At 42.8% G+C, this 132,843-nt stretch overlaps 1 protein-coding gene across 6 annotated transcripts; it reads left to right on the top strand.

Annotated features, from left to right (window-relative positions):
* Nucleotides 1-24,171: 24,171 nt before the first annotated feature.
* Nucleotides 24,172-108,473, top strand: MAP7D1 (MAP7 domain containing 1). 6 transcript variants are annotated; one of them, XM_066574972.1, is made up of 18 exons: nt 24,172-24,546; nt 72,775-73,185; nt 78,419-78,487; nt 81,888-82,051; nt 83,359-83,473; nt 84,182-84,292; nt 86,696-86,800; nt 87,065-87,204; nt 87,376-87,509; nt 87,586-87,896; nt 94,164-94,386; nt 97,799-97,991; nt 100,263-100,367; nt 101,026-101,070; nt 101,619-101,682; nt 101,779-101,878; nt 106,165-106,382; nt 107,938-108,473. In XM_066574972.1, the coding sequence occupies exons 1-18, from the start codon at nt 24,516-24,518 to the stop codon at nt 107,946-107,948; spliced, it is 2,550 nt and encodes an 849-aa protein (XP_066431069.1). In that variant the 5' UTR covers nt 24,172-24,515; the 3' UTR covers nt 107,949-108,473. The 6 variants fall into 6 exon arrangements, with proteins under 6 accessions (XP_066431069.1, XP_066431068.1, XP_066431067.1 ...); XM_066574971.1 differs by having other exon boundaries at nt 24,173-24,546; nt 86,696-86,818; nt 87,589-87,896; XM_066574970.1 differs by having other exon boundaries at nt 24,173-24,546; nt 86,696-86,818.
* Nucleotides 108,474-132,843: the final 24,370 nt, after the last annotated feature.

Here is a 132,843-nt window from a genome sequence, read left to right as displayed (position 1 = left end):
TACTAGTATTGACTAATGGTTCAAACCAGGGAAGAAAGTGTTAATATGGTTAACTTTTTGTAGCCCGTAGTGTAATGTACAAAAAATATCAAAACAATGGTTTTATTAATGATGCATGAGAAATGTACTTTTATGTAATGTTGCAGCAAGACCACTGAACGATATGTCTCCTGTTGGCCATCGTTCTGATGGCTTGCTATAACACGTGGAGGCTTGAATATAGCAGGGTTTGCCAGCTACGGTGGCCTATGAAGCTTATTCTCAGGCTTCCTATACAGGGGCGAGCGCGATATTAGGCTGTGAAACTTGGCCCGATATCGCTCTTGTATATGTGCGATGTTCCAGCGGATGCGAGGTATTTGTATGTAAAAAAGGCCTCCTATTACTTTGGTAAGGTTGCAGTGATGTTTTCAATGGGAAACTTTGCACTTCAGAAGCTTTTAGATCGGGGTTTCAGCTCATATTTGCTCTCGCAAATATGTCGAGGAAGGTCCTAAAAAGCAGAAAACATGGTCTAAAACCTTCTGAAGCACCCAAATTCTCTATGTGGCAACTTTGCTTCAGATTGGTTCCGTTGTTTGGTCTTATTCCGATTGTTTACAAATATATCACGGACTGTAGGTCCTAGAGAGCTTAAAGGGGTTGTCCCGCGCCGAAACGGGGTTTTTTTTTTTCAACCCCCCCCCCCCCCATTCGGCGCGAGACAACCCCGATGCAGGGGTTAAAAAAGAACACCGGAGAGTGCTTACCTGAATCCCCACGCTCCGGTGACTTCTTACTTACCTGCTGAAGATGGCCGCCGGGATCCTCTCCCTCGGTGGACCGCCGGGCTTCTGTGCGGTCCATTGCCGATTCCAGCCTCCTGATTGGCTGGAATCAGCACGTGATGGGGCGGAGCTACACGGAGCCCCATTGAGAAAAGAAGAAGACCCGGACTGCGCAAGCGCGGCTAATTTGGCCATTAGACGGCGAAAATTAGTCGGCTCCATGGAAACGAGGACGCTAGCAACGGAGCAGGTAAGTGAAAAACTTCTTATAACTTCTGTATGGCTCATAATTAATGCACAATGTACATTACAAAGTGCATTAATATGGCCATACAGAAGTGTATAGACCCACTTGCTGCCGCGGGACAACCCCTTTAAACACAATGTAAAACCTTCTGAAGCGCCCGGTTTACCTATGTGGCGAATTTAGTGCAGATTGATCCAGTCGTTTGGCAGTTTTTTTTATTTTTTGCAAATGGTAAGTCCTAGAGAGTTAAAGCACCTGGTTTATTGGTGTAGATTGGTCCAGTCATTTGGTCGTATTGTGATTTTCTTTTTTTTCGTAAATAGTAGGTCCTAGAGAACTGAAACTGACTCTAAAATCTTTCAAACCGCCTGATTTACCTATGTGGCAAATATGTTATTGATTGGTCCAGTTGTTGGGCCGTGCATAAAGAAAACAGACAAAAGAGAGGAGATAGAGAGAAGATTGGACAGAAATAGGACCCATTCGTTTAAATGGGGCCCAAACACAAGCTTTTTTTTTTTTTTTTAATTCAGACTGAAAGTCCGAGTATTAAAAAAAGGAGAAGAAAAATTGCAGCATGTTCTCTTCTTGTCTGATTTTCGAACAAAAATAGCACGTCAATGTGCGGTGTCCAGGACACGGATGTCTGAGTGCTGTCCAATGTGAGTGTGCAATTAGCCTTACTGATTCTAAAAACTTGCCATTTCCAGACAACTCAAAGAAAAGGGAACATATTCCTGATGTTAAAGGAAGACAGCAGCACAGTAACATGATGTTTGCTTTTTTATTTCTGGCAATGCTCTGTGTTGTCTACTAGGACAAATCAGATTTTTTTTCACTTCAGAAAAAGCAATTCACTGTTTGGACTCCAAAGTTTTATAATGGCTTTACTAATACATTGATATTGTAATTTCTTGCCGTTTTAAGAAGATTTGGCAAGGAGAGCGCAGGGGTTATGCATGCATGCTAAGGGGTCAGATTAGGTATGAGCTGGTATCTGACCCCTATAGCGTTGGGTTGAGGGGAGTGGGTGAGAACCCCATAGATCAGAATGGTTTTTTTTGTTTTTTGTTTTTCAATTGGAAAGGCTTATTTATATCAGCAATTTGCATTTAATTTTTGATGGCTCTGTTTTATCTTTAGTTGAACAAATACCAAATGGAATTAAAATGGAACCAAATAGAAACCATAGATTCCATTTTTCTAACAGGCCCAGTAGACAAATCTGTCAAAAAAACAGACCATTTCTGCCATGGGAAGGTGTCCCCTACCCCGGAAATAGCGTTACTCTCTATGCTACCAGGATCAATAAGCAAACTTAAAAAGGGCCTCCTCCGATTTTTTTATCATTGCAGTAAGGAGGATTATCCCAAGACTGTGGAAATCAAATGTCGCTCCAACGCAGATAATGTGGGTGGAAGAGATCCACACATTAATGCATTTCGAGGAAATAGGAGCAGACGAACCAAAATCCTGGGAGGAGTATCACCACACATGGCAGGCATGGATAACTTCAGGTCTTCAGACTCATTTATAAAATGGCTGGAAACCGGGACCCCCTAAAAGCAAACTAGTAAGAAACTGTGTGGAGGGCACTAAACAAAAATCTTTAAGAAAATTGACCTATACACGAGTCATTGATCCCTCCCCCCACATCCCTATGTGTTCTCCTCTTGTGTCTAACCTCAGGTAAAACGCTCCATAGGAATAAGACGAGTTGAATGGGTCCGTCACGAGTTTACACATCTACGTGCTTTGAGCCCGGCCCGAAAGCCAGACCAGATAGAAAAATTAGGAACATGTGAAGAAAACAAGGTGAAAAATACCCTAAGATACCAGAGAGAAATGAGGCAATAGAAAGCAGACAACAAAGGGGTAACTAGAGCCAGAGGCTGGGATCAACCCCATCTCAAGGAAGGGAGCCTTTCCAATAGCATCCAGTGAGAAAAGGCAAAGACAAAGTCCCCACGCAAATAGTGACTCCGGGGGGCCTAAGGTTTGGGTCTAGCTCGAGATAGTGAGTTGGTCGAACTACGGAACAAAGGAAACAGATTCAAAGGACAATCCCATAACCCCATCCATCCACTTTTAATGGACAATATAAGCCACGACTACCCTTTCCCTCCTTATCCCCCTGACCCCCCCTCATCCCCCCCCCCTCCCTGAAAAGCCTTGTTACGTTTACGAAAATGTATACTTATCTGGAAAATGTTTAATAAAATCTATTTGAACATAAAAAAACAGACCATTTCTATCACTTCCCATTTATATCCATTTTTGTCAGATCAATTTTGCTTCTGTGCATTTTTATTTAAAAATAATCTGTTAAACGGATGACAAAAATGACATCAAATGGAAACCTTTCTGTTCAGTTTTGTAGCCCATTATCTAGAATACAGAAAAGATGAGGAAAAGTTCTTTCCATTCAATTTCCATTTTTTATTTTTTTTTTATTCAAAAAACAAACAGAATTAAACTGGGCATAACTGAAGCTCAGAAACTTTCACTCAAATCACTGGGAATTTTAACTTTCTAATGTAGATATTCTCAATTAATGTGAGGGGATTGGCAGATAAATTGAAGAGACTTGATTTTTTCAATTTTATTAGAACAGACATTGTATGTACCCCAAAGTGATATGATTAGAAAATACAACTCGTCAAGCAAAAGACAGGCAATGATGAAATAAACCTTAAAAAATAAATGCTCGGCACAAAAGCATTACGGTACAAAATAGGCCAGACATCAAGAGGAAAATGTTATTTATTCCACATATTAAACACCATAAAATAGGCAGAATTGCTATATATTTGATGGCAAAGAAACGAAATAAAAAAAATTATCAAGCAGTTGTACCGCAAACTGTTGCTAGTAAAAATGTCAACTCCTCCCACAAAAAACAAGCCTTTCCTAGACAGAAGAATTTTTAAAAATTAAGTTTCCTGAATATGGCGATGCAATTTTTTTTTCAATGAAAATGGCTTCTTTTGTGCAATAGTAGTAAAATATTAAAAAAGGTTCTGAACTTTGTGTATCACCATAAATGTACTTACCTGTCAGTTAACATGTCAGTTATAGAAATGAATGGGAAAGAGCGCGCACACATACACAGCTGGCTGAAAAGAGTCATCCTGTGTGCGCATGGCAGCTTGGCAGGGACACAGCACAGGAATTGGGCACCTGGCACACTGCTCCCCAGACTCGTCACTTCCTCACCTTTAAAGGGGTTCTGACATTAAAAAAAAAATTTTTTTACTTACCTTGCCTGGCCAGGACCAATCGCCAGGCATGTCCCCTCCGTCGGGCATCTTCTTCTGTGGCTTCTAGAAGCAGAGCTGAAGCGGTCAAAATGACCGCTTCCTGCTCTGCTCCGTCCGTCAGCCACTTCCGAGGTGAACGGACGGGCCGCCCACAGCAAGCACGTCACAAGCAGTGCTTGCTGTGTGTGGCCCGTCCGTTCTTGCTGAACTCCCGAGTGCTGCGCATGCGCAGTGGAGAGGCGGCCCGTCCTGACTCCTGTCAGAGGGCACCTGTCTTCTGCGGATGCTCAGATTCCTGGAGGGGGGCGGATCGTCGAAGGAAGAAGAGCCTTCTGGGAGATAACCCCGCTGCACAACAACAACAGGGAAAAAGATAAGTTTAAGATTTTTATGCTTTAGCATGCCATTAATCGTGGGTTCCCTGAGTCCATTAGGCAGACCAGGGAACAATGGCTGCTAAAGCATAAAAATCTGACTCGTGTCAGAACCCATTTAACCCTCATAATGTAGGTTAAAGGGCTTAAACATGACAGGTTTTCTTTAAAATAAAAAAAGGATGATTTAAGAAAATGATGTTAATGTAGATATAATTAATGTTATTTTTTAACTATTTTGTGGGGTACGATTTTCAGACATGTTCAACTTTTGAAAAATGCTAATTTTTCCAAATTTTCTCTAAATTTAGGATTTAAAAAAAATAAACAAAGCATATTGTCCAAAACTTAGCACTAACAAAGTATAATGTATCATGAAAAAACTGTCAGAATCAGTAGGATAGCTAAGAGCATTGTGAAGTTATTGCCACATAAAGTGACATAAATCAGGCGCTCAAGGTCAAACAGCCTGCGACTGGCTGTGACTTCAAACTGGCTGTAATTATCACTTGTGGATCCCAATGTACTTTGAAACCCCCTTTAAAATTTTTGAATGACTGTTTTCTGTGAATGGAGGCTGGCAGGCCTGAACGATCACTGGCCCACTCCACCTCCAGTCACTGAGTGATGATCACTCCTGTGTAAAAGGGGACATATGTTGGGCTCTGAAGTGCCCAACAGTCGTCCTGTGTAAAAGAGGCTTTAAAGCAACCCACTGGAGCTGGAGGAACAAAGATGGCTACACCAGTTTCTCTAACTACCCGGTGTACGCTGTGGTGCATCTCTAGTCTGAAGGCTGATTTACACGCAATGATTATTGCTCAAAATTCGTCCAACCGCTATTCCCAATTTTGGCAAACCCCTCCTTTCCACCGGGATTAGAGAACGTTGGTTTCCGTAGATGGCTAGACAACAAAAAATTCAGGGCTATTGATTTTATACAAGAGAAAAATTGGCTCTGTCGAATCCCTAGCCAATGTCATGGATCTAGCCCCCATTCCAACATGGCAAATTCTTCAACTCCAACACTTCCTTACATCCCTCCCCCAACCCCGAGGTTTCAACCACCCAAGACCCAGTTTGAACAGTTATGTCTGGTGAAAGACCCATCTAGACATACGCTTTTGCATATTTATAATCTATTGAATGCCGAGCCTGACTCACTAGCCCCCTCATTCATACGGAACTGGGAAAGAGAACTGTCGATTACACTCACAGAAGAGCAGAGACATAGGATTTATACATTCACACATAAATCTTCTATCTCTAACAAAATCCAAGAACCTGGATTCAAGATCCTTATGCACTAGAACAGGGTACCCTCTCACTTGCACGTGATGTTCCCTTCCCTTTCCCCTGAGTGTTGGAGATGTGGAGAACAAGGTACAATGCTACACATATTTTGGAAATGCCCAATGTTGGCCAGTTTCTGGTCCGAGGTATGGCAGATCACCTCCAAATTCACTAGCTTCATTCTACCCAAATCACCCGTGCTGTTCCTACTGCATCTCAACGACATACCTGGGTCCACATACAAAAAGTCGGTGGTATGTCATCTGGTAAACGCAGCAAAAGCATGTATTCCTAGGCTATGTCGGCAGAATGTGTCTCCCTCAATTAGGATGTGGTTTAGAATGGTTAGAGAGATAATGGAGATGGAAGATTTGACAGTAAAAGGTACACAAGACAAGTTTCAAAAAACCTGGTTTTATTGGATCGAATTCCAGGATTCTTTGGAATTCCGTAACATATACAACTCATAAGAGCACTAGAGAGCGGAATTAGGCCCTTAGTACAGTTCAGAAACTGATGTTGCAGTACACCAAGGTCCTGCCAAATAATACAGGGACAAATACAAGAATATGCATTATGATGTACTCTTCCTCCCTTCTATTCTGTTCCTTTTTAGATTTTGTTTTCCCTTTCGGCTTTCTTTTTTGTTTTTTTCTATGGTTTGTTTTTCCATCTTACACTGTTCTAATGTTATGCCACAGTCAGCGATATAAAATTAGGAGGTTATCCTTCACTATCATGAGAATAGAGAAATAGAGAGGGTACATGGGGTGGGTGGGGATTGAATAGAGGTGTGGGGAGGAATGGGTCTGAGATTGACCTTTAACCCCTTGAGTGGCGGGTTTCCTACCACCCTGTCGTACCCACCAAGGCAGGTTTTTAAAATGGTCTAATCATTTAATTTCAACTAATTTTGCAGTTGCGTTCCAAGAGCCATAACCTTTTTCATTTTTCTATTGACACGGCCACATGAAGGCTTGTTTTTTGCGGGGCAAGTTGTACTTTTTGATGGCATCATTTTTGGGTATACATAATGTATTGCATAACTTCTGTAAAAAAATTTGTAGGGAGATTGGGGGGGGGGGGGAAATTCTGCCATTTGTTTTTTGGATTTCATTTTTACGGCGTTAAGCGTGCAGAATAAATAGTGTGATAACATTATAAAGGGTTCACATAACAGAGATCGGAGGTTTTTTCCATTCTCTGCTGTTTAAGAGCTGGTGCCTGGCTATCCTCTGACAGCCAAGCACCAGCTCTCCCTGCCATAGAGACCATCGTCTGGCTTCTGACAAGCCGATGGTCTCCATGGCAACCTGTAAACAAAGCACTGCAGGACTTTGAAAATAGAAGCTGGAGATTGCCGGCAGATCGGTAATATCTCCCTGCTTCTTTTTTCAAAGTCCTGCACTGCTCTGTGTGGGTCTCAGCAGGCAGAGCACAATGCCACAGCCTATGGCATTGTGCTCTGCAGGTCCCATAGTGAAACATAGCCCGGACGTTTTTCGGGCTATATCGCTATGGGCAGTAGAGCTCGAGCGTGCCACTCAAGGGGTTAATGATGGTTTTCTTCCCTCTTCACAGGGGTTGCAAAATTTGGGACCAAGCATAATTGAAGTTCACACTTGCAATACCATAGGTAGTACCTGAATGGGCGCACATCCAGGGGTTTAATATACGTGCTTTAAGGTTTAGCACTTTGTCTTAATCCAGTTGGGGAATTTTGTACCACTGCTTAGGTTGCAGGTTGTCAATTTCTTTGCATTACTTTACAGTAAATTAACTTGTTTTGAAAAAATGGAAAATTTATAAGTAAAGAATTCATTAAAAAAAATTAAAATTTGTCCAAACGATGGCTTTTGAGCGATAGCTGTTGCGAGTAAATATGTACCCATCGTTTACTTATCGCACACTCTTCGTCTATCGCTGAGTTCAGCTCAGCATAAGAGGGACGGCAGAACAAAAAGGGATGTATTTAGAGAACAGACAACCTGCTGTTCGCTAAATACATGCAAATGAAGCTAGTTGGCTACGAATGGGCTGATTAGCCCAGTAGTAGCTAATGCAAAATGATCGCTCAAAACTGTCAGTTTCTGACGACTTTTGAGTGATCATCTTTGCATGTAAATGGACCTTAAGACCTCACTCATGTTGTGATTAACCAATGCTGCCCACATGAGGAGGCCTGACAAGTCAGAGCAGCATATATATACTTTGTAAATCTGACCTTTGCACAAAGGATTTCATCATCACACAGAGCTGTATGATCACTAGTGCAGCCATACAAAGTAAATATTGCATGATGCCACTTGCCCAATGCACAATGGCAATACAAATGTTTTCTATTAAATATGTTATATGCATGGTTTCTAGAAAATAACCTGATTTGGTCAAATAGAATTTTGGCATAATTTGGATCCATTTCTTCAGAGGTGGTGGTGACTTGATTCTTCGTAATGTAATAATCCTATTATCATTGTATAGCAATGTTACTACTAGGTATTCTTCATTCTTCCTTGAAGAAATATATATGTTATGATTTAGTAGTCATTAATAGTGTTGCACATCTAATGGGTTAACACTGGTGTGGTTGGTGTTTAGATTCTTTCTGTAATAAGTATTGAATATGAATCAAACATGGAGATTGAGACTTCCCTTCGCCTATTAATCTCTAATAGAGTTTCCCACTTTTAAGGTTATTTCATAGGACCTGTATATTGCTAAGCCAACACACGTTAACAAAATTTCATGAGGCTGTGTGATTCACTTTACATATCAAATATTAGTAATGAGATAATGAGTCCCTCCAAACAATATTCATTGAATTCAATGAATTGCCCAGGGCTGCCTGTGACTGGCTGAGCACTGTGACCAATCACAGGCAGTGCTCAGCTGTCATTCAATGAATGTCTGAGCGCTGCCTGTGATTGGCTGAGCACTCAGCCAATCAGATACAGCACTTTCAGCAGGGTGGATTTGAAATCCCTGCCTGCTGAAAGAGATTCAGAGCAGTGATGGGACCCAAGCTGCTAGACGCGCCTGATCCCCGGCAGCGGTGGAGAGGTATTTTTTTATTTTTATTTTTTACACCACATATGAATGATTTTTAGGGAAGGGCTTGTATTTAAAGCCCTTCCCTGAAAATCACTGCAGGGGTTGCGGCATTTCGATCCTCTGCCACAGCTGTGGCAGGGAATGTTTACTTCCCGCGGGGAGTCCCCGCTGGGGAATATTGACACCCAACATGGGCCTATGGTGCACGCATGTCCTATGTTTTGCAAGTACGTGTGTTTGGACGACTGTAAAACATGGACATGTGAACACATTATAGGGAACCAATGGTTTTGTGTGCACCTATGTACGCATACGCTCGTCTGAAAGCACCCTCAGCCTGTAAAACACCTAATTCAAATATATATCAATTACTGTTTATTAGTCACAGTATTAAAGTAGTTTAACATTTGTTACCAATTACTAAGTAGTTTGTTATTAACTAACAAGTAGTTTAACCTTAGTTAGAATGTAGTTTATAGAACTCCTGCATCGTATGTCATTTTCTTCATTTGACGGGATAATGTCATCTCCACACAAAGCAGCGCATGCACTGGTCCTAAGCAGATTTCCTCTGCGCATGTGCTTCTCAATCACTGGCAATGACAAGTGGATTCTGGATGAGATAGAGGACGTCATGCAGGTCAAAGGAAGGGGGCCATCTGAGGGTGAATTTCACTTGCAGCTCTCACAGTCGGGATATGCCTAGCGTACTGTTATAATATAATTACCATATGGCGCAGAAGTCATATAAACTGCTTTAATCCTTTAATGGCCAACTAGTTTTTGAATTTTCATCCTTCCTTTCGAAAGCCATTTACAAGTTTTTTTATTTTTTGATGATTCGAACCATATAAAAGCTTATTTTTGGCAGGTCAAATATTTTTAAATAGTTCTATTTAGTGTGCCATGTAATTTATTGCAACATTTTTAAACACAACTTTAAGCGAGGTGAAATAAAAGAAAAAAAAACTGTTACACCATTGTTTTTTGTATTATGTTTTTGCAACACTGATGGTGTAGCAAAAATGACAACTTTATTCTGAGGGTCAGTACAAATGTGGCATTACCAATAGAGATGAGCGACCGTACTCGGCCACACCCCTTTTTCACCCGAGCGCCGCGATTTTCGAGTACTTCCGTACTCGGGCGAAAAGATTCGGGGGGGCGCCATGGGTGAGTGGGGGGTTGCAGCGGGGAGTGGGTGGGAAAGGGAGAGAGAGAGGGCTCCCCCCTGTTCCCCGCTGTTACTCCCCGCTCCGCCACGCCTCCCCCCGCCCCCCCGCATCTTTTCACCTGAGTACGGAAGTACTCGAAAATCACGGTGCTCGATCGAGTAATTACTCGAAACGAGTAGGTTCGCTCATCTCTAATTACCAAATTTAATGCTTTATTACTTTCATAAAATGAAAGTACCATATTTTAAAAAAAAATTTAAAAAATTGTTGTGATATTCTGACACGCATACCTTTTTTATTTTTACAACAATGGGGATATGTGAGGGCTCAATTTTTTTAGGTGACCTGTAGATTTCATTGGTACTATTTAGGGTACTATTGGTACTAATTATGCAAAGGGCCATTCTGGCACCAGAGGGACCATCTGTCTGGCTAGCTGTTAGGTGCCGTGGTCAACATTGACCATGGCATCCAAGCAGATAATGGACAGAACATGGATGAGGTATCTGTGTGTTGTCCAATGCAAGTTGTGCCCCAGAATCTTCAGTGCAACTCACACACTCCCATGTGAAAGGGCCTTTAGGTCCAATGATGGCCACTGCAGGCAGGTGTCAACTGTTTCAAACAACGTGAGCCCACCCCATCGACCACTCACAACCATGCCTGTACATTTTTTGCAGATGGTGATTAGTAGTAATATATATATATATATATATATATATATATATATATATATATATATATATACATACACACACACATTTGGAAAGGTGTTTTATACACTAATAACACTGTGGGAATGGTGTGCTAGGGGAAAACCTGCTGACAGACTCCTTTTAAATGATTAAGTACTATAGAGATACTTGCAGTGTTTTCATTGTACTATAGTCATTAGTATGGACACATACCATATTTTTTGCTTTATAGGACACACATCACTCCCCCCAACCCCACAGTGGGGAGAAAAAGTCAGTACATTCTATAAAGTGAATGTGTCGAAATTCAAGCTGGCTGCACATTTGCATGGGCACGTGTTCGCTTGGCCACACGTGTAGTTGACCCCGTTCCATGGCAGGGGAAGAGAGCAGTTCTCTTTCTCCTCTCCCATTGGTACTCACCACCACTACTGATTGATGGTGAAAGCCGGTGGGAACTGCTTGTGCTCCCCCACCTCCACCAATCAGCTTCCTTCCGCCGTACACGAGCATCGCTATTAGAGAGCTCCGCTGCACCTGCTGTGGAAGAGAAAGGTTAGGAGTTATACTGACCGTCCGTTGCGTTCTACTGTTCCATGCACTGTCACCTAAAATCCCTGGATGAGTACAAAACATTTTTTTCCTATTTTCCTCTTCTAAAACCTAGGTACATCTTATAAAGCAAAAAATGCAGTATTTGAAAACAATATATATATATGGTTGTAAATCTGTGGTGTCCAGTTAAAGTGAAGTCACACGCGGCAGATTTGTGGCAAACATTTCTGTGACTATCCTATTTATCCGAATGAAGATAGCAGAAATCCATGTGCTTGGCATGAAAACAACCCAAAGTAGCTGAAATTTCACAGCCAGAGGCCAAAGCATAAGACAGGCCTAGTTGAGGGGTGGATACAATTGTATCTGGTCTAATCAGCCCTCTGTCAATCTAACTGTCTGAACTCCAGACTGATACATGTCACCTACTGTACATTGATAAATTGTAGCGAACTATCAGAGCATGGCAGAAATTCATACTGCAGTTGATGTAGCTATCTCTCATTGCCTAGACAGCATACACTTGTATCCATCCAGCAATTGTGAGAAGTACGTCTGCACAGGTTTTCAATCAGTGACTATAAACAAGAATGCATATATATTACAGTGGCTATAGAAAGTCTACACACCCGTTAAAATGCCTGTAACACCCCACATAACACACATGTTCAATAACATGCTAAATGTTCATTTATTCTCTACAGTAGGCTTTTATATCCATTTATTACTGTTTTTGGTATTAAAGACCATATTTACTCTCTATTAAATGGGGTTTGGTGTGTTTTTTGGAATGTCTAGAACAAATTAATTGGATTTACATTGATTCCTATGGAAATAATTGCCTCGAGTTTCATTGGTTTCAAGGTTGGCCGGTTGCTTTCAGATGGATTACCAACCAAACTAGAAGTTTGACTGTAGTTATATATACAGTACATATATATAACACATTAAATATTATATTTATTCTACTTTGCCTGAGAAACAACCCTGAGGCCCAGTGCACACGGGCGTATTTGCATTGCAGAATCCACAGCAAATACTGCAAAAAAAAAAAAAAAATCGCTTTTCAATGTCCACGAGCGGAAATCAACTGCGATTTTCCGCTCCCAGAGGGAAAATCGCAGCATGTTCTATTGTAGCGCAGATTCAGAGTGTACGACTTCCATTGAAGTCAATGGAAGCCGTCCAATCTGCAGCCCGTCCGCAGCTCTCACGGCCGGTGCATCCGCACTACAGATGAAGAACACTGCGGACAGGTATGCAGGGGTCCTCGGACAGGCACCGGGTCGTATTCTGCTGCGGGAGAGACCTAAGTAGGTCTGAAATTCTGCAGTAGGATCATCTCTTTTGGTCAGCCATTAAAAAGAATAATATCTACAAGATTTCTTTGTCTCTCTAAGGGCTCCCACACACTTGCGTTTTTGTTGCATTGCGTTTTTAACATTAGAAAGTCCCATTGACAATTGTGTTAAAAAAAACGCAGCGTTAAAAAAACGCAAGTGTGTGGGAGCCCTAAGGGTTCTTGCACACGGGTGAGGGCGATATTGGGCCGTAATTCACAGCCCGATATTGCCCTTGCAGTCCTTCTGAAAACCCCTGTATGCTAGGCTGTTTCATTACATAAAGTATCACGAAAGCCTGCAGCAGTGCCGCAGCCCAGCGCAAGGACCCGAACACCAGCTGCTATGTGAGTATTGTTTGTTTCATCTGGGAAACATGGTAGCAATAATTCCGCTTTTTGCCAAATAAAAGTAATAATATTCCCTCTATGACAAATCTACAAAGCAATTATGCCCCATCTGTAGCCCCCTAGACAGTAATTGTGTCCCCTCTGATCCCTGTGTAGTGGTTAGCACTGGTAATTGCAGGTGCAGCCATCACGGATTTTAATTAAATTACCAGTGCTGCCCACTACACAGGGGTTGGAGTGATCTGCTTCCACTCCGTACCCCGTGTGTTTTGCCAGTGTCAGTAGGCACCCAAACAGCTGATCAGTTGGGGCCTCGAGCAGCAGATCCCACTTGATCAACTACTAGTCAGGATAGGCCATCAAGAATGAAATGCCTGGAAAACCCCTTAAAAAGGAAAGGATGCAGCTACAGCACTACATGCAAACCCAATCCGGGTCGGGCAGAAAAAATGCACAGGCAAGTAGGAAGTCAAAACCAAACCTTCAGATTCCAATGTAGATAAAGCAGTAGAATCTTGGCAGCATAGATAGGTGCAAATCAGCCATGAGCTTTTTTTTTTTATTATCCCATAACATATAGAATAGAAGCTACCGTAACTCTTCGACCGTGGAGGTTAAAACATAGCTTCTATTGTGATAGACATGATGATTGGTTGGTGTAAAATGTCTATCGATTTGCACTAGACGTATTATGTGTGTTTTGTGACTTCAGCCTAATGTGAAACTCTGCTGCGTAAGGAAAGAGTTAAATCACAGTGTTATATGTTATTGCTTGAGTGTTTTCCCAGTCCTCCCCATCCCCCACACAGGATCTTCTTCAACAAAGAGATATCTACTTTCACTTTCAGGTTCGAGCACATGTTTGTGAGACAAAGACTTGCTTATACATTGGACTTGAGAGAAGGTGGGCAGGAAGGAGGGGGGATTCTATATGATCCGACAAATGAGAATCCTATATGTTACTGATGTAACCTGTTGCACGCCCATTGTGTGTCTGTACAATAAAAGGCCCTGTCTGGCTGTTTCTGGGCAGAGAGCCATTTTGGATATGAGGCTGATAGCTTGTGTCTAATTTGCTCCACGATGATGTGTGCACACGATACAATTAGGAAAGCGACAAAATACCCCAAAAGCCTGCTGGAGAAAACTATAATCCAGATCCGTGGAGTCCCTGGGTGAGCGAGTGGATCTGTGAGGTCACAGCCTGGAACGTACAGAGATCGGCAGATGGCACGCAGAACTCAGGGGCCCGAAAATCTACAGAACACGGTAAGATTGCTTTATGTAAATCTACCGAAGTGAGCTGGGTTCTGACTGCTTTTCTGCCTGTTCCTGATCCAGACTGGACCTTCACTGAAAGACAGGTAATAACTCTAGTTCTGTCCACTCGGAAAATCACCACGTTACCTGTCTAGGGGTATTTTGTACGCTGTGTCTGTTATGTCTGAGACGGTTAAAAATTGTGTATGCAAGACCAAGAGATAAATTCTGTGAGGGTTAATGTGTCGGGAGGGCGGACTCGGCTGTTTAAGGCTGAGGGAGCATGCCGGAGAGACACGTGCTCCTAGGTAAAACTAGTGTGAGGTTAGGAAGATTTATGATACGTATACTTACCTTTTATGATTGAGCGTGTTATGTTCTCATATGTGGAAAGGTATAGCCGTGCTTTGTGACGGCTGATTTCTCCAGAATATTGTTGAGGTTTTGGTCATTGAAAATAATCGTCAGTCTCTGTGTATAGCTAAAATGTCCTGTCTAGGACGTGTACAGGAAGTGCTCTTCGGGATTGCTAGTAGACCTTGGGTTGATATAAAGGTAGATGAGATATATACCCTGAGCCGTTGTGGGTATTCTCCAGTAATCCCGTCTGTCTGGTATTATAGAAAGAATGTGCAGTGTTTATTATTGGGGGAGGAGGGTGCTGATAAGAGAGTGGACTGAAGTTAAGCCACTAAGAGCACTTCTCAATTAACCCTTTCTGTTTACTTTGTCTTTCCCTGTGTTTTATAGAATTAATGCGTATTGTAATCTGAGTGGGAAAGAGGTTATATTGGAAGGATTTGAAGAAGGTTCAGGCATAGACGCAGGTTGTTTAGAGAATGGGGAGCAAAGTGAGCAAGGACAAAGGTCATAGAGCTTGTGATCTGGTTGCTGAAGGGAAGGCAGCAGAGTTTACTGAACATGTAGAAATGTTATACAAAGAGAAGGACCAGGAAAAGTTGCAGAAAGAAATGTCAGGTCATGGACAGATAAGATAGGTTGTAGAAAGTTTTCAGAAGATGAGCAGGAAGCCTAGCAGAAAGAAAGGTGTTTTTAGATTGCTAGGAGGAGGTATAACGTAGTTAAGAGATTCAAGAGGGGAAAGCATGTAGTGGGGTATGTGTATTGCTAATGAACAATGTAATGCCTTTGTGTTGACTACAGCCCCTCCCTGTAATGGCGGCCGTGCTTGCAATGTTTACAACTCCACATAGTGTGACTCTGCAGCACTTCCCCCCATGTGCTCACTTTCAGGGTGTGTGATGTTACTTCCGGTCCCTCCCCATCCGGGACAGGACCTGGCCCCGCCCCTTCCTCCAGCGGCCATCTTGCCTCACCTGGAAGTGCTGCTACTCCTGGGCCCGCCCATTCCTCCAGCGGCCATTTTGCCTCACCTGGGAGATCTGTAGCCCCGCCCCTTTCTGCCTCTGGCGGCCATTTTGCTGCATTTGGGAGGCCTATATTCCCCAATGCCACTGTATCCAGTGCTAACATCATGATTGTCTGAAGTAAGGTTTTGTTTGACCAGACTTTGTTACGCTCCAAGATGTGGCCACTTTGGATGTGTGATAAGTTCAGGGAAACAAACCTTTGTGGAGATGCAGCTTGGGACATAGTAGATGACTAAGCTGGTTTATAGTGCATGGAAGATTGGAGTTGATGCATGGGGGGGCAGAGACCAGGAATACATGACAGGGGACGCTCTCTCATGTTCCCATGGGGCTCTGTTTTCCACTGCCCGCTTCTCCAATGGATGCTCAGACAGATGATGTTATGGAAGGCTCCTACAGATGAAATAATTTCACTATAGTCACCCAGCAAACTTTTTCATGCAATTTGGTGAAGTAATTTTACTTTTTATGTGAAGAAAGAGGGACTGAATTGCCCAGAGTAGGATGTTAATTCATCCGTATTCTTTAGTTTTTCTTTAAGTCTTTGGTATATTCTAGTGTCAGTTTACACTGAAGCTATAATTATATTCCGACAGGAGAGTAAAAGCTAAACGCTGGACTTCCCCTGAAGTACTATTACACTGGGTGACGTAAAATTTGAATCGTGTGGCGCCCCCTTGTGTTAAAAAATGCTAACTGCGACCTGAAAGGAAAAAAAAAAAAAAAAAAATTTTTTGTAAGGAGATTTTCGCTGAGACTTCGCTGCATACAATGTCATCTTGACCTACAAAGTGCTTGTTTTTGTGCCTCTTGGTTTACTAGTTTGAACGCAATGACTCTTTTTCCATTGAGTATTCCGGTTCAAAAGGGGGGAGGCAGAGGTGATCTGGGTCATAGATGATCTAGGTGTTGTAGATCAGCTATTGGGTTTGAAAAAAAAATAAATAAATGAAATAAGATAACAAGATTCTGAGCCATGTGAAATAGAACATCAGCACGATTATTTAGTACTAATACAGTAAGAAACTGCAGGTATGCAAACAGTTATCAGAACCCCTGTTGATAATGCATATGTTGAGCTTTTTGCAGATGGTACCAGGGTGAGGACTGATGACTCCACATCGGATATGCAGTGGTCACACAACAAGATGTCCTAGAAGCAGAAGCTCTGCCTCCGCATGTCACAGTACAAGAAGCGGAATTGAAGGCCCTCACTGAGGCGAGTAGAGTGGCGAGAGGTAAGACCGGCAACCCTTTACACTGACTCCTGGTATGCATTTGGCACAGCTCATGATTACGGCCCAATATGGAAGGCCAGACAGTTTTTACCTTAGCAGGACAACCAATTGAGAATGGTGCAGCGGTACAGAGTCGCATGGAGGCCCTACTTCTACCTGACAAAGTTGAGAGTTCGCACCGATTCCTACACTGGAGAGGCGAGAGACGACACCCTCGCTGACAGCATAGCAAAGGCAGCGGCTTTCAAGCCGTGGAAGAAAGAAGAAAGATACTGACAGCATGAGTCAGTGGTAAAAACTTTGGACATTGACAAAAATTTGGACTTTGATATGCTAAAAGACTTTTACAGTTACAAGCCAGCAAGGAAGAAAAGAATAAATGGACTAATATGGGAGCAGCAGAAACAGGACAGCGTGTGGTGAACGGTCAACAGCACTTGCCCACCACAGTTCCTGTATCCCATGATGGCCCAGCTGATGGACGCAAAGACCCACCTAGTAAAGCAGCACTGACGACGACGCTTGAAAGAGGTTGGGCGACTTCTAGGTTCTCTGTAGCTGCTGCATCATTTGTCCGGTTTAGCATGATCTATGCCATGGGTAAGTCAGGGCAGAAGTAAATTTGCCACACCACACTTGCCTGGACCACTCTACCCATTTCAGGGATTGCAAATTGACTACGTTCAGCTCCCACTTGTTGGGAAGTATGACTACGTGCTTGTTGTTGTTGATGTCTTTGCAGGTTGGAGGCCGACCCTGTTACCACGGTAAACAAGTAGGTAACCGCAAAGAAGCTCATGAACGAGGTAAACTGTGAATATGGGGTACCAGAAGTGATTCAGAGTCAGACAGAGGTATAAACTTTGCAGGTAAATGTAACATGTCATGTCTGCTCTGGGTGTATCCCAGGCCTTCTACATACTCTACCATCTTTAGAGTAGTGGAAAGGTGGAGAGACGTAGTGGCACGCTAAAAAGTAAGATACTTAAAAATGACGCCACTTTGGAAAGACTGTCATCCAATAGCCTTATACAGTGTTAGATATGAACCTAGGGGGGATTATACATTATCTCCCTACGAGATTGTTTGGGCTAGCCCCAAGGCTAGGTTGTTACTATCCTCAGTAGTTACAATTACAATCTGATGTGTTGACTGAGTATGTGATTTCCGTTGTTAAAGAACTAACCAAAGCCTATGCACAGGTGTTCTCTTCCAGACTCAGAGGTAGACACTGGGACACATATCTTGCAGCCTGGGGATTGGGTGTGCGTCAAGAAGTTCCTCAGGAAGCACCCTCTTGAGCCCCGATTTGATGGCCCCTACCAGGTGCTTCTGACTACTGCCACAGCTGTGAAACTAGCCAAAAGACTTTCATGGATCCATGCTTCATACTGTAAGAAAGCTTCAGATCCGGGAGACCAGTCTTAGTTGTGCCGAGGACATTACTCTGGTTAGGGCTAGTGAGAGAGGAGGGTGGCAACTGGAATCCTTAGTCGGAAGAATATGAGGGTATGGTTACCTTCTAGTATAACTCGTCCAATGCTCAAGTAGCCGCATATTCCTTCGACTATTGTACTGTGGTCCCGTGTCTAGGCGCAAGATCCCACCGCAGGCCAGATTTAGCTCAGTCCAGCTGGTTATATGACTTACATACCCGGGGAATACAATATGTTTGCGCCACTGATAACGTCTGGGGAGAAGACTGCCGTTATTGGGGATTAGTGGGATGGAACGCAGGAACAGACTAGTCCTATAAACCGCGAAGTGCCTTAAATAAGAAAAATAAGAGCGGGAAATCCCTAATTAGTCGTATAACCCTCCTTGAGAGTAATAAGGACAGCAGGTATTGGAAGGCTGAACTTAGTATGCTGCTTGGTTTTAATGCGGTTGTTACACTAACCATGGGAGATCCAAGCCCGGGGGACGGGGGGACTTATAGTCTGGGGACATACCGGTACGGGAGGACAGATCCCTTAGGGAAGTTTAAAATAAGGGGTATGGTAGATGCAGCTGAATGGAAGCCTTCACTTAGTCCCGTGCCCATAATTAACCCCCTCCGCCGTAAGATAAAGACCTTGACGAACATGATGATCATAGCCGACCCTACCTTTTGTGGACACCTTGACAGTAGCGACTGGCTACTCTGACCAGAATCTCTGGTTGGAGTTGATGAGGTACAATGCTAACAGGAGCAACAGGTCTAACTGTTGCGTGTGCGGTAGTGCCCGACTACACTCGGGGATGGTCCCCCTAAATCTCCCTGTAGATGCTGAAGAGTGGTTTATTAGTCTCTTCACGAACATTTCCGCTAATTACACTGTCCGTGAGAAATGGAAGAAGGAATACTCTATAACTACTTAAGTGTTTTGCACCGGAGAGAGTATTACTGACTACCCTGGAAACTACACCTGCCAGGCAATTAGGCAGGGTAGAGGGAGATTTTTGGGGAACTCACCAATATTTCCCTTGTTTAAAAAAGATGAAGAGCCAGTTCCGATAATGCCAACCACATACGCTACCAAAGAAAAGGAGAAATGTACTAGTACTGCGGCCGCCCCGATCTCCTAAGATGGATTGTCAGTGGAATTCCCATTTGCCAAGGGATAGTGCAGAAGACCTTAGGTTCCGGCGAGGGCACACCCTGTGGGGTGTTAACTTGTACAGATAGAGGGTATGGATGCCCGGAAATGAGCCCAGGGAATCCATGGCCTCCCTCTGAGGTGAGGTAGGGATCCCCCCCTCCTAGGAGTAGGGACTTACGGGCAGTGGGAAAACCCTGACGCAAGGGTGAGGCGACTTGGACGTGTTCACCATTAGGACTATCTCCAGGAGGGACATTGGTGTGGGTGAAGATTAGGGAGTCCCACGCCGTGCGTACCTGTGCACGCTACTAGTATTGTAACATTATACTAGAGCGAGAAGAGAGACCCCTGGTGGTAGTTTTGATCTACACGTGTACATTGACGTCATAGGATAGCCAAGGGGGGTACCTGACAAGTTTTAAAAATTAGAGACCAAGTTAAAACTAGATTCGAGTCCATTTTCCTGATCATTATGGTAAATAAACGTTGATTGGATTAATTATGTTTTATTATAATTAACAGTGGTTTATAAATTATACTAGAGACGCCTTATAGGGACTAGTCGACCAATAGGACCTACCTCAACTATGACTTTTCAGAATAGAATGGCCTTAGAGACGACTTTAGCTAAAAAGGGGAGTGTCTGTAAGATGATAGGGGAGACTTGTTGTACCTACATCCTAGACGACACGTGACCCGCGGGTAAAGACGCAGTTGCCATTAAGAGGCTGACCGCACTAACTAAAAAGAGCTAACTTTTGGGACCAGCACTCGCCATGGATGAGCGGGTGGTAAAGGATCCTGGCACAGACGGGCGTCGCTGTTGTATGTGAACTGATGGTTATCTTTTCTGTTCTAGTCTGCTGTGTTATCCCCTGTGTCAGAGAGACCTGTGAAACTGATGCTGGAAAAGCCGCTCCCACCATGAGTTTGCTGGATGCATCCCCAGAAGGAGTGGACAAGTCCTACACCCCCTTGAAGACCCTAAAACGAACCTTCAACGCGCTCCAGTTATAGGCTCATGCGCAGAGAACTGTGAAAATTAGATAGAGAGTTAGAGGATAGACATTTTAAGGGGGGATTGTGATAGACATGATGATTGGTTGGTGTAAAATGTCTATCGATTTGCACTAGACGTATTATGTGTGTTTTGTGACTTCAGCCTAATGTGAAACTCTGCTGCGTAAGGAAAGAGTTAAATCACAGTGTTATATGTTATTGCTTGAGTGTTTTCCCAGTCCTCCCCATCCCCCACACAGGATCTTCTTCAACAAAGAGATATCTACTTTCACTTTCAGGTTCGAGCACATGTTTGTGAGACAAAGACTTGCTTATACATTGGACTTGAGAGAAGGTGGGCAGGAAGGAGGGGGGATTCTATATGATCCGACAAATGAGAATCCTATATGTTACTGATGTAACCTGTTGCACGCCCATTGTGTGTCTGTACAATAAAAGGCCCTGTCTGGCTGTTTCTGGGCAGAGAGCCATTTTGGATATGAGGCTGATAGCTTGTGTCTAATTTGCTCCACGATGATGTGTGCACACGATACAATTAGGAAAGCGACAAAATACCCCAAAAGCCTGCTGGAGAAAACGATAATCCAGATCACTATCTTATATGTTATGGGAGAATAAAAGAAAGCTCATGGCTGATTTGCACCTATCTACGCTGCCAAAAGTCTACTGCTTTATCTACATTGGACAACCCCTTAAGTCATAATGTTGGTCATTGATGGTGGCCACGGAGGGGACCTACTATCTCTTAATGGTGGCCACGGAGAGGACGCACTAAGTGAGAGTGCATCCCCTTTCGTGGCCGCCGACAATTGAGTGCGTTCCCTCAGCTGCAGTCCAAGTGTGGCGCTGCCCTACTGTGTCACCGCTATTGATAGAATGTTTTAACTGAGGGTGAAGGTGAGACCATGTAGCCCTAAATCTCTCTGAAGTTCTGGCTTGGGACCCCCCTGCTCTAGCACCTTCCAGATCCACCCCTCCCCAGCCAATCAGGGCTCAGGTAACACAGAGAGCCTTACCCATAGCAGGCCAGGCAGAGATACTGAAGCTGCAGACATAAGGATCACATACAATATAGTAATCTACAAATGGTGCCACTGGGACGTTACTATTAACCAGTAATGCCGCTACTGGAACACTACAACTCCGCTGTGGATTTGCTACTCTTGAAACGCAAAAGTTGAAATCTGTGACAAACAACAGAGATCCTGCAGATATAAAATCCAATGTGTAGGTAAAGGTAAAGTCCCCTGGTGCAAGCACTGACTCATGACTGACTCCTAGGGTGATGTCACTTCATGACGTTTTCTGGCAGACTGTTTTTGCGGGTTGGTTTGCCATTGCCTTCCCCAGTCATCTTTTACCCCCCCCCCCAGCAAGCTGGGTACTCATTTAACTGAAGGATGGAAGACTAAGTTAACCTTGAGCCAGCTACCTGAACCTTGTGGGAATTGAACTTACAACCTTCAGGTCATGAGCGAGAGCTTAGGACTGCATTTCTGCTGCCCTAACACTCTGCGCATATAAAATCCAACTAGTAATTTTTAGGAAATTATAGTACCTGTGTTTCCGGTGGCGCAATTCTATGCTATATGATACATCCATTATGATCCTCACGTCACACACAGCTCTACTACATCCATCCTGATCCCACACATTACACACACAGCTCTGCTACATCCTGATTCACACACACAGCTCCGCTACATGGTACATCCATTATGATCCCCACACATCACACACACAGCTCTACCACATCCATCCTGACCCCAGACATTACACACACAGCACATCACACACACAGCTCTACTACATCCTGATTCACACACACAGCTCTACTGCATGGTACATCCATTATGATCCCCACACAGCTCTGCTACATCCATCCTGACCCCACACATCACACAGCTCTACTACATCCATCCTGACCCCAGACATTACACACACAGCACATCACACACACAGCTCTACTACATCCTGATTCACACACACAGCTCTACTGCATGGTACATCCATTATGATCCCCACACACAGCTTTGCTACATCCATCCTGACCCCACACATCACACAGCTCTACTACATCGATCCTGACCCCAGACATTACACACACAGCACATCACACACAGCTCTACTACATTCTGATTCACACACACAGCTCTACTGCATGGTACATCCATTATGATCCCCACGCATCACACACACAGCTCTGCTACATCCATCCTGACCCCACACATTACACACAGCTCTGCTACATCCATCCTGATTCCCACATATTACACACAGCTCTGCTACATCCATCCTGACTAGAGATGAGCAAGTATACTCGCTAAGGCACTACTCGCTCGAGTAATGTGCCTTAGCTGAGTATCTCCCCGCTCATCCCTAAAGATTCGGGGGCCGGCGCGGGGCGGCGGGGGAGAGCGAGGAGGAACAGAGGGGAGATCTCTCTCTCTCCCCCCCCCCCCCCCCCGAAACTCACCTGTCAGCCGCGGAGGCCCCCGAATTTTTAGGGACGAGCGGGGAGATACTCAGCTAAGGCACATTACTCGAGCGAGTAGTGCCTTAGCGAGTATACTCGCTCATCTCTAATTCTGACCCCACACATTACACACAAAGCACACACACAGCTCTGCTACATCCATTATAATCCCCACACATCACACACACAGCTCTTCTACATCCATCCTGATTCCCACATAAGACAAACACAGCTTGCCTCCTTTCACAACAGTGACATCACTGCAGGTCCTTCAGCCCACCGGATGTCTTTTGTCAGGACCCGTGAGTTGTGTCTGGCATAATAACGGCTTAGTTGTATTCTCATTTTGTTATTTTTGTCTTCCCCTTCTAAGAGCCCTACCTTTGTTGTTCATTTGTCGGTCAGGTTTTATATATGTTGTAGGCCCTTTGATGACATCACCAGGGGGCGGATGAATGGCATCACCAGGGGCGGAGCATGAGAAGTACTCACATACTCACTGACAAGTGGTCGTTAGTAGTTTGATGTGTAGGTCAATTAATTCCATGTGGCAGTACAGGTTGCTATTGGCTTCCATTACTTTGCCTCATCCTACATACACTAGTTTAATATAGTGTGACAGCAGCAGACTCATCTCTTCAGCCAGTACTTCAGCGAGGCCACTAGGCCCCACATCCAGCAGGCCGGCGGGAGGGCAGCCACCAGCGGCCGCTCCCGCGTAATCTGCTGTAGCGCTGACGTCACGTGAGCTCCATCCTCAGCTCCGGGCTGCTGTGAGGAGCCGCACTGACTCACCATCTGCGCTTCTCAGTCCTGAAAGAATGCAACTTTCCTTAGATAGTCTCAACACGCTTCAGGGCTCAACCACCCCACCCAAAGGCAGGGGGGAGTGCGAGCTTACTGCTCCTGTCATACCATAACCCAGACATAAACCTGCCCCAGTTCCAGCACTGCCAAGCCTGTTACAGGCCAGACGTTCAGCAGAAGCCCTTCCATCCTGCGCGTAGTAGAAGCTACTTGTAAAAGGGAAAGTGAGAGCGCGCGAGTCCCCCCCTCTGCCGCACGTGGTACGGTCCAGCGTTAGAGGCTGCACAGTGTGTGTTACAATAGCATTTCCATCAGCTGCTCCATCAGGGTTCTGATTTGTGATTTTCTCGTCTTCAGTTTCTGGCAGGAGAAGATCCACCCGGGGGGAAATTCCTGCAGAGATCCTGTAGATCCCATTCAGCACAGATCCATCTCCGGGAGGGGGCGTTATCTTCTACTCCCCTCCCTGGCACTGATGAAGGGGCTTTTCTTCCAACTGTTACACTGATCCCGTCGCCCTCAGGAATGAGCCTGCAGCAGGGAAGCAGAAGTGCACGCTGATCTCCCTGCGGACACTGCCGGACTGCCAGCACAAGGACCGTTACTGAATCCGCTCGCTGTACCCACCCAAGACATGGACAAGACAAGCGGGGATGCCCAACAAGGTATGCCACACACGGGGCACTGCTGGTCCTGGAGTTCTTAGCATAGGCTGGCATCACTTGGCATATGCCAGGCAGGGTGGGTGAGGTCACTGGGGGAGAATAGACTACTGTACCTAATGACGCCGCAGATTCCAGGACTGGACACTACATACATGTGCCACACAATGCTTCAGATAGTCATCATGGAGGAGCAGAGCACAATAGACAGGAGGAGGGGGCCCAGAGCTCCCCCTGCAGCCACAGGCTGCTCCTCAGTACAGCAGGCCCCACTGCTCTCCGTCACTAGCTATATCCTGCTACTGTATAGATATTAAAAACCCTTTTGAGGAGGTGGACTTTTTTACTTTGTCTTGCTCACTTTCAAAATAATTATCCTTTTTTTTTTTTTTTCTTTCTTTCATGGACCACTTGTTTGTTTGTTTTTTTGGGGGGGGGGGCAAACTGTATTCTTCAATGTACCATATAATGTGTTGGGGGGACTTTAATTTTTAAATTAGGTCAAATGCAAAAAAAACCCACAATCCGGCCATTTGGGGGAGTGAGCTTTGTTTTTATGGTGTACATGGTGCAGTGAAAATGACATATTTAGTGGTTCAGTATGATAATGGTGATACAAAGTGTGCAGTTTGTTGTTTTTGTTGTCCTAATTAATAAAAAATAAATAAATACTTTAAGCAAAAACAAACAAATTCCTTTCAGTAGTCATCTTCTAGCCTTTTTATCTTAACTTTGGTGGGGCTTGCTCTTTGTGTGGAGAGCTGTACTTTCTATTGATGCTGATTTGGGGTACATATAACTTTTTATTCAATTCTTCTTGGAGATGGGGTGACAAAAAAAGTGCAGTTCTGGCATTGTGTACTTCTATTCCGATACAGTACTTGATAGGCTGAAATCCATGGCAGGCCTGGGAGTTTCCATGAGGCCCCACACTGGTGTGACATTCAAACAGCATAGCATAATCTTCTCACAAGTGGTTGTTTGGGGGTCAGAGGCAGCCCCCTCCAGTCCAGACATTTAAATGCCGCTGTCGCTCCATACCCAGCACACATGCACAGCACATATATACAGAGTCTGTCAGGGATTAATAATATTTGATATAACATTAGGATTGGTAAAATATTACCTTCAGTTCCCAAATAGACGTCTGTCTAGGAGGTTAAAGGAAGATTCTGAGAAGTTTTCTCCCACTTTCGAGTCCCAACATTTTTGCTATTTTTCATAGAGCTAAAAATGCCCCCATCGTAACAATCCCTTACCCAGGAGCTGATTGCTGAGGTCTGGCTTCTGGACCCCTGCGGATAACAGCTGCTTCATATTAAAGGTTATAAATCTATGGCAGAGGGACTCTGAAAATGCGTCAGACTTGTGTGCCAGCTTCAGAGGAGGACCCCACTGGATCATCACCCAGCTCCCTGTCGCCTCCCTTAAAGCCATAACTTTGTGGGGACGTGACAGGTTCCCTTTGAGGGGCGACCATGTAATATACGGCTGCACAGAGTCCACAAGAGCAAAAACCACTCTACTTGCTGAATAAAAATCGGGCAGTCCCCCATCTGTGAAGTTGTGTTAATGGAAATTCCTTTTTCTGTCCATCTCTTTCCTAAAACCTTTAATAACCTCTGTACAGCAGTAGGGCGATCTCAGGCCTCCCATTGTTGTCTTCTTCTTCCAGGTCCTGGCAACCTTTGATCTTTCACACATGGATGTACCGACCTGCCCTAACGTTCATATAAAGATATATGCACCTCCTGTCTATATATGTATTTGGATAAAAGCTGGTGCTTGGCATGGCTTTAAGCAGATATTGAAAGTATCATGATCAGGACGACCATTTTTGTCAAATGTGGCTAGTCCCTATAAATCGATGAGATGTGAGTTTGGTTCGATGATGACTGCATACTATGAGATATGATTCTTCATTCGGGGCCAGGCAGCCAATTCAAGAGCTAATTTATAGCAGATTTTTAGATCTGAAGTATAATTTGGCTCCTAAAATCTGCAGTATTTGTCCCTCTCGCTGGTTTCCAGCCAGAGCTGTAACTAGTATTGCATAACTGTCTGCTATATATGTATCATGTGAGGGCAGGCAGATAAGACAGGGTTACACAGAACTGGTCAGAGGTCTCTCACTGGTGTCTGCATTTGTTTCCACCCCTGTTGTTTTGTCGACTTCTTGGCCATGGATGACAGAAACCTTCGAGCTATGAGCTAAGCTGCCCTGTTGACTTCTTGACAGTCTCTACCTGTAAATGACCTGTTCTTGCACAAGGGCTTGCAGTCAGGGCAGAGGTCTGATATAGTCCACAACACAAGTGATCATGAGCAGTTAAGAGAGATTGTGGCACTTATAGTATGCCCAACAGGTATAAATGCAGTCCACATCTTTGTGCTATAGACTACTACCTTGGCCTGTTCAAAAGTGAATCTTAAGTCAAGTTCTTACACTGATGTCATGGCTAATGGATTCTTGTTTTTTAGTGATTACAAAATTTAGCTTCTGGCCTTCCTGTGGTTTTTCTCTCTGCTGCCTTGTATGTCTTCCTGGAAACTTGTTTATGTCTGTTGCCCTTGGATACCCCATGCGGTATGCAACTTGACACAACACAGAGAGCACTGCAAGCCTATGTCTTATCTACAGCTAGGAAAAAAGCAGTGTCTCTGACTAATATAAGGCCAGTCTGACTAAGTGGCAAAACGAGAACTTCATTGAAATGTATCTATTTGGATAGGAATCATTTGTAATAAACAAGACGCTGCTCTTATGTTTCTTTTTTGGGTAATGGTTGTATAAGCAAGAGTTGTGCCTAGTACATAGACCGCTGGCACATTCACTTGACATGGCACTACAAATCCCCTTACTTCATCGAGTAAAAGTAGAAACTTTTCTTCACATTACATAATCTTTGAAATTCTGCCATATTCTCAAAACTGGATGGTTTCTGTGCTAAGCATTTACTGCTCGTGGCATTTAATGCTGACTTTTTAAAGTGCTCGTTCTGCATATTGACGGTCATGACATCAATGCATGTCACATTTGTGCCTATCATAGCAACAATCGGGTATTCTGAAGCTGCAGGTTTGTTCTTCTCCAGTGCATTAGCGAGAAAGTGGAATGGCACCTTAGTGACTTGTTATGGTACACACTATCACACCTTGTCTTTGCTGAAACCGGAGATCTGTAGGATCAGATGACTACTGAGGTTATGCAAGATAACTCCTACAATAGGACTATGCTTTCTTAGTGGTTTTTCAAGGATCTTGGCTTTTAATTCACTTAAATACTGATCTATAAAACAAAATGTAAAGTTTTTTTCCTCGGACCATATTCTAGTAGGTCTTTCCTGACAGCTTAGATATGAACTCTTCCACGGTATTAGTGTATCTTGACGCCACCGGAAGCTAGGGGTTTGACAGAGGAACGCCCCTCTCGCACCCCTAGCTCCCGATAGGGTGAAGAGACGAAGGTCCTAGGAGCTAACATGAGTAGCTGTAAATGCTGCCATGTTTGGCCAGTAACATGGCAGCATTTACATTTAATAAGGTAAGGCTAATAAACTAACCCTCACCCGAAGCATGACGGGCCACCAAAAGCCATCCACATGCTACATCCCTCAGTGTGACTGCTGCAGCCGTCTGCCCTTGGATCTGAAGCCTCGGTTCTGTCCACTGCCTCTTTGCTCTGAGCTAGGTGCCGGACGCCGGCTCAGTGATTTGTGACCACCGGTCCCCCGCTGCCGTTGCATGTCCAGACTCTGTTCTGCCCGCTGCCTCTGTCGTTTCTGGTCGCTCCCGGCCGCCGCCTCAGTGGTGCCTGTCCGCCGCTGCATCTGGAGGCTCCGTCACGGGCGCTGGGTCAGGTCGGTTGCAGCCAGCTCCGCAGTGCTGTGTGACCAGCGCTCCAAAAGCAGCGGCACTGCGAAGCACGGCACTTCGGACATGAAGAGAAAAGGGTAGCGCTTGTTGCTGGCCGCGGCTAAGCTACTTCACGGCGCTTAGCAGTCCCTGCTGCCGAGGCCTTCACAGACTGGGGTTCGTCCTTGTTGTGCACAAGCAGGGAAGCCCCTTTCAGATGCGGCCACCGCTGTATGCCTTTGGACAAAATGCTTTGTGCCCTTCCAGGACCTGCTGCCCAACCAGCTCTGCAACCAATCAGGTACAGGGGGCGTCACCCCCCCCCCCCCCCCTGTCAATCTGGACTCCAGCAGGGCTTACTGGTGGCGTCAAGATACACTAATACCCTCTTCCACTGCTTACTACCAGGCATCAAGAGGTTGTCTTGTTAGTATTGATGGCCTATCAGCAGGATAGGTAATCAATAGTAATTGATAGGGGACTATTACCAGGGACATCTGCCATTTATTAGTTCGCTGGGCCTGTGTACTTGTGCACTGAGCTGATTTCTGAAGGAAGTAGACAACTTAATTCTCACTGAGTAGCCACCCAGGCTTGGTATTGTAGGCCCATCTTGCATTGAAGTGAATGGGAGCTTGGCCTGCAATACCAAGCCTGGCCGCTGCAGTGGGAACTTTGCTCTCTGCTTCCTGCAGAAATCGACTCATTATCTGAGCACATCGACCCAATAACAGCTGATCGGCAGAGGTCCTGGGTCGCAGACCCTGCTGACCTTATATTGATGACCTATCCTGCTGATAGGCCATCAATAGTTTACAACTGGGTAACCCCTTTAAATATCTACCCTCCCCAGCTCATAAAGAGCAAGATTTGCATGGTATCGGGATTGAGGAAAAGTAATTCTAGTTTTGGAATATATTGTACTGTGTGATTTCAAGACGTTTAATGATTTTTAGTAGCAGCTTCTTCCATGCAAATGGCCCTAAACTATAAGAGGACTATTTTTGCCTACATGACATTCTCACTAGATCAAAAGTAACCAAAAAGCTTCTAACGTCCCCTCTCTATCACTTCATATTTTTATATCTTTTAAATGAAAGTACAAATAAAATTGTATAGTTTACTTCTGAAGAGGGTTTCCTAAATGTATACATAGTATAACTGAATGTTGATCCAGTCTGATTTCCCCACCCCCTTGAGAGCATATTGATTCATGCCTCATAGGGTTTTCTGCCTTTCTATGGATCAACAGAGATAAACTTTTTTTTTTACCTCCTTTGTTTTGTTCGTGTCACACTCCCCTGTGCGAACTGGGTGGATAAATGTCTGTTTCACAGAAATATTAGGCTGGGTTCACGCTGGGCTGAATTGCCGCAGACTTTCCGCACAGAAATTTCACATGTGTTTTTAAACCTGAGTCTTAGCAGCAAAGTGGATGAGATCTGCAAAAATCTCGTTTACACGCTGCCGACAGTCTGCTGCGGAAACTGACATGCGGCGCAGAATTCAATGTCGTGACATGTCAATTGTATTACAGTTTCCGCTGCGGGCTCTCTCCTCTCTTTATGGGGAGAGAGTTCTGCAGTGAAATACGAGCGAAAAAGCCAGCAAGCAGCCTCTTTGCTGCAGAAATCTCTCAGAATTTTTGTGTGGTCCTACTGCGGACCTTCTGCAAGATTTCTGTCCTGTGAGAACCCAGACATATAAGCAGGAGGGCGCCAGCAGGAATTTATATTTATTTGTTCATATATAGTATGTCAAAGATAGATGTGGAATAGATCTGTAGGGATTTATGCTGTTATCCCATACATGGAAAGGTATAAGTAAACTATAGACTTCAACAATCAACCAAGCTACTGCAGGTAGCAAATTCACTGTAGTGACAGAAATAAGATCTTTCATGAAGGCCTTATTCACATGGGCTACAAAACGCATGTATGTGGATCCCATGGTTTCCTTCACATGAGATGGTTTGTAGCCTGAAAGAACCCATTGGAAACCATGGGCCTCACATACATGGGTTTTTGTAGCACTACAAAGTCGTGTGAATAAGGCCTAATGGAAGACAACCCAAAAGTGAGGAGCAAGTAGCAAATTTCTAGGCACAGTAGATAGTTAAGCTGGCCATACACTTGAAAGAATGGTTGACCCAGACGGATGATTTTGGCCATTTCTGGCGATCATCAATGGCGACAGCTGATGGCAAACTGTAGTCTGTGAAAGATGTGATCTGGCCTGTTAAAAAGCTTTGGCTGACCGTGGACAAATTTGCAAATGTGTATTAATAACATGGCTGATCATGCTATGCTGTTGGAAGCCTGTGGAGTAAAATAAAAGAAATAAGCCTAAGGCTAGGTTCACATGGGGTGTAAACCGTGATGAGATTGACATGCCGCAGCTTGGCCGCAACTGACTGCAGCGTGTAGATGAGATTTTTTTGCAAATCTTGTCCCCTTTGCTACTTAATCTCAGGTTGAGGATTGGCGGTGGAATTATCGTGCAGAAAGACTGCAGCGGAAATTTCGCAGCAATTCCACCCCGTGTGAACCCAGCCTAATACATCTTTAAGCCCCTTACTCATCCATTGTTGGAGCGGTGGTCACTGCTGCTCCGAACCCTGGAGAAGCTGTTGGTGGTCACCTGCTGTTTGTGCATGCGACCACTACTACGGTAGCATCTTCTGGGTCCCGTGCTCTAATGCTGGACGTGGGCACACTTAGCGGTAGTGGATTTATTTATTTAGTTTGATTTTGGCACAGGTTTTAAACTTTATTGTATCTATGGACAACCGACATAAACAAAAGGCACAGAAGTTGGGGCTTTTTCTGTCAAGTAAAAAAATAAAATAAACCTGACTATAATAGAAACCAAATGAAATGGAGACCCAAGAGGTCTCCATCCCACCTATTGCAGCCTAGGTTTCCATCCTCATGAAACTTTCTACAAGGAGGATGGAAGCCAAGATGGAACTTGTGCGGCATCATAAAAACACTACTTTAAAACAAGCCTAATAAGCCGGTCATATGCTTGATAAATATTGGTGAATACAGCAGACCATCTTAAAGGGGTTGTCTCGCGGCAGCAAGTGGGGTCATACACTTCTGTATGGCCATATTAATGCACTTTGTAATATACATCGTGCATTAATTATGAGCCATACAGAAGTTATTCACTTACCTGCTCCGTTGCTAGCGTCCCCGTCGCCATGGATCCGTCTAAATTCGCTGTCTTCTGGCGATTTTAGACGCGCTTGCGCAGTCTGGTCTTCTGCCTTGTGAATGGGGCCGCTCGTGCCGGAGAGCTGGTCCCGCGTTGTCATCGTAGCTCTGCCCCGTCACGTGTGCCGATTCCAGCCAATCAGGAGGCTGGAATCGGCAATGGACCGCACAGAGCCCACGGTGCACCATGGGAGAAGACCCGCGGTGCATCGTGGGTGAAGATCCCGGCAGCCATCTTGGAGAAGGAAGAAAGAAGATGTCGCAGAGCGGGGATTCGGGTAAGTAATATATATATTTTTTCTTTTAACCCATCCTTTGGGTTTGTCTCGCGCCGAACGGGGGGCCTATTGAAAATTAAAAAAAAAATGTTTCGGCGCGAGACAACCCCTTTAAGTGGCCATTCACATCACATTTGTAATGTACATTTAGCATGTATGTTAAACACATTTAAACAAAGTATACAAACACGCAACTTCTAGAATTGTAGGATTTTCTTTAGTGTATACATTAAACATATATCCATACATTTCCATATGTTTGTGTCTGTTTTTATATAAAACACGGTTTTCACTGTTAGGCCGGCTTCACACCGGTGAGATAATCACATGAGACTTGTGCGTTGTGTATGACCCCAGTGATGTTTGCCCACCCTGCATTGCGGGAAAACAAATCGCGGCATGCCCTATCTTTGTGAGTGTTCTCGCATTGCATCTCCCATTGTTTTCAACGGGGGTTAGCGGCAGCATCGAACCTCGTGCTAGGTGAACGCGATGCTAGGTTTCCTATTGAAAACAATGCGGGAAACTCCGCGATCCTCCGCAAGGGGAGTTTTGACACAAAAACTCTTCGCATCCGCAGGGAAATTGCATGTTGGTGGAAAACTAAATCAGGCTGTGGATCACGGCCCGATATCGCGCTCTCCCATGTGAAGTTAGCCTTAAAGGGGTTGTCCCGCGGCAGCAAGTGGGGTTATACACTTCTGTATGGCCATATTAATGCACTTTGTAATGTACATTGTGCATTAATTATGAGCCATACAGAAGTTATAAAAAGTTTTTCACTTACCTGTTCCGTTGCTGGCGTCCTCATCTCCATGGTTGCCGTCTAATTTTCGCCGTCTAATGGCCAAATAAGACGCGCTTGCGCAGTCCGGGTCTTCTTATCTTCTCAATGGGGCTCCGTGTAGCTCCGCCCCGTCACGTGCCGATTCCAGCCAATCAGGAGGCTGGAATCGGCAATGGACCGCAGAGAAGAGCTGCGGTCCACGGAGGAAGAAGATCCCGGCGGCCATCTTCAACCGGTAAGTATAGAAGTCACCGGAGCGCGGGGATTCAGGTAAGCGCTGTGCTGTTTTTTTTTTAAGTCCCTGCATCGGGGTTGTCTCGCGCCGAATGGGGGGGGGGGGGGTTGAAAAAAAAAACAAACCCGTTTCGGCGCGGGACAACCCCTTTAAGTCTTTTTTCTTTTTTTTTAATAAAAATTTGCAGTTGAGCACTTTTTTGTAGGGTTTTGAGAGGAAGAAGAGAAAAAAAAAGATTAACGTCACGAAAACTTAGAATTTTATGTTTTCACATGCTTTGTGATGACTATAATGTGCAAAAACATATTTTAAGAATTTAATTTTTGGGGGACAGAAAAGTGTGGTATGCTATGCTTTTCTATGCCACAAAAAATACCTAACGAACATTTCGGAACTAAGGCTAATTTCATACGGGCGCGCGCAATGTCAGGCCGTGAAACTTTGCCCAATATCCTGCTCGCCAACACGCAGAGGATCGCAGAGTCTTTCCCTTTGTTTTCAATGGGAAACCTTACATTGCACTTATGTGCACCTAGCACGTGGTGCGATGCTGCTGCCGGCCACATTTAAAACAATAGGCGATGCGAGGGCACGCATAACGATAGCACCTGCCGTGATTTTTCTCACGACACGCAAATCTCGCGCAAGAATCTCAGCTGTAGGAAACTGACTTAAAACATAGTCAAAAGGATGCACGTTTAGACTACGTTTGACCAGTTCTAATCTAGTCTATACATAAGGGTTGGCTGAGTATGTATATATGTACATATTGGGATGGCAGCTGTCAACTGCACGATCATTGGACCAACGGCTATTGTTGTATTGTCAGCATTAGATTAGCACTGTGCAGCCAAATCTTAAGCATTTGTTAGTGTTCTATTATTTCAGATAATGGACACCTAAATATAGCCCAGAATCTGCAATCTACCAAGGAAGAGGTTTTACAAACAAGTTTAACTTCCATCTTTCGGTTTCATGTAGTCGTTCCTCTGACTCCCACAGCACTATGTGCAGTATACGTGGACTATAATAGTGGGGCAGGCAGAAGTTGGTGCTGAGACCTGGGAAAGTATTACCGCAGGGAGTCTGGTGGCCTGCTCTGGTTGAGTGCCAGAGTTAGCAAAGGTTCATGAAGAAAATGTAACTGGTTACAAGTTGGCCTCTCAATTCTCAACCTAGAAGAAAAATGTGCATCAAAATCCTCCTTCCAGTGTACAAATTCATTAGACTACTTTGGTATTAGAGCGAAAATCAAATGTAGCATTAGTTGTATAGGGAATTTATTAATTGGGGATACTCCATGAATTCTCCTTGACAGTTGTCCTAAGTATTCATAACAAATATTTGAGTAAGGCGTCTAATCTGATGGCAGAAATAAGAAGGCTCGAATAATTGTTTTGTCATGATGAAGGAAATGGAAGATCAAAGGGAGTGCTGTGTAATAATATACGCAAAAGCGTTTCGTGTAGACTGCGGTGTTATATGGAAGGCCCCTGGCCCGTATGCCTTGCGCTCTGTTGACATTGGTGTCATGGTTTTCATCTATAACGGAAGCCATGACATTCTGCTGGATCCTTAGAGCAGCAACAAGAATAGTGCTGCCTGCTTCTCTACTTTTGCCATCATAAGGGTCCAATCACACAAGCATATTTTCTGTCTTTAATCAGCCCGTATTTTTTACTGACTAAATACATACCCATTAAATTACACTGGTATTCAGATGTGCGATTTAAAAAAATAAATAAATGCAGCATGTCCTATTTTGGTAAGACTGCTCCATACATTGTGCAGTGATCCAGATTTGTACTGCAGTTTGAGCACCATACGCTTCTTATAGGACTTTGGCCTGCAGTACCAAGCCAGGCCACTGTATAATGTGCAGAGCTGTCTGCTTCCTGCAGCAAACAGCTAGAATTGGGACAGCCTTCAAGAATAGGTATAAGTTCATCAAAACATTATAATAATTTTTTTTTGACACTTGTCCGTGGAAAGGTGAAGATGGTTTGGTATAATGAGGCTTCTATCTTACTTGTTTCATTGACAGCACAACAGTACGCCTTAGTTTACTGTATAACCGTACAGTCAACAGTTCTTCATCTCAATCCCTCTGGAAAGCTGTCCTAAGGATGAATGCTCTGCTGCTCCCATCTACTACTGCTGCATGTATTATTAGACAGCTAGGCCCACTGTGCCAGGACACGCAATGAGCTGTAGAAACAATCTGCGGGCAGAAGCTGCTTAAAAGGGTTTTCAGGGAAATTATTATTGTGACGTAACCTGAGGATTGATCATCCATAGTTGATTGGCTGGGGTCCGCTGCTCTGTACCCTGATCGATCAGCTGATACTGTGCCCACTGACAGTGCCACAAATACACCGGGGTAGGAACGGACGGAGTTGGAAATCAATGGGAGCCATGCCTGCAGTCACAGGCGCTGGCCACTACACTAGTTGGAGTAGTGACTTCCGCTCTGACCCCTGTGTATGTACGGTGCTGTCAGAAGTCGCCCAATCAGCTGATGGGTCAGGGTCCCAGATGCCGGACCCCGGCCGATTTAACTGTGGATGACCTGTCCTCTGGATATCCATAGTACTTTCCCCAGAAAACCCTTCTAAGTAGACTGCTTACACCTGGCATGGAGCCCGGCCCTTGTACGGAGAGATCCTCTTTTCAGAGCGGATACCGCGTTTCCCCGAAAGTAAGACAGTGTCTTATATTAATTTTTGTTCAAAAAGGTTTAACTTTTTTACATGTATAGCTGCCTGAACACTATTTCAATTGACTTTTTTAATTACCTGTTAGCAGGGCTTAATTTTGGAGTAGGGCTTATATTTCAAGCATCCTCAAAAAGCCTAAAAAAATCATTTTGCATCCTCAAAAATTCTGGAAAATCATGCTATGTCTTATTTTCAGGGAAACGGGGTAGTAAAATCCTGCCCAAACACCCCTACCTAGCACGGTCAGCAGTTTTGCATCGTTAGAACTGCTGACGCTCCTTTTTAAGGCCTCTTTCAGACAAGCGTATTTGTATATGTATTAGAGATGAAATTGTGAGAGTATGGAATCTAGAACTGCAGCCATATTTGCTTTCATTGGTTTAATTTGCTGTTGGGCAGAAGATGGATCTGGAATTTCAAATATGGATGCATCTGTACTTTCTATAGACTTGAATGGGCATATAGCATTCAGAAAACAGATGAAACTAGTGCATGCTGTGTTTTTCAAATATGTACATATTTTTCTACACCAAATTTAGGGGGAAAAATATTTTAAAACATCCAGCCATGCTATAAAATAACAAAAGAAACAAGACTCGCCTCTCTTCTTCCCTCGCGCAAAACCGTGCAATGATTTAGGCAGTGATTCCCGTCTGTGTTGGCTGCAGTAGTCACCTGACTTCAAATTGGCATTGTTTGGTGGATAGGCTATGTCTACAGTGATGTAAATTGCCAGTGCATGTGGTCATGACTTGAGATACTTAGGCCGCCTGCACACAAACGGGTCAGATCTCACAAGCAGCTCTCTGCCGTGGAAGACCTGCGATTCATTGCGGAAGCGAATTGCGATTTGTTTGCGGGCGATTGTGGATGCGATTGTTTTTCCACGCTTATGTACATGGATGCACACACAGCGTAGTGTGGAAAAAAAAAAAGATCACAAGCAGGTGATTACGTCTGAAAGTTGCCCAACCCCCTGGAAAAACCCTTCTACAAAAGGTTAATGCCCAGACGGCATTCTCTTGTGCTTTTGTGGTGGTGAGAGTTTAGAACCCGCCTGCAGAACTGCATACTGCTTGGCTTGGCATAGCAATGAACCTGCTGATATCGAATACCCCGTCTACTGCAATGGACAATGGTGTGGTCTTCTCTTTAAAAAAAAAAAAAAAAAAAATCTGTCCTGCTTCCTTTTACTCATTTTGTTATGTGGTCTCCTAGAGACCTGCGAACTGTCCACTTACAAATCCGCTTACAGATGCACTGCAATTTGATCACTTCCATAAAGATCAATGGAGCCCATCCGCACGGGATGCGTGCAAAAATAAAGCATGCTGCGCTTAAAAAAAAATTTAAAAAAAACATTTTTTCTTCCCTCTTCCCCCAAAAAATTCCGCTTGAAGCTGCGGAACGTAATGCCTTCCAACGGGCGAATATTTTCGCAGATCTTCCATGTGGGTGCTGATTGTCGACTCTGCAATTCACATCCCTTTGTGTGCAGGTGGCCGGAAGCCACGTGGTTCCCAAGCCATTGGCAGAAGACCCCGATGTAAGGGTTTAAATGACTTCTATACTGTAAGGTTTACTAAACCATTGCTGTCCCCTCTTGTTTCCAGAAATGTAACGGTGGGAAATAGATGCAGCAATGCTAAGCTTTGAGCATTCTGCCATATGCTGGTGATCTGTAAAGGATCAGGCACGCCCGACTTCCACTGCAGGGCATTACCCAGCATTAGGCGGTGTGGGCTTTGTGATGCTGCACTGACTCACAGCTTGCACAGGTAGCCTCACCAGCATATTCCAGCATCATGCACAATGACGTAATGATTGCTGTGGGAAGGTAGTGGATTAACCATTATGTTCCTGGAATAGCTTTCTATCCACACAGCAGTGTTGCGATACAGCAGTGAAGAATCATGAATTCCAACATGCCCAATCCTCCTTGACCCTGACATTTCGGCCAACAATCAAGAATAATAAACCACTTTAAATGACATCACATTGGCCCACTCACTGTCATGTGCTCACTATGGGGGGAAATGGTAGCATAAAGTAATGGCAGTTGTGATGGAACTATTATCCAAAGTATCTGTTAAGTAGTCAGACCGTGACATCGTATTTATTTTGAACTCCGTCTGGAGATGTTTGGGCAGCATACATACTTTTATATGTGGCAAATGCTTTAGTGTTGGTGTAACATGGATCATATTAACCAATAGCTAATACATTGTAGGCAGGGCTCTTTATAGAGAATTTCCTCAGAAAGAAGACCCCTTGGGGATATAGTAAAAATGTAGCAGTGGGCCAGCCCCACTTTCCTAAACTGGCTAAGTTGTGTTTGAATGTCTCAGAGGCGGTGTAATACTTCATTGTACTTGTACCTCAGAGAGGTACCGATGCCTAGTGGTTGCAGCAGCAGCGAGGCACAGATGCATATCTGCTATTATTGAAAGCATAACTTGAACAAGCCTTTAACATGTACTGTGGTGATGGTGACCGTTTCCCATTTTGGGGAGTCATGATTAATAGTTCTCAGATAATGCCCCTTTTACACAGGCCAATTCTCGTTTAAATTAGCGCACAAGCGAGTGACGTCACGACTAGTTGTTCACGCTCAGAATGTTTAGACTGGCAAATCTTTGTGAGAATTGTTCACTTCTTGCTCTGTGAAACTCTGAACGGGGAATGTTTAGACGTAACGAGAAGCGTGTGAGCCGCCGATGATTTTTATTCAGGCTGAAACTGAGCGACAAACAAAAAGGGCGCAATGGCTCTGCATTTAGACATGACTTATTTACACGCATTTTCGTTCGTTTGAGCACATTTTGAGCAACCATCGTTATATGTAAATGGGCCTTAAGTTAGGGCGCAAATAACATACTTCACTTTGTGGGCAGGCTCCATCATCCAAGCACTGCCCGCAGTTTGTCAGAATCCCTCCATATGGAGTCTCCCCTCCACCTGCTGATGCAGGGAGCCCTGCTAACACCTATGTCTCCTGTTCCCAAAAGGTGCACTCACCCCCATTAAGCCCAGGCATTTTACCAAGTCAGTGGCGCAATCTCTGCCTTCCTCAGCAATGGGAGGGCGGGGGTCTCTTCACCACTGCCCACTGACTGATTATAATTGGCTTGCCCAATGCTACCATTTTTATAAGCTACACCTCACCTCTTGGCACTATCCTGTCGTATTTTGACTCCCCCCTAGCAGAAGGCCGTGTAGGTTGCTGCTAACAACATGACAATAGGGCAAAATTATCATGTGGTCATGGCATTGGACACAATGGCCGCCAACTCCATATATCACATTACAGCACAGTGAGGTAAATGGCAGACAGTATAATTTACACAGCACCTTCCACCAGATGAGGGGACGTTGGTGTTCGCTGACGCTAAAGAAGGAACATAAAGCGGGAAAGTGTTCTTCAGTTTTTGGGGTCAGATTTTATTTTTAATATAACTTTTGGTATTCTATGACTAAAATGGTTTCTCACATTTCTACTGTCAGAAGATTCGGAAATGAAGAAAAGATGTGTCTGTTGTTCTTCTCGTGCTGTTTTTAGCAGGCTGCCGGAAGAGACTTCCCATCGCCCTGCTCAGGAATCTGACAATGTAGCCGTCCCAGAAATAACTGTATAGTAATAGATAAAACTGTGTAATTAGCTTCCCCGATCAATGTAATCATGTTAACGGCAAATAAATGACTCGCTCATTCTGATGCAAATTACATTTCTTCAGGCCCTGTGACTGATGAGCTTTTGTTCTGACCACAGACGCAATAACTGAGGGGTAATGATAGGAGAAGAAGGAGACTTTGGCTCAGTGAACTATCCCTGAATACACAGTGACATCAGATGATAGGAAACAGGAACTCGGCCCCCTCCCAGGTCTTACAGTGTAACCACGAACTACTGATCTTCAGTAAAATGTTGTTAAAACATCTGTCTGGAGAGGGGCGACAGCCTGGAGCTCCTCCGACACCATGTAGAGTTGTAACATTGGGGGTGCTGTACTGGCTACTGACAGTCACTATGCAACATGCTCTATACCAAAAATGATGAAAATCTTGTAAATAAAGGGGCATCACTGCTAAGAACATGTATCACCTATTCAAAGGTGAAAAAATGTATGATCACTGGGGTCCTCACATTTACTTCCAGCAGCCCCATAGACTTTTGTTGGAGAGCCACGGGTGTAGTAGAGGGGTGGGTGACTTGGGACTCCAGGTATTGTGATGTGGGGTCATCGAAAGAGGGCCCCTAGTAATCCTATGCTTTTCACGTATCCTGTGGCTATCTCAAGATTGTCCTATGGCTACTAACTTATGACAGCTCTGCTTGGTTGTTTAGTTAAATGTCTAACTGCCAACTACTGCAGAACTATTTCCTATGCTGACTAAGTAGCTCATGACTCTGCTCATGTGTCAACATCACAAACCATGCAACAAAGGCCTCTTGCACACTTTCTGTATGTGCAAGTTGCACACAGGTTGCACATTACCATGCATACGGAAATACGTGATAGGGACAGAAATGGGAAATGTGGCGAGGTTTTATGTGCTGGATTAGGACTGACAGTGCACTGCCCCAAATGCGCTAGGGTGCTGGAGGCTGAGGTTATAGAGGCGCTGTCAGACTGAAGCATCATGGGCCCACTACGGGAAATGATTGCTCTGGTATGCCAATCCAATTCTGAATAGGAGACATCTGGAGACGGGCAAATACTTTCACAGCATTTGCACTTGTTAAAATGGGGCCCCAAGAGCTGCTGCTATTGCAAATGGGAATTATTTATTGAAAGGCCACTTGTATGGAGGCATGTGGACTGATACATCTTCCTCTGCAGCTGCAATCCCTAAAGGCACTTTTATATGGGCCGTCTTTTGGACAACTGCACAAGTACTGACGTCACCGCTAAGGTCGTCGGCGCACGTTCAGAGCATTTCAACAGTAAAATTTGCCACCTGCTCACTTAGTGCCTTCCCCTCCAGAGACCACATACATCCTGTGATTGGCACTGCGCATGCCTGGGAATTTGACATTACGGGCATGTGCATTGTTTTTTTGTTTCCTGCATATTGAAACGCTTGCCATAGACATTGCATGCGTATGGACAGCATTTCATACATGGCCCATTCAAGAAATAGAGCATGCTGCAATTTATTTGTACTGCGGATATGCATTGCCTACATGCTAGTAGGAATGAGAGTCCATTGACTCTCATAGCCTCCATTCACTGCGTGTTACGCACATGTATTTCGTGTGCATAACATGTGGTGACAATACGTCCGTGTGAATTGGCACATAATGTTCCCAGCTATGATATGAAGATATGTGAGGCCCATGTGTGCTTGGGTATTTCAGTAGTTAGATAGGACAGGCTTAGTATGTGCATTTTAATGCAGAAAACATTATCCTTTTATTTTTACTGAAGGAGAAAAAGTTGAAGCATACAGACATTATCTTACTGTTTAATCTCAGAGCGCCTAAGATCAACTATTACTTTCACCTAATGTCAATCTGTAGCAGTGCCCTTATACATATTGGAACAGTTGCGGGCACCTTGATGCCACGCTGATGCAAAAGAACGTGACGATTCAGGCAGTCTGGGGCAGTAAAGTTGTGTCTCGGCATTTGTGCTGTTTTATTAATTCAGAAACAACGGGAGACACCATATTCACTATGGAAAATCCACTGATAATCCACATGGGTTTTGAAGCAGAATTTGTTATGGATTTGCCATAGATTTCACTCTTCCACTGTAAAGCATGAAATCTATACTCAAATCCACAGCAAACAATTGACATGCTTTGGATTTAAAATCCGTGGCGTATGGGTTCCACTGTGGATTCTGGGCAGAAGGTCTCTGTACCATATGGATGACATTTTTTTAAAATCTCATCCACTAGCCTGTCCACGGGCATGAATCACGCCCTCTGAAGCTTTCCATAGCATTGCTATGGAAAGAGCCGGCACACTGTCCACGAGCGGAGAATCATTACGATTCACTGCTCACAATGGGCAATTCGCTGCGAATTGCCCCGATTCTCCACGGTCAGCCTATGTATCAAATAGGGCTGACCGGTGGAGATTTGGCGGTGGCGGCTCCTGCTCCCAGACGGTGGCTTCCATGGCGGAGATCCACCGCGGGATACCGCAATGCCCGTGGACAGGGGGCCTAAATGCTGCATGCTGATGGGGCTTGCTCACACGGACGTAATACATTCCTTGCAGATTTTAGCTCTTCTGTGGGTTGTCCAGTGCATAAATACACAGGTATCAAAAAATGTAGAAGAGTTGATTGTTTAGATGCACAAATAAGCAGTGAACATGCAGGTTTCATCGTATTAACTGCATATTTAGACAGGTCCATTGCGTTCAATTGCCTCTTTTGCAGTATAATGTACCAAAATAAGACACAGGACCAATAATCGCATGAAAAATACACTTTTCTGAATACACTAAGGGCACTCGCAGTCCTTCTGAAAACCCCAGGATGCAAGGCGTTTTCACAAGGAAAGAGCCTGGCATCACTGCAGGGGGGGTTCCCTTCATCCCCGCTGCAGCTAACACAGCTGTGGCAGGAGGTCACTTTGTTCTCCCATTGTTTTTAATGGGGCCAACGCTACTGCTGCCAGCTGCATTGAAAACCTGTGTAAGCCCCTGGATGAGATGGCCTCGCATCCCTGCGGGGCTGAAGGAATACCCTGCCGCGGTTGCGACACCTGCAATCTTCTCCCATTGCTTTCAATGGGGCTGGTACTGCTGCCGCCTGTCCCGTTGGAAAACAATGGGGGACATCACAAAAAGAAAGGAGATGCTGCAATTTTTTTTTTTTTTCACGCAGCATCACAGGATTGAAAACCTCGCAAATGAGAATGAAACCATTGAAAATCATTGGTTTCATAGTCATGCGTTTTCACTGACTCCGGCATCGTGAGAAAATTGTGCAGGTTTTTTTTTTTTCCCTCGCCAGTGTGAAGGAGCCTTTAAGGTAACATACTATGTTAGGCTGAAAGAAGACAAGGTCCATCCAGTTCAGCCTGTTTCCACTCCCCCCTTGTTGATCCAGAGGAAGGCAAAAAAAAGCCTCAATGAGGCAGAAGCCAATTAAGCCCATTGTGAGGGAAATAAAAATTCCTTCCTGACTCCGTAATGCCAGTCGGAAGAATCCCTGGATCAGCGTTTGAAAGTTGCTACCTGACTACAAGATCTAGATCAATAACCCCACTGGTCACCTAATGTCTATATCCTGTAATATCATAGTGCTCTAGAAAGGCATCTAGTCCCCTTTTGAACTCCTCTATCAATTTTGCCATCACCACTCAGGTGAGACCACTCTGTGTCGTCGTGCCACGCACATGTGTGGTTGCTAATGCCTGCACAATTTTCCTGATCAACCATGTGGCTATTCGCCAGTGCATGTAGATGTGGGTTTTCCATGTGCGTCCAGCTGCACCGTGTGAGCTTTTCCCACAATGCACTCATACCTAGAAGTATTGAGTGGGGCCTGCCTGTGGGAGCCAATACGAAGTCTGCTTTGAACAGCGGTATATTTGAGGCGCTAGTTGACAGGTCTAGAGCCTGGGAGTTAGGGACTAGTGAGAGGCTGGGCGGCCAGGGCATGGTTTTTTTTTTTGTTGTTTTTTTTTTTTTTAACTGATGTGAATGGTTTTTGAAGAACAATGCCATAGCAGGCATTCAGTTACAAATTAGTAGCGCAAAGCCTGCCTCTAACATCACACCATTTGGTGCGGGTTTTATTGTAAATTCCTCGTTGCGATAAAATTGAGTTCCACACCACAAGTCCAATTCCGCATGGGTTTCGTGCGGATTATTTCCACAGCTTGTGGGTGATATTTTTAAGAACTTGTCCACTTTGCTGCCACTGTAAATGTCACGGAAGTTCCATGGCCATTCCGCCCCGTGTGAACCCCATCTAAAGCTGTCAGGTTTCAGTTTTGAATGAACATCCCCCTGCATGTGGCTGAAGCCTCTTCTGTGCCAACCAGACTAAGATCTCCTCATCACCTGTTTTATGATGACTGAGAAAATGACCTGGCATGGGAGGACATCTGGCACGCTTCAGGCTGGAGCTACATGGAGGCTTCTTGTAGTGTGACTTTCCGAATATAACTACTGAGTGACAGCTGCAGTTCACAGGAGTGCACTCGCTTCCATGTAACTATTCCCTGGACTGCAGCTTCATAGGCAGTACCATTCTCCTATTTTAACTACCAGTTATCTTGTTGTAATCTAGTGTTTCATTTTCCCCCATGTATCCCCATATGTTGTCCTCACTGTTTCGGATTTCTGCCCAGTGGAGGCTGGGAGTGGATATTTTGGGAAAGCTGTGATGAGCTCCTGTTTGCTCTTTCCGGAAAGCCTGCTTTGTCCTGTAATGTCCCAGCCCTCATTCAGTTTACTCTGTTGCCTGGTTCATTTCCCACAATGTATCACTTTTCCGCCTCAATGCCTGAGATCCTGCCTCTCCTGTAATCCCCCTGACACTAGTGCTGATACAGACAATGATGTTGTTGTTGGAAGGTCAATAAGCAATTTTCAGACACTATTAAATGATTTTGATTGTCAGGAGCATCTACACAACCCTGTTAAAAATTGCTGCTCGCCTGTGTTGATGGCCGGACGGTTCCTGGCTGTCGGCCCATCACATATTCACTATTTAGAGTACATGTGTATGTAAGCTATTACATGGTGAAATCTTGAGTAGCGGGTAATCCATCGTTATTACAGCACAGGGCTACTGTTACTACTTGATGCTGGTCTGTACATCGTGCCTATTGATGCTGATTGCAAACTCTATAGACCCATGTGTGTAAAGATCTATATAGCGCAAGACTAGGATCTCCGCTCATTGGAGCTTTTCCTTATTATGTTTCGGCAAATGAACCCAAATATCACAAGCAAACCAAATAATTCTGAAAATATATGGATTACTGTAGTGAATGAGACCAGAGCTGAACAGATGGCTCAGTTGACCATTAATGGAGCTTTGACAAAGCAGTATTGTCTGCCATGACTGCACACATTACTGTACCACAATTGTCCGACTTCAGATTAGTCCTAAAGAGGAGCTGTCATACTGCCCTAGTCGAATGGCCCTTCTGCACGGGCCGACAGACGTTTAAAGGACCGCAAGAACGCTGACGTCACCGCTAAGGTAGTCGGCGCTTGTGCAGAACGTTTAGACTGAAAGACTTCTGGCTGGATCGCGGGCTTCTCGGAGAGCGTTTACACGAAGCAAGAAGGCAGTGATCCAGCGATTGTTTGCAGTTGGGAAAAAAAATTGGTTTTTTTTCCTTCACATTTTAGCTAAACGATTATCTCTCAAATTCGTTTGTTTGAATGAATTTTGAGCGATAATCATTCAATGTAAATGGGCCATTAGAGGACATGGATAAGTGCTTCTCAGTCCTACCTACCCGATTTCCCTCAAAATAAGACACACCCTGAAAATAAGACATAGCATGATTTTCCAGAATTTTTGAGGATGCAAAATGATTTTTCAGGCTGTTTGAGGATGCTTGAAATATAAGCCCTACTTCAAAATTAAGCCCTGCTAACAGGTAATTTAAAACAGTAATTTAAATAGTGTCCAGGCAGCTATACATGTAAAAAGTTAAACCTTTTTGAACAAAAATTAATATAAGACACTGTCTTATTTTCGGGGAAACACGGTATCTTCAGCCCCACAAGAGTATGCGCACCATTTCTCCTGCCAGTGCTCTGTTAATAATTAGATTGTTCATTCTGAAAAGTCAATATGAACTATTATTTCATCAATGATTTCTGAGCTGATCAGGAGAGCCACTGAAATGCCGGCATTCTGTTTCTTTCATTAATCCCCAAACATACATTTTAGCTCATCCTAAGCTTTTGCAGTTGTGTGCATGACTTAGTTCTACAATGGTTACATAAAGATGTTTTCAGATCAGGTGCTGTTGGCTTTTGAAGTCCCCCATGGGTGGAAAAAATAACAGAAAAATATTGTGACTAAGGGTTTGTTCTAATGACCTTTTTCTCTCTCTTTGGAAAACATGACGGCTTAGCATTTATATGCAGATCCGTCTTTTAACCTCTTCCTAAACGCTGAGAACATTTACACATTAGTATTACACCCAGTTTAAATGTTGGAGTAGGAGAATATTTAAAGAGCTGTGGGAATAATCGGTTCTTTAAACTGGTTGTCATGACACAAGAGGAAAGACAGGGTATGATCTCAGCCATGAGAAATTCTGGGTTGGAGGAGACGGTTTGCATCAAGAGAGGGCTGATGCTTCTCGGAAGGCAGTTCTTTTCATGTATTGATAGAAATGCAGCAAATACTTTCTAAAATGGTAAATTTAGTGATGAGGCATTTAATTACTTGTGAAATGTATAACCTGCAGGGGTTCATTATAAGGAGGGTGAAAGGGGCAAGTAAACTTTGGGTCTTTACCACTTGTCAGGATGGTTCATTGCATATTTTAGTAGCTAGTATTTGATGCCTGTCTAGAAAATCAGGACCAGAGTATTGTTATGTGTGCATTAGGAGTTGCTGTATTGTACACTCATTGTGTGATTGTTACATTGATGTACACTACCGTTCAAAAGTTTGGGGTCACCCAAACAATTTTGTGTTTTCCATGAAAAGTCACACTTATTCACCCCCATGCGTTGTGAAATGAATAGAAAATAGAGTCAAGACATTGACAAGGTTAGAAATAATGATTTGTATTTGAAATAACATTGTTTTTACATCAAACTTTGCTTTCGTCAAAGAATCCTCCTTTTGCAGCAATTACAGCATTGCACACCTTTGACATTCTAGCTGTTAATTTGTTGAGGTAAGCTTGAGAAATTGCACCCCACGCTTCTAGAAGCATCTCCCACAAGTTGGATTGGTTGGATGGGCACTTCTGGCGTACCATACGGTCAAGCTGCTCCCACAACAGCTCAATGGGGTTCAGATCTGGTGACTGCGCTGGCCACTCCATTACCAATAGAATACCAGCTGCCTGCTTCTGCTGTAAATAGTTCTTGCACAATTTGGAGGTGTGTTTAGGGTCATTGTCCTGTTGTAGGATGAAATTGGTTCCAATCAAGCGCTGTCCACTGGGTATGGCATGGCGTTGCAAAATGGAGTGATAGCCTTCCTTATTCAGAATCCCTTTTACCCTGTACAAATCTCCCACCTTACCAGCACCAAAGCAACCCCAGACCATCACATTACCTCCACCATGCTTAACAGATGGCGTCAGGCATTCTTCCAGCATCTTTTCATTTGTTCTGCGTCTCACAAGCGTTCTTCTTTGTGATCCAAACACCTCAAACTTGGATTCATCCGTCCACAACACTTTTTTCCAGTCTTCCTCTGTCCAATGTCTGTGTTCTTTTGCCCATCTTAATCTTTTTCTTTTATTGGCCAGTCTCAGATATGGCTTTTTCTTTGCCACTCTGCCCTGAAGCCCAAAATCCCGCAGCCGCCTCTTCACTGTAGATGTTGACACTGGTGTTTTGCGGGTACTATTTAATGAAGATGCCAGTTGGGTACCTGTGAGGCGTCTGTTTCTCAAACTAGAGACTCTAATGTGCTTATCTTCTTGCTTAGTTGTGCAACGCGGCCTCCCACTTCTTTTTCTACTCTGGTTAGAGCCTGTTTGTGCTGTCCTCTGAAGGGAGTAGTACACACCGTTGTAGGAAATCTTCAATTTCTTAGCAATTTCTCGCATGGAATAGCCTTCATTTCTAAGAACAAGAATAGACTGTCGAGTTTCAGATGAAAGTTCTCTTTTTCTGGCCATTTTGAGCGTTTAATTGACCCCACAAATGTGATGCTCCAGAAACTCAATCTGCTCACAGGAAGGTCAGTTTTGTAGCTTCTGTAACAAGCTAGACTGTTTTCAGATGTGTGAACATGATTGCACAAGGGTTTTCTAATCATCAATTAGCCTTCTGAGCCAATGAGCAAACACATTGTACCATTAGAACACTGGAGTGATAGTTGCTGGAAATGGGCCTCTATTCACCTTTGTAGATATTGCACAAAAAAACAGGCATTTGCAGCTAGAATAGTCATTTACCACATTAGCAATGTATAGAGTGCATTTGTTTAAAGTTAAAACTAGTTTAAAGTTATCTTCATTGAAAAGTACAGTGCTTTGCCTTCAAAAATAAGGACAATTCAATGTGACCCCAAACTTTTGAACGGTAGTGTAAGTAATTACAATATCAGAGGGAGAAGATATTTTGCACAAACTAAACCTAGATTCATTACTAAAGACAACCCGGTTCCACTCCTTAGCATTCCAGTTTCTTCGTTCATGACACCACTGCAAATGGAGGCGATGCTGAGTGGATGTCAATGGCAGTACACGTAATGGGTCCCTTCAGATCCAAGGTCCTTCAACCCAACTCCTAGTAATGGTTCTGATAGACACAGGAGCCTATAGCGATGATGCCACCTGTCTCTAGACAGCGCAGAATGAAACCTTTAAAGCTGCTTGTCGGATGATCAGTTGAGCCTCTCTAACGGTGGTCTGTCAAAGGTGTCATGAGCCTGGTTGCCTTTTGTGTGTGCCCTCACTTATCTACTGGTCCCAACACCTCCAATAGTCAGGTCAGAATGGCCCAGGTGGCGGCAATTTGTCAATATGACCATCCAGCTTCTCACATTTCAATAATCTGCCCCTCTCAAACTCTACTAAAGGGATGACATTTTTTTGATTGTGTTGTAAAGGCGTCTAGTGGTCAACAAGCTCAACATGCAAGGAGCCTCTGAGAGCCTTTTTACAGGTCAAGGGCAGAACCACTTTTAGGTCCTCAAGTGCATGACAAGTTTTGCTACAATGAGTGTATCTGGGTATTAATTTTCCCACAAATGACTTTGTTTGGGTATGATACAACTATTATTTGAGTATTGGGGTGGTAGAATTTGCAAACTTGTGATTTTTGAGTACTGTATAGTATTTGTGCTCTTTCTGGGAATAATTGTAGCTGTAGATTTTTATTCTTTTACATGTACCGGTAGCTTGTATTTTAAGAACTAGTCTTGGTTCCCTTTCTTCCAAAATTATGGGGACCTTTCACACAAGATTTTGCTCCACAGACTGGAATCTGGCCAGGTACCCTGCTGTTCATCTCAGGTTCCGGTATAGGAAAAAGTATGACCCATTTACACGGGACGAGCTGTTGGGCAAACCATGCTTGGCAACTCGTCCCAGTGATACCCACAGGAGAAAGTATCGTTGACTTGCTCACAGCGCTGCCGGAATGGAGGTGGGCCGGCCGGAGAGCGTTCCCCCCCCCCCCCCCCCACCTCCATTCACTGTAAGCAGATTGTTGTCCAAAAGTGACCGATTGCTGTTTACACTGAACGCCTCGTCATTACGTTTTCTGCATGCAGAAACTGAACGACTGAACAATTCTCATTCATTTGCTGCATGCATTTACATGCAACGTCTTTCCTGCGGGAGCACGAGAATTTGAACGATTCTGAACTATACTCGTCCCGTGTAAATGGGCCTTAGGAGTGCCTGACCATATCACCATCCTGGTGCAGTGGATGAAGACACATCTCTCTTGCAGGTGTGGAAGGGAATAAACATGAACAACATAACCTGTAGTTTCACAGCCAGCGACTGCTGCACATTTTGCTCCATATTTTAATAGTCATGTTCATACAGAGAAATGCTGCAAGATAAAGTCGTCAGACTTAGCATTTTACATCTGCTTTTACTATTTGTAACACATGAATAATAAATGGGCTGATTTGCTTCATGTAGGAGTCTGCATAGTCATTTGTATTTATACCTGGGTCTCAAGAGCCTCATGCAGACTGCAGCCCTCTTTCATACTTGTCCTGACTATCACCCAAATAACAAATGGCAGTGACATCTTCTGCATTCATGACCCTGATCTGGACAGTTCTGCCTAAATTGAACTCTGTGGCTGTTAAGACTAGCACAGGATGAGAAAGCTATAATTGAATGCTGATTTTTTTTTTTTTTTTTTTTTGCTTGCCGTTAGCTCATCATATAGTATTAGAGATCTAGTATTGGTGGTAAGTTCGATTATGACACATGAAGGGCCAAAGAGCCACTATAGTAAGAGCCAGAGGTTTTTTTTTTTTCTTAAGCGGCTTTCTGCTGCGGCTCACAAAGGGACGTCCATATGCCCCAATGGAGCATATGGGCATGGGTTGTTCTGATGGGGCATCCCATTTAATAAAATGGAGTAGTGCTGGGAAATCTGAGTGAGATGGTTCCACAATAAAGGTACTTTGTGGCCCTAATGTTGGTCAGTCTGCTGTTAGCGCTACTATTTGGGTCACTTCAGGTATATACACTAATTGTAAAAACAAAAACAACACCAAGCACCTAGAAAAAGTTGCCGTTGTGCTGCAAAACTCGGCATGCAGTTACATCTCAGGCAGATATGCAAATGACTACAGTTGTGGTGTGATCAGATGAACGGTCTTGCCACCAGAGGCCCTAAAAGTGGTTTCATCCTTGGCCTATAAAAAGGCTCTCAGAGGCTCCATGTGTAGTGACCTCTTTTCCGCTTGTGTAGAGCTTGTTGGCCACTAGATGCCTGCATGATGCAATCAGAGATTTCACCACATACTAGTTCTTGAGAGGGATGCTTTATTGGAACCTGACCTGACTGTTAGGAAGCGTTGGGACCAGTGGTTGCATAAAGGCACGCAAACAAGGCGACCATGCTCAGGACCCTATTCAACAGACCACATGTAGAGAGGATCGTCTGATCATCCAACAAGCTCCAACTGTTGCGTTGTGTGTCATCCACATGTGTTCCTCTCATGGCAGCCCCCAAGAGGCGTTTTCCAGCAGAATAATGCTCGGCCGCACACGCAAGGGGGGGGGGGGGGGGGTCACAGGAATGCCTCCACAACATTGTCACACTTACATGGCCTGTCCGGTCACCAAATTTATTGCAAATAAAACCTATGCCACAGGATACCATAAGGAATTTGTATTCCTGCATGACCACCAGTATCACATCTTGTAGTCAAGCTAGAGGCGGTACAACAGGGTAATAGAGCCTCTATGCCTGTCTGTATCACATCTTCCATCCAAACTAGAGACTGTACAACAGGGTCCTAGAGCCTCCATGCCACCCATATCACATCTTCCATACAAGCTAGAGGCTGTACAACAGGGTCCTAGAGCCTCCATGCCACCCATATCACATCTTGTATCCAAGCTAGAGGCGGTACAACAAGGTCCTAGAGCCTCCATGCCACCCATATCACATCTTCCATCCAAGCTAGAGGCTGTACAACAGGGTGCTAGAGCCTCCCTGCTCACCAATATCACATCTTGTATCCAAGCTAGAGATGGTACAACAGGGTACTAGAGCCTCCATGCCCACCCGTACCACATCTTGTATCCAAGCTAGAGGCGGTACAACAGGGTACTGGAGCCTCCATGCCCACCAATATCACATCTTGTATCCAAGCTAGAGATGGTACAACAGGGTACTAGAGCCTCCATGCCCACCCGTATCACATCTTGTATCCAAGCTAGAGGTGGTACAACAGGTACTAGAGAGTCCATGGCCGCAACACATCTTGTAGCCAAGCTAGAGTTGGTACAACAGGGTCCCAGAGCCGTCCTTCAAGTGGTCAGTTTTCCTCAATAAATGCTCCTTTTGCTCTGATATTGTAATTGCTTACTTATATCAACATTACAATCACACAGAGAAAGTTTCGCTAGATTCAGACAACTCTTAGGGATTGGATTTTCTTTATTTGACAATGATGTCGTTTGCATCACTAGCTGGACGCTCAGGTTGAGAACAAAGATCTTGAGGTTTTAAATTAAGATTGGTTTAGCGGTGTAAGGAGGAGCATAAATCTAAAAAATAAGCTGAAGCATGTGCTTTTTTGAGGCTTCTAAATGGCTTCTTAACACCTCTGTTGTATGTGTACACACTACTCATGTGTTTTTACATGTAAGATGCTTAAACCCTTTAGGTCTTCCAGAATGGACAGTAATATCTTAAGGTATCGAGAGAGCACATCTCTGCATGAATCCTTGGGTCAACATGACAGATCTTTTGCAGCCTACATTCATATATCACCCCCCCCCCCCCCAAAGTAAATGAATGAATATAAATATACTATCAGATTTTTTTTTTTCAATATAGTTGCATATTGACTGGAAGGAAACAAATAATATATTATAAAGTGAAAAACAAGGTGGCCAAGTGTGTCTCCCCACAACTACTGGATGAAAGTAGGAGACTTTCTCAATTTTCTTTATTTGGAAGTGGATAGAGAGAACTAAATCAGCATATGTGAGCAGAAATTCCAGGATGTAGGTAAATCCCACCTGTCCTGAGGAGTGAGAACACTTCCTAAATATAGCTGATGTCAGCTGTGTAAACCCCTGGTTCCAGTGTTGAGGGTTTGTAGCTCCCTCTGTTTTCCTTGTCTAAATGCCCAGCGGTGCAGTACATTAACTTCCTATTCCTGCATTGGTGCATAGTGTATGTTTGTCAATATCTTGTCAATGTCATCAATAGTAATGCATCAGCTCCTATCCAGGATTATATGCTATGTAAAAGAACCCCAATGTCCGTTCTGTGGAAATATTGGGAAAAAGTGCTAAGTACTTTCTATGCTACTTAAATTACAACACGCTAGATTACATGTATCATATCCTTCCCAGAGAAGTTACTGACACAGATGTGTAACTTTGTTCTACAATTACAAAAAAAAAATCTGGATGAATCTCTGCATTCCTCTGATGTTTTGGGGAGGGGCAGGAAATGAATGAATACTGTTTGAGTCACAGGTAAGGAAGATGAGTGAAGACAGGGATGCAAGGTGAACTAAAATCCCCTGAAGGCAGTGTGTCATTTCCAGGTAATGTTCTGCACCTTCAGGTCATTCCTTCTAGTACTAAATTCGTCACTGTGAAGTTCATAAATGCATCATATGCCATGTTAAATCGCCTGCAATCTAATGCAAGCTCCCGTAGATAATTTAGTCGGCTACTAAGGCTATGGTGCAAGTTTTATGATGTTACATCATATGTTGCTTATTTGGCTGGTTACTGATTTATGATCTATGGTTAAATGAATATATGATAGTAAGTCGAACAAATTAGCTTCTGTTCACATCACGTTAACTGACACATACCTCAGATACTGTGACAGATCCCACTGTATAGACATGTAGCATTATCTGTCACTCATGGGCTCCCATTCTTTTCTTTTTTTTATGTGTACTGCTTGATATTGTGGTTTATTTTGTTCTATATAGCTTTTTTTTAATGGAAATGTGTAAGCTACTCATTGTAAAGGTACACAGTAAAAAACATTTTTTGAGGGAAAAAAGATAGATATAAATATATAATATATTATTTTAGCTGATATACCCGGCTTCTCCTAAGTTAAATTGGCGCAGGTGTTGACTTGTTCACACAGAAAAGTTTATGCTGTTGTGGTTATTTCAGAGGGACCGAGGAATAAAATATGTATACACATAAAAGAGCGTTTAGATTCTCCTCAGACTGCATGTACAAATGTCTCTCTGCAGAATGTGCCACCCCTCCCACTCTCCTCACTTTTTACCCTTAAAGGTAATACCCCTTTTTATTCAAATTTACCCACAGACTGGAGGTTGTAGCCCCTTCTTAGCCTTAAAGGCATGCTCCCTCCCTGCAGTCCATGGTTACTTTCTTATGTACTTTACAGCCTTTCAGTATGTGCACATAAAGGTGAGGTAGATTCTCTTCAGTATACAAATCATTCCCCTAGGCTTAATGGTTTCTGAAAAAAGAACTATAACTAGAGATGAGTGAGCACCAAAATGCTCGGGTGCTCGTTGCTCGAGTCGAGCTTTCCGCGATGCTTGAGAGTTCATTTCGAGTAACGAACCTCATTGAAGTCAATGGGCGACTCGAGCATTTTTGTATATCGCTGATGCTCACTAAGGTTTTCATTTGTGCAAATCTGCAAAACTTACGAAAGTGATGGAAACGACACAGAAACGGATAGGGCAGGCGAGGGGCAACATGCAGGGCTGCATCTCAGGTTCCCAGGTCTCACTATTAAGCCACAATAGCAGCAAGAGTGCCCCCCCCCCCCCCCCCAACAATTTTTACTTTGGGCAAACCCTCATTAGCAAGGCGCACCACACTACCTCCAACCAAAAACAATCACCGCCTGCGGGACACACCGCTGCCTCTTCTCCTGGGTTGCATGCTGCCCAACCCCCCGCACGACCCCGCGTCCAATGGGGACTCCATGTGTCCACACACTACTCATTCTGTTTGGGTGTCGGATACCTCATCGACAACGCAAGGGGTAAACCATCTGCACTCTGCACCCTATCCAAGTCTGTCAGTGTTTTGGGGACAGACAGGTAAAAGACCTCAATGGGAAGTCTGTGGAAGTCAGCATAGGTGGCTAGCAGGATCTCACAGACAGTACATAAAGAAATCCCATTGCAGTGCCCCGGATAGCTGAGGTTACGTGAGAGGAAATACATGTTGGCTGCGGCCCACACGCCATGCCCTAGACATTCTTGTTTTTTTTTTTTAAAGTGCCAGGCAGGTACAACTTTGCTATGGCAAATCTGTGTGCACCCGCACCATGGGTGGCTAGCAGGAACACACAGACGGTACATAAAGAAATCCCATTGCAGTGCCCCGGATAGCTATGGTAATGTGAGAGAAAATACATGTTGGCCTCGGCCCACAATCCATGCCCTAGTCAGTCGGGGTTTTTTGGGGGGGCCAGATAGGTAGAACACCGTGATGGGAAGACTTAGTGCACCCATAGTATACACAGACCCCTGTAATATTCCTGTAGCAAAGGTATAAGCTGACTCCAGTAACAGTTATGTTGCAGAAGTCTAGGGAGACCCCAGTAACATTTTATGTAGCAGCAATATAGGCAGACCCCTGTAACATTTTTGTTGCAGAAGCATAGGCAGACCCCTGTAACATGTCTGTAAGTAGAAGTATAGGCAGACCCCAGTAACATTTCTGTAGCAGCAGTATAAGCAGACCCCCTGTAACATTTACGTGGCAGAAGTATAGGCAGACCGCAGTACCATCCGTAGTCACGTGATCCGCCTACACAACAACGCGGCACGTTAATGGAGCGTTACCACGGCATTAAAACCAACGATCTTGATCCACAATAGTGTAATAAACTATGGATACGCCAGAATGTTATATTTGTCTCCTGAGAAAAGAGTTTGAGGCATGAATAGTTTGCCCATAAGATCAACCACACCCCCTTAGGTAATGTGACCAAATGAAATCATTAAAGGGGTTGTCCCGCGCCGAAACAGGTTTTTTTTTGTTTTTTTTTCAATAGCCCCCCCCCCCGTTCGGCGCAAGACAAACCCGATGCAGGGGTTTAAAAAAAACAAAACGGATAGTACTTACCCGAATCCCCGCGCTCCGGTGACTTCTTACTTACCTTGCGAAGATGGCTGCCGGGATCTTCACCCACGGTGGACTGCAGGTCTTCTCCCATGGTGCACCGTGGGCTCTGTGCGTTCCATTGCCGATTCCAGCCTCCTGATTGGCTGGAATCGGCACACGTGACGGGGCGGAGCTACGAGGATCAGCTCTCCAGCACGAGCGGCCCCATTCAGAAGGGAGAGGACCGGACTGCGCAAGCGCGTCTAATCGGGAGATTAGACGCTGAAATTAGACGGCACCATGGAGACGGGGACGCCAGCAACGGAGCAGGTAAGTGAATAACTTCTGTATGGCTCATAATTAATGCACGATGTATATTACAAAGTGCATTAATATGGCCATACAGAAGTGTATAACCCCACTTGCTGCCGCGAGACAACCCCTTTAAGCCCAGCCGTATGTAAAATTACAGCCGGGATTAAAGCCTCCAGCTTCTGCAATCGATCAGAAGCAGGACGGGTTGTCGGCTGAGAGTCACAGTAACATTGTTTTAAAAATGTAATAAACATTGAAGAAGGAAAAAAAATTGAAAGCTGAATTGTGTTGAGAATCGCTATGATTCTCCACTCGTGGACATCCGGGCTGGATTATCACTGCAGATAACGCAATGAACTATCACCCGTGGACAGGAGGCCTTAATCTGCTCCCGTAAGTATTGGTATTACAGAAAACTGATAGGAAGACCTCATTCCGGTGTAGTTGAAGGTTACCATTGGCTATGGTGGATTAATCCGTGGCAGGGAGAGCGGAGCTATGGGGGTTTAATCCATAGCAGGGAGAGGGGGAGCAGGGCTATGGGAGATTGAACTGTGGACGTGCCGCGGATTCCGTGCGAAAGCAGGGGTTTGGGGAAAAAAACTCCATTGAGCAGCTTTACTGCAGTAATTTTAATTAGAAAAAATGTCATTACATTCAGAAATGATTTAAGAAATTCAAAATGTACCTGTTTTTATATACTTTGTGAAACCCAGAAATGTGCACTATAATGACTTTCACGGCAAAATGGCTGCTGCTTGGACAAGTGCTTTTACTGAAGCACTAATTAGGGATTGCATTCTTCCAGCATTAGCTAAGGTCCGTATATAAAGCAGGGCATGTGGGCACAGATGCAACATGGTTGTCCTCATGGTCACACGATAGTCTGTGTGAATGAGAATTCCAGGGGTATGAATCTTCCTGCTGCCATTCAGCATTCTCTACACACAATCCCCCATCTCTGCAAGAAGACTAGGCTTCTAGAGACTGCACCAACACTACCTTTGGAGCTGTATCATAAATCTATTCTTGTTTTCTTCTGTTTTTATCTCCCCTTTTCAATAATTTCCTCATAGTATGTTAAAGAAAATCCTCAGTGTTTCCTGTAGTTGGTAACAAAGGCTTAAATAGAAGTAAATCCATCCAGTTCGGCCTGTTATCCCTCAAGGTTGATCACAAGGAAGGCGCAAATGGCTATTAGAAAGAAGCCAATTTTCCTCCTTTTAGGGAAAAAAAGTTCCTTCCCAATTAAAAATCAGGTAACCGGAATCACTCCCTGGATCCAGTGTCGGAGCGTTTTTACCACGCTTTGGGATTACATCAAGGGGTTCCATCGCTGCTACCAAAAACGGCACCCCTGAACAGACAGGAACAAACCATTCACTTGCATTGGTGAAACGGACACCACTTTGGTGTTGGTTTGACAAGGGCTCTGTTCTTGATTCTCATGTTCTTATGACTGGGTATGACTATCAGATTATTTTTGTGGTACAGCTCCTTTTTTAAGCAGCAGTACAGTGTAAAAAATCATAGGCATTTGGGTCCAGATGCCTAAAACCTCACTAAACGCTATGATGAAGAGGACTCGGGCACCGTCATGAGTGACATACCCCTTTCTCTTTTACAGACCCATAACTGGGCTATTTGTAACATTATTTCTGAGCAGAAACTTGAAAGGTCATAACACTTGAAAGCGCATCATGGGATCTTCATTCTAATGATTGGTGGAGGTCTTAGCCTGTAGACCACTATAACTGTAAATATCTGACATGTCTCCTCTGGCATGGATAGAACTCAGAGTTCCCCATAGCATAGTTGAGAATGGGCTCCACCACTAAATTTACAGTAAACTGGAAAGCTAATACAAACAGCAGCATAAATGGTTTCACTTGTCCGATTTATGGCACTACTATCCATCTCTCAATTTTCGGATATTTTGCACAAAGGTCGTCCCACATTAAAAGTGCCAAATAGCAGAAAGCACCACCTTGCTACTCGCAAAAATTACAATTGTGTACCTGAGTTGGGTCTCTTCAGCTACTATAGGTGATACTTCTGTAGTTGCATGCATGTAGGTAACACAGTATGCTAGGCTGAAAAAAGACAAATGTCCATCCAGTTCAGCCTGTTTTTACCCCATCCACGTTGATCCAGAGGAAGGCAAAAAAGCCCTAATAAAGCAGAAGCCAATTCAGCCCACCCTGGGGAAAAGAAGTCTTTCCTGAACCCATAATGGCAGTCAGAATAATCCCTGGACCAACACTCTTCAGAGAAGGTTCCTTACTGACTCCAAGTCTGGCAGTCGAACGATCCCCCTATCAACAACTAATTTTGACTATTTAATGTCGGGCATAGCGTTCCAAAGACCTCTAGTCCCCACGTAAACTCCTCTATCGATTTTTGCCATCATCCCGTCCTGAGGTAGTGTTCCACAGTCTCACTACTCTTACAGTAAAGAACCCTCTTCTGTGTTGATGAAACCTTCTTTCCTCTAGACGTAGCGGATGCCCTCTTATTACCGTCCGAGTCCTGCGTATAAACAGACTATGGGAGAGATCCTTGTATTGTCTGATGTGAGGCTTTCTAAAACCAGAGATAGGATTTCAGTCATTGTTCTCTCACGTGGGCGTATGTCGCCTGCAATACTTGATGCTTAAAGCCCAGTGATCTCTATTGGGCCACTCACAGCGGTGTTTTTTTCTTTTTTCACACACGTGAAAAAAAACGGAGCATGTCCATGGTGTGTGTTATGTGCCCATATAGGCAATGGTGACTTATCATACATAGCCAAGATTCATATTTGCAGTGTACTGCGTATTTTGCACACGTGAAAAATCTGTGTGGAACACGCAGGGGACACACATACCTGTGTGCGCCCTAACTGTCTGCTCTAAATGCCACCCAACACGTTTACGATATAACACACCTCATTAAATTGCTTTTGTCTCTTGAGTTGGTCTTTTATGCATACGCCTCTTCTTTTGGCCTGAAGAAATTGGCACCTGTGAGATTATATGGATGTGTCTAATTACAGCCTTATAACGTTCCTAACGATGTAGTGCATTCAGAAATATGCCACACATTGCAATGCCGTACACTGAAAGTTCTATAGGTGATTGCATCTCCTGTGCTGTGAAGAAAGTTGCTACTTCTATGTACAGTTAGGGCCAGAAATATTTGGACAGAAACACAATTTTCGCGAGTTGGGCTCTGCATGCCACCGCATTGGATTTGAAATGAAGCCTCTACAACAGAATTCAAGTGCAGATTGTAACGTTTAATTTAAAGGGTTGAACAAAAATATCTGATAAAAAATGTAGGAATTGTACACCTTTCTTTACAAACACTCCACATTTTAGGAGCTCAAAAGTAATTGGACAAATAAACATAACCCAAACAAAATATTTTTTTTTCAATATTTTGTTGCGAATCCTTTGGAGGCAATCACTGCCTTAAGTCTGGAACCCATGGACATCACCAAACGCTGGGTTTCCTCCCTCTTAATGCTTTGCCAGGCCTTTACAGCCGCAGCCTTCAGGTCTTGCTTGTTTGTGGGTCTTTCCGTCTGAAGTCTGGATTTGAGCAAGTGAAATGCATGCTCAATTGGGTTAAGATCTGGTGATTGACTTGGCCATTGCAGAATGTTCCACTTTTTTGCACTCATGAACTCCTGGGTAGCTTTGGCTGTATGCTTAGGGTCATTGTCCATCTGTACTGTGAAGCGCCATCCGATCAACTTTGCAGCATTTGGCTGAATCTGGGCTGAAAGTATATCCCGGTACACTTCAGAATTCATCCGGCTACTCTTGTCTGCTGTTATGTCATCAATAAACACAAGTGACCCAGTGCCATTGAAAGCCATGCATGCCCATGCCATCACGTTGCCTCCACCATGTTTTACAGAGGATGTGGTGTGCCTTGGATCATGTGCCGTTCCCTTTCTTCTCCAAACTTTTTTCTTCCCATCATTCTGGTACAGGTTGATCTTTGTCTCATCTGTCCATAGAATACTTTTCCAGAACTGGGCTGGCTTCTTGAGGTGTTTTTCGGCAAATTTAACTCTGGCCTGTCTATTTTTGGAATTGATGAATGGTTTGCATCTAGATGTGAACCCTTTGTATTTACTTTCATGGAGTCTTCGCTTTACTGTTGACTTAGAGACAGATACACCTACTTCCCTGAGAGTGTTCTGGACTTCAGTTGATGTTGTGAACGGGTTCTTCTTCACCAAAGAAAGTATGCGGCGATCATCCACCACCGTTGTCTTCCGTGGACGCCCAGGCCTTTTTGAGTCCCCAAGCTCACCAGTGAATTCCTTTTTTCTCAGAATGTACCCGACTGTTGATTTTGCTACTCCAAGCATGTCTGCTATCTCTCTGATGGATTTTTTCTTTTTTTTCAGCCTCAGGATGTTCTGCTTCACCTCAATTGAGAGTTCCTTTGACCGCATGTTGTCTGGTCACAGCAACAGCTTCCAAATCCAAAACCACACACCTGGAATCGACCCCAGACCTTTTAACTAGTTAATTGATTACAGGTTAACGAGGGAGACGCCTTCTGAGTTAATTGCAGCCCTTAGAGTCCATTGTCCAATTACTTTTGGTCCCTTGAAAAAGAGGAGGCTATGCATTACAGAGCTATGATTCCTAAACCCTTTCTCCGATTTGGATGTGGAAACATATTGCAGCTGGGAGTGTGCACTTTCAGCCCATATTATATATATAATTGTATTTCTGAACATGTTTTTGTAAACAGCTAAAATAACAAAACTTGTGTCACTGTCCAAATATTTTTGGCCCTAACTGTATGTGTATTCTATAATTGTATTCTATAATTTATTATCCTTTAACTACGAATGGTAATGGCTATGCACAGAGATGTTGCTGGACATGCGCTGCTGTACTTTCCAGCATTCCATCTCTGAAAATAATTAAGTGTTATTGGTTTAAAGCGGTCTGCAGTTTACGTTTTCCCCTCTCCTGAATATGATAAATGTGTTTGGCATTAACTTTTTCCTTTTTCCTATCTTGGTGATGGCAGTTCACTAATCTCATATCTGGTGTATAGTGACTCCAGTTAATTTATTTTTCTGTGGACGTTTCTTACTGAGCATTTGTGCAGCAGCAACTGTTAGCCCTCCTATATTTTGAGGCGGCAGCCACGTGGTAATCATAGTTATGTGGTGAATGGAAAGAGCTAGCTCTATGTAGCCTCTGCTGTACTTTGATGTCTGCTGGCAGCTGGAAGCTTTGCAAGGTCACACTGCCTGGCTGCTTATGTCATCTGACTCCAAGCGCCATGGAGGCTGCATGGTGGGCACAGCGATAGATGGCTATAGTGAGACTCGTAAGCTTCTCCCTGCTTATCTGGGTGTGATATAGATATAGAGTATCCCTGTGTGTGTGTGTGTGTGTGTGTGTGTGTGTGTGTAAAATATATATTAAAATTACATAGGGTTAGTGACCTTAAACTTCCCCTAACTCGGAGGCCTCAGAACAGCCACTTCAAACTATGCACTCGCCATTTATGAAACAAACTTAGTAAAAAAAAATTGCCGCTTTAGATGGTGCTGTAGCTATGCAAATCATGCTACAGATGTCTAATAAGTCCCCCTTGGTTTTCAGCAGCACTCTCCATTCGCAAAATAATGTCTGTCACTGCTGAAGGCCGGCTGTACATGGCCGGATTTGTGTCCGCCTCCAGATTTTGCAGCAAGTACTGCCTGTCTTTTTTTTTTTTTTTTCCTGTACACATGTGGAAATCAAATGTTTTTGTTTTTTTTTTGTTTTTTTTTGTTTTTTTCCCGCTCACCAAGTAAAAATCATAGTATGCTCTATTACAGTGCGGATTCCGCACGGACCGCTTCCATTGAAGTCAGTGGAAGCCCTCCGACCCACGGCCATTCCTCAGTGATATTGCGGAGAGTTCGCGAGTTCCAGTGTCATTGCCTAGCGCCAATGCGGGAAAAGCAGGGACTTAAAAAAAAAAACTGTACTGTGCGTTTCCGACGGCTCACTGTGTTGACCATCCACAGTACAGAAAAAGAATGTCAGGACCGTGCAGATGCTGGCTGGGTACAGGGTTGGATTCCGCTGCAGGTTCCTACGTTGTATGTTAGGCTGAAAGAAGACAATGTCCATCCAGTTCAGTTGGTTTCCACCCTCCTTGTTGATCCAGAGAAAGGCAAAAAAAACCTCAATGAGTCTGAAGCCAAGTTAGCCCATTTGGGGGAGAAAATTGCTTCCCGACCCCATAATGGCAGTCAGAATAATCCCTGGATCAGCGTTTGATAGTTCCTACCTGACTCCAAGACCCGGATCAACAACCCCGCTGGTTATTTAGTGTCTATATCCTGTAATACCATAGCACTCTAGAAAGGCATCTTAAACATGCCAAATCCGACCCGGTTGTGTGCAGCCGGCTGAACACAATAAGACCGCTTTAATTGCTACAACATGCTGATAAATGCTGTTTAGCTCTGACACTGATGCAGGTCTGTCCCAGTAGACATGGCCTGCTACAGCACCATCTATTGATTACTTTTTTTTTTCTTGTTAAATGGTGAATGCAGAATCTGAAGTCGTCCGAGTTTCATCTCATTTGGAGCAACATGAGATAAAAAACATGTATATGTGTGTATTTGCAATTTACAGAGTCAAGTCACATTATGACCACCAGCTAGTATCCAGAGCAATGGCTATGAGCCGCATGGACAGCATCTAGTTTTGCTGAGAGTAGCTTAATAAGGCACTGGTCGGTTGGAGCCATGCTGACTGCAGTACATCCCACGGTTTCTGTAGGGTGCACGGGGAAGAATCCATAGAGTAAACACAACAATTGAGGTGGTCCCACAGATGCTTAGTTGGGTTCAAGTCTGGGGAATTGGGGGGCCAGGGAAGTATTTGGAAGTATTGGTGGTGCTTTTCCAACCACTCTTGGACATTTCTAACTGTGTGACTTGTTGTATTGTCTTGCTGGAAGAACCCATTTGCTCCTGGGAAGACTAACTGCATGTATTGGTGTAAGTGATTTGCAAGGGTAGACTTGTAATCGGGTCGGTTCAGAGTGCCATCCACATGGATGAGCCTGACCAGCGAAAGCTAAGGAAAAATTCCCCAGACCATAACGCAACCAGTTTGTTCTTCTACCGTAGTAATGGTTGCAGAGTTTGTGTTCTCTGATTTTTCTCGCTTGACACTCCAACATCCATCCATTTGAGGAAACAGAAAACGTGACTTATCAGAGAAGGCAACCCAATGATGCTGGTACAATTCTGATACTGACGGGCAACGTGAATGCCCCTTTTGTTAGCATAGGTGCAGTGACGACCTCTGCTTCAGAGCCCCATGTGCAGTAGGGTTCGCTGAACTGTTTTACACACATCTGATGGCTCCTTGTTTCATTTCGATGGTAAGCCACACTGTAGCATATTGGACTGCCTTCGTAGCCAACATTCACATCACTTATTAATGGCATGTGGTGCTCCGCAGGTTCCAGTTATTCCCAGTGGTGCCATTTGCCCACTTGCCATACAGTTTCAGCGAACATTTCACAAACTGTGCTGTTTGAGAAATCCTGCCATCCTTGGCCCGATTATCACCCCTTTTTGCAACTCTGATAAATCTCCCCTTTTACCCATGACCATGAGCAGACAGCCGATCTCGCACCTTTATATACCCACCAAACCTTGACACATGCCTTCCTTCATTAGCTACTCTCTACCGATGTCGAAAGGAAGATGTCATAATAATGTAACTTGACTTTGTATAAAGCCAACATCAAAGTCAACAAACCATTATTATTCATTTAGTTCACTTGCTAAGCTGCTAGTTCTGGGCTTACAGCTATTTTCTCACACTTGCACGTTCATACTGCACTGCATATGCCCATGTATACATGCTTACAATCATAGTACCCAATGTCTTATGGGAGTATAAATGAATTTTAATGATTTCGTACATAGAAACCCTAACAAACAAAATGTTTCTATACTGCATTGTTTCGTACATTTTTAATGGTTAGTCCACTTTGGACCAGTATCGGAGACGTAGTAAAGGCTGTATCCACCCAGTGGACACCCACAAGATGCTGATTTATTGCCTGCAGCAAGGACCTAGCAGCGTGTGGACTCGTTGCCTGGGATGGAGGGTTAGGGTAAATTTCAGTTGTAGGCTTAAATTAATAGCTGTAAATGCTTTGACGTGAGAGCGGCGGGGGGGCCACAGTAACATAGGAGCACTTTCAGCAACTAATTTAAGCCTAGGGCCTCCCTCACACAGGCGTTTTCAGCGCTGCACTTAACGCTGTACAACACTCCCATTTATTTTAATGAGCTGCTCACACAAGGCTTAAAACACAGTTGTTTTATTCTTGGCCGTTTTCAGCTGTGTGTCTCCCATTGAAATGAATGGGTTGTGTTTTCAGCACTGCTGAAAACGCGGCACAGCTTTTAACTGCGTATTTATAGCGTTAAACGCAGCAATTCTTAAAAAGAAAAAAGTTTCCTGTTTCCCTGGCTATGTTTTAAGCTGTGCTCAAAACGCATGCCATCGTTGCTGCAAACGCAGTAAACGCAATATTTAAAAACGCAGCGTTTTTGCAAACGCCTGTGTGAGGGAGGCCTAACACTGAAACTAATCCTAACCCAGGCAAAAATGAATCCCCACGCTGCCAGGAGATTGCCGCCCAAGTAACATCCTTTCCCCCCACCCCGGCGGCCGCTGCCAAGCTGTTACTGAGGCGCCGCAGACAGCGTGCCCCATTTCATGGGCACACAACAAGGAAAGAAGGAGCAGCTATGAGCAGCGCAGGACAACCGCACAGCTCTTACCGATGCCGCGGCCCTCCTGCCAGAGATGCAGAGAGCATCCCTTGGAGGACAAGGACGGGAGGAGCAAGAAGGGAGACCTGAGAACCCGCGGACTGGCGGGAGCGGAGTGCTTGGAGTCGCAGGACCTGAGGCCAGGGAGCGAAACATCCAGCCAATTAGGAAGAGGGGGCGTCACCTGGCTGTCAAACAGCCTTAGCCTTGTCGACACCCACCACTTCTGGTGTCAACAAGGTACACCAGTACCTTTTGGACAATCCTTCCATGTGAGAATGACTTGACACATTTGCCTGTGTTATACCTTTAAAAAGCGGGCACATGATTTAAAAAGCGGGCTGGTTATAGGGCCCCACATGTGTGCTATTATCCATTTTCAATGTGATTTTTGTGGGGGGGATATTTGTTTTTTGACATAGACTATCCATGTGAAAAATCTCCCGCGTGAGTAGCCTCTCTGTTAAGGGTCCATGCACTGTGTACGGACTCCATGAACACCACAAGAATGTTATATGCGCCCATGTGAATAAGAACTCGCAGGATGGTAAAGGTGTAAAGAGTGGCTAACGGGAAAAAAAAAAAAAAAAGCCTAGACCAGCTTCATATTCTCACTGCTGTAATGCCAACTGAGCGTGGAAAAAGCAGCTTTGATCTACAAAATCTTTTTGAGCGACTCTTTAACTGAAAACTCCATTCAAAGGTGACCTTCTGGAGATCCTGAAGCCAATATTCTGAAAAAAAGACCTTTTAAACACTGATACTTCACTATCCGTAATCGCTTATATGTGTATTCTCATGGGGAGGCTTGGTTATGCTAAAGAGCTTATCAGCAAGCTATGCATTTTTGATGCTTTTGCGGTTTTTACTGCACCCTAACAGGATATTCTAAGCAGATGTGGGTGACATTAAAATTGTTTAGAGTAGTTGAAGAAAAGTGGTGGAGCAACCCTAGTAAAAAAATGGAGATATAAAAGTGAAACTATATCCTCTTTTTGAAGGGTGGTTAGCTAGGGATTTGTTAGAGACACAGCAAAGGAGTCTCGAACTATAGAAGGTGCAGCTCACCCCAAGTAATGTTATACCCCACTGGTTGAACGTTTTGACCATATAGACGAGGGAAAAAAATCTTCTCTGTGAGATACATCATCCAGATGTATATCCCAAGCAAGTACTGAGGAAGAGGTTCAGGAACCTCGAAACACGTATACATGGTGGTTTTAATCAATAAATAGAGACGTTTGTCGGAGACCCTCACAGAAGGTGCGGAAGACCGATTTGAGAGACAAAGTGATATCTGAAGGTTAATTGTTTTGTATACAAGATATATTCAATGTGTATGTGGCCGGGCTTAGTGCGTATATTTGCTGCATGCAGCGAATTACGGCCGTATGAGCCCAGCCTATGTGTGTGTATGTTTATATTATTGAATCAGCAACTTGGGATATTTGTATGGGCGAGTCCTCATAGGTTGACAGCTGGGAAGAACTCGGTGGCCTGGGCTGAGCCCTAAACAGTCTCTCGGCTGACAGGTGCAGCATAACTGGCAGTCCTAGAGGGAGCAGCTGTAGTGGAGAATGCACAGAGGGCAGCTGCGGTGATCAGGGCACTTTCTACAATAGAAGAGGCTGTCTTACAAAGCTATGGGGGAAGGGAGAGAAACATGTATTGGCGAATAAACAGATATAAGGCGCATCGCCTTTTATACTTCCTATCCTTTTTGTACACTGGCATTAATCCAGCTCACCTGCTATGGCATGGATGAACGGGTGTTTGTAGCCACACCTAGGAAACGTTGATGAAGAGAATCCAGTAAATTCATCAGTTAACATTTGTCGTACTGTAAATGGTGAGCTATACCAAGCTGATCTATACCGTATCTATATATAACCATGTTATTTCTTAATATAGTATAGCTAATTGACGCTTACTTGTGTTAAGAATTCTTCTATATGGGCCAGAATTGTTTCAAGCTTCTGCCAGGCATCGTAACATAGGTATAGTTCCATCTCCCTTATTTGCATATTACCCAGAAGAGCACAAATGGCCTTATAAGTCTCCTCACACCTTCTAGGTGCTCTCCCTAAGGAGAAAAGATCGTGTTTCTGAACGGAGTTAAAAGAATGACTTGGAAGCAGAGCAGGAATACACAGGACTTTGGCTACTCCATCACATTTCCAGCATAATGTTAATATTGAGGAGACAGAATATCGTAAGCCCACCACACCTAGAGGTTGCTTGTAAATGTGAAATGGTAATTACTGTACGTACCGTGAAACCAAAGTCGGCTTTAGGCAGGGATTATTTTCTAAAATACATGTTAGGCCTCCTTCATACGCATTCTGTTCGCTATTCGAAAACGTAGAAATACCTGAATTTCATGACACTTTTTTTCATGCAACTTTGGCATTTCTTTGTTCATATAGATTTCCTGGTGTTTTTGAAATTCTATAGAGTTGTATGGAAGAAAAAAAATACCCACAGCATGATATTTTTTGAATTAAAAAAATAAATAAATAAATGCAAAAGTGTCGATCAGATTGCCCTTTTTTATATAACCCTTATATTTCACTATAAACTTACTTTATATATCATATAAATGTAGTGGGGTTTATGCACAAAACCTGACACTAAAACACGTACATCTGTTCCAGAGGCATAACTTGAAGCTCCCGGGCCCCAATGCAAAACTAGTAACAGGGCCCCCAACTATAATGCTTTACTTATAGTACTGGGTTCCCTATACAGAGAAGAGGGGCTTTAGGCCTCATGTCCACTAGCTAAATGGAATTGCGGATTCCGCAGCAGATTTTGCCCATAGGGAATCATTGGCCATCCGCGGTCCATTAAATTGATTTTTGCACTCGCGGATGGCATTTTAAAAGAATTGCATTTTTCACGCGCGGGAGAAAAAATGCGGCATGCTCCATTCTGCCGCGGATCGGCAACATTGCTATCACATTGATAGCAATGTGTGCAGATATCCGCATGCAAAAAAAAAAAAACATTTAAAGCAAATCCGCCGCGGAACTCCGCGGCAGATTCTGCGTGGATTGTATTTTTCTAGTGGACATGAGGCTTTATGGGCCCCTCAAGGCTCCTGGGCCCGGGTGCAACCGCATCCCCTGCATCCTCTATAGTTACGCCCCTGATCTCTTCATTTCAAGCGATTTATGTGAAATATACGGTTGAGCACCCATTTAATTGGGGAACTAAATGCCGTGGTGCTGAGTTACACATCTAATATAAAATAGCTTACAGGCTTTTTCTTTCACCACACTTTGACCCCTTTGGTGGATGATTTTGGTGTCCTTAGATTTGTGACATCCTCACTACGCCCGTAAAAAATCATAAAATGTGAGTTTGATACATTGAGTGACTGTCAGGCAAGATTAAAGTTCCTATGTTAAGTCTAGCGGCGCGGCTATGCTACAGCCAATAAATAGCGCCACTAGGGAGAGTCAAGCATTGCTAAGAGACGTTTATATTAAGTGCTCACCAGCTTAACTGTTGCCATGTCCCCAAAACATGGAAGACCAAGCCGTGAATAGCGAACAGTTTAAGGCGAGGCCTTATTTACAACCGTTTTTCCAAACCTATTTTCGAGTAGCAAACATCGGGTCAGTCTAGTTAAATATGTAGGCACAGTACAGAAGGGAGAGATTAGTCACTTCCACTGTATCCAGTTATACTTTAATTAACTTTTTTTTTTTGTGATACCTGCTCCTCCATTTTCCAGTAGGCCACACGTGACCTAGTTCAGTATGATTTCTTGCACGGAGTTTAAGACTAGTTATAACACACTTTCTTTTCCTGCTCCACAAGAAAAACACATTGTACAGTTTGACCATTCCTGAAGGAATAGGTCACATGAGGAGCTTACTATTGAAAAGGATGTAAGAACACTATACGCTGCTATCTACTTAACTGTTTCCATAGGAAGTTAATCTCTGCCGTTGCACAAGATGTCTTTCCTGCCACACGCACACTTAATACTGTGTTTTTTGGGGTTTTTTTAAAGGGAAAAAAAACACCTGAGACATGTTTATAACAGACTGTAACTTGAACATAATTGCTTGTGATATCTGCAGTAATAGTGCTGCCATAAATTATTGAAACAGAAAAGACCACCAATAAAACTTAAAGGGGTTGTCGGGGTTACCTATCTTGTGTAAAATGCAATCCCCATGTACTAACATAACAGGTTTATAATCTCCTCTCCCCGCTATGTCCTGAAGCGCCTCTAAGTCCTCTACTCTGGTGTTGACTGGCTAACGTTCTGCCTAGTTTACGAGACATCACAGACCTTGCAGCCAATAACAGAACTCAGTGATGGATTGCTGAGCTCTGTGATTGGCTGCAGCACCTGCTATGTCATGTAAACTGGCTGGGGCAGCCTATAAACGTTATGTCACAGGGGAGTTCCGGAGCAGTTTTGCGGGACACAGGGGAAGCAGAGAGAGGCTAGCATACGCCTTTTTGTTATGTTACTGCATGGTGATTGCATTTTACACAGGACCTACAACTCGAACAACCCATTTAACCTTTACTTGCACATATTAAAAACACTAAAAAGCCTACAAAGAGGAAACAATGGTAGGCAATGCGAACATGAAACCCCAAACTCTGCCTCCCATGTACTTGTACTGTCCCCCCTAAAGCAAGATAGCCACCCTGATGAGGGCGATCCCACACTTCAACATCCACTAAGTCTTACTTTAAGGCCTCTTTCACACGGGCTACAAAATCTCACTACAAAATCATCGCTACAAAACACATTTATGTGAAGCCCATGGGTTCCAGTTGGTTCCTTCACATGAGAAATCTTTTGGAGTCTGAAAGAACCCATTGGAAACCATGGGCTTCATACACATATGATTTGTAACTTTGTCGCCCGTGTGAAGGAGGCCTAATACTTCACAACATATTCATAAAATAGAAACAAAACACGGAAGTCATCAGAAAGGATCTTAGAAAAAGGACACACAGAATGGTAGAGTTGGAAGGGACCTCCAAGGTCATTAGGTCTAACCTCCTCTTCAGTGCAGGATTCTCTAAATCATCCCAGGCAGATGTCTGTCCAGCCTCTGTTTGAAGACTTCCATTGAAGGAGAACCTCCTACTTCCCGTGGCAAATTTCTTTTTTCCTAATATCTAATCTGACTCTCCTCCCATTGCTCCTAGTCTTTCCTTGTACAAATGAGAATAGAGCTGATCCCTATGCACTAGCCCAGTTCCAACACACAGGGATTTATTCACATGTGTATATAGGATAATTGACTCTGGCTATTATAGAGCATTATTAGGCAATCGACTGGGCATAAAGGGCCAAAAGTGCAGCCATAATTGCATATATAACTGACTGCCCAATTATACAGATATGAATGTTTGCTCTGTTTCTGAGATCCTTCCTGATCACTTGTCGGTGTCGTTATTTTGTCAATATGTTGTTAATGGAAGTATATTTTATGCTAGTGCTGCGCTGCATTTGTCTTGTTTGATTTCTATATGGCTTTTGTAGTAACTATTAATTGATGTACATCATGTGAGGACAGTAGACTGTTAAGTCAATGTGCCTGGCACACACAATTTGTTGTCCTGAAAGTTGTTTATTGCTTTAGTACATAGTTGTATTCCCCATGGAATAACTATTCTGGATCCTCATTTCCAGTTCTGTATTGTGCTGTTCTTCTGTTGTTCCTACTCGAAAGAAATTAACACGTGTTAGCAGTTGTATTCTGATACTATCCAATGAAAACATGTGATGGCAGCACTGAAACACATTTTATATCTTAATTAAAATTGCATAAAGGCCCTTTTAGACAACGATTTTTGCTCAAAAATCGCTCAAAGCTGTCTTTTGAGCAATAATCATTGTGTGTAACTGCACTGACATTGTGCAGTTTTCGTTAAGCCGTCGCTGATCACTGATCTATCAGGAATTCACAGCGGAATACGGCTGATACTATTGTTTCAGCTGTATCCCGCTCCCTGAAGACAGGCGGGGTATGAAGAACAGAGTGGTCCAGCTGTGTTCTCCATACCCCGCTCCGAGCGCTCAGCTGTAGAACAGCCGGGCCCCCTGAGCAGAGAACAGCTGGATGCAGAAAACAAGTGCCCCAACCTGTTTTCTGTATCCCCTGCTCGGTGCGCTCGGCTGTATAACCTCATATACATCCTGGTTACATACACCCTGTACAGTTGGGACATCTAGAGCAATCCGCAGAAGATGCTGTATCTGGAGCGGAATTGAGAGCCAAACTCACTCCACACACTAAAGGCTTTGACAGCCGACATCCACCCACAACAGCCACTATTAAAGATAACTTTGATCGTATGGCCGCCTGCAGACGAGCGGGTCGGATGCGGCAGCGAGAAATCTCGCCGCGCGATCCGACCCGAGAGCCTGCAGGGACGAGCGCGTACTTACCCGCGCCTGGCGGCCCCGGCTCTTTGATGTGCCGGCTGCCGCGCAGCCGGCGCATGCGCAGACCGGAGCCGGCGGCCAGGTGAGTGCGTGCCCCGCAGAAAATTAGAACATGCCGCGGTTTGTTTGCCGCGCGAGATTTCGCGCAGCCAAACCGCGGCCGTCTGCATAGGAGTGCGTATTGTAATGCACTCCTATGCAGACTTTCAGCGGCGGAAATCCCGCGGCGGGATTTCCACTCGTCTGCAGGCGGCTAACTCTTAACACTCTGTTTTAATTGCTGCTGTCAGTTGTGACAGTGGCATTTAAAGGGGATGTGTCATCAGAAACTCACCTATTTTATATAAATCAGATTTTAGTGTTAAACCTTTTTTTTTTTTTTTTTCAATTTTCAAGTCACAATCTATATTTGAAAAAAATAACCTTTAAATTTTTTCACACTGATAATGCAACATAATGGGTTGACACTTCCTGTTCTGTTTTAGAATACATTGCAGCAGTCATCAAACGAACAGGCAGATTACATTGACCCTACTATTCAATGAGTGCCCTCCTGTCTGTTGTGGGAATGGCCCATGAGACTGCAGATCTTCTAAATGCTCTTAAATGTAATTCAGGCAAGTTGGTGCCACCGTAGTCATGTATAGACAACAGAATTTAAAAAAAAATTCAACCAGTCCTAAAATTTACAATCCTAAAACAGATTAGAAAAATTTCATATGTTTCTCTATCTGTTTTTTAATGGGACCTATTTTCATTGAAGGTCCCAAATAGCTCTGCCTCGATAAGCTTGCGAGGATGCTGCCTGAGTGTCAGGATTGGTTTGCCTGCCTTTTAAAAACGTTCCTGTGTCCTGTCTTGTAAGAGACTGTTTATGCAGTATAATGCAATACTATGGTCTTGTGTTAGAATATACTTTAACAATTGCAAGTTCAAGTCCCCTATGAAGACTAATGGAAAAATTAAGTAAAAATAAAGTTGTTATATTAAAAAAAAAAGCAAATGTTAAAAGGTAAGATTTTTTTTCCCCTAGTTGTCACACCTAAAAATTGATATTGCAGCATCTATAAAGGTCCCATTTGTTAAAATATATTATTAATCCTCCATGATTATCTGCATCAGAAAATAAAAGTCCAATGGTAGAATTGCACTTTTTTTGATCAGTCTCTCTAAGGAAAGATTGCTTTTTTTTTTTTTTTTTAAAGCATCAAAAAGTCACATTTATATCTCCCAGCAAAAAACAAACAAAAGAGCCATTAACGGCCCCATTAATAAAAAAACAAAATTATAGGGGTCAAAATACGGCTACAAAAAGCAATTTTATTTTTCCCAAGCATTACTACATCAATTTTTCGTATCGCTGTAATCTTATTGACCCACAGAATACAGACCTGTTTGCTTTTTAGTTCCTGTTTTTTTTGTTGTTTTTTTTAAACTGCAACATGAACACAGAAAAAAAAACCAATTACTCCATTTTAGTTTTTTTTACAAATTTTTTCCCCCCCACTTTTTCGTATTTTTCATTTTTTTTTTCATGTGGTACCATTGAAAAACTTTAATTTGTCCTGCAAAAGAACAAGCCCTCATGTAGCGATGTTGCCCAAAAAATAAAGTGAGACCTGGACACAGGTGCGTCAATGACCCTTGGTCGCGAACGGGTTACTAAGCTGTGCAATCAGAACAATAAACCATAAATGTGTAACGTTCATCAATGTAGGCAGTTCTCTAAAGCCCCATTTACACAGGACGACTATCGGGCAAACGATGCCCGACACTCGTCCCTGTGTTTCCTTGCTCCCATGCTCCTGCACGGGAGCTAGCAGAGCTGTCTCGCACATGGGGCGGGGCAGTGCAGGAGATTTCTCTCCTCTCGCTCCCCCACCCCTGGACGTTCACTACTGAATGGTCGCTGTTTAAAATGAGCGATTAGCTTCATCGCTGATCGTTTATGCAGCATAAAAGGTCAGCGATGAGCTCATCGTTCAGTATATTAAGAATATAAGATTATATTAGAATGTAAGAATATTATTACTTTAGTTTTGGGGTGGATACTAGTTTTCAACTTTGTATGTATTGAGTTCACATGCACAGCTGGGTTTTGACTCACTACTTTTAATTGATGTTCTAAGACAGACGTTATGTAGTATTTATATTCGTGTATATATTTTTTTTTATAGGTGTTGAAGTAGCAACAGAAGAAAATACACAACTACCATCAGAGCCAACGCACGTCTCCGATTCCCGGTTAGCAAGTGGTCAGTCAGATGGAAAGACAGAAGCAGAAACTGCCAGCTCTTCGTGTTTGAGTAACGGCCAACTCTCCCAACAGACTTGTGGACTAGATACAAAGCAATCTCATGACGGGCCCACTTCCTCATCACAGACGGAAGGAACTTGTGATTCCACTGAGGAGGGACCAAGATTAGCCACTGCCGATGACAGTTCTTTACCACAGACTGAAAGACCTAGCACCTCACAAGTGGCTGAGAGTCCCAGCTCTCCAAAAGAACATCAGATTGTAAAATGTGATGGGACTTCTTCTGCTTCCCAGTCTCCTACTCCAGCCGTTACACCCAAACAAAAACTAGGTGCGCCTCATAAGCCTTCTTTATTCTCTACTGGCTGAGATGATCGCAATTCTTATTTCTACCTTCTGAGTTAAACAAAAAAAAAATGTATTGAAGATTTCCGTTTCCATGCCACTTTTTACACTGGATCAATAGCGCAGACTGCTGTACTTTTTGTTTCCAGCTTTGGAAATCGAATACAGATAGATCCTTTTTTTTATTGCATTGTGCTCTGAGAAGCAGATGAAGCTTAAAGACAATGCATTTTTTGGTGGTGGTTGCACCTCTTCACTGAAGATGGCTCAGTGATTAGCACTGGTGCCTTGTGATTCTGGGGTTCTAGGATCGAATCTCATCACGGACAACATCAACTTTGCTATTAAAGTTTTTCAAAGTTAATGTTGCCCTTGATGAAACTTGAACCTAGGAGTCTAGCATTGCAAAACAGTGCTAGCCATTGAGTGACATTCATGGATCTATCACTTTTGTTGTAGGCTCATTCCGTTTTCTGATCTCTGTTCTTGCGAATGCTGGATCCCTAAAAACACTAGTAAGGCTAATGTTGCCTTACTGCTGTTTGAGATATTGAGGCACGCATCATGTTGTGCTAATATCTACTGCCGATCCAGAGATCCTGCACAGGAAAAAATGTGAGAAATATCAGAATTCTGGTGAAAATTGTTGCCATATCCCCAGTAACAGTAATAAGGCCTTGCATAAACGCAACCTCTAAAACTGGACCTTCACCTTTTGTGTTGGCCTTGGATGAGGAACGGTTTAATGGTTTGACTGCTGCCAGGAAGCTTATTCTGCTTCTCTGCCATCGGCACACTGCCAATCTGAGCTTTGAGCTCATCGGCTGAGTTATGTCAGAGAGTCTGGTTGCTGGCGATACACTGCTTAAGACTTGGGATACGCTAGGGATATGCTTTAATGAGTTTGTTAAGCAAGGCAATCCTACAAGTCTATCTTAGATTGCAATCCTATATATAGTGACTGTATAGGTTTTTGAGTGCCTTTTTTCCATTTAGAATATTATGAAGTTAATTTCCGAAGGGTGTGTTTTACACGGGGCGGAAATACTACGTAATGTCTGCATCCAAAACACCAATGATGCGGATTTTGACTCAATCAGCTGCACACCAGCAGATAGTTTAAAAGAAATACAATGCTTGCCTCCACAGTCTTTGGCTGTCAGTGGACTTCTTCACCTGCTGCCCGGCAGCCTATAGTGGGCACAGCACAGCTGGTCAGGTGATGCGGAAGTGCCATCACCTGATCAGTGGCATTGCGCTCAATACAGGCTGCTGGGTACCAGGTGAAGGAGTTCGCAGACAGCCAAACACTATGGAGGTGAGCACTGTCTCCCCTGAAATCTGCTGTGGGTGCAGAGCTGATTTCAAGTAAATATCTGCACCAATTGTTTTTTGAGTCCGAAATGCTGAGGAATTTGGTGCAGATTTTCTGCAGCCTTTCCAGGTGACGTGTAAACACATCCTACATGGGTTTTCGATGCAAATCCTAAAATGTATGCAAAGTTTGTTACTTTTGTATGCTCTACATACAGATACTGGCATTCTTTGAAAAGGTGGCCATTTTTGTACAAAAAAAACAACTGAAAGCGAGATCATAATATTTGTCAGTTATGTAATAGATTCCCAGCAACTGATTGTTCAATCTATACTGAAGTTAAAGTTTCACGTTCTACGAAATTGGCTAATTCAGAGATAGCAACCAATATGACCTGATCTGACTTTTATTTGACAAATACATGGTCATTTTTACAAGTTGGATTGAAATCCTCTTTAGTCTACAGGATGCGGATATACAATATTGTACTTTCTCATTGAGCATCCCCTTTAATTTAATAAGCTCTAAACACAAGATATGTTATAACGTATAACTCCATTCTGTGTTGATTTTGAGGTTACTGGTGCATTAGATCTCCTCTGGAAGTATGGGTGGAGACATGGGTTAGCCATGTTGACATGCAGGCGATGCCCATGGGTTCTGGTTGGCACGCTTGCACCTTCCAGGCTGGGATCCCATATGTACCCCGCCAGGCTCCCTGCTCTTCTCCTGAGGCTACGTCAGCCTACTATTTCACAGCCTCTCCCAACCCTGCTCTCACAGCTGTGTTGTAAGTGTTTCCCCCGGCGCCCTCCTAAGTAGGCTTTACTATCACTGTCCCCATGGCCATATGATCTCCGTTCCCCAGCCCGCTTTGACTCTCCTCGCCGCCGCGCTGCTATTTCTGACGTCTTGCTTACACTGTGCCTCTACCCAGCACGCACCCGTCTGCAGTTGCAGCCCGCTCTCACTCTCTGCAGCATCGGACTCCCATCTGCGGTCCTGGCGTGACTCCCACTATGTGCAGAGGACGTACATCTTCCTTCGCTGCTCCGCTGTTAGTGTGGCCGTCGGCATCCCATTTGCACGTCCTTGTCCACCGCTGTCACTCCAATAGATGCTGTCTTCGGCCTCTGAAGTGAGAAGAGCTTGAAGGTGAGCGTGGCTGTACAGAAGTGTTTGAGCGCCAGCCAATGGACAACTTTTGGCCGTCACCTGTAAGTCAGGCCATGTCTCCACATCATCCTTTCGGTGTAGACATGATGCACCAGTACCGAGTTTGAGTATCCCTCTAATCCTGGTGGACTCAAAAAAAAAAAATATTGCTTTTGTGGTATAATTTAATACCACCTTTTTTTCTCCTACTTGAGCATGGATTTAGATAAGGCTTTGTTCACATCCGGGTTGTGGGTTCCATTTTCCTGCTCGGCTACATCAGCAGATAAACTGTTTTCCCAGGCATAATGGATCCATTTTATGTTAGAAACGACCCTCTCTGACTGAACCCCATAGATTATAATGGCGTTCGGTATAATCCTAGGCAAAGTAGTGCAGCATTCTGTGCTATTTTGCCCAGATTTTGAAGGAATTCTGCAACTGAAGCTTTTGATGGAGCCTCCAACAGTGGTGTGAATAAGCCTGTGAATCATATGCTTTACTACCTTCATTAATGCATAGCTTTGAAATATAACATAAAATAAAAATGTGTCTGCCTGTGAATACAATTTTACATGTATTGTAATTCACAATTCTGCAGGCTTCAGAGCTGAAGACTTTCTTCCAAGCTTTAGGGCTTCCGTCTCTCTGCTCGGTTGTTGAAAGGATGTAAAACTGAAATTAACTGATCAGTATTTTCCCTGTTGATTTCAATAGGTTTGGGTGGTTTCATACCTGCTCCTGGGGAGCAGGAAAGGGGAATCGCTGTGGGCGAACGGCTCAGTCTCAGGACAAAACGAACACCTCCAAATAGACCCTATTGACTATAATGGAGTCAGCTTTTTCTTTTGGTATTTTGAGCCAGAAAAAAAATTAAATGGACTAAAAGCCTTCATTTTTTTTTCCATTGATTTTCAAAGGGTTTAGAAATAAATAGATAAAAATGAACGGAGCCTAGAGACATAAACCCTGAACTGAGCCCTGACACAGGTGTGAAACCACCCTCATTTTGCTCTTATTTGCATTCTGAAATGCCTGTAGGCCTCCTGCACACAGACGGGTCAGACCGCGCATGCAGGATTCCCGCAGCAGAGTTTGACCCGGTGCCCGGCTGGTGACCCCAGCTTACCTGTCCGGCGTCTTCTATCAGCTCTGCGGATTTGCCAGCCGGCACTTCGTTGCGCATGCGCAGTAGCCGCCGGCGCTGGGGGTGTGATGCGTATCCCGTGATACTTCTGTGTGTGACCCGCACAAAATCGCAGAATGCTGCGATTTATTCTCTGCGAGGGGAAAATTGCAATCTATTTCCACTCGTGGAGATATAATGGCGTTTTGCCACTGAATACTATGGGCTGTATTTGCTGTGGAGTCCGGACCCGGATGGCCACCGCAGACTCCGCAATGCAAATACGCCCGTGTGCAGGAGGCCTTACACTTAAGTGTTCAGGTAATCTCACCAGGTTTGTATTGGTTTCCAATATTAGCAGAACTGTGAATGCAGCTCTGGACTATAATACAAGCAGTAAATAAAAAATAGGTCCACTTCTTATTTAGATTAATCTCTTCAGGACCAGAGCTGTTTAATTTTAGGGTTTTTTTCACTTATCTGTAGGAGGGCTTTTTTTGTGTGTGGGCCGAGAGTTTTTTTTGTAACTATATCTTTTGGTGTACGTGAAAAAAGAAATGTAAATGGGGATAAATGTAAAAAAAAATTTTACAATTGTGCCTTTTTATTTTATTTGAAGGCGGTAGTTTTAGCAGTGTTCACAATACGGTAAAAATGACATTAACTTTATTCTATAGGTTGGTACAATTACGACGATAGCACATTTTTAAAAATTTTAAGTTTTTCTATTCTAAAAAGAACAACCCTTTTTTCTTGAACATTGCTTTCTGTTTCCATATTTTGAGACTCGTAACTATTTTCCTTTCTTTTCTTTTTGGGCTGCATGAGGGCTCATTTTTTTGTGTTGTGAGCTGTAGTTTTTGTTAGCACCCGCTTGGGAAATGCATGTGTCTTTGATCTTTTTTTTTTTTTTTTTTTGGAGCCATGATGTAAAAAAAATACAATTATGGCACTATGTCCTTTTTTTTAAAATCTTTTTTACGGCCTTCACCGTACAGAATAAGTATTGCGATCTCTTAATAGTTCAGACTTTTACATACACAGCAATAACAAATACGTGGTATTTTTCAAAATTGTTTAGATCTTTTTATGCTGAAAACTGGAAAAGGGTTTTAATAAATATATATATAATATATAAAAAAAAAATTATTTTTTTTTGTTAGGCGTCTTAAACCACCTTTAACACTTGACTATTATAAAGTATGACAGTGTGAATAACCCATACCATTTATTTTTGGTATTTTCTCAATTAAACTGTGCTTGCAATGTGTGTTGGCATATATTGTCATCCACTGAATGTTTGAAGGTTTTATGCAGAAAGAGATGCTTCCCCAAATCTAGTCCATGGCCAGCAGTAGTGGCACTTTCATTTTTGACTTACTTCCGACACCAGGTCATGTGATTGTAACTTGTTGGTGATGTCATCAGAGGGGCGGGCTGACTGTCCCATGTCAGTAACTAAGCCAATCCACTTTTCTATTACGGCAAAACTGTAGGTTTTGCACATGCAATCTTATATTGTAATAATTACCTTGCTGTGTTAGCAGTGTGTTGTCCTTGAATGTACAATACTGGCATCTAATAGTGCACAGAACTAGAATTTATGTTTGAATCCCCTCACAGACACCCAGAAAGCTGAACAACGGCAGAAGCAAGCAAAGGAAAGGAGGGAAGAAAGGGCAAAGTATCTGGGTAAGGGTTTTTTGTTTTTGTTTTTTTATATCTCGTTAAATGTAGTAGATCTTGTAGGTGTTAAAGTATCTAACACTTTTTGGCTTGTTCTTAACCCAGTGCCATGCTGCAGACCTTCTTATCCATCAGGGTTTTTAGATTTGCCCTTGCGAGGAAAGCTCACAAGTCAGACATATGAATATTTCATTTGCAATGGAGGCTAAACAGCATAAATATTTCAATTCTTCCAGGCACATCAGGAAGCAGAGGACTCATGTCTTCTCTGTGAAGTCATCTTTGATGTTTACTCTTTCTTTACTCAACTATTTATATCGCTGCAGCATATTCCAATGTAGTGACAGCATAATATTTTAAATGTATGCTTTATCCAAAATGATACCAATGGGGAAGGGCACAAAATAAGAAATGCAAATTAAAGGGCCACTCCAGTGAGAACACTTTTTTTTCCCTTTCTTTCATCCTTGTACTCCTCACCCGATTGCCTGTCACACTCTGGATGTCTCCTATGCATATTACAGTCACTTCCATGCAGTGCAGCATCCTGCCTGATGCTTATTAGGCATCATCTTGATGTGATTTCTCTGTGCTTTGCTAACACATGATGCACCAGCACATAATCACATCTCTGCCTGCAGGGAGGACACTGACCTGACCTACTGTATTCACCTCAATAAGCTACAGACCCTAATTAAAGAAGGCTAAACTATCATCTCCTTCATTATAAATGTGTGACAGGAGCCTCTAATTATCAACAGTTATTGTGATAGCAGTATCTTTGCCCCCCCCCCCTCTAAAGATCTTGTGTAGAAGAGTCCATCAGACACGACTGACTAAATGAAAAACTGACTAATTTGAGAGCACATAAACCCAAGTAAATCTCAGGTGGTCAAAATTGAGATGACATGACTATCTGAGAAGTACTCCAAGAAGTTTCAGATGGAAAAGGAATGACTAACCAAAGTAATACTAGCAGACCTTTTATGTACTAGAAGGTAAGTTACTTGAACATTTGAAAAATAGTCACTGGAGTGGCTCTCTTTTAACAATAGTTACATTGAATTAAGTGAACAAAAATGGAATCTACAATATAAAAAGTAACTAATTCAAAATAATCTGGGATCTGTTAAAATAGGTTGCATATTTGTGAGCTAATAAAGCAGGGGTGTGAAACTCCACTGTGAGCCACATCTGCCTTATGGTTGCATTCGAAGAGCCGCTTGTAATTGTTTAGTAAGGGCTCGTTCACATGGATGCAGTTGTGTAGCTTATTACGTGTGCAATAAAACCCATTTCAATGGGTTCGTTCACATGAGTATATTTTTTGACGCAGCATGACTTATTTTGGTGTCTATTACGCATCACAATAGGCCATTGAAGTGAACAGGCAGGCGCAAATATGCAGGGAATGCGCTGGAAGCCTGCGTATTTGCACACCATTTCAGTGAGCCTGCCTGCATTTTTTTTTGCGTGTGCAAATATGCAGTGAAGGCCCCAGTAGCAACAGTGCCCCCTATTATGGCCCAACTAGTAACAGTGTCCCCCATAGTAGTCCCATGGATGCTGCACATTTACAGTGGTTTCTTTTGTTTTCTATTGGGAAACCAATGATGCAAGTACATGCAGGTCAAAAAACCAACTTGCAGTTTTCTTACATGTCTGCTATATATAAAGGAGAAGAATTCCATTCCCTACAGTGAAATCCCTTCATAGTGTGAAGATGTCACTGTGGTTCTGCTGGAGTTATTCTATGTGACAGGACAAGATGCCATGTCACGCTCTACCAGCTCAGTGCCTTAGTATGCAGAACATGAATTACTAGTCATCAGCTATCTGTCTCCCAGCTCAGTGAACTAAACTCTTATGCGGCTCTGAGGAATATGATACTCGGAATGAGAGATGATTTCAGGGTTGCTTGTTTCTAGTCACCTTTTGACTCAATAGTCTTATGTTTTCTACAGTCGTTGCTAAAATATCGACTAAAGACATTTCTGCTGGATTCATAATGGCAAGTGTTTCATCTCAGCTTTTCTAACACGCCACCTTATACACCGCACAGCATGTGGTTGTTAATTAGCAAGATCAAACTTACTGCTTGTTTTTAATATCAAGCAAACGGCTAGGCAGCTCTCTGGCATACCTCCAAAGCTTGTGAGATTGCCGGATTAAAGCTATTGATCAGATTCTTTATAAAGTTTTTATGTTCGCCCATAAGCATTGATCCAAATGTACTGCAGAACTTTAAGGCGGTGCCCCCTGCATCTCTGCAGTCCCCAATGTCACCCTGCAGATGCCAGAGGATGAAGGAATAGAAGAAACTCTTTGTATGGACACCTTTGCATCACCCCATGCAGAGTGAAGGGCCTTTACAGCACATCCTTTAAACAGTAAAGTAGTCAAACTACACATAATTAGAGATGAGCGAGCATACTCGCTAAGAGCAATTACTCCATCGAGCATTGTCCTTAGCGAGTATCTCCCCGCTCGGAAGAAAAGGTTCGGCTGCCGGCGCGGGTGAGTTGCGGCAGTCAGCAGAGGGGAGAGAGATCTCCCCTCCGTTCCTCCCCGCAGCTTCTCGCCCACCGCCGGCAGCTGAATCTTTGCTCCCGAGCGGGCAGGTACTCACTAAGGGCAATGCTCGATCGAGCAATTGCCCTTAGCGAGTATGCTCGCTCATCTATACACATAATGCATATCTCAGTATATACCAAATGGGATTGTTCCCAGCAAGAGAAACCAAGTAATCTTGTAGATATGATCCATTTTAATGGCTAACAAAAATACATGATGTTATAGCGAGCTTTCAAAACACTCGGGGTTCTGCTTCGGGCATAATGAAATAGGTCCGAAGAGAGATATATAGGCACAGACATGGATATGATTAATTTGCACTTAAAAAAAATGCCACAACAGGACGAGTAGAAAAATAAATACTTAAATAGTCCACTGATAAACATGTGAAGGTTTTATGGTCTCTGTGTGCGCGTATGTGTGTGTGTGTATGTATATATGTGTATGTGTATATATATATATATATATATATATATAATATAATTATGCATATCTCTTCGGATTTATTTCATTATGCCTGAGTAGGTTTGAAAGCTTGCTGTAACATCGTGTATTTTTGTTAGCCATTAAAAGGTGTCATATCTACAAGATTACTTGGTTTCTCTTGCTGGGAACAATCACGGTTTGCTCTACTGGCTAACACCGTACCAAACCTTTTTTCAGTATATACTGTGACTGTAATTCCTCCATGTGCATAACTACTTTTGGAGCCTCCAGAAACCTCTGTAGCAGCAAATATTGTTGGTGGACTTGCAGTAGAATATTATATATATTTGTTCTTTTGGCTGTCTATACTGCTGATTCTGTAACCAAACTTTATAATAACCTCCAGCTGCCAAGAAGAATGTGTGGCTTGAGAAAGAGGAAAAGGCGAAGCAACTTAGGGAGAAACAACTACAAGACAGGAGAACGAAACTGGAAGAACAGAGGCTCAAGGCTGAGAGGAAAAGGGTCATATTGGAGGAACGACAAAGGTTAAAGTATGAGAAAAATAAGGTATGTGAATGTGTATTCTCGGTGCAGTGAAGTGGCTGCTGCTCAATGAAAAGGCCATTTTTCTTTAACTCCTTCTACTTTAGAAGTTACACTTTTTTTCCTTTTTTTCTTTTTGTACTTCTTCGGGGAACAGGTGTAAAGTACTAAAGGACAATACACAAGTCATAAGATATATATTATCCTGAAGTTCTAGCTGTAAGCTCATTAACAGATGGAAGTAATATTAAACTATAAGACTTGTGCCAACTGTTTGTTCAGTCTATCAGCAACTCATCCTGCTTTAGGTGTTACTACTATGAAGTATATCTGGTTTGAGCAGCAATCTAAGATACCCTTAGTAGCAAACAATAGGGGTATGTTCACAGATTGTGGAAATGTTGGGGATTTTTCACAGTAGAATTGGCTACAGAAAATCCTCAGCATTTCGCAGTGCAAGTAATGTGTATAGAATTTCAAAAAATCCCATCCACAATGTAAATTGACCCTCACTGCGGAACTTTAAATCCACAGTATGTTAGTTTAGGCTACGTCTATATGGAGATTTTGGCCAGAACGAGTCATGCGATCAAAGATCGCTATACAACCTTGCACTCTCATTCAAATCATTGCCTTCGTTTCAAAACTGTGGTATTACAGGGTGGTAACCAAATTTTTTTTCCCTCAAGCTTTCACTTTTCTGCACAAAAAAAATGTAATAGTGTGTACACAAGAGACCAGATAGGTTCCGATTTTCATGTTTCCTAGATTTGATTAAGCAGCATAGGATAAATACTGGGAGCCCATCACTTGATGCCAAGGTGAATTTCTTAAAGCACCATAAGCTTAGTAATATCCAAGGATATATGGCTAGTAGTGCAGAATAAGTGTTTGATTCATACATTCACAGCAATTTTTATAATTATTTATTTAAGCTAAATCTAGTCTTAAAAGTTCTTAAGATGACCTAGCAAAAGCCGCTGTGCTTCTAGTAAAAGGAGCATTATGCATGCCATAAGGAACACAGAACAACTTTTCAAGTACTGTAATAGACTACCAGTGCTTATTTTGTATTCTTAGACTGGAGACCAGCTCAGCAGTTATCTTATGCTACTAAAGCAATTTATTTCCCAAGCAAACTTCTATTTTATGTACTACTACTTAATACTATGGAATGCTTTTTAAGGTGAAAGTTCAGATTAACAAGAGTTTGGTTTTTCTTCCACATGTTCCAGAAGTAGTCCTTGGAAATGGTAACTTCAATACTTTTTGTGAAAAGGACTCCCAACTTTTGTGTGCATTTTTAACTATTTTATATGGTCAATTCTTAGGAGAAATATGAGGCAGCAGTCAACCGTAACAAGAAGAAGACCTGGGCAGAGATTCGCCAGCAACGATGGTCATGGGCCGGAGCTTTGCATCAGAACTCTCCAGGACATAAAGGGGGTAAATAACAGCAGTAATGCATCTGTTAGGCTCTTTTTACACTATGATTTTTGCCATGGATGATGCTTTTCGATCCGGCTAAAAGACTGACAGGGACTAAAATCTAGTGAAATAGAGACCAAAGAGGTCTCCATCTCATGAACTAAACGCTATGGTTCCTTCAAGAAATCCGTTGATATATGGTTTTCTGCATAGAAAGCTGCATGGAGCAAAAATCACTGTGGGAAAAGAGCCTTACTGATACTTTTATACAAGGTCGTTGTAAATATATCTCTCGCATGGACATTAGATTTTCGTTCATCCCATCATTTTGATAGGGTCCAACAAGAATCTAATGTCTACATGGGTCGTCGTATGTTCTCATCAGACAAGTCTGAAGTTAGGAAATGAAAACAAAACTATTGGACATGTTGGATTTTGTTACTCCTGCAGATAATCGGTGCCAGAGCTGTGTCACTAAATTAAGCTTTTCGCTTTTAGCTGAGCTGTAGGTGCATGTTAATAAGGGAGGCTGTTTTTAGCGCTTTTACGTGGCTGGTCATTTGCTTGTCCGCTATGTAATGTCTTCAGGCTGCTCCTTTCCTGTTGTGATGTTCATGTCCATTCTGGGGCTAAATTGCTATTGCATGTACAGTAGGATAAAGTTTATGTACTAATCAGATACTTATTGTGCTGTGCTGTGTTCTTCTTGTTTCTCTTAACTTTTAGCTGTAAATAGATGCTCAGTGTCTGCAGTAAACCTTCCCAGGCATGTAGACTCAATAATCAACAAGCGATTATCTAAATCCTCTGCTACCTTGTGGAACTCGCCAAACAGAAGTAAGTGTTGTGGAAGTTTTCTAATTCTATCCAGTGTCGGCTCATCCTCATCTGTGTTGCGGAAAAGCAGACCTTGCATAATTCTGACATCTTAGACATCAGCATACCCTGGAATTTACAGTGCGGTTTGAATTAGAGGTTTCTTACTGGAAGATCACAAAGAAGTTGGAGATACTACTGCAGGACAACCTCTGCTTTAGGCTGGGCAGACATATATTTTTTTTAAGTCTTAATGGCCTGTTCACGTATACAAATGAAAAAGACTGTATAAACTGCTGCTAAAAGACTCGTGAGACTCCGGATTGCTTTCTGTTTCTTTGGAATGTAGCAAGTTACAGATTTGGCATCCCAGATATTTCCAGGGCGGATAGCAGAGGAGGAAGTTTGATCATTGTGGAACAGTGAAGTTGCTGGCGTGTCCTTTCTTCTGTAAACATGCTTACCACTGATCTGAAGCTGCTGATACCTTTTATAAAATACACTTCAAGCCTATGTCACCTTTTCACTATGACCAGTGTGTCATGCCAAAGGAGTGCAAATCCCAAGAGACTGGTAGATTTGCTCCTAAAACTATTCAGACACATTCAGAGTTTTGGAAACGAGTTGTTTTATTTCACATAACCTATTTTATCATAAGAAACTTGCGTAGGGTTTAAATCGGGGTTTTCTTATGTCCATTAAAAAAATTTGTATTTTTTAATTTATGTTTTTGTTAATATCCACAAAATATTTCAAGAATATATATAATTACTCTGACCAGTAGATCAGTTGTCAGTTTGAAGTTTGTTTTCTGTTGCTTAATTGCCAGCTTTGCTGTTTAGACTTGGGCAGAATGAGCATTATCATTAGAAGGTGGTGCTGGAGAACTAGATACTGCAGGATAGCAATACTAAATGTAAAGATAAGGCTCTTTATGCATCTTCCCTGTCACTCGCTGGCCTCTAAGAAAGGAGCCTGTACTTCACCAGTTTCTAGAGATTGTAATAATCTGTGGAGTTTCTTTTGTGGTCAACGTCTATTTGTTTTCGCTGAACTGAGTGAACGTGCGTCTTTTTTTCAGCCTTATAAATTGTTACTATTTCAGGAGCCGTAAAATGTGCACATCCAGCTGTACCGTCTATACAGACAATATATCTGTTCTCCATTATGGCTGCCCCAATACTTTATAGATTCAAATATTTTTCATTAAAAAAAAAATTAAAAAAATCATGCCTAAAGACCCATTTACACAGTGATAATCGCTAATAAGCGAACGGTTGAGCGATCATCATTGTGTCTAAACGCACGGCGATCGTGCACTTTTCATGCACTGCTAGCTGATCGTTAAATTCAGGCCAAACTAAAAATCGGCCTTCAGCCTTATCAAGAGTTCTCCATGGGGAGGGCTGATAGCATTATTTTTTCCTGTCTGAGAACAAAGGATTTGAATGCAGATAAGAGCACTGGGGCTATTTACTGCTTTCAGCTAAAGGCTTCATTTGCACACTAAATTGCTATTAAGTAGCTACTTAATAGTCTATGCAAAATGATAGCTCAAAGCTGTCACTCTGTCGTTTGAGTGATCATCGCTCCGTGTAAATGGGCCTTAATTCCAATCCATTTTTTTTTTAAATTCATTCATTATGTAGCTATGCCCCCAGTGTATATGTGAGCTAGCAATACCTTGTTCAGTTATTTCTTTACCTGAAACACTCAGACTCTTTTTCCTCCAAATAGTCAGTTCTGACCAGCTCCATTTCACTTGGGTATATATGTTCTCAATTTAAAGTAAGTTCCACAGTGTGTGTAATGCGGTTGCATGCACAGTTGCTGATGACGATTACACAGTTATAATAGAGGAGCTCACAGCTCGTCCACTCAATTGTATATGTAGCTTATTTAGGTGAATAAAAGGTAATGAGAACCTACCCCCCCCCCAGCAGGCAAAAAGGGTATAGTCTCATCATGGGCTAAATGTGAACCTGAAAGAAAGAAATCTCAGCCCCAAAATGGTGCATGACAAGCATCCAACAGGGAGCTGCACTGCTGGGAAGAAGTGACTAATACGTAGAGGAGACCTTCAGAGTGCAACAAGTGGGGGGGGGGGGGGGGGGAGGGAAGGAAAAATGTGTTATCATATCACTGTAGTTGGCACTTCAACGAAACTAAGTTTTATACATGAGACCTTTTTTTTAAATATTTGCATAGTTTTTTTTCCAAACCCTGCTATATTTAAAACACAAAATTAATAATTCATATTTCTTCATTTAAAACAAAAATCCTGAGATTTTTGTAGAAGTTTTATAATGGAAACATTTTTTTCTCAGATAATATTGATAACCTACAGCATTTATCTTTTAGTACATATCTCTGTTGCCATTTCTTCCATTTATGTATAGTGTTGACTTGCTTATATCTTGGCAGACAGGAGCTTGCAGCTGAGTCCATGGGAGAGCAGTATTGTTGACCGTCTCATGACACCAACCTTGTCCTTTCTAGCACGGAGCCGCAGTGCAGCAACGCTCCCTGGTAACAGCAGAGACTTGAGTAAGGTTTTGAGTGGTGTGTTTCTGGGGCTATACCGTGTTAAAGCAGTTGTATCAGGATTACAAGTTGTCCCCTGTCCACAGGATACGGGATAAATTGCTGACCAGTGGGGGTCTGAACTCTGAGACCCCACCAATCAGCAATTTATCCCCTATCCTGTGGATCTGGAATAACTTGTGATCCTGGTATAACCCCTTTAAATCCTCTTTCTGTGTGTTCTTATTTGTATACCTTTATCTTTATCAGGTTCCCTTGTATGTCCCCGCTCTGCCTCTGCAAGTCCTCTGACACCCTGTAATAATCACAAGCACCGCTGCTCCGAGCGCCGCAAGACAGCAGTCGGTAGTCCCGACATAACACCCAGGAAGAGGAGCGATTCATCCCCAGTAAGTAGCATCTTCATGTTGGAGACTTCATTCGAGTTAAAAGTATATAGACAGAGATATAGATTTAAATTTTATGAAGTCCTATATCCTCTCTTATGATGCCCACAAATCCTTTGCCCTTTTATGTTTCAAGCTTATTAATTGAGGGATATTTAATTGTGTAATCCTTAGAAGAAAAAAGAAAAGAAGGAGAAAGACAGAGAAAATGAGCGTGAAAGAAGTGCCCTAACTAGGGAACGTATCCTGAAGAAACGCCAGTCCCTTCCAGCGACTAAGAGCCGTGCGTCGCCCACACCTGACAAAAGGTTGGTTTACAGCTGAAGAGAATGTACACACTATTGTAAACTTGGCCTTTATTGTAATGGTGTCTGTCCTTCTCAGCAGCTTGAAGTTTAACAATCGCCCGTCCTCACCATCTACCTCTACTAAGCGTCCAGTTTCACCCTTCCCAAGTCCATCAACACCACTAACCCCAAAACAGCCTTCCTCAAAAGCTGCTCAGGTGACACCGAAGTCAAAAGCCAAGGTAGATAAACCGAAGGAAGAGAAGACCCCTGGCAAAGTGAAAGAGAAGAAAGCTGAACACAGGTTGGACAAAGAGAGACAGCCATCCCCTGCGCCTCAGCTAGAGGAAACGACAAAGGCACATGAAGTGCCAGAAAGTGCCTCTTCTAGCACAGCACAAAACAGAGGTTTGTATGGCACAGCTAGAACTTTTTGGGCCCATTCAGACAGCTGTATATTTGGTGCATTAGTTGGTACACACCTAAATCAGACCTGTGAGGCAGAATAGATTCATGTGCCTCAGGCGGCTCCAGTAACATCAATACTCAGATCATATACATTGATTACATTGTAGAGTGTTGCTACTTGGGTCTTCCAGAAGTAAGGTAATAACAGGGGTAGTGTAGCAGATAACCAGCGCTAATGACTTGCGAGCTTTGAGAGCGGGTACAAAATACTGAGAAACCTTCCGTCTGGTAGCGTACTCTCGTTCAGTGTGGTATAAATGTTATGTTGCCTTTTATTCTACGAGTCATTAGGATTATAACTATACCAATTTTATAGATGTTTTTTTATTATGTTTTACCACTTTGGCCCAGTATAAAAATATTTTCTTTTACAAAAATACTTTGTGTGGCGCCACATTGCAGGACCAGAGCAGTTTTATTTTTCAGTTGTATCAGGCCTGTTTTTGTTTTGTTGGGACAACTCGTATATTTTATTGGTACCAGTTTAATTCCTGTCTAGGGAAATCAAGATGATTCGAAAAGTGCTATTTTGGATTTATTTTATTTTTTAATTTTACAGAAATTTTTGATACATGTAATATTTCATAGTATGAGTTATGGACGTGGCAATACTTACTGTGTTTAGGCTTTTTTTATTCTTTTCACTCCTTAAATGTTTTAAAGCCTTGTGTAAGGGGAAAACATGTTAAGATGCCATTGTCAGCAATGACTGCAGGGTCTGCAGGGTTAAATGGTGTAGAGGAATGATTTAGCTGGGCAAGTCCTTATTTCACTCCTTTTCTGGGAAAAAAAAACATATATCACAATGGGAGAGCAAATATGCTCTCTGATTGATGGGGTTGGTGGTGGGGGTTACCACCAGAAAAAAAATTAATGTCCCCCTCGCCTGTGACAGGGAAATATGCCAAAGAATCACAAATCGTCTCTGCCGCTTATGGTCCCTGCATACTGACTGACTAAAAATAAAATGAGTAAATTCAGTATTTCTGACTCCACATGTAACAGCTGTAGCTCTAGTTATATAGACTACCGACATACAGACACCAAAAGCATGTTGATGGCACTTATAGAATTGGAGCTAAAGCCGTGTAAAATAGAACAAGCTGTGTTCGTCCAAAACTGTAATTTTTTTTTCCCCCCGCAGAACGGACAGAACTTCTTCAAAACTGCTGGGGGGTTAATATATTGCACAACATTCATAGCAAGGCAGATACAAATTTAGCCATCCATCATACATCTATTCCTTTTAGAAGTACAAAATATAAAAAATACCACAATATATACAAACATGGTAATGGTATAAAAAATAATTTAAATAAAACCTAGATATAACATTCTTTATAACTTTAAACACTTTTTTTGTTTTGGCTTACGAATATTTGATAGTAAGTAAATTGATCTCCCAATTTAATCCCTTCGGGGGCTGATTTGTCCAAATTAAAAATCCACGTGTATGCTGCATGTGACATCTTCGCAGTGTGCCTGCCCACATACTTTAATGTACTTTATCTACAGTGAACGATGGAATCACTTTCCAATGTCCTTCATGTTTTTCATTTTTTTGCTCTCCTACTCTTACTTTAAAAGCACGTTGAGTGCGTTCCACATACAACTTTTGGCAGGGCCATTTCAATATGTAAGTGACACCTTTAGTAGTGTGATTTTATTGCTTTTTTAATGTATTGTGTCCTGTTTAAATCATCAATCCCATTTGCTGCATTACAATCTGTAATGCATCATTTTTGGCAAATATCCCAATTTCTACAAAGAGTAAAGGCCCATTTACATTGGAGAAATGTAGGGCCAACTATGCCCGACACTCATCCCTGTGTGTACTCGCTCCTGTGCTATTGCACAGGAGCGAGTATCGCCGGCTCGCTCACAGAGCTGCCAGCAGGGGGCCAGGGGGTGGCTAGAGAAGATTTCACTCCTCGCTCTCCCCCGCCCATCTCTATTCACTTAACACAGCGGCCGTTCAGTACTGAACAGCTGCTGTTTACACTTTAACTACCTGTCTACAGACGGGATGGGCCCGCATGCTGAATCCCGCAACGGAGTTCGTCCTGGTACCTAGCTTGTGACCCCCGCGTACCTGTCCCGTTTTGTCTTCTCTGTACTACTGATGTGCCAGCCTGCGCAGTGCAGAGTCCGCTGAGCCGCCGCTATGGCAATGACATGGCTCGCAGGACAGACAGTTTCCATCAACTCCGATGGAAGCCGGACATGCATAGTCCGCACAAAATTGCAGCATGCTGCGATTTCTTCTCCGCAAGCAGAAAATCACAATCTATTTCTGCTTGTGCAGAAAAGAGAGTATACAGCAGCACTCGGAATAAACCTCCCCCTCAAGGTGAGGTGAAAAAGTTGGAAGCCACTGACAGGCCAGAGCCAACCAACCCAATGTAATCCAGAAGAAGTCAATGCAAGTGGCAGCATAGACAGGAGCAGATATAAAATTCACAACGTTTGTTTCTCCATAGTGTTCTTAAAATGGTAGGCTACGTTTCGGCCCATGGTGGGCCTTTATCAAGCTACCAGTCACATATACAGCATCTCATTAAATATTGGCCATAACATACAACCCACAAATCAGAATCCAAAGTACCACCCACAATAATTAAAACACTATAACAATCAGGTGTGCAAAACAATCACATACCATAAAAGGTAAAGTACAGATGCAGGCAGTGTAGGGTGTTCCATCAATGCTGATCTGGTGATCAATGGTGATCTGCAATGCTGATCATAGTGGCGTCCAAGAAATGCACACGAGAAACCAAACAAGATCTCGCGATATCTATATGTCACTCAGTGTCTAAAGAAATCAACGGCGCATACACAGGAATTAATAATCACGGACCATCGCCTCTCACTACAGGGGCACATACTTTCACTCACCATAGCAACCAGATTGCAACTACGGAAGCCCGCAACAGGCAAAGAAGAGAAAAACGCAAATTCATTGGAACATAATCTAAAAGCGACAACCTTAAGGCGGTAATATAATAGCTTATCATCCTCAGTAGATTTAATAACTGAAGGATATATAATCATGCAAATTCAATATAAATTACAAAACCACAATTTTTTTAAGCACCAAAACCATATAAAAAGAAAAAAGGAAAGGGGAAAAAAATCAACAACTAGCTCCTGTGCAAACGCATGGGATCGAGAACACATAGGGATGAGTGCCAGGCATCGTTTGACTGGCATTTGTCTTATCTCAATGGGCCTTAAATCCCATTATTATCTTTGCACATAATTACCTTTGCTGTAGATGCTGCTTTTCTATACACCAAACTAGCCTTATCCAGCAAGAATGCCCCAATAGACTTATCTTGCTTCAGAAAAGTCCAGCACTTCTGTTCATTAGACTGAGTTATTATTGAAATCCTGAATTTATCCTCTAGCTGTTTCTTTTCTTTGATTTTCTTGTTCTGCAGTAACATCCCCCTTGGTATTTCCCCTTTATCTTTTCTTCTATACAATTACAGAATGTGGCTTTGGCTATAAAAAGTTTTCCTGTAATCTTGGTGCTTTTCTCTTATATTTTTCTTTGTCTGAGCGCATCTGGCGAGCTTGAATAAATTGACCCTTGACCCCTTAAGGACGCAGTCATTTTTTCCCCATTTTTTTTTTGTTCCCCCCCCCCCCCCCATCCCTTTAAGAAAGTGTGTGTGTATATATGCATGCCTCTTCGGATCTATTTCATTATGCCTGACGAAGAATCCTGAGAGGTTCACAAGCTCGCTATAACATCATGTATTTTTGTTAGGCAGTAAAAAAGTATCATATCTACAGGATTATTTGGTTTCTCTTGCTGGGAATAATCACAAAAAAAATCAAAACCCTTTTATTCATCAATCGATGTAGATGTCTGGCGGCTTGTTTTTTTCAATGGTACTATTTAATGTACTGAAAAATCCCAAATTCCGCCATCTTTGGGTATAAAAATGCAATAAAAATGACATAACCTCATTCTGTAGATCAGTTCACTTACTAAGATACAAAGTTTATATAGTTTTTTTTTTCCTTATGACAGCCATAACGTCTTTTCCGTCGACATAATTGTGCAAGAGCTTTTTTTTATTTCCAGAAATCATGTAGTTTCCATTGGTACTATTTTGCAATACATACAGCTTTTTGATCGATTTTTATTAATTTTTTTCTTGGAGACGGGGTGACCAAAAAAGCGCAATTCTGGCATTGTCTTTTCTGGTGACCGTTCACCTATCAGGATAACAAATGCTTTACTAGATCAGATTTTTATGGTCGCAGCAATAGAAAATATGTTTGGAGGTTTTATAATTTAGATTTCTTTTACTAGAAATATGGCAAAAGGGTTTATTGATGTAAAAAAACAAATATTTTTATTACATTTTTTTCCTTTTTTTTTAATCATTTAGAAAAAAAATGTTAAACTAATTCTTAACATTTTTTTGATTCTTTTAGTCTGCATAGGGGACAAGAGCGATGGTTTCATTGCTCCTGCAGTATGATGTAATGCCGTAGTATTACATTAGACCGCGATCAGACAGGCAATCCATCTAGCCACGCCCTGGCTGCCATGGCAACTGCTGCAATCTGCAATCTTATCGTGAGGGGCAGTGCAGAGTCCTCAAACATCGATCTTGACATCTAAAGGGTTAACGGCTCTGATCAGCAGCACTGCTAATCGGAGCTGTTGCGGCCAGTTGTCAGCTGTAAGAAACAGACAGCACCCGCATTGTATGGTGTAGGATTGCCCCCGATCCCCCTCTGGGCAAACCCTGAACCTCTGGAGCAATAAGAGGTTGAAGATATTAAAGGGGTTGTCCCGAGCCGAAACGGGTTTTTTGTTTTTTTTCAACAGCCCCCCCCGTTCGGCACGAGACAAACCCGATGCAGGGGTTAAAAAAAAAAAAACGGACAGTGCTTACCTGAATCCCCGCGCTCCGGTGACTTCTTACTTACCTTGAGAAGATGGCCGCCGGGATCTTCTCCCTCGGTGGACCGCAGGTCTTCTGTGCGGTCCATTGCCGATTCCAGCCTCCTGATTGGCTGGAATCGGCACTTGACGGGGCGGAGCTACGAGGAGCCGCTCTCCGGCACGAGCGGCCCCATTCAGAAAAGAAGACCGGACTGCGCAAGCGCGTCTAATTGGGCGATTAGACGCTGAAAATTAGACGGCACCATGGAGACGAGGACGCTAGCAACGGAACAGGTAAGTGAATAACTTCTGTTTGGCTCATATTTAATGCACAATGTATATTACAAAGTGCATTAATATGGCCATACAGAAGTGTATAACCCCACTTGCTTTCGCGGGACAACCCCTTTAAGCACCCAAAGAGGGAAATGACAGCTGGAGAGGGATATAAAGCTATTGATGGCAAAGCTATCTTCCTTTAGATAGATCTTGGGGGAATAAAAAGCAAAACTTATCTAGAATTGTCTTCAATTTCCATACCAACATATTTAGTAATATCAAGAAAGTTTATACTGTAGGAGTACATTTCAAAGAGAAGTCGTTATTAATCTTTTCCAAAAACTTTTTAAGCCTCACTTCCCCACCATATAAATATGATGCCATCTAGAAATATTTTCCAGAGGACCGGGCCCACCCAAAAGTCACCCACCAGAAAGATGGTTTGCCTTTCCCACTCCCCCATATAGAGGTTAGCATAAGTGGGGACAAACCCATTCTGCTATTTATGGTGAAGTGTTTTTTTTTTTTTTTTTTCTTCCACACGGGCAAATGGTCCATATGAAAAAGTTACTGAATGGGCTATTCTCATCTGTTTTCATAGGCAGTGTGTGGGGCTGGGAATATTAGACAGCACACAAACTGGTGTCTGTGAGCTGTCGAATGAGAGTTTGCAACTTGCATGCTTAGGCCGCTCTCACACATACGTTACCAAAGTGCCGCGTTCTAAACCACGGCATTTTTTAAACGCATTATACTGCATTTGACAGCATTTTTAACGCACCCTATCATTGTGATCTGTACGTTTTAGTGCAGCTCATCACCAAAAGTAGAGCAGACCGCTTGAAAATCGTGGGGTTAGAAACGAGCCCCATTGAGAAAAAGCGAGATGTGTAAGAGGGGCCTTTATATACATGCATTTTAGACTACTATTTTTAATGCTTATATAGTATTTAATCTTTATTTCTGTAGCGCCAAAGTATTCTGCAGCAATTTGAAACTGTTCTTTTCTTGTATTCCAGACTCTTCAGCTATAGTTTGGAATGTCACTACTCCTGCACAAGCACTCATGCCTAGTGCTACTGCAGTCAGCACTGCCTCCCCAGCTCCCTCGCCAAGCAAGCCGATGGCTGGCACAACTGATAAAGAGGAAGCTGCTCGGCTACTGACGGAGAAGAGGCGGCAGGCCCGGGAGCAGAGAGAGAAAGAGGAACAGGAGAGGAGGGAAAGAGAAGAACAACAAAGGTGGAATATATAAATAGCTTTGGGGGGGTTGCCACTCACCACATTCTCACATACAAGTATATGGAGCTGTGGTTTGCGATATTCAGGCAAAAAATGTCTGTTTTTGTATTGAAAAAGCCACTGCAAGGATCCGCTTCCACCTCTTATTGCAAGGCCTATTCGCTATTGATTCCTTCATATTCACACCTCTGTACATATTTTTTGCTTCATATGACTAGTATAGAAACTGCAGTATACATTCTTTGTCAAAAAACAATCAAGCAGCACAAGAAGTTGCCATTTTGATGCAAAATTCTGCATGCAGTTACATCTCAGGCAGATATACAAATGTAGAGTTGTGTGATTAGATGAATTGTCTTGCCACCGGAGGCACTAAAAGTGGTTCCCCCCTTGGCCTATAAAAAGGCTCTGAGGCTCCTTGTGTGTAGGGGACCACTTTCTGCTTGTGTAGAGCTTGTTGACTGCTAGACGCCTCTACGATGTAATTTTAAGAGATTTCGGCCAGTTAAGAGTTTGAGTGGGCCTCATTATTGCAATGCAAGAAGCTGAAGGGTCGTATCGATGAATTTGCCGGCACCTGGGCTGCTGTGACCAGATGGAAAGGCCGGATTCACATGCACATATTTGCGCACTAAAAATTGTCAATCTCAATAACCAGAAAATAGAACCCATTGATTTCAATGGGTCCGGTCACATGCACGTATTTGGCGTGCACACTTCCGTTGCACAAAAATAAAACTCATCATACTCTTATTCCTGCATATTTGTGCAGGGAAAGAACCCCTCTTGAACTATTTGGCCATTTCAACCCCCTCGACAGACTACCAGTAGAGCATATCAGCTGATAGTCGCACAAGCGGCTCCAACTGTTTTTGTTGCCATCCAAAGACAGGTGGCACCATTGTTAGTCCCCTGTGTGTGTCGAACAATGTCTAGGCGCTTGGCTGAATGATATTTGGTCTCATCGACACACATTATGTGTACTGCCTTTGACACCCACGACTTAACTGGACTGCTACAGAGTGGAATCAGGTTGTCTTCAGCTATGAATGCAGCTTTAGTTTAGACACTGAAGACGGCGTGTCGTGGTACGAGGGACAATGACAGCTCGGTGATATGTTCACGACATCCTGCAGCCACGTGTTGATATTGTGATCTCTTACTTATATCAACGTTACAATCACACATAGAAAGTTTCTTTTGATTCCGACAATCCTTCTAGGGGAGGGATTTGATTTATTTTTGAGAAAGTGTATAGGAGAACATAGTATGTGGTACGGAAATTCAGTTATTGCTACCACTACGCCCTTAAGAAACATGAATGTACTAAGATCAAGCCTATGTTCAGATGTTGTGGAATTGCCACCTATTGGTCGTGGGGATTCGGCCCCACAAATCTGCCTACAGTATAATACAAGTGGATGGGTTTTTCAGAACTCTAGCCAAATGTGGCAGAGAATTCCAAGTCGAATTCAGTGCATTCTTTAGCAATGTATAGGGGGAATTTCCCAAGACTTGACATGCAGAATTTGCTGTAAATGTATCACAAATTTGATGCCATCTACAGTCAGTCCGAGGCTACAACTAAGTTTAATTAGTACACCTTAGATTCTCCATTTACACCAAACAAGCTATTGACTTTGTACTCCTTGAGTTTGAGTGGATCTCTCTACAAGCACTGGAATACTGCAAGAAACACATACAGGAGAGACTTATGATGGTGTCAAAAGAACATGCTATTGTGAATCGGACACCTCTTTACAAGGGTTCTGTTCATTTTCGTTTGGTTAGAATACAGAATAGTGCTGTCAACGGTTATTTTATACTCAAATAAAGCGGAAACTAACAGAAACCTTGTAAAACGGACACAAAGAGGTGTCTGATTCACAACAGAAGTGAATGCTTCCTTTTGTTTCAGTTTGGGGATTCCGTCAGTGCTGTTTTCAGCAGCTGTCATGGAACATCTGAGCGCAGTCGCACAGCGTGTACAATACCTCTGTGTGAATGCTCTCTAAGTTGAACGTGCTCTCATCGCTCCATAGAATTTTTTTACCATGCTGTAGCTGTTAATGCCTCCCTGACTAACTCTAACTGAGCTTTCCAATGCTTTTTTTTTTCTTTTATAAACAAGTTGTTTCTTACATGCTTGATGGGGAAAAAATATTTTCATCTAGCCGGCTAACTATCCTACTGGTTTGTTTTTGAAACCCAGTTAATTTTTGATTTCAGAAACCGTATAAAACTAAGCTCTGCGGAATAAGTTGGCGCTATACAAATAAAGATTTATTATTCTTATGAAAATAAAGCCTTGCCAGTTATGACCTAGCTTTGGACTTTTTTTTTTTTTTTTGTGGTCTGCCACTCCGTCATGCCTTTTTAAAGGTTTCATTTTCTTGAAATCAATTTTAAATTTTCGTGATAACGCAGTCATTTATACCACACTATTGCAATGGTCTTTTTACACTTTTAACGCTTTAAGGTCCTAGGCTTTAGGGCTTATTCAGACGTCCGTATATCAGCGTGTTTTTCATGCCCAACCGATGTACTCTGTCCTCTCTGCAGGGGAGGAGGAGGCGGGATGGGAGCAGTGCACTGAGCTCCCGCCCCCTCCCATTGCAAACAGTGGCGAGCGGCAGGAGCTCAGTGCACTGCTCCCAGCCCACCTCCTCCCCCCTGCAGAGAGGGACAGCGTATATCGGGCGGCCGTGAAAACCCGGCTAATATACGGACGTCTGAATAACACTTTGATCTCATGCTGTACTTTTCCTATCAGCCGGGATTAACATTCCTGTTCCTGCAGGGGGGGTAGGGGGTGGAGTCAACAAATAACCATATACCGGCTCTACACAGTGATAGTGATAACAATACAGTTACCTCTAGTTATCACAGGTGACATCTCATCTGATTAGTGTCAACCATTTTTGTCTTTCTTTGGTCTATGGGCCCACACAATCATGAAAACTTCTAGCCACAATTTGTCTCTGCACTTTCTCACTGCCCTGCCACTACCCCCAATGTGCCCCTCTCAGTGCTGCCCATAGTGATAGAAAGTGCTTTTTTTTTTTTTTTTTAAATCCCTTTATTTAAAAAAAAAAATCAGCACTATGCCATTACTTTGAAAACCCACCCTGATGTGTCCATGCTTGCATCAAATTATTTGGTGTTATGTGCATAACTGCTTTTGGAATGTTGTCTTTTAGACCATTCATGTTCTTCCTGATACACAATGGCCTTTCAGTATCTCTAAGGCCACACTATTGGACCATGGCGGTCAAGCCACAAACCCCAAAACTGAGACCCTCTGTTCCTTATGGGAACCTATAAGTCACCTGGTGTTAGTGTAGCTTCAGTGGTGGGATTTATTACCATTTACTGTAGATGTTCATTAACCCTAAAATTCTGCTGACTGTAGACGAGAAAGAGAAGAGCGAGCACTTCGAGAGGCTGAAGAAAGGGTCCAGAGAGAAGCCGAGGCCAGGCGACTGGAGGAGCAGAGAAGGATAGCTGAGGAGGAAAGACGCCAACAGGAAGAGGAAGAACAGAGGAAGGCGGCCGACGAAAAAGCCCGGGTAGAGCGAGAGGAGCTGGAGAGACTGCAGAAACAAGTGAGATAACAGTTCAGCCTCCAATCTTGTATAAATTAAGATTGCTAATAAAATCATCTCATGCCAAACAGTTAAAGACCTGTAGGGGCAGAGGAGTTATTGACACGGATGTCCTGTTCCCTGGTCATATGACAGATCCATAACAGATCACACAATACATATGCTGTGCTAGTTCTTGCATGGATTTACTGTGCAAAAGCAGAATTGCAACAGGGATGGAGCTATGCTGCCCCCTATTGTTTTCAGTGTGTGCAGACTATTCATTTTATCATCGGTGTACCAAAATATTAGCTGGTGCTTCTTTACTAGAATGATTTTATCTGTATTCAATTGACCAGATACTTTCTAACTTTATTATTATCTTTTAATGATGCTGTTTTTTTAACATTTCGGTTTATTTTTCATTATGTACAACAAAGCTATATAGAAACTAATTCTGCTTAATTTTAAATGATATACTGAGGTTGGGAATGTCAATCCTTTATACACTGTTAACCCTTTAAGGACGCGGCCCTAGCTATCTCAGCTTGTTTTTTGCGGAACGAGTACCATATAATGTACTGAAAAACTTGGAGTGAAATGGGAAAAAAATGAAATTCCGCCATCCCTAAATGCATCTTATTTCTACGGCATATACCCTGCAACAAAAATGACATGATAACTTTATTCTATAAGTCAGTACAATTACTGCGGCAGCAAATTCATATAGAGGTTTTTTTGTTATTTTTTGCTGTACTACTTTTTTTTTTTTTCAAAGATATTTAATAAATGTATTTTCTGTCACCATCTCTGACAGCCACAGCTTTTTTATTTTTCTGTCCACATAGTTGCGCGAGGGCTCATTTTTTTTGCAGGCCATCCTATAGTTTCTGTTGGTACCACTTTGGAGTAGATACGACTTCTTGATCGATTTTCTTGAAAAGTAGGTGACGTTCACTGTGCGCGGTAAATAATGTGTTACTTTGCTGGATCAGACTTTTATGGACGCAGCGATACCAAATATGTATTTTTGTTTTATTATTTAAATTCTTTTATTATAAATATGGCAAAAGCGTGTTTTTTTTTTTCAACTTTTTTTTTTTTTCATTTATTAGTAAAACTTTTTTAAACTTTCGCTGCTTTGCTCACTCTTGCAGTATGATATAATGCCATAGCATTACATTATAACACGATCTGCAGGCAATCTTACCAAGCCATGCCCCAGAGCTATATGGATAGGCACAATGCAATGGCAGCGCTGGGGCCTTTAGAAGGCCCCCAGCTGCCATGACAACTGCACGGTAAACTGCAACCTCATCGCAGAGGGCCATACAAGAAGCCCGAACATTGGTCAGGGCATTTAAATGCCACTGTCAGAATCGACTGCGGCATTTAAAGGGTTAACAGCTCTGATGAGTGGCGCGGCTAATTGGAGTTGTATGCCACAATCACCCTCCATATACACTCCGAAGCTGCAGGATGCAGTTGTACGTCCTGGAGCGTTAAGGGGCTAAAGGGGTTTTCTGAGCACAAAATGGAAATTCTTAAAATGCTGGAATCTAGTAGATACAGCTAAGTAGCTGTAATCTCTACCTTTTTTTATATGCTGCTCTGGACCCTCTTCTTAACAATCTGTGACTTGTATTACCTTATTCATTTTATGTGTTTTGCTGTCGAAATGATAGCAGTTATATAGAAATGCAATAAAAAAAACTTGCTTAATTACTGCATCTAAAAAGACTGCAGTTTTTGGGCATGCAGTCAATCACTACAGCAAAATGCACTGTGAATAAGCACCTGTATGTTTAACGTAACAGAGTGGTTTTACATCTGCATTGCAAACTTCGATTGGAGGTTCCGTTGCAGATCCGGCTCAAAGTACCAGAAGAAAGTGCTTCATGCAACGCTTTTTCTTCCATCTAAAAGCTGAGCACCGAAGTGATTCCGTTATGGTCAATGAGGCTCTTTGACACTGTTCGGTTTCCTCCTGAGACTGAGCCATTTGGCCATAGAGATTCCCCTTTCCTGCCCCCCGAATACAGCAGGAAAGCTGAACCCCCCTTACTTCACCTGTGCACTCCAGACCTGTGCAAATGATCATACCCACTAATGAAATCATTAATTTCTGGAGTTCACAATTCTATCAAAACAATCCAGAAACTTCACCATGCCGTCAGTACAAAGCAGCTCTTTGCCTGATCATTACATTGGCTCTTTTTACGGAGTCTTGAGGTGGTTTTATAGAATGTTCTTCGAGGGGATTTACCTATTTTGAAACCTTTAACTTTACAGAAAGAAGAAGCAGAAGCCAAAGTTCGTGAAGAAGCTGAAAAGCAGAGACTGGAGAGAGAACAGCACTTCCAGAGAGAAGAGCAGGAGCGTCTGGAGCGAAAGAAGGTACTGATCAATGATGTTGGCTTACAGAATTTACTATTTTGTTTATCGGGAAGGTGGTAACAGAAACTTTCCACAAACAGCAGATTTTTCTGAGGTCTTTTCTCATGTCAGTGCTGTGACCCAACCGTTCTATGATAAAAGGTCATTGTCTGAACATGCACATCTAGAGGATTCTTTTAATCTGGGGGCTTCCTTCATTTACATAAAGGAAGGGGGACCCTGCTTAGACCATGGATATGTACACACCTGCACACGTTTCTTTTGTTGTTCAGCTCTGCTATAGAAGCTAAACATAAGGACAGAAGTGCCCGCTTCACCTAACACTAACTATGCTCATTAGACCTCGTTGACTATAATGAGATCCATGGGGCCTCTGGCATACTGTGGTGTTCTATGCTGTCTCTGCAATGAAGGCTCTAAAGATGTGTAATTATGGGTTAGATTCTGTACACTACTGTAAGCCTGCATCCGCACAGGCTACAAAATCTTGCTACAAAACATCGCTCTTGTGAAACAACCTATTGGAAACCATGGGCTACACATTGTAGCGAGATTTTGTAGCCCGTGCGGATGCAGCCTAAAGCTCAACTTTTTACTCCTTTCATAAAAGTGCTTTTCAGGTTCAAAATTTTCACTCTTGGCTTTTATTTTAATTCAGCGCCTTGAGGAGATAATGAAAAGGACACGGAAATCTGACGCTCCAGTAAGTACATGCTTGGTTAGGACAAATATATGAAGATGTATTGTTGGAGAAAAATGTTTTTACTGTATGTTAAAGGGGTATTCCTAGGATTGATTTCTATCACCTATACATGGAATAATAAAACTTTGATTGGTGGGGGGGTTCACCGCCAAGACCATCACTCATCCCGAAAACAATTCCAGTGTCCGCCTCTCCTCACTGTGGGCTCACTGCACCCCCTACAGTGATGTGGGGATTGAGTGGAGTGGCAGTTGAGTGATGCAGTGCAGCTACATTCATTTTAATGGGGCTGTTGAAAATGGATGAGTACAAGTGTTCGACTATTATTGGCAGCCACATTGAAGATAAATGTAGTGGCGCCATGCATGCTCAATCTCCGCTCGATTCAATCTCCACATCACTGTGGGGTGCAGTGAGCCCACAAAGAAGAGTATAGGGGAGAACCACCACTGATCAGACGTTTATCATCTATTCTATGGATAGGTAATAAGTCTATGTTGGGAATACCCCTCTTGAGTTTTCAAATGTGAACCTGTGGCTTTTTACAGAAAAAGGAAGATAAACAAGCAATGAATGGAAAGGAGACCAAACAAGAATCTTCTCCCAGCAAAGGTAATTAATAAAAAGCCCATTGAGATTAATTAAATTGAATGTTTTCTTTCAACTTTTTAAATCAAGATTAACCAAAATGTCCTATTACTTTTGCAGATGAAGCAGAATCCTCAGAAGTAATCATGAAAATTGAGCTTCCAGAGAAGACTGTGGTAAGGATACAGGACAAAATGGCAGCACCTGATTTGCCTCAGGGGTAAGTGCAAACATAATTTGTCCACTTGTTTAGGAATAATGACTAACTGAATCCTCATTCTTGTAGCCTTACACTGACCATAAACACTAGATAAATGGCAGTCAAATTTGTCAGGAGTCACCCGACAATCTAATGTGTATGGGGGTTTCCAGACTCTCTTCCTGACAGATGTGGGGAAAAGGGAAGAGATCAGACATGTGGAAATTCACCATTTCACTCAGTACATTCATGTTTCTTTAAACCCTCTTAACACCCATTCTACTGGACAATGCTTCTTGGAAGCCGCCTTGAGAGACAACACATGTGGCTGCAGGATGTCCTGAACATATCGCTGAGCTGTCATTGTCCTTCATACTATTACTAGCGGGGACTGACTCATATGTGATGGCCCCCCAGACCATTACACCAGCAGTAGGAGCAGTGTGCCGTTCCACAGTAAAAGCAGGCTTTAGGCTCTCACACCTAGGACTTTGGCCAGGAAGACAGTAATCAGTGCTTAAACTATACCTGGATTAGTTGCTAAAGCAAACCCTCTTCCGCTCCGTAGCAGTCCAATTGAAGCGACGATGGGTGTTAAGGGCAGTACACATAATTGGCACCATGAGACCAAATGTCCTTCAGCCAAGCTGGAAATGGTTCCGACAGACACAGGGGTGTAACAATGGTGCCACCTGTCTCTGGATGGTGGACAACGAAACAGTTGGAACTGTTCATGCTTGTTAGATAATCAGGCTACTAGTAGAGTGATCAGGATAATCACTCTCTACTGGCGGTCTGTCGAGGTTGTCCTAAGCCCAGTCGCTTTCTGTGCGTACCCTCACACATCAACTGTTCCCAACACCACCTAACAGTCTGGTCACAATGGCCCAGGTGATGGGCAAATCGTTGATACAACCATCCAGCTTCTCATGTCTCAATAATGCACCCCCTTTCAAACTCTGAACTTGTCGAAATCTCTTTGATTGCGTCGTAGAGGCATCTAGTGGTCAACAAGATCTACACAAGCAGAAAAGAGGTCACTGCACACAAATAGCCTCTGGAAGCCTTTTTATAGGCTAAGGGTGGGGCCACTTTAAGGGCCTCAGGTGGCAAGACCGTTCATCTAATCACACCACAACTCTAATTTGCATATCTGCCTGAGATGTAACTGCATGCCCAGTTTTGCAGCAAAACGACAACTTCAGATGCCTGAATTTTTTGACAAAGGAAGTATAATCATAGTCTGATTACTTGCCCTATACAGTGATCAGCCATAACCTTTCAAATCACTAAAATGAATAACATTGATTTGCTTATTACAATGGAACCTGTCAGGAGGTGGGATATATTAGTCAGCTCATGATGTTGATATGTTCGAAAGAAGAAAAATGGGCAACTGGAATGATCTGTGTGACTTTCACAAAGGTCAGAAAAAAAAATTGTGTGTATAATTAATAAATATATATATAAATTTTTTTTTAAAATTAGTTAGTTATGATGGCTTGACAAATGGGCCAGAGCATCTGCAAAACCATTCAAGCCTAGATAAGTCTGAGCGGGTTTTAACTGCATGAGGCAGACCTACACGATATTGGACATGTAGATTTTAAGGGAATTTGTAAGTTCTTTAAAATTAATTGCATATCCTTTAATACAGGGTGAGGCAAAAGTATGGACACATCTATCTGCCTGGTATAATAACGAGAAAATTGACTTCCAATGTGTGAAATTTATTGGGAGGGATGCACCTGGTTAAATGTTTAAGCCAGTCTTCGTAAACACACTGAAGAACTGCAGGTGATAGTTTCTTACTAGCACTGTAGGATTCATAATTTCAGGTCAACCGTATTACCGTAGTTTTTTTTTTTTTTTTGTATACCCAAAAGACTTTAAATGGCCCCAGAGAGAAGTCCAAAGGCATGAAGTCCAGCGACCTTAGTGCCCATTCTACCGGACCTCTAATCCAGTGACCAGGGAATTGCATATCTACTCATCTGCGTACAGCTGCACCATACAGTTGAAAGTAGCATGGGGGAACTCCCTGTTCGCATTGAGCACAGATGGGAATTTAGTGATCCACAAATGAAAAAAGGCCCTGGATGTCGGACACAATTTACCACCTTTGTCCTTGCTTAACTCCTAAACAAGTAAAGATATGGCAAAACTGAGACTACCTGAATATTTTAGTAACTTCTAGCCAACATTGATAAATCACATGACCCCCTTTCCATTTAAAAAAAAACAAAAAACTGAACTGAATTCAAAATGGCCACAGAAAACATCTACATTAAAAAATTCAGCCTCTTTCATAATTGGTGTTTTCACACATTGTAAGTCAATTTTCTCATTATTGTAACAGTTTAATCAGTTTGTCCGGACTTTGGCCTCACCCTGTAAAGGCAATCAATATTAGGCCGGGTTGACCGGATTCCGAATGCGGGAGGTCTGCAGCAGATTCTGGCTGCGAGCCTTGCCAAAACAGAGAATGCTATTTATTTTTAATTTTTTTCCCACTCGCAAAATACGCAATTCGTATCCGCGTATGTGAGCGGAAAAGCAAATTTACATGCTGGTTCCGCATTTGGAAACTGCCGATATGCCTGGCCTCAGACTAGTGGGGTTCCGACTGTCAGCACGGTCACTGATCATCTGTTTGAAGGGGTGCTGAGCCCCTATGAGGTTCATCCTACTCAAGTGTATTGTGCTAAGCTGCAGTACCAGGCATTGCATCTCCTAAAAGTACAGAGCAGTGCTTTATGGAGCTGTGTAAACAGGTTTTTAATGTTCTAGTTGATCCTCCACTATCTTAAGGCAATGTTCACAGTACAAATAAGTTATACTACAAACACAAAGGGAAAAAAAGCAAGTTTCCCGTGTTCTGCAGTCATGTTTTAAATGCATTTATTTCAGAATTTTGCCTTTTTAAAGTCAATGCAGAAAAATGCAGAAGGATTTAAAGGGGTTTTCCCGGTACTTAACCATTAATGACCTATCCTCAACATAAATCTGGTTGATCGCTCCAAGCGTGTCTGCCGAGCTTCATGACCTATCCTGAGGATAAGTTATCAACAGATAAGTCCTGGAAAACTTTTACTTGGCGCTTTTTTTTTTAAAAACCGTCTCAGCTTGTAGTCGGAATATTAAAAAAACATCTACTCCCCTACCCTGCTGGTGCCTGGTCTCCTGCTGTTCTTCAGTCTGGGTGTATCCTCTCTGCACCTGGAAATAAAGAGCAAGGCACGGGACGTCAGGAATGATGGCGGCGGGAGAGCAGGAAAGCTGAATATATTATCTATTGTGTTTCTGCTGCAGTTTTATACCAGTTTTTAAAGGCAAAAAGTCCCCAGCTAATCCCTGTAACAGAGCATTTTACTATTTAGAGGAACATTAACCCAGCTGAACATTAAGGCTGGGTTCACACAGGATGGATTTGCCACGGAATTTCGCCGCGGCAAATCCGTCTGCGGCCGCTGATCCCAGGATTAGCCAGCCATGTGGACGAGATTTCTCAGAAATCTCGTCCACACGGGACGGCCAATCTGCTGCGGTAAGTCAGGCTGGAACCGCAGCCGCGGCTTTCATGTATGCAGCATGTCTATTTATTTTTTCTTTCCGCTGCGGCCGCTCTCTCCTCTATGGGAGCGCCGGCCGCAGCGGAAGAGCGAGCGTCCGGGTCGCTTCAAAGCCACTGCGGGTTTTTCCACGGCGGCGGTTCTCCCGGCGGAAATTTCACGTTTTTTGCTGCGGCCAAACCGCGAGATTTCCGATGGGAATCCGCCCCGTGTGAACCCAGCCTAATACAGTATTGCAAATTTTTCCAAAACACAAATGATATCCCTTGTCTTTGTTGCCTGTAGTAAGCAATAGCAGCTTAATGTTGATTTCTTCAGCTGCTCTTGTTAGAATAAAGGCTGTGCTATGATTGGTGGCTGTGAGCAATAGTGTGTTTCTTTTATACAGTTTTAATAAGCCTGGCCCAAAATATCAATGGCATTTCTATAACAAAAAAATCTCAAAAAAACACCATCTGAGCTTAGTCTTGGCTTGTCATTGACTTCTAGAATTGAAAAAACACATGATGGTGATTGACTCAAGAATGTAATTTTGCTCTAGTACTGTCCAATCCATCGTGTCAGTAGTAACTGGTGCTTTAATTCTCGGTACGTGTACAGTGTTAAGTTAACCAACATATGTCATCTGTTGTATGAAAATACGGCAGTGTAGAGACTTTTGTGGTGACAAAATAGCTAAAATGTAGAAGTACAACCATACGCTGCAGACAAATCTATTCAGTATTTTCTATTTAGGGTACCTGGACACGTAGTGAATGGAGTACAACCCTCCAAACAGGAAAATGGATTCTCCTCTAAAGATTCATCCCCTGCGTTTGAAGAGGTGATAACATTATCCGAAATTAGCAGTTCTAATGGTGATAAAGTGATTCCTCCTGCCGAGCCCATTATTGCTTTTGCAGGCAAAGATACTTTCATAAAAAAGTCGACTGTTCAGGCCCCTCAGATAACAGGTAAGGTAATGGTATACGCTGCGTGTGTGTTTGCCAGAGATTGTGGAGTTCTAGTGTCTAATACCCAACAGTTACAAGAATGTGAATGTTAGTGTATGCAAGTAATGAAACTAAACCTAATGCATGTTCTGTCTATTAGCAAATCCCTGCTGGCTAGAGATGAGCGAGTATACTGGCTAAGGCACTTTACTCGAGCGAGTAGTGCCTTAGCCGAGTATCTCTCCGCTCGTCTCTAAAGATTCGGGGGGCGGGGAGAGCGAGGAGGAACAGAGGGGAGACCTCTCTCTCCCTCCTGCTCACCGCCGCAACTCACCTGTCACCCGCGCCGGCCCCCGAATCTTTAGAGACGAGCGGGGAGATACTCGGCTAAGGCACTACTCGCTCGAGTAAAGTGCCTTAGCCAGTATACTCGCTCATCTCTACTGCTGACCCTTTTATTCTGTAAAATGTGCTCTACTTTGCCTCATTGGGCCCTTTTTCCACCATGTTTATGACCTCGTGTCTAACGTCTACGTTTTCGTTGTTTTTCTCAAAGGATAAAAAATGTATTCAGAAGTATGGCATGGACTTCCATAGAAACTTTACACTATTGATTGAATAGCGTAATAGCAATACATTTAGCCAATAGGAACCTTTTTTTTTATGCCTCTTCTTTTTTCCCTTCTCTGCTGATCATACTTATTACTAGACTAGAGCCAACAAATATCATTAGAAGGGGCATTACAGACTGTTCAGATAATCCAGATTTCATGTGTATTTCCACTACAAAATCCCCATGCAATCTATCTCCCTTTGAAGTCAGTGAGAGTGATGTAGCAGTTTTTGTCATTTTTGTTCCTATACCTAAAAAAAAATGTAATGGTAATTATGAACATATGGTAACTGCAATAGGTCGTATGTAAAAAAAAAAAAAAAGTTACATTTTTGTTTATTGCTCCCTGGTGGCCAATCTAGTTAACTACACCAACTGCAATATTCAGTATGTCAACAGGCCAATAAAAACCGTCAAATTCTCACTCATTCTATAGGAAGAATCAAGATGATAGGGCAAAATGTGAAAATTAATGGTAATTCACAATACACATTTGCAGCAGAGTTTAAAGAGATCCTTTCAGCTCCTGTGAAACCCATAAACTAAGCTTATGGACTATAGGAGCTGATGGGCTGTTTGCAGTGATGCTATGAACTGTGAAAGTTCCCCCTGAGTGCACCAGGCAAGACTACTTGAGCATGCGCTATGTAGTCCTCTCATTTTATGCATGCGCACAAGTAAACCACCAGATGTATTCAGCGGGGACCTTCACAGCGTGGAATTGCAGGGAAGGAGGGTATAATCGCTGGATTCAGCCTATCAGCGACTATAAGGCCATAGGTTTAGCTTATGGGACTCGGAGGAGCTGAAACTCCCTATCGGCCTCGGATCCTGTAGTACATATCTATTGGATCAGCAATATGTAAATCCACCTATTCTGTAGAATCGGGTAGATTAGTTTTGCATTTGGTTATATTTTGAATGGCATTAATTCTGACCTGTGTGTTTTTTATTTGATTGCAGAAGTCCTGTAACGTTTTTCAACATCGTAATTGAATTTTTGTTGGCTGCGAGGACCTTGTGGAAACGAGCAGAAGCTTTGGGGCAAATGTCATTATGTTTTAATCTTTCTGCTGTTTGCATAAAAGCAAAATGGTCTCCACTGTTTATGGCTCCGTGAATTGAATTAGCCGAAAGGAATACATTAACCACAACAATGGTGGTCACAACCAGGAGAGATTACCAGTGCCACAATCTATCTACCATTGACAAATACTGGACACTTAGTGAAATAATTGTGTTTTTTCTTTTGTTTTTTTTCTGTTTTTTTTTTTTAACATGCACCTTATATTAAAAGAAGACTGACAAGGTTTAGCTCACAAGTCAAGAAGAAACATGTAAAAAAAAGATAAAATGATTAAAGTGGAATATCCCAGCCATAATTGAAAATGTGTGGATAAGCTTGCTGGTGTTCCTAATTATGTAGCTATTTAATAAGAGACTGCTGGGTACAATTCTGTATGTGAATTCTGTAAATAAAACCTCACAGTGTTACATCAGTACTTGTCATTTAGTTTCTTTCCATAACGTTGAAACATATTTAAAGTTCATAATCTGAAGTTCATTACTTATCGCTGTTCTCCAGTAAAGTGGTAAAAGTTGGTATTTACATTAGTTATTTCTATGCCTTATACGTGACACTCTGTGGCTTTTGTACTTGCCTCTATTTTTGGGTTGGAATTAATGTATTAAAAGATACTAAGGTTAATTGTTCGTACATATTCCCATTCCCTTTATTTAAAAAAAGGTTTGCCACTTACCTACGGTGTATATATTAAAAGCTCTGCACAGTTTTCTTAGTCTGGAAGGCTACAACCCCTTGTTGAGGAAAGCCGCCTTCCCTTGTCTCAGCAAGCTAGTCATGTCCAGAAAATAGCAGGATATGGAGGATCACATCGTATGTCCATGAGCAATCTATGCATGCTCTAATTTTTCGAACAACCAGGACCTATATCAATATTTACTACTACTATGTGGATCTTAGTTGCCTGCTGTTGTAACATTATTTTTTAAGTTTCTGTTTTTGTTTTTTTTTTTTTTGTTTTTTTTTGGGAAGTTTGAACCTACTTTGGTCACGAAAACTTTACCATCTTTTCTCCAGTCTATCCTCCAAAGTGGCCTGGATCTCACTAACCCTATGTGCTGAAGTATAGTGAGGAGAGAAGCTGTTTTAACAAGAGCATCTGTAAGGAAAGAGACAAGTGACTTGAAGACAGGAGGAAACAGGACTAATAAAACTAGACTTAAGTCCCACGGGAATGGGGGAAGGGATTTCACTTCTCCTGAGGTCTGAGCCTATTGGGATGCCACCGTAGATCAATTAATCCTTGGGTGATCAGCGAACTTCATATCAAAGATACCTGGGGATGAAGACTTGAAAAGACTGGCCTGACTGCATTACTAGTGAAGTGGACAAGACAGAAGAAAGAACTAGGTAAAGCTACCCCTAAGTGAAATACATGTAGCCTAATAGTTTAAAACAGAAATTGAATGAAGAAATAATGGATGTGCTTCCACTCCAGGTGAATGCCAAAACACCGAAGATGGAGGGCTTCTAGATATTGAGTGAGATACCAACTGGTAATGGTGTAAATGTCCAACCAATTAAAGCTGAAATCAATAACTCCAATTTTAGTAAATACCCAGCAAACAGAATGCGGGTAGAGAGAAGTGCACCTTTACCAGCCACGGGGACACTGCACTTGCAGCAACCATCCTGTTTGACAGTGTATCACCAGCTTAGCTGAGGAAGGGGCTATATGTCTCCAAATGCATTTTGTTTGCTGGGCATTGACTAATAAAGGAGAATTTAGGATTTTTATTGATCTCTGCTTTATGTTGGAAGTTTGAACTGTTCTCTGGTTGCGAGGTAAAAACTGGTGACACTGTGGCGCTAGAAGATAGTTCAGGACAGGAGATCTCTAGACCAAATATCTCTATGACCTTTCTGTTACAACTTTGGTAAAGACTCTTGGAGCCTGCAAACTCCTGCACAAGAGAGCTTCATATTGCAGGTGTACCCAGGAGTTCTGTAGGAAGAGTGCAACTCTTAGATTTTTCTGATGTGAAGGATGAATTTGGAAAAAGAAAGTATGCATCTTAGTCTACTGATGCCATAGTGCAATCTTGGAAAGAAGGTTGAATGTGGAGGCTAAGTTCTGAAAAATAGGAGTTAAACCTTTAACTTAAAGTAGTTCTGAGAGGGTAAACTGCTTCCATGGCTTTTTGCTTTAACACTTTGAGGACCAAGGAACATTTTGTCCCATAGTTTTAAACTATCTTTTTCCTACCATCTTGGCTACTGGGACCCTCTATTTTAGGGGGTCTATTCCATACTTTTAGAATCTTCAATAAATGGGTACTTCCTTTTAATACGTGCAAAGATTTTCATATCTGTGTTCTTCCATCCATTTTTAACAATTTGCCTGCTGTTTTAATGGACAGGGAAGGAAATCTGAATCCTCCATTGATCTGGGTTTATAAGTTTCTTTAAGATCAATAGTGGCACGGACTGTCTTAACCAGTTGGTTCATGGCCCATGTTTTCTGTAGAAGATAACTCCCTATAGCGTCAATGAATAGAAAAAAAAAGAAAAATCTTGAAAGGTTAATTCTGCATACTCTTGAATTAGGTTCATCTTCACTAGACGAGTCAGTCCATCCAATGTACCTGGAAGTAATAGGAACATTCTGCTTCTTTTTGAATTTCTTCAGGGAATCTGACCACTTCTTTCACTATATCCCTAATAAACTGGCAAAGAGGGGTGGATTCCTCATAGCATTTCTGGTACATGACTGGATAATTCTTTGAAATGGGAGGTTGGAAGCTTCATGTTTATGGTAGTAAGCTTCTTATTCTAGGCCATGCTCTTCCTATGTTAGGCTTTGGCAATTTCCCTTATAGGTACCGCCTTAGTATTCTGAAAGTATGGACAATAAAAGGGAAGGTCCGGAAAGAAAGCAAGTTATTTTACCTCCGATAGAAACCTACTACTCCCAGTACCAGGACTAGTAGGTCGGGGCTCTTTTTTTTTTTTTTTCCTGCTTCCAACAACTTTGCACACAGAGAAGGATCCATGGTTAGTCTGCCTCACCTTGCACACCAGATTCAGCGACTCACTCATCTAATGCACATTCGGATGGCTCTATGAACAGAGAAGAATTGTAGAAAAAAGCCAGGGGACCACAGTGTGCTAGGAACTGTATCAGTAGTCTGCATAGGAGGAATGGAGTTTTATTTGAACAAGGCAACACATTTCTATCGTGGAATGGGATCTTTATCTGGCCTAATACAAACAAGCAACTACAGAAAGTGTAAAAGCTATGTTTCTAATTATTTACTGTTATGGTCATCCCTCCCTGGTATTTATCTAAATGCTATTAATCCCAACATGTCTGTGCCCCTCATCGAGCACCCCGAAACAGCCTGTCTGTGCATGGTTTCTGGCTTGGTTTAATATTCCTAATCATTGAGGACTTGTTATAAGGTCACTTTGAATTGAAGGAATGCTGCCATTCAATAGATGGTGCGCTAGAGCTATTTTTCCATCTTTCTTATTTGCATTTTTTGTATCACATGACAATGGTCACATGTAAGGTTGATGTTACTTGCTAGTTTTACCTCCAGTATTTAAATTCTAAAGTTTCACAGTTACTGCTGTGTACTGGACTAAATGAAAGTCACATTCTGAGATCTAAACGCATTGCCTTGTTTAATTAAAACTACATTCCTTCACTGCTGACTCCTGATCCTGTTCCAATTGTGCTGTGGCCCTCAACTTTTTTTCGACAGTTCTTCATGGTCTGACGGAGGCTTCTGCTGTGGTGGGGAGGCTGCTGACACCTGTATAGGTGTTGTGCTGTTGCACAACCCTTTGATGTACCAATATTCCTGTTTTAGCCATTTTCTTGGTTATATTGCCCCTCAGCACTATGAAGCACATTTTTTTTCTTTTCACTATGGGCAGAGATGCTTCATGGCCCCCAAAGGTGTGCTGGCTCAGCTGGAAACCTCAACCCCTTTAAGGGAAGAAGTGCTGATAGCCAGGAAGGGAGTCTGTGCATCAGACTGTACATCTCTATGAAGAGGCTTAAGCCTCATCACTCTGCATGTGATCTCGTGACTGTCCGCAACCCCAAGGTGTATCCAGTAAATGATGATGTATCCCACTTCTTGTTCTCAGATTTCCCGTCCAGCAGTGGGAGCTCTTCTTTAAAGGTTCCAGCATAGGGTAACAATTAAAAAAAAAACAAAAAACTGCACTTTTTTTGCTTTTTTAAGAATTTTAGCCCATTCCCCACTAGTTTTTGAAAACTCACAGAAAACCCCTTTCAAATACAATTTTGTGTTTTCTTTGTTTTTTTTTTTGTTTTTTTTTATTCAATGTAAGATCAAAATTCTATGCTAATTAGTTGCCACATATCTGATAGATCATTGCAAAATGGTGACTACAATCTCTCTATATAAATATCCATGCTCCGGAAAATGAATCTGTGGAATTAGGAAGCATTATGTCAGCTATTTCAAATACACAAAATACTCAAGTGTAACCCAACATGGAGGGCCCTTTGTTATCTCATTCTCTCTGCTTGCACAACTGTGCACTTCTCTGTTATTTATATATTCGAGGATGTACCATGTTTTCATAGGACTTTAGTTTGGAAATTCTTACATTAAGATTTTGCCACGTCACAAAACGGTCATTGTGGAACCTCAGCAGATGATGAAAAAGTGTAAATTCTACAATGTCCACTTGTGTGTCTTGATTTAGTGTGTTACTTGGAGCCACTTGTGTGGATATAGATTCTGTGAAGCATTAACTTTTTTGTTGATGCTATGGTGATAACGAGTGAATGTTAGGCATCGAGTGCAGTAACATAATGCATACACAAGAGGGCAGACTTGTTTTGACACAACAGCAGACTAATATGTGTATAAGATGGTTATTGGAGCATTATCTTTTTATGATGCAGAGCTCCGAACTGTAACAAGGGGGCATCCTCTGTGTCTAGACGAAAGAAGGTTTCTACACCAATATAGACAGGGGTTCTTTACTGTAAGAGCAGTGAGACTTTGGAACGCTCTGCCTCAGGGTGTGGTGATTTGAGAATTCGATAAGTTTGAGGGGCCTGGACGCCTTTTTTGAGTGATACAATATTATATCTTATCATTAGTAACTTCAGAAGGGTTGTTGATCCAGGGAATATTCCAATTGTCAGCTTGGAGGGAATTTTTTTCCCTTACATGGGGTTACATTGATTTGCACACTAATTGGCTGAAAGGCGGAGTATAAAAATCAGGTCCTGTTGCAGGTTGTGGTGTGACTCAGCAGTTTTAGAGAGAAAGAGGAGACTGTTAGTGGGAGCTGCCGCAGAGAGACCTACAACTGGGCTTTGTGTGAGTAACCAAGAGGGAGAACCTCAACCGATTGAACTCGGCAGCTTCCTATTGAGTAAGGAATACTGTGCTGGTGCAAGCTGGCAATGCAGACTACAGGTGTGCTGTGTATGGACATGAGCTGATTCTAAAGTCAAAGTACACAGCAGAGAGAGACCTAGAAAGTGAAATCCTGGACTTGGGTCCCATGTAAAGGTGGACTAGGAGAGTATCCGAAAACGAACCTCAGTGACACAATTTTGTAACAATGCACTTCGATACCTCCAACCCTTTAAAGGGTGACCCAGCCATAGTTATTGGGAATACATTTCAGTTTGCGGATAGAGACCCTTTCTGAGTGAAACAGCATATACCTTCTAACAAATTGCAGCATACTCCATTTTAGTACAGTTCCCACGCGGGTGGCTTTCATTCAAGTCAATGGAAGCGGTCCGATCCACGGCCTGTCGGCAATTAAATTTATGTAATGTATGTGTGGGTGTGTTGTTCCTGTCATAGAAAAGTGTTCACTTTGTTTAAAGTTTTGTGCCTTGGAATGTCCAAGTCACAGATCGGACCTATTGAAATGCGGTGGCATGACCCAGAGAGAACTAAGTATGTAAGGTATCCTATAAATATTGATCAACTAGGGCAGATTTATGTCAACTGTCAAAGAAAACTGGCTTTGCATTTCATAATAACCAATCACATCACAGATTTCATTTTCAAGAGCAGAATATGAAATGAAAGCTGCCCAGTGATTGGTTGAACTTAAGCACATTTGTGGAGAGGATTGGTCTTTTGAAGCAAAAGTTTCTTGTGGAGCCCCCAAAGAAAACATGACAGACTGTGGTCATGGAAGGGGTTAGGAGATGTGGCTTATCACAACATAAGACTCTTACCTCCATGATTATAAAAAGGACAGGCCTGTTTAAAAAAAAAAACACGGAGGAATGCTGGAGCACTGGATGGGCTATTGTGATATACATTATATTTAAAATCCACATGCTGCAGAATTAACTCCCGCACCACATGTCAGTGTCCACATGGGTTTTGTGCAGATCCTTTTTTTTTTTTTTACAGAGTGTGGCTGAGATTATCAAAACCTCATCCACTTTGCTGCTACAGCTACTGTGAATTCAACACCAAATCTGCCTCATGTTGTAATAGTGCCCGCTCTATACTGGTGGCCTCAGTTGTAAAAGTGACCCATATTGTGGCCCCAGTAGTAATAGTGCCCCCCCCCCACACACACACACACAGTGGTCTCAGTAGTAATGGTAACCCGCACAGTGGCCCCAATGGTAATAGTGACCCCACAGTAGCCTCAGTAGTAATATGAACCCCCACAGTAGTCCCAGTAATAATAGCCCCCCAACCCATATACCTACCTCTTCCTTGTAGTCAGCGCAGCAACTCCTCTTCTCGGCACTAATCCCCATTGCAGACTGACGGTAGTGTGTGAGCCCAGAACATTTCCTCCCTTCTCTCCTGCAAAACTAAGGAGGAGAGGTCAGGGGAGGAGAATCCTGGGTGCACACGCTGATGTCAGAGTGTGCATCGGGATCAGCGCCACTTCGTGATAACTGGCCAGAGAGCTGCTGACTATCATGGTGAGCAGCCGACGGTGCGTGTGCCAGCAGAAAGGGCTCTGCAAGCACGCGTGCCATAGGTTCGCCACCACGGACCTAGACCCTCGGTCAGAGCCCCTGACTGTCGCTCGCGGAGGCCCAAGAGCTCCACAGAGCACAGTTTGGGAGACACTGCTTTAAAGTACTCCACAGGTTATTATAAAAGCACTCCCGTTTTTTTCTGCCAGAGGCAGATGCTCAGTGGATACAATGTTGTGAGCTGGGGAAAGCCCCTAGAATACTCCATGTCAGGCAAGCAAGGCGTAAATAATGTGATTGTTTAGCTGCGCTAGAACTCTTGCTTGGACCCGAAAAAGGTTTTGCCTACAAACCAGCCTTCTACTGCTTGAGGCGACGTCGGGTCCACTCACAAGCCACAGGCTCTGCGGGCACCCACAATGCAGCGCTGCAGTCCTACAACCGCGTATAGCCTTGTCAACCGCTTCTTATAATCATTCCTCTTGCACCATGTTCGCACATCCTAGGCTTGCAGTGTCTGCAGCACCCTTCACCTCCTTATGCAGGATGGTTCAGCAGATGATTGCATTATAATCATTAGTGTGCCTCTGAAGGTGGGTTGGTTAAGGGATGGATCTCTTTGGCTTGCACCATTTTGAGTGGGGAAGGATATTTTTCACTAAAATGAAAGCTATTGGCTTCGACCCCATAAGGGTTTATTGCCTACCCCTGGGTTGACATTAATAGCACTAGTAAGAATTGTCATCATCACCCTCAACAAAGGCTGAAGAAGTTAAATGTACAGCAGGCCTTTTTTTCCGCCATCCCATACATAAAAATACAGATATATATATATACACACACACACATATACACATATATATATATATATATATATATATACACACACATATACACACACACACTATATATATATATATACATACACACACACGTCTTATTTGTATAGTGCCATCTTATTCCGCAGCGCTTTCATGTAATTACACTATCATACATTAAAAATATATATATAGAAATGTGTGTGAGTGTAAGTGTAAACTATTTGTGGCACAGAGTGGTAAAGCAGCTGAGATGCAGTCCTAAGCTCTTGCTCACGATCTGAAAGTTATGAGTTCAATCCCTGCATGCTTCAGGTAGCCGGCTCAAGGTTGAAAAGGAGCACCCAGCTGTGTGGGAGTAAGAAATAAATTACTTGAAAGTGCTGCAGAATAAGTTGGTGCTATACAAATAATGCATATATACAATTATATATATATACATATATTAAAAAAAACTGTGGCAGCATTTTACAATATTAATATAACAGCAGGGTTGGAGTTATTTTGAGCTCTACACAGTTTAGGTGGAATGATAAACCAATTTTATGATGACATTTTGCAAAAGAATAAACTATAATAGTTGCTTTTTTAATACTTTGAAGGCTTGGACCAATAAAGAGGCTCCATCTTTAATGACACAAATTGACCACTAGAGGTCATACATGTTCTGTAGACATCTAGCAGCTTTTAAAGGAAACCTCTTAGGTATTTTATGCTGTGCTGTCTGATTGCCGCACATTATTGTGTTCTGCATACTGACCAGGGGCGTAACTATAGAGGGTGCAGGGGATGCGGTTGCATCCGGGGCCAGGAGCCTTAGGGGCCCATAAGGCCTCTCTTCTCCATATAGGGAGCCCAATACTATGAATAAAGCATTATAGTTGGGGACCCTGTTACAGGTTTTGCATTGGGGCCCAGAAGCTTCAAGTTATGCCTCTGCGTGGTTTAGGTATGGGTACGGGTACATGTACAGATAGAGGGGGGGGGGGGGGGGGAGCTCAGCTTTTGCATCAGGGCCCCTGAGCCTTTAGTTATGCCCCTGATACTGACTCCAGCAGTGTGTCATTTTTAGGGTAACGTGAAGGGATTTTGGATAACTTACAGCTTGCTGCTATATGTTTCTGCAGCTCTCAGCAAGAGTTGAGTCCAGCTTATTTATGAGAACCCAGTAGCCCCGCCCATCTGACACTCTTCTAGCTATTACACTGCACTCTGGCAATTTCAAAATGTGGTCAGAGCTGCTAGGCCCTCATGAACAAGCTGGACTCAATGTTGATAGTTACAGAAACGAGCTGTAAGGCAGTTTTCACACGTGTTAGGGCTCAGCTCAGGGTTTTTGTTTTCTCTGCTCTGTTCTTAGAGGAGATATACTGAAATTTTAAAAAATGATCAGTTTCTTCCCTTTGATTTCAATGTGGTTTAAAAAATAAAGGAAAGGAACGGCTTTGGCGCTGTTCGGTTCTGTCATAAGGGCTCCTACTCACGTTTTTTTAACATGAATGTCAATGGGACTTTCTAATGTTAAAAACACATCAAGTTTGTGCTTTGCGATTTTTGTGCGATGCGTTTTTAAGGTTAGAAAGACCCATTGACATTTAAAAACGCAAGTGGGTAGGAGCCCTAATGCAGATTCATTCGGCCGAACGGAGCAGGAAAATGGAACCAATGAGTGCAGCTGTGGAAGCGGCCTTACCCCAGCATGCTCCATATGACTAAACACTGGAGATGTATAACTTATACCAGCTGTACATATATAATTATATACAGGAGATAGAGACCATGCTGGTGTAGCCTGGGTATCACTACCGTGTTTCCCCGATAGTAAGACCTTGGGTTCTTATAGAAGTGTTCATATGCACAGAATTTGCAGCGCAAAATAGCATGCACCTAAAAAAGATAGAGCATAGGTGTGGTTTGCCCAGGAGTTTCCATTGACTCCTATGGAAGCAGCAGTTAATGGAAACTCCTGCTCTGGAAATAGATACCCACTGCTTACAACTTCTGGCCAGAAGCACCTTTTAAATGTCCCACTGTTAAGCCCTGTTAGTCCTCACGGGGATAAGGGGACTCCCTGAGGGTTTCGTTAATCCCCGCAGGGACTAACAGGATTTCGTATTCACGATTTAAAAGGTGCTTCTGAACGGCACCTTTTAAATGTCCTGCTGTAAGCAGCAGTGACTCTCACAGCAGTAATCTCCCATTGCTTTCAGTTGGGCTGGTACTGCTGCCGCCCCATTGAAGGCGATGGGGTGAAGAAAACTCCTGCAGTGATTAAATGGCTGTGATTGGTCCCTGCGCTCAGCCAATCAGAGGCAGCGCTTCCAGGAGGCGGGGATTTTTAAATTCCTGGCCAGAAGAAATGATTCAGAAGAGTGTCAGGGAGAAGATGCATCGGAGCCCCAACAGCGCTGCTATGTGATGTTTTGTTTTTTCCAGCAGCTAGGGGTTACTTTCAGGGAAGGGTTTATATTCCAAGCCCTTCCCTGAAAATCCTTGCTGGGGTTTGCTACATCCCATTGTTTTTAATGGGGCGGCAGCAACGCCGGCCCCATTGAAAGCAATGGGATAGTATCGCGGTCCTCTGCCACAGCTGTGACAGGGAAATCTTTCATCCCTACAGCAGTCCCCTTATCAGTGAACACTATGACAGTGATGAGGGGTCCTTCATGGAGCAGCTGCGCTTCTCCAAGCACAGCTGCTCCAGTGAACGGGCAAAGTTTCATGTGCTGCACATATGAAACTTTGCCCGTTCATGTGCCTGCAGCAACACTTTTTTTGGGGTGCCTTTAGGTGCCAAAAAAAATGCTTGCCTGACCGAGCCCTGACTATAGAAAAAAAAGCCACAAGACTGAACAATTGTGAAACAGCTGTGAAGTATCACAGATCTGTGAGATATCAGTAACTACATTCCAAGGAAAAGCACACTTATTAGAGTTCGTTCACATCAGTGTTGCTAGAAAACTAGGCGCAAGCAATGCAGTGCTAGTTTGTAAATTCCAGCAAAATGCTGAGCTGCTAGCAGGAAATTGAACAGAGCCCCATTATAGTCAATGGGCGGCTGTCCGGCACACTTAGCTAGGGGGTGCAGTTTTCCTGCTCCCCAAGCACAGCAGGAAAACAAAATCCCTAAACGCTGATCTGAACAAGCACTTACAGACTCCAGTTATCCAGTCTATCATCCTTGGTACCAGCACTTGTTCAGCTTTGACCATTATTGTCTCTTGCAGTGAACAAACATGTCAAAGCTACCCTCTGAAGTAGCAATCAAAAATGTCTTGCAGAGAAAAGTGCTACTTGGCTCTGCATTATGCAAGGAATTTTTCACTATAACGAACGGCTGAATCAAACCGCATGGCTCTAGCGCATGTGACACATTTGTGCTCGTAACTTTGGAGGATACTTCGCTTTCTTTACAATTAATAAAACTGAGTACCAAGGACTATAAGAACCGAAGGGAATACTTTCTGTAGCGGCGAACAGACATGTCAAAGTACCCTGTGAAGTAGCGAGCAAAAATGTCTCGCAGGTGCAAGCACCACGTGGCTCTCCATTCGCCATTATGAATGACTGGATAAAGCCAAAGGGCACTACCATCTTTGAGAGATATTTGTTTGCTACCCTGAGGTATGCATAGCCAGGCATGAAGGGTTTTTCTTGTTCGAAAAGGCTACTGTCTTGTCCCCTACCTCGCAGTCCAGACATATGAAGAGATGGGGGATGGTTGTCACATGCACTACAAAACCAGTACTTGCCAGAAATTCCTGCAGCTCCTTTAAGGGCTCCTTTCCACTTGCGATTGCGTTTTTTGTTAACGCGATTGTCAATGGGACTTTCTATTGTAAAAAACGCAACTGCGTTTTTGGTGCATTGCGTTGCGTTTTTAACATTAGAAAGTCCCATTGACAATCGCGTTAACAAAAAACGCAATCGCAAGTGGAAAGGAGCCCTAATGTTGCTGTCGGCCTCTTGGCAATTTTCCAGACAAATTTTATTCTGGGTTTTTCATCGATTTTTGAGGGATATCCAGTTTTTGGTAATGTCACTGTTGTGCCAAGTTGAATCCACTTTTTGCTGACGTATTTCCACAATCTTCTCATGCTTTAACCCTTTGCAATCCAATTTTGGATTCAGGGTTTCCTAGGGGGGTGTTCTCTTTCTGCCATTATACAATGGCACCATCTGCTGACTAGAGCCAGTAGTGCGGTATGGGACATGCTGGAGAGGCCCCCGACAACATAGTGGCCAGTAATATACAGTAAGAATACCCTGCTGGATGTCTTCCAACATCAGAAGCTGTACAGCCTTCAATCAGAATGTCTTTAGACGTCAGACAGTAGATTGGAAAGGGTTAATAGATCATAATATAGCACTTTGTGGGTGTGTTAAAACCTGCTTTTGTTCTTCCAACAGCTAATCACATACTTCCATGCACTCGTAATTTTGATTGTTCAGTCTAACCACTGCCCATGACAGAGAACTAAGCGACTGAATGAGCGAAATGAAGAGAAATTTAAATAATGATCACAGCAAAATCACGTATTTATTCACTGTGATTTGTGAGCATCACTGATGCTTATTTTAGAGAATAGTCTTGCATCGCATTGGTGCCGCCCGCATTTAAATCACACAAGAAAAGTGCCTGTCTTTTTAACGCGGAAGTCAGTAGGACTTTCTAATGTTAAAATTGTATTGCAATGCAAGACACGATTTTTTAGCCTCTCAATATCGCATCAGTAAAAACATTGCATATGGGAAGGAAACCATATGCGATGGTTTCATAATCTGCTTTCTAATGACTAATGCAGCAGGCGAAAAACTCGCAATTTTCTCGCCTGCGTGAAACCACCCTTATTCAGATCTTTATTGAGAAGACACAAAATGCAAGTGAATATTTGGATTTGGGACGAAACAAATTAGAACCTAGTAAAATTCTTGCATAAAATGAATACACAAATAATGCTGTTAATGGGAGGGATGAGCCCGATGCTCTGATAGCAACTGTCCAATATTTAGCTTAAAATTAGGGAGGTATAGTGTCAAATCTCCGCGTCCAGCGATTTGCAATCGATTCCTTTTTTTTTCGTAAGAAGATTGGCGACTGCACTAAAGCCCCTTTCCACAAGGTATGAAGATGGAAAAGCTATCAATACTTTTCTTGCAATAGTCCATAATAATGCAGGATAAGCAGCAGGTACGGGCGATGCGTTGCTGCCGCTATGAAAACTTGTAAAAGCCTGCACATGAACATAGTACACTACCAAGCAGAAGGAATAGTTTGCACAAAACTTCTTGGGCTCTGGCGGATCACGTGAAAACGATGCGCAGTAGAAACCTTATAGGTAAAGTAGCTCTACATAAACAATTTTATGAAAGAGATTTCTTTCTTGTATACTGGGGGACACAGCTAAGGAGCATGGGCATAACTACTGCAGCCAAAAGAAAGGATACAGGTTAAACCAGATTAAGTGAACAACAGCATTACAAACTTAACAGATTGTTAAAATCATATGCAACTCCAGGAGGAATGCTCCAACAAAGAGGTCGCTTATGAAAATAAAAATTAAAAAAAAAAACTTCTTTCTATTCACCCGTGCACAAGAAATATTCCAGAATAGACTACCTATACATCCCATACCACTTACTGGGCTCAGTGACCAAATCGGCCTATGACGCAATCCTCTTCTCGGATCATGCTCCCTTCTCTCTTGAACTTTCCTTAACAACAAAAAAAAGAAGCTCAACAAATTGGGTATTGAATGATAGCTTAATAAAGAGTATGTCGCCGCTATTAAGCAGAGCATCCAACTATATTTCACTGAGAATGTCCAATACGCTTCAAAACCCGCGATTTTGTGGGAAGCCCACAAAGCAGTAATTCAAGGGCTTCTCATACACATAGGCTCTAGAAGGAAGAAGGAAAGAGAGAGGGAGTTAACTGATCTGATAGAACAAATCAAATTGCTAGAATCGCAACATTAAAAAAAAAAACTATCTCGCGCCTCGTGGAGAGGGACCTTTTCGAATTACATACTAAGCTTAGACAACTGCTAAATCTAAACACTGATAAATACTTATATTATGCTAAATTCAAACACTACGCTTTAGCAGACGAATGTGGGAAAAATTAGCCTCTCTAATTAAAAAATAAAACTCCAGATCCTTCATTACGAAAATTAAAGATAGAGATGACCAACTACATCATACAACAGACGCTATCGTCAAAATCTTCCAATCCTATTATTCAGACTTATACAACACAGATTGCCAAGAGAATGCAGACATACGGAGAATTGAGCAAATTCAAAGAACCTTAGATTCTATCTGTCTCCCACAGGTCTCAGACTCCCAGAAATTAGCACTCAACAGCCCAATCTCCTTAAAAGAAATAGAAAATGTCATCAAAGCCCTCCCCAAAGGTAAAAGCCCCAGCCCAGATGGGTTTAGCTCCATATATAACAAAACATTCAAAGATATCCTAACCCCAGCTCTGCACAAGTACTTTAATTACATTAACGCTACAAACGACTTCCCAAAAGAAGCACTCACCGCTCACATTTCAATAATCCCAAAAGAAGGGAAGACAACTCCCTTTGCAGTAGCTATAGGCCAATTTCATTAATCAACAACGACCTCAAACTTTATGCTAAAATTCTCGCTAATAGAATCAAGCCACTTCTCCCAAACCTCATCAATCCGGAACAAGTGGGTTTCACGCCCTCTAGAGAAGCTAAGGATAACACCACCAGACTGATCAACACGATACATCAGGCCAAACTAACCAAAACCCCCCCTAGCAATCCTCACAACTGATGCAGAGAAAGCCTTTGACAGGGTCAACTGGCTATTCCTTAAAATGACCCTTCAAAAATTTGGCCTTCCTGACATTTTCGTAGATAAAATCATGGCATTGTATAAAAAGCCTTCAGCTAAAATCAAAATTAATGGAAGCTTTTCATCCGCCTTTAACATCAGGAATGGCACAAGACAGGGTTGCCCACTCTCCCCTCTTCTGTTTGTCCTGTCAATGGAGGTGTTTCTAGAAAGAATAAGGCAAAACGCACAAATTACAGGCCTCAGATGCGGACACGTGGAATACAAAACAGCCTCCTTCGCCGATGACGTCTTGATAGTGATTTCCCATCCACAACGGTCTCTCAAACCACTCTTGAGAGAATTTGACCTCTTTGGACAAATTTCAAATTTCAAGCTTAACTTCTCAAAATCTGAACTCCTCAATATAAATATAGAGGAAAGAATTTGGTCCAGATTATCTAAAACATCCCCGTTTAAAAATACATGTTCTCATATAACATATCTGGGAACCAAAATTTCACATAATTTAGCCGACCTATACAAATTAAACTTCATACCGCTATTAGACAAACTAGAAAAGGATCTAGCTTCCTGGATGTCGCTGCAGACGTCATGGTTGGGAAGGAAAAACCTAGTCAAAATGGTTGTCCTGCCCAAAGTTCTTTATCTGCTGCAAGTGCTCCCAATAGAAATTCCGCAGTTTTTCTTTATTAAATTGAAGCAACTAGTTTCCAGATTTATTTGGCAAAATAAAGGTCATAGAGTAAAACACTCTACCTTAATCAGACACAAAAAGTCTGGCGGTGTTGGCCTTCAAGACTTTGAACATTACTACAACGCAATACACCTTGCCCGCATCTTTGATCTTATACACCCCTCCAACAATAAACTTTGGGTCCAAATAGAACTTCATTCCCTAGAGACCCAACTCTACTCTTTACCTTGGGTTACTCCACATAATAAACCTTTACTAAAAGAAATTAACAACCCTCTCACCACATTCTCCTTTAAAGTCTGGCACAAACTCAATAAGAAACTACGTTTTCTACCTCAGATCAGCGGATACACACCTTTTCTAAATCTATTACCAAACAAACTTAAACGCCTTAAGAAACATCTCTCACAAATCCCAAACCTACACAAGGTGCCTGCCCTGAATTTCTTCCAGAACGATTCGTTTATCACGCACCAAGATCTCCAAGATGCACTTCCCTTCCCACAACTCCAGCCCAAGAACTATAAGGCAATCAGGGACGCACTATCCCTCGTTCAATCAGACATACTCAGCACCAATCATAACTTACTTTCCCATAAACTTCTTAGGACATTCCGCCCCTTCAAGGGGATCATTCATCTCTAAAATTTACAACACCCTCATCCACAATAAGGAAAACCCTTCTTACATCTCCAGCTGGAAAAAGAGCTTAGAACCAGATTCTCCCAAGCGGAAATCTTGAGAAATCTAAGCAATTCACATTCAAGCTCTGTTTCAGCAAAATATCAAGAATTAAACTATAAAATAATCTCCAGGTGGTACAAAACTCCAGAGTTACTTCATAGAATAGATCCAAAATACCCTTTGACCTGCTGGAGAAGCTCAAAAGCAGAGGGCTCTCTTTCACACGTTATGTTTTCGTGCCCATTGCTGATCCCTTTTTGGCAGGAGATACAGAAGGCACTAAAAGCAATTCTGGGCTATGAAGTGAATTTCACACCCAAACTACTCCTCCTAAATATAATCCCCCAGAGGACTTCAGAAAAAAGAGACCCCCCCTACTTCCTCTTCTCTTGGATGCAACAAAAATGCTAATCCCGAGACACTGGAAGGATGTAGATCCCCCCAATTTCTATGAATGGCTGAATCGTGTATAGAAATGAGGAACCAACAGCACAAAATTGGGAAAAATACCCTCTCAAGGGGAGGCTTTGAGGCTGCACAGTCACGAATAGAAGATGGACCCCTATCTTCCTTGAAGCAACGTGATATCCAGATGTAGTGACAGCAGCACAAATCCAGGTGCATTAAAAGAATTTTCTTTATTCCATCAGTAAAATATGCAACGTTTCGGCCATTGCAATGGCCGAAACGTTGCATATTTTACTGATGGAATAAAGAAAATTCTTTTAATGCACCTGGATTTGTGCTGCTGTCACTACATCTGGATATGAATGGCTGAATGAGGTAAACCTAATAAATAGCTTTGAAAAAACTAGACACATGCAAGAGGGTGAGCCAGAAAAATATTTTAAAATCTGGAATAAATGGATCTCTTATGGGAACAAATAACTCTCCATTCAGGAATACGTCAGCCAGCTAATTCCCCCTTTCTAATATAAAGATCTGATCCTATTTCTCAGCTTGACCACTAACTCAGATCATAAAGCAAGCTACTGGAAACTTTACCTTGTTCGTTCCTCATTTTCCTACTTTCATCCTCTCTCAGTATTTGTAGCACAACCACCATGTTCAACTGTATACGATAACAAATTTTATTGTGCTGCTTTTTTGTATACACCCCCCCCCTCCCTCTTTTCCCTTCTGTACCCAAGTTCAAACTATAAATAAAGAATTTAAACAGAAAACAAACAAAAAAAAAACCAACGTTTCTCTATACCATTGCATTTGGAGACACAGCTGAAGTGCATGGGACGTGACAGACCATTATCTCAGGGGTGGTAAAACAAGACAAGGACGCATGCAGTCAGTTATATTGCTGTTTCCAAAACTGTTCGACCAAAAGAGGCATCATAGGATGCAAAAGTGTGCACTAGGTAGAACTTTGAGAAGGTGTGTAGAGAGGCCCTTCTAATGGCCTTATACACTTGGAGAGTAGAAGCACCACTGACTACCTCTCAGAAAGCACCCACTATCTAAGTTGAATGCACCCTAACCCGAAAGGGAGGTTGTCTGCATTTGATACAGTAAGCCTCCACTACTGCTGACCTGATGTAACGTGGCATAATGTTTGGTAAACCCCAAAGCCACGTCTTAGGAGAGCTAATTCCCTAGGGTGACATGTGGAGGGCCAAAACAAAGGTAAAAATGTCCTTAATGGTGTGAAAAGCTGAGACCACTAGAAAGGGGGGCACAGATGCACAACTACTCTGTCCTGATGAAAAATCATGAACAGAGGATTGGATGACACTGCTGCAAGCTCAGAAAACCTGTAGATGGACACAAGATGAGCCAGGATGTTATGCAACAGCTCAAAGGGATGAGAGAACAGCGTGTCCAGTACCAGGTTGAGGATCCAGGGTGGAACATGAGAATGGTATGGAGGGACAGCATGAGCAACACCTTGTAGGAGGGTACTGACGGCCGAGTTAGAAGCTAAGGAGCCGTTGGTAAAAACTGAACAATGCCAATATTTGACTTTTCAGGGAACGAAGGTTCAAAACTATGTCCAGACCAATCTAAAGGCAGGACAAGAATAGCAGAAAAACGCATGAGAAAATGGATTTAGACACAATGGCAAATCCAGAAGAGGAGGACTTTCTAGCCTTCATCTTGGTCTGAATGACAGGTTTCATAATCTGCGCATTTAGGGAACACGGCTGCAACTGCCACGCTGTTAAACAAGGTGTGGATAAACTTGGGATTCAGTGGAAGAGAAGGTTTTCTTGAAGATGGAGGTGCCATGGAATGTCGCTGAGTAGATATATGAGATTCATGCACCACGTGCCTTGAGGCCAATATGAAACAATGAGAATTACCGAAAAGCATTCCATTTTGATCTCCTTAAGAAGTCATAGGATGAAAGGAAAAGGAGGGGAAAGATACAGAAAATGGTCCAATGAATTACGAGGGTATGCACTTGATCCTGGGGCTCTTGATATGTGTGGAATGTGGACTGTCGAGAGTGCTAAAAGGTGAACCTCGGGCCCATGTCAAGATTTTAACTGCTTCTGCCATGATCAACAAGCTGCAGATTGCGCCTTAGTGATTTAATGACCTGAACTGGAAGACCTGTTAGTAGGGATGTGAAATGCTGAAGTGACAGAAAATTGTCCCATAGTTCCAACACATTTATCAGAATGGTAGACTCCTACATGGCTCAGGAGCCCTGAGCTGTGAGTTTTTACAGCTTACTCCCGCAATAGGCTGACATCCATGGTACTTTTCAGTGTAGAGTCTAAAAGAAGTACCCCAGATGCATTTGTGGTAAATTTAGCCACCAGAGAAGAGCGCGTTGAGCCCGTTGAGGTAGGCGGATGTCTTGATTGAGAGAGTTTGTGGATTTGTCCCATCGAGAGAAAATGGCCACTAAGGAGGTCTGGTGTGAAACTGACTGAATGGAATTGCATCAAAGGATGAAACCATCAGCCCCAGTACTTTCATGCAGGGGTGATGGTCACAGGGGTTTGAGATGGTAGGGAAATTGCTTGTCCTTGAAGGAGATGTAATTTCTTATCGCATATCATGACGGTGGGAGGACTTTGGGTGGTTGATGGTCAACAAAAACCATGTCCATAGTGATGTGAAGGCTGTTTAGATTATTCACCCAAATTGGAGCCTTCACCAAGGTGTCATCGAAATAGGGGATGGCCACTATCCACTTGGAGCTGTCACTGATGCCAGACCCTTTGTGAAGACTTAGGGAATTGTTGTCAATCGAGTAGAAGGGTCGAAAATTCGTGATGTTTCAATCGAATGGCAAAGCGGAGGAGTCGCTGATACACTCAACAAATGGGGAAATAGAGGAAGGCATTCTTGATGTCGATGGATGACGAGAACTTCCTCACTTCCATGAATGCAATGATAGACCTCAATGACTGCATGTGGAAGTGCCTAACCTTGATCCTAAGTCCAAAGCTAAAAAAACAAAACAAAAAAAACAAAATCACAGAAAGTGGCCACATACTTACTAATACATTAATACAAGAGGGCAGGCATGTAAACCACATATCCCTCAAACATGCAGACAGCCAAACTGCTATAAGGAGGAGCGAGTAACATGTGAGGACACTGATGAGTCAATCACTCACAAACCCACTTTACAATGAGGGGGTGGATGCTTAGTTTTTATTTCTTCACAAAACAATCAATACAGGGTGAAAGACCACATGATACGTGTAGTGCACCACGCAGGCTTACAACCTATTAGTGCCACCATATTTGAAACCAGTGGGTTGCCGTGCACCCCAAAGGTAAACCACACTGGCACTGGTACCCTGGGCCAAGCCAACATTTAAAACCACACTGCATAGTATAGATAAATACTGATAAATGCGAGGTATTAGCTAATACTTTGGCCAAAAAACCTGAGCCCGCAACTCACGTCATGGGTCATTGTTTATTGTGGGTTCCTATGCTAACATAAGTTAAAAATCACAGAAAGGGAACTATCAAACAGACAAAAAAAAAATTCATAGAAAGCGGCCACATAATTACTGATACATTGATACAAGGGCAGAGGCATACAAACCACATATCCCTCAAGCATGCAGACAGCCAGACTGCTACATAGAGGTATCAGTAAGTATGTGGCCACTTTCTGTGATTTTTTTGTCTGTTTGATAGTTACCTTTCTGTGATTTTGTAGTCCAAAGCTGGTGGAGAATGCCATACTTCTTGCGTACAACAAAAAGAACCCATTGAAGTGTTCCAATGAAGGAACAGGGACTATTATACCCAGAAAGGATAGTGCTTAAATCACCTGCACCAAAGCATTGGCTTTTGAAGGGGACACTGGAATTTTGGATTTGAGGAAGCAATCCGTGGGGTGAGCTGAAAAGTCTATAATGTAGCCCCATGCTGAACCCAGGCATCTGAAACATGAGCAATGTCTCTCTGAATAGGTCAAGACATGCCTCCCAATCCTGGAAGGATTGGGTGGGGGCTGCGGTTTATGCTAAGGATTTGGAAGCCTGTGGCCAGTGACACCAAGAAGGAGAAGGCTTAAATGAGGGCTTTCAGTTTTGGTCCTTTGGTTTTGCTATCCAAGGTTATTATTATGATACTATAAATAAAGCCTGAAGATGAGAGGGTGATCATTGCAGAGAGTATGTAATGATTGTTTTCTGAGAGTACAATTGGAGTGCTTTCAGGTCAGGTTATGTAGGGTGTTCTATCAAGGGAGAGGGTGGAGTCAACCAGCGAAACAGGAGCGGGAACAAGGAACAGGAGCAAGGTTAGTGGAGGAGCTGTCCAGGGAGCAAAATAGCACAATTGGAAGAGCCACCACCTGGAGAAGAGGAGCGCCTTGGTTTGAGCGCTGATATCCCCTGGGGGGGTTCCTGGATGCTTCTTATGAAAATCCCAAGCGAGCCTTGGTGTGTGGACATTGTGGTCTGGCTCCCACGAATTTTCCTCCCGTCCATATTCATTCCATTGCACCAGGTACTGTAATTTCTAGTAATGGAGTGCAATTATGCATTTCAGGTGTTTATTTATGTTTGCATGGGCTGATTGGCTAACCATATGGGTGTGTTTTTAGATGGTGTGCTATTTAATGTGTGTTAAGGACTCCATTAGTTAGCTTGAGAAAGATCCCAATATGTGGATCGAAACGTTGCTGTCTCTGTTAACAATGTCCAATTGACTATTAAAGACAACGATGGATTAAGAGAAATTCTGGATTGCTGCTGAAAATCTGTTGTTTCAGGTACTGTAATTTCTGTCTGCAAATTCTGGATTCCAGAATCTTGTCAACTATAGATTCTTCCCCCCCCCCTTGAACTTTTACTGGTGGAGGAGGTGGCTTACTTCTTCCAGGAAAAGTGTTCTCCCCGAATGGCTTGAGTAGCAGTGCATGGAATACTGGGTGAATTTTCAGTCTGCCCAGTAGTTCCAAGCAAACACAACCTGGTTAATACTTACAGCAATCCGGAAGGGTCCTATAAACTTTTGACCCAATTTGGGAAAGGGTACATGCGTATTTAAATTCTTCTTAACCAAGCTTTGTCACCAATCTGAAAGGAAGGAGGAGCTTTGCGATCTTTATCCGCGGCCTGCTTATAGTTTTCTTAGGGTTTTTACAGCATTTCTATTAGATTTTTTCTGGGGGGTTTCCTACAATGAAGTTAGTCTGTGGTTAACAGTAGGAATAGGAGTATTAAATGGAAGATCAGGAATGAATACCGGATGTATACCACAGTTGGCATAAAATAGACTTTGAGATGTAGAGTTATGTTTGGAATTCTGCTGTTGGTAAGTAGTCAACCCAATCATCCTGGAAGTAGGAAATAAAATATAAGAGGTATTGCTCAAGAGTCTGATCAGTCCTCTCAGTCTGGCCATTGAACTGTGGAAAGAAGGCAGAAGGCAAATTAATAGTAATCCCTTAGGCTGTAGAGAAACTTTTACAATAATCTTGATGTAAACTGAACACCTCTATCAGAAACTATATTATCAGGAATTCCATGTAGCCTAAATATCTCTTTGATTATTAATTCCGCAGTTTGTTCTGTTGTGGGAATCTTTCTAGTGGGAATGAAAGGGGACATTCTTGTGTGTCGGTCCACCACAACAAAGATGACAGTCATTTCTTTAGAAGGGGGAAAATCCACAATAAAATCCATTGATATTGATCCCCACGGCCTGAATGGAACTGGAATATAATAGTCCTTGAACCCCAGTTAATAGAAGGACTATGGACAGAAAACAAGGAATTCCTAGAATCACTGGAAACTTAGGAGTAGAAATTAGATGAAAACTAATAGTTTCATGGTGATCAGGTTCAATACAGATATCAAGTTCAATTGTCTCCTGAGTTACAGGCCCAGAAGATAAGGGTGATCCATCCACTGTTTCCATATCAATTGGCATGCGTTTAGTCCTACTTGAAGTCTTGTTATCCAGAGCGTATTTCAAGCCCATAAAGTTTCATTTTGCTCCAGAATCTAAACACAGCCAAACATTGTATTTTATGGCTCCCAATTATGACCTGCATAGGAATAACAAAATAAAAGGATGAAGAATGTATTTTGTCCTTATCTTGAATTACTGATGGAACGGCCTGCATAACAGAATCACACTTTTTACATACGTCAGAATTGCTTACGGTCTTAGCACTTGTAAAGGCTCCTGCCCTGGCTGACCCTCACAGGCAAACAGTATCTGATTATTAACCCTTTTGGGACCTACCAATTGCTTGTATAGCTTGTATGTTATAAACACCAGACGAACTGATGAAGGGGTTATCCCTGAAACGTGTTTTCATAAGCTGATCATGTACTTTATTAAATAAAAGAAGTTTTCCACACCTCTGGTCACTTCCTACTTGTTTTTCCTGGAGTCTTGCGCCTTCTCCACTGCCAGTTTTTAGTCCTATTCTCTTGCTCAGTCACACCCACCCAGGTGGTGCATCATCTGGTCAGGCAGCACCTCCACTATTGAAGTTACCACTTCACTCTCTTCACCCCGTATGTAGTATCATTGTTCACAACAAACACAACTGTACAGGTTTTGCTCCACCCCTTGTTTTCCTCCTCATCCACAGATTCGCAGTTTGGCGCCTTTTCTTCTCTACTGCAGAAGGAGTTTCAGTCTTTGGCTGGGTGTTCAATGCTGGTTGGCTGAAGAAATAGGCAGGGGTGTTTCCTTATACCGGCAGTCTTTCTTTTCTTTGTTCAGTAAGCTTCTGGTCTATTCGGATGCATAATTGAATATACCCCATAAAATTATCAGGGGTCTCAACTTTAGCGAACTCATCTTTTACCAGCTCAGATAATCCTCGTTGAAACGGACTCCTCTGGGTGGCTAGTTCCACGTGGTATCAGTCGTCCAGCAATGAAATTCTGTATATTCAGCCACAGAGCATCAGCCTTGTTGCAAGTTATCGAGCTCACATATTATCGAATATCCCACAACAGCAGGGGGATATATTCAAAAAGAGATTGCTTGACTAAGTTTGAGGAAATTTGAGGAAGTTGATCTGATATATATATAATGGATAGTTCATATCGAGTGGTGGTTACAGTGAGTGGTATAAAAAGTTAATGGGACTTAGAAGGGATGAGGGAGAGAGATGAGAAAGTGGAGAAGAGTTATTTTTTTTCTTTCCTTTTTTTTAGTTGGGGATGAGGAATAGTATGATTTGTTTAAATATAGTTATGATTAATGATATTGTTTGGGTGGGATAATGTTATGTTCTATGTATATTATGCTTATGCATGTACACATGTGTAGAAATTAAGGGGTGAATCTATTTAAAAATATACCTTCAATAAAGGTGATTGGATTAAAAAAAAAGAGAAAATAACTTTACCCCAGTCCTCTGTAGTCCAATCCATGTACTTCCTGCACAGTGTCAGTCTGTCCTTTATGTTTTTCTTGGAGAGAAGTGGCTTGTTTGTTACCATTCTTGACACCAGGTCGGCCGCTAAAAGCCTTTACCTCACTGTGTATGCAGATTCACTGACCCTTGTCTGCTGCTTCTCTCCTTGAAGTTCTTAATAATCCAATAAATGGATGATTTAGGGGCAATCTTACAATTACAAGCAGCAATGCCCTTGCCTGTAAAGCCCTTTTGATGCAAAGCAATTATGATTACACATTTCATTGGAGGTAACCATGGTTAACAGAATAAGGCAATGATTTCTAGTACATTCCCCCTTTTAAAGCAACCAGTATACTCTTATAATTCAAGCAGCATGACAGAGTGATATAAGCTGCCTTTCTCCTGAGCTAAGGAGAAGATCACAGAAATGATGTTCATAGGGCTTTTTGTGACAGGGCTGAACTTCAGTGAAAATATTTTTTTTTGTGATTCAGTTAATTTTCATGGCAAGGAATAGCAAGCAGAGCCCTCTCTGCTGGCACGCGTGCCGACAGCTGCTCACCACGGTAGTGGTTACCGGCCGGGGTGCTGCAGCTCCCCAGCTGGTAATCACGTAGTGACGCCAATCCTGGTGTACACTCTGAGGTCGGTGTGTGCACCCGGGATCCTTCTCCCCTGAGTCGTCTCCTCCTTAGTTCCGCAGGAGAGGACAAGGGAGAAAACGTTCCGGGCACACACACTGCTGTCAGGATCAGTGCCGAGAAGAGGAAAAGCGGTGCTGACTACAATGAGGAGGTAAGTATATGGGTTGGGGGGCTATTATTACTAGGGCTACTGAGGGGGTTAAGATTACTACTGGGGCTACTGTTGGGTTAATATTACTGAGGGGGTTGATATTACTACTGGGGCTACTGTGGGGTTAATGTTACTGGTGCTACTGTGGATTTAATATTACTGTGGCTAGGGATGGGCCTGACCAGGTAGATGCAAGACATGTGATCTGTGAGCTCCTGGTGCTGAACAACTAATTAG

Source organism: Eleutherodactylus coqui, chromosome 1 (genome assembly GCF_035609145.1).
Source record: "Eleutherodactylus coqui strain aEleCoq1 chromosome 1, aEleCoq1.hap1, whole genome shotgun sequence".
Taxonomy (NCBI): Eukaryota; Metazoa; Chordata; class Amphibia; order Anura; family Eleutherodactylidae; genus Eleutherodactylus; species Eleutherodactylus coqui.
The sequence above is the reverse complement of the archived record's forward strand: the minus strand, read 5'-3'. Positions and strand labels throughout refer to the sequence as shown.

Coding starts and splice junctions, on each gene's coding strand:
- MAP7D1 (XM_066574970.1), top strand. CDS start 24,516: ATGGACAAGACAAGCGGGGATGCCCAACAAG. Junction 78,488..81,887: donor AGAAAGGGCAAAGTATCTGG/GTAAGGGTTTTT, acceptor AATAACCTCCAG/CTGCCAAGAAGAATGTGTGG. Junction 86,819..87,064: donor TGGTAACAGCAGAGACTTGA/GTAAGGTTTTGA, acceptor TATCTTTATCAG/GTTCCCTTGTATGTCCCCGC.